At 45.1% G+C, this 122,704-nt stretch overlaps 6 protein-coding genes across 17 annotated transcripts in view; 3 read left to right on the forward strand and 3 right to left on the reverse strand.

The window, feature by feature from the left end:
• RBFOX1 (RNA binding fox-1 homolog 1) overlaps positions 1–17,418 on the reverse strand; it is a 1,459,388-nt gene extending 1,441,970 nt beyond the window's left edge. For all 11 annotated transcript variants that reach the window (XM_077918365.1, XM_077918364.1, XM_077918368.1 and 8 more), the window contains exon 1: positions 17,020–17,418. In XM_077918365.1, coding sequence (XP_077774491.1) covers positions 17,020–17,268 — 249 coding nt within the window. In that variant the 5' untranslated portion in view covers positions 17,269–17,418. The remainder of the gene's footprint in view (positions 1–17,019) is intronic.
• A 35,831-nt stretch (positions 17,419–53,249) lies between these two features.
• Positions 53,250–76,333, forward strand: LOC114584555 (ectonucleotide pyrophosphatase/phosphodiesterase family member 7-like). Its single transcript, XM_028706518.2, has 5 exons — positions 53,250–53,543; positions 58,869–59,014; positions 64,963–65,589; positions 71,098–71,429; positions 75,578–76,333. Exons 1-5 carry the CDS (start codon positions 53,288–53,290, stop codon positions 75,636–75,638), a joined length of 1,422 nt encoding a protein of 473 aa, XP_028562351.2. The 5' UTR covers positions 53,250–53,287; the 3' UTR covers positions 75,639–76,333.
• Positions 76,334–77,614: 1,281 nt separating this feature from the next.
• Positions 77,615–90,940, forward strand: EEF2KMT (eukaryotic elongation factor 2 lysine methyltransferase). Of its 2 annotated transcripts, XM_028706520.2 has the most exons (8): positions 77,615–77,819; positions 83,230–83,292; positions 84,626–84,706; positions 85,259–85,360; positions 86,256–86,389; positions 88,470–88,780; positions 89,909–90,058; positions 90,287–90,940. In XM_028706520.2, the coding sequence occupies exons 1-8, from the start codon at positions 77,691–77,693 to the stop codon at positions 90,385–90,387; spliced, it is 1,071 nt and encodes a 356-aa protein (XP_028562353.2). In that variant the 5' UTR covers positions 77,615–77,690; the 3' UTR covers positions 90,388–90,940. The 2 variants fall into 2 exon arrangements, with proteins under 2 accessions (XP_028562353.2, XP_028562352.2); XM_028706519.2 differs by lacking the exon at positions 84,626–84,706.
• Positions 90,941–91,645: 705 nt separating this feature from the next.
• On the reverse strand, positions 91,646–92,858 carry LOC114584737 (olfactory receptor 2K2-like). The gene has a single exon (XM_077918378.1). It carries the CDS (start codon positions 92,856–92,858, stop codon positions 91,923–91,925), a length of 936 nt encoding a protein of 311 aa, XP_077774504.1. The 3' UTR covers positions 91,646–91,922.
• Positions 92,859–106,249: 13,391 nt separating this feature from the next.
• LOC114584220 (olfactory receptor 10A7-like) lies at positions 106,250–107,540 on the forward strand. The gene has a single exon (XM_028705867.2). It carries the CDS (start codon positions 106,390–106,392, stop codon positions 107,320–107,322), a length of 933 nt encoding a protein of 310 aa, XP_028561700.1. The 5' UTR covers positions 106,250–106,389; the 3' UTR covers positions 107,323–107,540.
• A 400-nt stretch (positions 107,541–107,940) lies between these two features.
• On the reverse strand, positions 107,941–121,648 carry ALG1 (ALG1 chitobiosyldiphosphodolichol beta-mannosyltransferase). Its single transcript, XM_028705860.2, has 13 exons — positions 121,253–121,648; positions 120,467–120,544; positions 120,122–120,225; positions 119,112–119,260; positions 117,455–117,544; positions 116,543–116,659; positions 115,179–115,303; positions 112,965–113,003; positions 111,889–111,948; positions 111,215–111,325; positions 109,698–109,812; positions 108,997–109,072; positions 107,941–108,209 (listed from the first exon to the last, which is right to left on the reverse strand). The coding sequence occupies exons 1-13, from the start codon at positions 121,464–121,466 to the stop codon at positions 108,078–108,080; spliced, it is 1,410 nt and encodes a 469-aa protein (XP_028561693.2). The 5' UTR covers positions 121,467–121,648; the 3' UTR covers positions 107,941–108,077.
• Positions 121,649–122,704: the final 1,056 nt, after the last annotated feature.

Here is a 122,704-nt window from a genome sequence, read left to right on the forward strand (position 1 = left end):
ACCTCGGGTTACATACGCTTCAGGTTACATATGCTTCAGGTTACAGACTCCGCTAACCCAGAAATAGTACCTCGGGTTAAGAACTTTGCTTCAGGATGAGAACAGAAATTGTGCTCCGGCGGCACGGCAGCAGCGGGAGGCCCCATTAGCTAAAGTGGTGCTTCAGGTTAAGAACAGTTTCAGGTTAAGAATGGACCTCCGGAATGAATTAAGTACTTAACCCGAGGTACCACTGTATTCCATCTATACAGGAATAGCTTCTGAAGTGTCCTGAATTAGTGGGAGTTCGCAAGCCTGTATGATTTGGTCTATAAGAGGAAAGTCCCCTCCCGTAATACAAATGGTGGAGAGATATTGTACTTTGTAAATTACCGTATTTTTCACTCTATAAGACGCACCAGACCATAAGACGCACCTAGTTTTTGGAGGAGGAAAACAAAAAAAAAAAATATTCTGAATCTCAGAGGCCAGAACAGCAAGAGGGATCACTGTGCAGTGATCCCTCTTACTGTTCTGGCTTCTGGGATAGCTGTGCAGCCTGCATTCGCTCCATAAGACGCACACACATTTCCCCTTACTTTTTAGGAGGGAAAAAGTGAGTCTTATAGAGCAAAAAATACGGTATTTTAATCCAAATCTGGGAAATACCAGGCTTGAAAGACATTTATTTATGTAAATATGATTTGTGTAATTCTCTAAAAGCATATATAAAGTAGCCAGTGGTACAAACTTTACAGGCATCAGAACACATACATCCTATTCCCCCACTCTATGCACGTAACTGCATTTGCTCCCCCCCCCCCCCCAAATGTTTTCTCTCTATTCAATCTGAGCCACAGAATAATTTTTGGGCTGTGTATGTGCAAAACTCCCTGTTCCCTCAAACTCCCCCAGACATCTTTAGGGAACGTTGCTGCCACATTTACCAACAGGAAATGAGCACTCTGCTGGACATCATCAAAGAAATGCAAGGGATGCTTTCACTCACTTGAAAGCTTATTGATGGTTACTATCAGGCAAAGTTATATTTAACATGACCCTCAAAGTCAACCTCCGTATCTGACAAGAGATACTTGCCTGTTTTATGTTTTAAAAAATCCTTCTTGCTAGCAGCATGCCCTTCATCAGAGAAGCAAGATGCTTCACAAACCTTAATTAAGCAAAGCTAAGCCTAATAGCCCAACACAAAGTTAAGCATTAGCTTCATGATTGAAACAGAGAACCTTCAAGTTCTTCACTTCACCTGAGAAACCTAAAACTGTGACATCCAGCTGCACACACAACCCATAGTATTCACTCTGACTCATCACCGTACTTTGGATTGTCCTGAATACCACCATTTGGTAAAGGTAAAGGTAAAGGTACCCCTGCCCGTACGGGCCAGTCTTGACAGACTCTAGGGTTGTGCGCCCATCTCACTCAAGAGGCCGGGGGCCAGCGCTGTCCGGAGACACTTCCGGGTCATGTGGCCAGCGTGACATCGCTGCTCTGGCGAGCCAGAGCCGCACACGGAAACACTGTTTACCTTCCTGCTAGTAAGCGGTCCCTATTTATCTACTTGCACCCGGGGGTGCTTTCGAACTGCTAGGTTGGCAGGCGCTGGGACCGAACAACGGGAGCGCACCCCGCCGCGGGGATTCGAACCGCCGACCTTTCGATCGGCAAGCCCTAGGCACTGAGGCTTTTACCCACAGCGCCACCCGCGTCCCTCCACCATTTGGTAGCCAAGCCCAAAACTAAAAATCTCATTTGGTTTGCCTTCTGAAACTGACCATGAGGTGATTGATAATATCATCATTTATCAGTTTTAGACCTTAAGTAGTAGCAGTTGCCAGGACATTGTCTTGTTCGCCTCTGCGTAGTTCCTTCCTTATTTCAGATATCGTGATATAGTGATATATCATGATGTTTAGCTGGTGATATATCACGACATTGAAAGCCAGTTATAGCCCAGCCCAGCCCTAGTTGCTTTCAGAGTGAAGCATAGTGTGCCTGTCTCTGAGAGGGAAAGTGAGTGTTTCCTTGTTGTTAAAATACTGTGTGTGTGTGTGTGTGTGTGTGTGTGTGTGTGTGTGTGTGTGAATCAAAATCTGTTCAGCATTGCAAAGCAGATTTCACCAATGAACCTAAATCGATAAAAACACATATGGTCAATTTCATTACTGTCCAACTCACCATGGCTTAATCTAATTGCTGTTTGGTGATAGCTATGAATCATACATATCAAAATCAAATTACACTTTTTGTGATTAAGATGTTTAATTTTGAAAAAGACCAAAAGGACATTCACTGGAAACAGTGTAACCCTGTTAGCATTGAATGTACAGTATATCCCAACTAGTAAAGCAAGATAATAAAAATGCAGGCAATGATCAGCTATGGCAATTTATATCTATTACAGAAACTCAAGGCAAGGAAGGGTGTGGTCAAGCTGAGAGGGAAGGCAGCTCTGGAATGAAAAGCTTGAATCAATAATTGAAAATCTAATCAGGGGATGGTATCACAAGTTGGAGTATTCACAGCTATGATCTTGAAAAAGTTGTATCTACAAGATTTGGGGGGGGGGGAGTGTCATTCAAGGCCCCACTTTTTGCCAAAGGCCTGTAGTGCTCTGTCTTCTGTCTGTTAGAAGTGCAACAGCAGGGATTTAGCAACCAGAGAGTTAATTCTGTTTACAGTTAGTCAGCTAACCAAGGGGTAGGGGCATTATTTTCTCTCTGGACTATCAACTTAGTCACCTCACTCTGGGCCTAATTCACAAGGTGAGATAGCAATGCAGCTCCTACGTCTCACTACCAAAGGACAAACTTTGCACCCATTATCCTTAAAAAGAAAATCTAGTCTGCAATAGAAAAACAGAAACTAGTGAGTTTTTATTTCAAATGGACACCTTGCTAGGAGAGGGGTGGAAGTAAAAAAATATATGCTGTCTTGCATGCACAATAACAGCATGTGTGGGTTGTCTCAGGGCTGAACAAAAGTGGCGTCCCAAAATTTTCTACACTATTTGTGTTGGTAGCATGGGTCCCAACTCCCTGGGACCCTGGGTGCTCAAGCACCCACAAAATTCCCCATGAAGGGGCCAGGCACCCACAAATGTCGGTGCCATGGCCATGCACACTGCATGGCACCCATGGCCCCGGGCACCCACGGTCGTGGGGCCAGGCTGGCACTCCTGGTGGGTTGGGTTTTTTACAGGGCAGGGGGGCTAACATTTCATTTAATATTCTCCATGGAAGGATTAGCATTCTTGAGAGGTTCAGGGGGAATTTAATAAAAGATAGGATTTCTCTCTCTCAGTCACTCACTCTCTCACACACACAAGTCTGACACAGTGGTACCTCGGGTTACATATGCTTCAGGTTACATATGCTTCAGGTTACAGACTCTGCTAACCCAGAAATAGTGCTTCAGGTTAAGAACTTTGCTTCAGGATGAGAACAGAAAATGTACTCCGGCGGCGCGGCAGCAGCGGGAAGCCCCATTATCTAAAGTGGTCCTTCAGGTTAAGAACAGTTTCAGGTTAAGTACGGACCTCTGGAACGAATTAAGTAATTAACCCGAGGTACCACTGTAATTAGTTTCTAAGAAACTTTGACTCACTTCTGGATGAACAATTCTCCGTGGGTCAGGTCTAGATGGAGAACTGCCTAGAACCACCTTTGTATGCCGCCTCAGGTACCTTGAGGGACTGAAGGTGGAATATGAATGTAAGAGGAGGAAAATGAATAAAGATAAGTCCTCCCGCTGAAATGTGGTAGCCCATGGGCCTTGAATGCAGAAGGTCCCAAATTAAATATTTGGCATTTCCATGTAGGACTGGGAGAGTCTCCTGCATGAGCCACTGTCAGCCAGTGTAGACTTGTAAGAGTTCCTGGACTTACCTGCCTCTTCTGGGCCTATACCATTAATCAGCTTCAATAAAGCATCACTTCCCTACCTAAAAGTGTACCAGCTATCATGATTTGTGCAGCAGCCAGGGCAGCTACCTGCTGAGAGAACTCCAATGCCTCCGAAGCTGCAGGGGCATCAATGCACTGAGCACCGCTGTGCTCATAGGCGCCGACTCCATGGGGCTTGAGGGGGCCCGAGCCCCCTCAAAAATTCGTTTGGGGGGGCTCTGCCCCCCCAATAATCTCCGGCGCCCCTCCAGCAGAGCGCCATCGCCGCCCCTCCCCCAGCCCAAAATGCACAGGGAGGGGCGGGCTGCATGCCTCCTGCCCTCCCTCCCGAGCAAAAGCTCCACCCAATTTCCTTTGGAGCTGAGTAATAGGCGCAGCACGCTCTCCCCTATTCGCTCACGAGGAGGCGGTGCCACTTTATTTGCATATTCATGAGCTTATTTATTATTCATGAGCTTTCCCGGGCCCCCCCAATATTTTTTATAAGTCCGCGTCCCTGGCTGTGCTCCCATGGCCCAGGCCATCGTTACCCAAGAGCTGGAGAGATTTCAAGACTGCCTTTCCCACGGCAGAAAGTATTGTAATGACAAAGCCAACAAGTCCTTACATTTGGAAAGAGCAGCAGATCAAACCACAGCTGGAAAACCGTGACGGACTGTGCGGTTGACCACATTCACCACATCACCAGCAGGACAAAGAAGAGGATGGAGAGCTTGGCAGCCATTGCTCTATAGACTTCCTGGTTTTGTGGAAGAACAGAAAAGGGTGACCAATGAACATCAAGATGAATGGAATAATCCTTGCTGGACATACGGGGGGGGGAGGGAATTAGGCACATCCAGGGTGGTTTTTTGTCGTGTGACCTGAGATTATGATGCTTTTGTTACTAGTATGCTGCCCAAAGTTCCTGTGGGTTGTTCAGGTTTGATGGTATATTGTCTTTAAATTGATGTTTTTCAATGTGTTGTAAGTTACTTGGAGACCTTTGAGTGACAAGCAACTAACAAGTGATACTAATCATCATTATTATGTTATATATTTATACACCATCTTTTTTTCCCTGGCAGGGAATACAAGGCCGCTTGCAGATAAAATAACTAAACAGCTAAAAACACAGGAAGGGGAACAATCATTTAAAAACAATTAAACATCAGTTGCTTAAGCTCCCCATTCCTGTCTTTGACAAAAATGAACTAAGTGACATCCACTGCGATTCAACAGCTCTGCAGGTGAAGGAGACTGGTGACAGAGAGAGCAATGAGGGGGGAGTAGCCAGACTAGAGACAGAGAGGCAAGTTGCTCCCTTATCACATGTTCCTAGTCATTACATAATAGGAGAAAAAACTTATTTTATTTACTTAAGTGTAGAACCTGATCTACCCCCAAATACCTGGGGCAGATAACAGTAGATCCAAGACACTCATTTTAAAAAATGGCCTTTTTAAAAAAGAAAAATCAAATTTAAAAGGTTTAACATTACTGATTGCCAACTCTGTGTCAGCTAAATCTCAGGGCCCCACACTCTCAAGTTAACCATGATTGTTGTACTGTGGTACCTTGGTTCTCAAATGCCTTGGTACTCAAACACCTTAGTTCCCAAATGCCAAAAACCTGGAACTAAGTGTTCCAGTTTTTGAACCTTTTTCAGAAGCCAAACGTCCAATGCGGCTGTCAGCTATTGTTTCCGGGGCACCTGCACTGATCAGAAGCTGTGCCTTGGTTTTCAAACATTTTGGAAGTCAAATGGACTTCTGGAACTGATGAGGTTTGGCGCTTTTGTTTTTGATATTTATTTTGGGGTTTTGTTTTTGAGGCTTTTTCGGTTAATTTTGTGACTGTGTGGAACTCAGTTCCGCTACTGATTGATTGATTGATTGATTGATTGATCGATTGTGTGACTGCAGAAATGGATAAAAGCCCCCCCCCCCATCCAAACAATGACTATCATCAGTGCAGGTAAGAAAAAATAATAATTTTAATTTTTATCATCTACAATACTGGCTTATTTATTTTACAGTACCGTGCATTGATTATTGCTTTCATTTTATGGACCAATGGTCTCATTAGGTAGCAAAATTCATGTTAAATTGCTGTTTTAGGGGTTGTTTTTAAAAGTCTGGAATGGATTAATCCATTTTGCATTGCTTTCTTTGGGAAAGCGTGCCTTGGTTTTGGAACGCTTTGGCTTTGGAATCAACTTCTGGAACAGATTAAGTTTGAGAACCAAGGTAACACTATATAGGGCTGCAGTGAGGATGTGCATCCCCCAGTTTGGGCATAGGAGTTTCACGAGCAGAGTTCTGCAGGTGCAAGATTCCTTCATGCAATTTGGGTGCTTCCTCACTTAGGGATAGAAAAATCTGTCCATGTCAGTTTTCTAAGTTTCTCATTTTTTCAAATCTTATATTCATTTCCATACATTTCCACATCTGTTGGTGACTTTTATTTTTAAAAACTCTCATGAAGATTCATCGGCAGTTTAGTGCAAATTTCTCCTTATATAGACATGTTTGTAGGCAATTTTGCCTACAATTTCCAAGCAATTTTCAAATTGCATGTTCTTTTCACTAATATAAATGCACACATGCATTTTTGGCTGGAGAACTGCATCACAAAATTCAGAGAAGAGCAATTTGCATAAGACTGCTGCATTTCAGTTTGCCTCTTCATTCTGGAAGGTATGAATTAAGTTTGTCTTTAAATGCACACTCAGTCCATTTCTTCCTCCATCCATCTAGTCTTGTGGACAAAAACATTTGCCTTTGGGGAAATGGCTATAACCCATTCTAAACCCAAGAGATAACTCGAATTAAATCAATTGTTTTGTTGATTAATTAAAGGCTACCCAATCGGCTTCATTGCTGAAGAGGCTTTGAGCCTAGACTTTTGCTCCTCTCATCTCTGACATATGGACCAATTTCAGGTAGAATATTGTCCAAAGTTTTACATCTGATTTGCAGCCTTCTCTGAAGGGAACTCAGTTGGTGCAAGGAAGATGCTAATAGTTTTGGATCATCTTGAAAATCTTTGTGCTTCTGTGAAAAATGACAGAACCCAATCCAAGTGACCAGCTAATGTCTTGCTCAGCACTTCCTAACAATGCTATAATTGCAACCTCTCAGCCAGAGTTTCATATTCATCCCACCAGCAGAAGAGGAAGCAGCGGGGGGAGGCAAAAGGACACCCCTGGAATTGTCTCTGAATACATTGACAACTTGCACACACACACAAGAATTCCATTCCATTTCCTCCAAACCATTTGCAAAAAGAAAGACTCTGCAGTGAGGCAGAAACCCATTTGCAGCCATCTGCATAATGTTTGCAGCTTTTGTCTAGCTCAACGGCTCATCTTTGGGAAAATGGTTATTGAAGATTGTAATTTTCATAAACGTTTGGAAATTGATACAAAGGAAACTGGCCATAAAAACTTTGTGAGTGGGGTGGGAGGGGGATGTCTCTAAGTCGTTGGCTGCTAAATGGCACAGAAGAACATAAGATGCCATGCTGAGCAGTCTGCAGCTGGCAGAGGGTAGTCTTCTTCTACCTGCACAAATCTAATGTGAGGATTCAGGCTCAGATCTTGGACTTGGGCACAGCCCAGGATGTAACCGCTGGGCCTTCCCATCACACACAAGGCAGAGTAATATAGGAAGCTGCCCTAAGAATGGAAGACTGGCCTACTGAATCAAGCCAGTAGCCCGATTAACCCAGCATCCTGTTCTCACAGGAACTAAGCAGTTGCCAATTGGAAACCCACAAGTAGCACTTGAGTACAACAGCACTCTGGCCACCTGCAGTTTCCAGCAACTGAATCTGGCCCATCTAGTGTAGCAGTGTCTGGCAGCTTTCCAGGATTTAGGACAGGGGTCTTGCCCTGCCCTACCCTGAGATGCTGGAAATTGCACTTGGGGCCTTCTGCATGCAAAGCATGTGTTCTGACACTGAACTCCGACGCTTCGTCAAACCATTGTAAAAAACCAAATATGGCTTCTGGTTTGTTTGTATTTTATTTAAAAAAGGGGTTGCTACTATCCAGGGTGCTGAAATGTCCTCAGCAAAGGCATTATATTCCTGGCACTAAAATATAGCATGCAAAAACAAAACAAAAAAAATCAGCCTTTCCACATTCTTCCCAAGCCAAGGCTGCCAACTGACCCACCCTGCTGTTGCGCCTTAAATGACAGCTTGATGCAGATAAATGAGTAGGAGTAAGTGTTTGTAGCGCAATTATGGCCACAATCCTTAAGCAAAGAAGCACATTCGGTTTCTGGGAAAGCGACAGGCATTGGGGCCAATTTAAACATTTCAGGCATGGGTTTCTCTCAGATCTACCTCAACATGCTGCAGATTAAAACTGGGACTTCTGCATGCAAAGCAGGTGTTTGTTCACTGATCTATGGATGCTCCTGAAGAACATAGGAAACTGCCATAGCAACTCAGGCCATTGGTCCATCAAGCTTAATATTGTCTACTTAACTAGCAGCAAGCTCTCAGCCCTGCCTGGAGATGCTGGGGACTGAACCCTGGGCTTTCTGTGCACAAAAGCAGATGCTCTGCGATTGATCTACAACCCTTCCATAGGGAAAGCTGGTGTCTCTCTGATCATGGGCTGACAGCCTGCAGTCAAGATAACCAAGTGGTGTGGAAGGAGGTGGGGTAGAGTAACTAAGCCACTGGTTACTAGGGATGGAGGGGGAAGAGACTTGATAAAAGTCCATATTTGGGACAGGACCTCTACACCCACCGGGGCAGTGAGATATGTCTCACCACTCGCCAACACTTTCTCACTTTGAGCCCCTAGGCTGGCCACTTAATTTCAGCCAGGGTAAGAACCTTGGAGAAGAAATAGATCACTTGTATCCTCCCATGGCAGCCTGCTGCATTTCCATGCTGGGCACTGACAGAGAGAAATGAGGAGGGAGGGTTTTCCTGCCGACCTGCAAAGTTGGCCCGCACTGGTGGTGAGATCTGGCCCAACCCTGCTTTGCATTAGCTCAACACCATCTAGAGCACAGCACCCTCCCCTTTCAAGGGGGCAGGGAGGCTGGAGTAAACTCTTTTGAAATTATTTAAATAAATAAAGAAGGAAGGAAGGAAAGTAAAATAGACATGGTGCCTGTTTCAGACCCCTTGCTTTGCAACTGCACTGCATCTTTAAAAGAAGTGACACTGCAAGAAATGTAAAATAGAACAGCAAGAATGATGAAGCTGTGGAGCAGCTTCCCTGGGGAAGTGGAGAAAGCCCCATTCCTTGATATTTTTAACACTTAGATCCCAAAGAGGAGAAAATGTACTAGCTACAAACAAGCCAGAATTGGCAGGAAATCAATTGGCCCCACTTGCCGGGTCCTTCTCATCACAACTTTCTTAAAAACACAACCCAGAAAGTACCCAAGTGTTGCTCAGCTTCCTAAACCTGAAATGAATTTCTTGTCCAAAAAAAAACAACCCCAACCCCTTGATACTGTATATATTCATTTATTTTCCAGTTAAACATCAGCCTTGGCTCCTGTCAAGTTGCGTAAGGGAGAGCAAAGATGCAAAAGATGAAAGTGTCTTGCCATCAGCAACAGAAGCAGAGTTCCCTAATGCAGGGAAAGGCAGGAGAATCTGCTCTGTTTCAGCTAGACTGGCAAAGAAAAAGTGATTTATATGCGTTGTATATGCAATATAACATTGTGCCACCAGAGGGTGATATGGAGTCCCGTTTTTCTCTACCTGTTTTGTCTGTTTAAATTTACAACACTTTAAACAGAAACGCTACTTTGATGTGTCTAGATCCAGCCTAGAATTGCTAGATCCACCAGCCAGAGCTGGATGCAATGCAAAAGACATACACTTAGAATTCATGGGCCTCCAAAGATCTATCCTCTCTTGCCATGCATGAATTAGGCTCATATCAGAGATTACAGAAATGACACACTACTCATGCTTTTGCCAAGCTTATACTGAACTCCACCCCTAGCTGAATGTGAAGCTGATGCGCTCATGTCCTCTTTTGGTGGTTTCCCATTGGGGCATCTGATCTGCCACTTTGAGAACAGGCTGTTGGACTCGATGGGCCATTGGCAATGGGGGCTGTCCAAGGAGTAAGTCTTTTGAAGCGGAAGAGCCTGGCAAAGCCATGTCATTTAATCCAGAAAGACCTAGTAAAGGAGGTGGACACTCCTAGTCTGGGTTGTCCTCTGAGCTTAGCGCAGTGGGTGTTCCAACAGGACATACATCCCTTTTTGTGGAACAGGAGAAACTTGGCTACAATTTAAGCCTTGTTATTTTATTTCATAAAACTTATACATGACTTGATTTTGTGTGTGTGTGTGTGTGTGTGTGTGTGTGTGAGAGAGAGAGAGAGAGAGAGAGAGAGAGAGAGAGAGAGAGAGAGAGAGACTACCTCAAAGCAGTTTACAAAAAGAACCAAACAATAAAATTGTTAAAAACAACTGTTTAAAATATTCAGAAATAATTAACATCAACAATAACCTAAAAACTGGAATAAAACACATGACATGTCTGGATAGGCTGACTTTAAAAAATGATTTTTAGCAGGTGCCAAAAATAATACAAGGGACGCGGGTGGCACTGTGGGTTAAATCACAGAGCCTAGGACTTGCCGATCAGAAGGTTGGCAGTTCAAATCCCCACGATGGGGTGAGCTCCCGTTGCTCGGTCCCTGCTCCTGCCAACTCCCTGCTCCAGCAGGAAGGTAAACGGCGTTTCCGTGCGCTGCTCTGGTTCTCCAGAAGCGGCTTAGTCATGCTGGCCACATGACCCGGAAGCTGTACGCCGGCTCCCTCCGCCAATAAAGCGAGATGAGCGCCACAACCCCAGAGTCGGTCACGACTGGACCTAATGGTCAGGGGTCCCTTTACCTTTACCTTTAAAAATAATACAGTGAAGGAACTTGCCTGATGCCAATAGGCAGAGTGTTGCAAAGTGTGAGTTCTTACTAGTATTATATGGCACCTATAGCAGTGCGGGTGGCGCTGTGGGTAAAAGCCTCAGCGCCTAGGGCTTGCCGATCGAAAGGTCGGCAGTTCGAATCCCCGCGTCGGGGTGCGTTCCCGCTGCTCGGTCCCAGCGCCTGCCAACCTAGCAGTTCGAAAGCACCCCCGGGTGCAAGTAGATAAATAGGGACCGCTTACCAGCGGGAAGGTAAATGGCGTTCCGTGTGCTGCACTGGCTCGCCAGATGCAGCTTTGTCACGCTGGCCACGTGACCCGGAAGTGTCTCTGGACAGCGCTGGCCCCCGGCCTCTTAAGTGAGATGGGCGCACAACCCCAGAGTCTGTCAAGACTGGCCTGTACGGGCAGGGGTACCTTTACCTTTACCTTTATAGCAGTGCCAGTTCTGCAGATCAAAGGGATCAAGTGATTAAGAACCTGCCAAGCAAATTACCCAAATATTTGGCTGGACCCAGCTCTGCCACTATTGCAGCAGCCATGAATGGGTGGCTCTCTAGTAGAAATCCACAAGAATCCTGTTCTCCCCTCTCAGGTTGCACTCCTGTGAATTCAGTATATTACTGAGGTCAGGAGGCCTGAAATCATCTCCCACATCCCGATCCAATCTCCCCCACCCTGAGTTCATGTTCCATGGGTATGGAAAGACTGGAAGAGTTGTGGCAGTGGCTGGTGCACCCTGGGACTGATGGGGTGGAAAGCCAATAGGGGATGGAGCCATAGCCAGTGATAGGCAAAGCAACAGCCAATCAATGAGCGAAGTGCACCAATGTGCACTGGTGGCTGGTGCACATTGGGACTGGTGGGGCGCGAGGTAAGGAGGCTAACAGTAGGTGGCACAAGAGTCAATGAAAGAAAAACCCAGCTCACTCTAGCTTTGTCCCCAATCCTTCTCCTCCCCTGTTGAGTTCTACAAGGGCAAAACTGAAACTAAGGAGGAGGAGGAGGAAGCTGACAGCCAAGGCCACCCCATGGACTGATTGGAAGAATTCAGGCAAGTGTAGCTTATCTGAGGGCAGACCAGGATTGGTGGAGCAGAATCCACAGAAGAGTTGCATGGAAGGAGAACAGAATTCATGCTATGGCTCTGTTATGCCCCATGGGCATTGCTCCTCATGCGCCCTTTTTCAAGTACAGACAATGGGAGGTTTTGCACTCTGGTTAGCAAAGTCATAACAACCTGGGGTGCTCCTTTGCTTCTACCCCCCAAGAAGAGCTGCTGCTGCAGAATCCACAAACAAGCAAACATTTGTAAAAAGAACAGTTATAAAATGTGGAATTTCTTTTACAACAGCCCAATAAAGGCTTTTTTAAAAAAAATGTACTTCTTTAATCATTACGGACTATTAGGAAATCTTTCTACAGTGCACCCATTGATTTCCTGGACTTCTAATGCTATTAGGTTTGTTCAAAAGATTCTCCTTTTTAAAAAGAGAGAGAGAGAGCAAAGCCATTGAACTGATGCTCATTCAAACTTTCTCAGGGGACATGGCATATTCCCCCTTCCTGCTGCCTGACAAACAAATACAGAGAGAAATCACAGTCACCTGAATTTTCTGGACATCGAGGACTAGGAATTTTCTGGACATCTACGTGGGACTACCTTTGAAGGTGACCTGGAAACTACAACTAATCCAGAATGCGGCAGCTAGACTGGTGACTGGCCGCCGAGACCATATAACACCGGTCTTGAAAGACCTACATTGGCTCCCAGTACGCTTCCGAGCACAATTCAAAGTGTTGGTGCTGACCTTTAAACCCCTAAACGGCCTCAGTCCAGTATATCTGAAGGAGCGTCTCCTCCCCCATCGTTCTGCCCGGACACTGAGGTCCAGCTCCAAGGGCCTTCTGGTGGTTCCCTCATTGCGAGAGGCCAAGTTACAGGGAACCAGGCAGAGGGCCTTCTCGGTAGTGGCGCCCGCCCTGTGGAACGCCCTCCCATCAGATGTCAAAGCGATAAACATCTACCTGACATTCAGAAGACATCTGAAGGCAGCCCTGTTCAGGGAAGTTTTTAATATGTGACATTTTAGTGTATCTATCATCTTTGTTGGAAGCCGCCCAGAGTGGCTGGGGAAACACAGCCAGATGGGCGGGGTACAAATAATAAATTATTATTATTATTATTATTATTATTATTATTATTACTACTACTACTAGATTCAGGGGCAGTGACTGAATCTGAATTTGGATGAGATGGAAGGATGGCCACAACTCAGTGGGGCAGCATGTGATTTGCATGCAGAAGGCCCCATGTTTACTTCCCAACATCTCCATGTATGGCTGGGAAAGACTCCTGGTCTAAAACCCTGGAGAGAAACTGCCAGTCAGTGTAGACTATACTGAGCTAGATGGATCATTGCTCCGATGTAGTGTAAGGCAACTTCCTGTGGTTCTGCCTTCGGTAAAAAGCAGCAAGAGTGCCAACAGCCTGCATCACTGGGAATCTGCCAGCGCCCCAGCAGTGTGGCTAAATGACAAGAACCCCCTGGAGCTGCTCCTTCTCTGGACCATCTCTCACTCTGGCAGCCCAGACAGCGGTAAGGAGGGCAAGCAAGCAGATGGTAGCAAATGAGAAGAAAGAGGAGTAGCTGGCAAGAATGCTGGCGAAAATGTAGACACACTGTGTCCAGGGATGGTGCCTTGCCCAAATGCCCTCCAAAACCTGGAACTGGCATTGCAAGGATTAGGTAATGAGAGACAGATTTGTGCCATTGTCTGTCTGTATCTCCAAACATTCCTTGTTGACTGCCTCACCCCCATTATTACTCTCCATTATCCATTATTATTCTCCTTCATTGGAGGTTTCTAAGCAGAGGTTGAATGGCCTTCCAGCTCTACGATTCTAAGTTCACACCACAGACACTCAGATATCCTCAAACCTGATGGCTTCCAGATGTTTTGGGGTACAGCATCCTAGACCAGGAGCCTGATGGGAGTTATAGTCCAAAACACCTGGAGGAATGGAGGTCTGGGAAGGCTGCTTTTAACAATACAGGCGTTTCCCCCACTTACATGGGTTCGAGCCAAGCGTGCTGCAGGGAAATAATTAAATAAATCTACTTAAACTGCAAAAAGGGTACAAAAGGGGCAAAAGCGGCCCAAAAAAGAGTGGGGGGAAACTGCAAAAATGGAGCAAAAAGAACAGGAAAATGGCTAGCAATCCCCAGCACTTTGGGGTATCTGTCTATCTCTGAATCATAGCCAGGCACTTCGGTGTACCGGTCTACCCTGCTTGTTATTGTTCCCACATTGTACTCCAGGGATGAGGAAGACTGAGAGCTACCATTGCCACCATTCGTGCCAATCTAGTAAGTGCTACTGGTTTTTTCGAGGGTTTTTCAAGGGTTTCCAGAGGTTTAGAAGTTTAGATTATGTTCCCCAGGAACGTAACCCCCACATAAGTAGGGAGGCTCTTACGCACACAGAGAGGGGTTCTTGGTGGCTTCCTCTCCCCAACTCTTAATAACAAATGTACCTTCCCACAGTAGTCCAAGACTAAGCACCCTTTAGAAGTTTGAGCTTTAGTCAGGAAATGAGGGGATCATTTAATTTAATTATTCTTCTAATTGTTGCTCTGCCTCAAGCCTTTGGGAATATTAGATAGATAATGTTCCAGTTGCAAGACTGAGAATAGATTTCTTCTTGTGAAGCATTGTGGGAGATTGACTGGAATTCCCTTACTATTTAAGCGCAACTTCACTTCAAAACCTCTCTTTTTAAGCAATAAAAAATGAACAAAGAGGGAAACTCACCTGTCCATTTGTGGAACACTATCGTTTATACATCTCCACATCAGATCACAAGGACCCAGCAACCTGCCAGATGATGTTGGATTCCAGCTCCCATCAACCGCAGCCAGCATGGCCAATGTCAAGGGATGTTGGGAGCTGTAGTCCAACAACATCTGGAGAAACAGCAGTCCGATAGCCCTGGTCTATAAGGAGGATCTGGAATGCTGCTATAACCTAAAAGCTGGGAGCTTAGACAACGGATCAGAAAGGTGCCAATTCGAATTTCACCTATGCCAGAGAGTCAGTCAACTGCCTTGGGCAAGCCAAGTCCCTCAGTCTCACCTCTTCCCTCCCCACCTGCAATATGGAGCCGATATTAACAGATCTGCACTTTATGAAAAACACCAAATACATGTTGTTGCTTTGATGGGAACCGATGCTACTTCAATAACATAAAAGCCCTGCTGGATCAGACCAAAGGCCCATCTGTAGTCCACCATTCTGTTCTTACAGTGACCAACCAGATGCTCAGGTGAGAAGCACTCTCTCCCCACCTGTCATTCCCAGAAACTGATATGCAGAGGCATGCTACCTCCAGCAGCAGAGACAGAACACAGCCATCATGCCCAGTAGCATTCTTCCACTCACCAGCAACTAATATTCAGAAGTACACTGGCTCCAACAATGGAGGTAGAACATTTAGCCATTCTGGCTAGATTCTGGCTCCTCCATGAATTTGCCTAACCCACTTTTAAAGGCATCCAAGTCAGTGGTCATCATAACCTCTTCTGGGAGGAAATTCCCAAGTTTAACTATGTACTTTCCTTTGCTCTGCCCTGAACCTTCCCCATAGGACAGATTTAAAGATGCCTTGCCTATCTGCTCAACTTTGATATAAACGTATCTTAGAAAACCACCACAATTCCCTGGTACCTCCTCCTTAAACAGAAGCATGACCCTGTCAAAAGTTACCCCTGAAGTGACAGCTCAGGAAAATGGAAGAGTGTGGAAAAAACATGCAGTTTACAGACCGGAGCAAGAAATATTCTTTAGCCATTGCCTCAGATCTGTTCAATGTTTTGCCTGGTTTAGTAACTTCCCAATCCCACTCAATTACACCTTCATTTAAGAGGTTCAGTCAACTTGACTTTCATTCTCCAGCAGCTACTAACAAGATCTGTTCAATTACAGTTTGACAGCGCAGCATCCAACACAGAGAGAGTTCTCCCATGAATTTGAACAGTACACAAACACCAAATGCAAGGCAGCAGAGAGGGATAAGAAGAGAAATGTCATGCCTGCTCCTTGCTGTTGTACACCAACGATGATGTGTTAAATACTAATTGTGTGCTGTCAGGCAGGCAAAAAACAGCTGCATTCAGAGAAATAATCCTGCCAGCGGGATGAATCAAGCAAAAAAACACTCTCTGCCTTTCAAATTAGCAAGGTCTGTAAATCCTTCCAAAAGCATGTATCAGTCATTGATTTCTTATCTGGCAAGGAAGCAGATCTCAATTCAAGAAAGGCACCCAGGATTGGGAGCGGGTGGGCAGGAGAGAGATTGGAAAGATAAACCATGCTTTTCAAAACAAGACACCACCACAAACTTCCCATCCTGCCAATGAGCTCACTTAGGAAACTCTGCTTTCCCCATTTGGGGGAATAGCTGAGCTAAGACCTACACAGGTGCAGAAAGTAACAGGCAGGAGCAAGCATCTCACCTGTCTGTGCTTCAAAGAAATTGTCAAGTGCTACCCATCTGTTTTCATTTTCTTTATTTAACAAAACAAAACAGGCTTTTGAGCTACATTCCCAGCACCTGCCATCAAGCACAGACGCTGAACACATACCAACACAGTTTATGCTGAGAAACTCAGATGATGGTGAGACTTAAAAACAAATAAATAGAAAGACTGATTCTCCTACCTAATGTGATTTTTCTTTTGGAAAAGTCACAACCCAACTGAACATTCCCCCGTCCCTTAAAAACATGCCCCACTACCCACCAAACTCTTCTGCCAGATTCGAGGTGCTCTGACTGCTATTTCCAAGTCTAGGAAGAAGCGAAGGGCCTAGACTGATGGACCATTACGGCAGCCCCCAGCCCACTCAGGACTTTCCTCCCTTGTCCCACCAAGAGTGGAAGGAAGCAGACTGGGAAACTCATCTCTCAGAAGCGAGTGCCTCTCGCAAAACACTCACCAGGAGGTCAGTGTCACACCTTGCAAACTCATGGAGTGAAAAGGGCAAGGAAACAGCAATGGTTCAACAGATACATTTGGCTGTTCTTGACGTGGCGGGATGGCGCCATTAGTGCAAAACCTGATCAACTTCACAAAGGCAAGTCATCTGTGTGTCCCCCAAAAGTCATCTTTTAAGCCTCACCCCCAAACACACACCACCAGTTCAGATGTCTTTACTCACAGTTTGGCCTTCTCCCTCTGTCTGGGTCCCAGACTCTTCTCTGCCCAAGGAAGCCATTCCATTCCTTGCCTCCTCCTCCTCCTCTTCTTCTCCACCTTCTCTTCCTTTCATTCCAATGCTTCCTCCATCGTTCCCCAGCTTCAATCTCTTCCCCTCGGGTTGTGGATCCTCCACTTCCTCTCGCCTCATCTTGCCATCTCTGACTCTCTGTTTCACTGCCTCATCCAAGCTGCTAGCAGGACTGGACATTTTAGAAAAAGAACAAGGAAGGTTGTGCACTTTACTATATTTTTTTCAGTATTATTTTGGCCTAGCGAAGCTGCCTCTTTGGGGGAAGATTTGGGGCTTCTGAGAGCTGCCAGCCTTGCTCTCTCCGATATGCACAGGCTTCTTTTAAAAATTTAGCTGGTGTTTCAGTGCCTTTGCAAAGCTTGTCACTTCCATTTCTTTAGCTCCCTCTGCTGCTGGCTAGAGTGATTCCTTCGGCAGCGGTGTCTGCACAAGGCAGGGCACAAACTTTAATCTCTCTCTCCCAAACACACATGCAATAACCTTTCAGATATTGATCATTTCCCCCAACAATGATTACTTTGACTAAATCCTCAGTTTCAGTGTTTATACATTTCTGGTTCTATCAAAATAGGGTTCTGTTTGTTTTTATAATAAAAAAAAAATCCTTATCAAATCGGGCAGTTTAGATCCCATTAAAGGTAAAGGGACCCCTGAGCATTAGGTCCAGTCATGGCCGACTCTGGGGTTGCAGTGCTCATCTCACTTTATTGGCCGAGGGAGCCGGCGTACAGCTTCCAGGTCATGTGGCCAGCATGACTAAGCCGCTTCTGGCAAACCAGAGCAGCGCACGGAAACGCTGTTTACCTTCCCGCTGGAGCGGTAGCTATTTATCTACTTGCACTTTGACGTGCTTTCGAACTGCTAGGTTGGCAGGAGCAGGAACCGAGCAACGGGAGCTCACCCCGTTGTGGGGATTTGAACCACCGACCTCCTGATCAGCAAGTCCTAGGCTCTGTGGTTTAACACAGCGCTTGATCACCTAACTATGCCAGAACTCAAGCATTGGGATTTTTTGTACACCCAAGTGCTGTGGGATTTAGTGAATTGTCTGGCTGCCTGTGGAGCTAGGGAAATGTTCACTGTTTCCTTCCCCATTACCCACCAGAGGCAGACAGGCTCATTGGGGAGGAGGTTTCTCAGGGTGAGTCAGGCATCCTTGGTTCATTTGAAAAGCCCAAGACTGCACTGCTCTCTTTTTTAAAGGAACTAATTCATGACTGAAGGAGAGAGGTTTCTAAAGTCTCCCCCTGAAGAACCTGGAGAGATCCTGAATCTTCCAACATTCAGCTTTATTGAGTGTCCATGAGTCCCAGTCTTATGAGATACCTTGTCTATTATTCTCCTTTGGAAAACCCATTCATGAGATCTTTCTCTGGGAAACGGCTTGCCAGCATCTACAGCTAGCTGTTATTGAGAGGTAGTAGTAGCAGTTGCTGATAATGGCACTGAGGAGAGAAGCCAGCCTCTCCCAACCTGGTGGCTTGCAGTTGTCTTGTATTACACCCCTATCACACCCTGACGCCCAACACAACTGTGTTGATGGGAGTTGTACCTGAGGCTCTACCAACTGCAGGTCCCATAATTCTTTTGGGGAAGCCATGACTGTTTAAAGTGGCATCATAGTGCTTTGTCTGGTGTGAACGTGGCCTCGGAAGACTTCAGCATCTGAACAAGGAGACCTCCCCAGTCTAACTAACCACTGTCCTGCACTGTCTCTTGGTAGATCATAATATCTAGTACTTTGAGTAGCACATTGGTCTTTCACCAGTGATGAGAATAGGACATAGCATAGCAGTGGTACACACTATGATGGCATTTGCCATCTGTTGTTACAGGCTTACATTGGCCCTTTGTAAACTGGAATTTCACTGGTCCTGTCTTGGCAGAACTTCAGGGCAAATGTCCACAGACCCCCCCCCCCCTTAGAAGAATAAGCATCTAAAGATATAGGGGAGAGACTATAAGATCTTTAAGTCAAAGTCAGCAATTGCCTAACTACAGCTCTGCAAGTGCTACAGTGCCTCCACCTCCTAAAAAATGTATTGCTTTTGTAGTAAGAATTCTTTGATACACCAATACAGAGAAATAACCGTGATTCCCAGTATTGCTCGTGGTGAAGGGATGACGTTCAACCTACATTGATACCTGGGAGTAAGATCTATTGAACTCAATGGGACTTTATTTTCAATGGGCATGAGTAAGATTGCACTGGAAAACCAGGACATCTGCACTGTAGATATAGCCTGCAAAAGACATGCTTTTCCCGAGTCAGACCATTGGTCCATCCAGCTCAGTACTGTATTGTCTGCAACTCTCCAGTGTTTCAAAGCAGAGGTCTCTTCCAGCTGTTCTTGGAGATGTTGGGGGTTGAACTTGGGACCTTCTGCCTGCAAAGCAGATGCTCCACCACTGAGCTATGGGTGGAGTTTCCTCAAGTCAATGCCAATGTTATATATACAGCAGCAATGCGCTGTCTGGGGTGCTGAGATGTCCTCAGCAAAGGTATAATGTTACTGGTTCTAAAATACGGCTTTAAAAAAAGTCAGCCTTTGCATCCTTGGACATCCATCCCAAGCTAAGGTGCCAACTGACTAACCTGCCCTGATGTTGCACCTTTCATGGCAACTTCCTGCAGGTAAATCAGATGGAGATTATTTTCCTGTGGCCGAATGATGACCCTTGTCCTAAAGCACAGAAGCACATTCAGCAGCTTAGAAAGGCGCAGCCACCGGGGCCAATTGGAAAGTTGGCAACCCTAAACCCCAAAGAACCAACGAAGTCACAAGAGATGAGTTCTGCTGATTAATCTAATCTGCTGCTTTTACACCCAATTGTCCAAAGGGGGGATCGATTATCCAGATGAGTTCACAGAAATGAAAAATTCATTTCCAGGTTTTCATTTTACTTACATTACCTCCCGCACTTAAGCTCTACAATGCATGGGCCTAATTACTTCTTAAAAGCCAGTAAATATTTCATTAGCTCTTATTGGATTACTTTATGTTCCATGGTCCACAAGGGGAGAGATGCCGGCCATAGTGAATGGAAACCCAGGCAAAAATGTGTAGGAAACCCCTCTATATTAATACTCATTTGTACTGCATTTATTAAGGTCTGCCTATATTACAGACTTCAAAATGGTTCAATGGTCATTCCTTCTCCCCTTGGGAGCCCTCGGAAATGCATCTCTTCTCTGGAGGGATCTAAGGATGTTCAACACAGAATTGTAGCTCTGTGAGGAAAAGGGGGGGGTGTCTCCTAAGCTTAAAAAAACTACAGTGGTAGTTTAAAGTAGTATAGTGATTTAAATGTATAGTGTGAGTCTTGTTAGAATTGTGAAGAAGTATCATGAACCCTGTATCCAGCAGGGATCTGGACAGAGTTGGAGGCTGCAGGGGCACCGAATGAGGAGCTGGATCTGGGTCAGGGCTCAGAGCTGACTGCAGAAGATAAGGAGACCACTCTGCCTGAGGCGGTTGGACAAGGACTCCCAGACCACTGGAGCCTATAGGGCCAAAGCCTGAACCCTCACAGACACCTTCCAATGAGCCCGAGGAACCAGATGCCTCCCACTACACATCACCAGTCCAAGATAGCAGCAAGAGGGAGGCTCTGGAATTAAGGAGATGTGGTCCATCTTAAGGCTGAGGGTTGGCTCTTCAGAGAACTCTAAAGTTCTCTCACAGGGGTGGAGCCTGGAGGTGGTTGTGGGGAGACAGAGGCATAAAAGATCTCAGTCTCCTCACAACCGTTGTTGGAGCAAATTGATCACTCAGCACTTTCTGTGGTCCAGTAACTTTCATCCAGCCTTGCTGCTTCTCCTGTGAGTTCTGCCATCAGGCCAAAACATGGTAAGAAGCAAGGCCCGCTGGCGCCTTCTTTCTCGTCTGTGTTTGATTTTTGTTCTGTTACTAGCATGGAAAAGAACTGAGCAGTTCTTGCTGTGTATGAGCAAAAATTCATCATACCATGCAGGGTGAGAGCCTGGGTGAGTTGCAGAGGAGGAGCAAAGGGTGCAAAAGCTGCCTACTGAGAGTCCCTTGACAGACGGTGGAGCCTCCGTAGTGTGGAAGACCAAGGGGAGGAATAAATGGACTGCCCCAGGAAAAAAATAAGTTAGGAAATGTTGCCAAAACAATTTTGTTGTTCGGTCAGTTCAATGTCCTGTTTTCTTTATCCATGTTCTTGCTAATATTGAAAATTCTAATTGTTTTCCTTCTTGCAGCTTAGCTTTGCTTGCTTCGTGATGGATCTGTTGGGTGGTTCATTATTTACTGGACCTGTTTTATGGATTTTGTACCTTTCCGTATATTTCACTTTTTCCTGTGTCTTTTTATTATTACTGAAGAGGGAACAGGGTTTAGTGAGCAGGAAAAGGCTGTGGCAGAGAGCAGTTCAGAATCAGAGGCAGAGGCGGAGGAAGGAGAGGAGAGGCAGAGATGAGGCAGGCTGTGACTGGCAGCTCCCCTCCCTCTTGGCCTCCCAGAACTCAAAGAGGTATGCAGGGGGCAGAGCAAAAACAGGCAAGATGATGGAGACTCAAATTACTTGGGAAGGAACCAGGTGAGGAGACAACTTAGGGAGCTGTGGGAAGGCGGAGATCTTTGGTCCTGGCAACTGCCTCACAGGAACAAGATATACCAGGAAGAATTGCTGGGCTCACTAGGCCTGCCCTCCTGAGCTGTTTTGTTTCTTTCACTGGCACTGTGTGAGATATTGCTGACCTGCTCCTGACACCCCCAGTGAAACAAGTGCAAAGCAACTGGGCCTCTCTTCCTCTTTCCCACAGTTATGTGCTGTAGAATGAAAAGTGTTTTAAGGCATCGCTGCACCACACAGTGCTTCAGTTGTGAACAGCGGCCAATGAAGTTTGATGGAAATGGAGAAACTCAGAATGACATCACACCCAAAATGGAACACAAGAATATAAGGAGAGCCCTGCTCAGTTGCAGATCATCAGCTTTGCATGCAAAAGGTACCAGCTTCAATCCACAGCACCTCCAAGTAGGACTGAGCTGAAATCCTGCTTTGGGCTACAGGACTTGGCATTAGGACTGAAATCTACCACTAGAGATTGACAGTTTTTCAAATAGTAATAATAAATAATAATAAAAATATTACATTCAGTTCATCCCATTTCTGCATCAGTTTTCATGTATACATTTGTACTCATTTTTGCATACATTTCTCTAAACAAAGAAACTTTGGCAAGTAATTTCACTAATATAATGTCTTTTTTGTATGTTGCGTTCACTACCATATGCATTTTTTAGTATACTTTCCCCTAAGACATGCAGTTTTGTATGGGTTTTTTTAAAACTCCATTGCAAAATTCAGAGAAGTGAGAATTTTGAAGTACAGTTACAGATCAGTTCACATTGGTTTGGGGAGTGCAAATTTGGGAAGTGTCCACTAAAAGGCAAACAGAACAATTTTCTCCCCCAATCCACTACCCACCATGATCTGCTAAGTCCCTCTTCTGGCTCGCAAACAATTTCTCAGCAGCCAGAACCCTACAAATCCAGCCCAAACCAGTCAGTGGTTGCCTGTTTATTTTATTCCCTTTGGTTTCACTTTCTTGGTCTGTTCTCCTAACCATATGCCAGCCGCATTCCTCTATCTTGCCATCTGCGTCTACCACCTCCAAATAATGTACTGGCTGTTCCAGATCTCCAGTTTCATTCATCATTAGATTTCATGCTAGGAACAAACTTCAAAGCTTGTGTCAGCAACAGCTGCTGTGCATTGAAATCAACTTATCTGTATTGCTAAGGAACTTGTCTGAAGGAAATCCTTGCCGAGCTCTTTCTTGGTCCACCTGCCACAGTTTCTGCAGCAAGGCAAAAAAAAAAAAAAAAAAGCCAAACCAAACAGGACCAGTTTCCAGTTTGGGAATCCTTTGAGGAGTCTTTACAGTGCACCTTCCTCTAGTGATTTTACATGGCTGGAATGTGTCCTTAAACTATGGTGCTTCCTCTTGCTTGCCCAGACAGAGGATGGAGAGTGGGAGGTGTGGCCACACCCACTTTGGCCACACCCACTACTGGTATGCATCCTGCAGAAAGTTGCTCCCAAGAGAATATGGTCTTGGAGCTGCAAAAGGTTCTCCGTGCCTGCTTTACAAACAAGGCAAAGATAAAAGGCTCATTTAAATGCCCTGCTCCTTCTTCTCCATTTCCTGCTTTTGGTTGTGTAATGGGTAAGCATTTATCAGTTAATGTCCGCACTGGTCAGTCTGCTTTTGCCAGGAAGCAGAGTTATAAGTCCTTAACTGCAACACTTTCCATGGTTGCTAACACGCCTTGATTTGAACAGAACAGCCTAATGGTCTCTATTAAATGGAACACAACTGAAAGCATGCCTGCTTATTTTAGGTAGTAGGTAGAACAGCCACATGGAATTTCAGGATGGAGGGATGAAAGGGATGGGGAAGGAATTTCAAATCAACAGGGGTCAGGTTTTAGGAAAAAGCAGGTGCTTATGCTCAATTTATTCATCAGCTCCTAGTTTCTGCAGGTCACTTAGGGATTGAACCCTACATCTTTGACTACAAAGATGACAGCCCTCCCACCCCACCCCCAGGAGAAACTGCATCTTCTGCAGGACTAACATTTCAATTTAGATTGGGAGGAGTGGATTTAGGTTACCAATGACAGTTTACACCAGAAAGGGTATAGCTAGCACCAACATTTTGGAACTTTCTATCTCTTGATACTAGGCAGGTGCCTTCACCAAACTTCTCACTGCCTACTGAAAAACTATGTTTCAGCAGGCCTACCCACAAATGTACATTTGATGTGTATTTTAGTATGTGCATTATAATGCATTTTAAATAAAACTGCTGCTTTCATTCCAAAAAGGGCTAACTTGTTTTTTTAAAATCTGATTATATTGGTAATTTTATGTTATGTAAACCCCTTAGAGATTTTGAAGATTTTGTGGCATATGAATCCTAATAAATAAAAACAGAATTTTAAAAAAAGCTAAACAGGCAAAGTGAAGCTATGTATGCATGCATTCAAGGCAGCAAACTGAATATTCAGCACATTTCTTCAAGACAATGAATAATCAAGAACACTGAGCAAGCTTTAGCATTTCACAGAACTTTTCCTTGGGCTTTGATGTCAGAAAACAAGCACAAGGATGAGAGGGAAGAAGTTGCTCAATCTGTAGTCTGTTACAGTCTTCAGATAATAATCCAGGAAGCTCTGCAAAACAAGCAAAGCAATCTTAACTTTGTCCACTCAAAAGTCAGTCCTATTGAGTTCAATTGGGCTTTCTCCCAGATATGCAGTGTTAGGACTGCTGCCTAATTAGATTAGATGCTGGCAAGTTGTCCCAAGGCATGCTGGGAGGAAAAAAGCAATAGTTCAAGCCAGTGATGTGCCAGAACCAAACGTGAGAAGTACCATCTTACTCACAAACACCTTTTTTTCTTGCACCCCTTTTCTTCTCCTTTTCCCATTTAACTTCTCCTCGCCATTCACCTGAAATTGGGATGAGGGCCTGGGTGGTGGCTGTCAGTTGCCCACCTATGCTGAAAGATTTTGCTATATCTGCAATTCATTGCTGCATCGGTTGAATCAGAGTTACATCTTAAGAGAAACGAATTTGCACCATCAGTTTGTGAATGAAAAATGGCTGGCAGGGTTTTAACTGCAGTTTATCCCCTTCCGTCCAAAGGATGTGAACTCCAGAGAGTTGTCAGGTTGCCTCAGACAGGCCTGACAAGTCTGCAGGATGGAATATGAGCTAATAGAGCCAGATCTGAATGGGACTTGCCGGATGGGGAATTTGCATCCATCTGATTTCCTAAAGCGCCATGCAGGGTTAAGGATGAGGGGGATTGAAGCAAAGCTCCTTCGGGAAAAAAAGCATATGGCTTTCAAGTGGAAATGGGGGCCTTTTGGATTGCTATTTTGAGAAAGCTGTTCTCTGGAAGTGCTCCCAAAATGTCACACTTTCTCATCGTCTAACAGAAGGAGCCAGCTGTACCCACAAACGCAGCATCCTCGAGGCAGCAGGGAGGACCAATGATGTCAGGCGGGGAGCCGGCCTGTGCACTGCCAACTTCACAGGGTTGTTGTGAGGATACAAGGAGAGGAGAGGAGGGGGGAAGGGAACCACATATGAAAAAGGTGGTCAGCCTGCAGCCCTGTGGCACAGCAGCCAAAACCTTCTGCAAGTGGACCATCCAAACTGCTGGGGGAAGAGAACTGTCCTTCCCCTGCCAGCCCCCTGAATGAGGAAGATGATGGAGAGAGGGAGGGAATACAAGGTTCAGCATGGGAAAAAGTGAAATACTTTGTCACTTGTACAACTTATATTTAGTGAGATTACATGAGCACCCCCAACTCAGCTCTCCAAGTCTTAATTCCCCTCATTTACTGATGCACACCCACCAAACCCAAAAGTCAGTTGCCCTGTTGTTATCTTTTCATTCAGCAGCCTAACAGCCTGTTGGTGCAACTAAGCATGCTTCTATATCCTGAGGTCCCACCTCATATGCCCACCTCTGGGCATGAGCGTCTTGGTAGTACAGAAAGCACTTAGGGAGAGTGAAAAACAGCTCTAGTAAGGGGTGTGGCCTGGGCAAAGTCTTGAGAGCCAAACAGGGAGGCCTGGAGGGCCACATTTGGCCCTGGGACTGAGGCTCGCCAGCCCTGTATTAAAACATCTATTTACTATCAGCTGCCTTCTGAACTCATCCTCTGACTCACCACCCTCCTTAGCAGTGTTTTGCTCCATAAAATTAAGCACTCCCTTGCTTAGCTTGAAATCCCCTTGGCCTGCTGAAGTGTGAACTTGAATGCTTGAGTGGTCCAATTGCTCCAGCCCGATGATGCACATGATCATCCTGCATCTACCCAAAAAACCCACATCTTTCCACTTCTTGATAGTGTGGTTTGTCGCATTCCTGCTCTCTACCATTGGGACCGCTGACAGATGGTTCCTTCCCATGTGCGTGTTTGCATCCCTATTTTAAAACTCTCTAGCAGGGGCAAGGCAGAGAGAGCCTGTATCTCCTGACTTGCCCATGGCACTGCACCCAGGGCAGGAGAAGGGGGTACCAGTGTGGGGCAGTGGCTGGTGTGTTGGCCTTAGAACTGGGACATGTGGGCTTCAGTCCCTGCCTGCTATAAAACTCAATGGGTGAGCTTGTGCCAAGGATGGGGAAACTTTTGTCCCCTGAAGGTCTCATTCCCTCTGCTGTGATCTGTCAGGGCTGCATGCTGGCAGTGAGCAGAGCTAAAGCTAAAATGTGGACAGCCTGCCACCATTTGTCTGTCTGTCTGTCTGTTTCCCCCCCCCCCTCTCTCTCTCTCTCTCACACACACACACACACACTCTTACACATTCTGACACTCCTCCATCCCGCTTTCGATTTCTGTTTTTGACACTGCTTAGTCTCTCTGCTTACAAAGAAGTTCCACCCTCCTTCCATTGTACTATCCATTTCAGCTTCCCACCTCCCAGAAAAGCCCTTTCTTTTCTGTAAGCCTTCCACTTATCTGCATAAAGTTAGGCTGGGGGGGGTCACCTGAGACCTAAAGACCAGAGGTTCTTCAGCCCATGAACACACACACAAGCAAAGGATTATGCACTAGTTCTGGCTGGATCCTGAACTGAGCCCATTGGGGTTGGCGCAGGATTTGACCAGAGCAGGTTGCAGCAGTTTCAGATTACCCTGAGTGATCTGGGGCTGTCAGGGTAGGGGCTGGTTTGACACATGCATCTCCTTTTCCCTCCCAACTGCATGTTTATTTATCAGGGACAAATATCAGAGAATTACATAGAACTGTCCCTAGTAGATTCTGACTGTTGAAGTGTTTGATCAGCAGTCTTGCAGTGTTCCTGTTTAAAACCCAAGCCTGCTGTGAAAAAGACTCATTTCAAAGTTTCCTCAATCCTGGAGGGGAAAAGAATAATAAAGGCTATGCATTTGGTTCCAGGACTTGCAAATCCTACACCAATCCTGGAGGCAAAAATGCTTGAGATAAACAATCTCTACAAAATTTGCATGCAATTCAAATATAATCCATGACTCGCAAGACTAGTAAATGAATTGGGATTTAGGTAGCTACCAGTGTGCATGCTTCCTGCATGCCCCAGCATGGTGCTTGGCACAAAATAGTTACCTAGCTGTGCTTTTCCAATGTGAATTTTAAAATGCATACTTAGAAACATTTTTTATTAGAAAATATGCATTTAGGAATGGAAGAGATAAATAAGTTTTAAAATGCATATTTCCATACAGCCGTCTTTGTAATAAACTGCAGATGATTTCAGGATAGACTTTTCAGTTTCTTATTCTCCTAATCATCAACTTGCTGCACTTCCAGTCATCAACTTGGAGATTTTTTAATTTTGAAAGCCCGCATAAAAATCACCAGCATTTGTGTGCATGTCTAAAAAATATATATATATATATATATATATATATATATATATATATATATTTGCTTTCGTAGATTTTCACGGGTACAGGAATGCAGGTTTTGGTGTCCTCGGGTGTCTTCCCGTGTAAAAGTTGGGGTGTCTAGGCGACGTTTCGACGAGGTCTCAGTGAAGAAATCCAGCTAAGAATCATCCCCAGAGAAAAATCATCCAGATGCCCCAAACTCTACGGCCTCCCCAAGATACACAAAGAAGGAACACCACTCAGACCAATAGTCAGCTCCATAGGCTCACCTCTACAAAATCTCGCTAAATTTCTCGCCAAGCAACTTCAGCCCTATGCAGAATCCATCTCTTCACACGTTCCAAACTCCTTCCAGTTCATAGAAACAATAAAGAAGCAAAACCTACATCCCAATGACCTACTTGTGAGCTTCGATGTTGTATCTCTCTTCACACAAGTGCCCATTAATGAAGCCTTGACAGCCATTCAAAACAAATACAATCCCCCCGAATACATCTTGGACCTGACCAACCACTGCCTAACCAACACGTACTTCATCCACAATGGACAAAGATACAAACAGATAGAAGGAGCACCTATGGGATCACCCCTCTCACCGGTCATCGCAAACCTGTACATGGAACACTTTGAAACCAATGCTTTAGACAAGTCAGAACACAAACCCAAACTTTGGCTCAGATATGTTGACGACACCTTTGTAATTTGGCCACACGGGAAGGAAAAACTGGATAGCTTCCTCACACATCTCAACAGCCTACACCCCAAAATACAATTCACTATGGAAATAGAAGCCAACAACCAACTTCCCTTCCTTGACGTCCTAATCTACAAAAAACCTGATGGCTCCCTAGGACACACTATCTACCGGAAAAAAACACACACCAACCGCTACTTACATGCACAATCACACCACCACCCTGCACAAATAAACTCCGTAGCCAAGACTCTCATCTCCAGAACCAAACGCCTGGCTGACAAAGACCACTTGACAACTGAGTTACAGAATCTCTCAAATGTGTTAATTGCCAATGGATACCAGAAAAACAGGGTTACGAAGCTAATCCAAAAAGAAACACCCCCCAAAAACCAAGACACAGAAGAAAACAATGGCATGGCCCTCCTTCCTTATATCAAGGGCACTACAGATAAAATTAGCAAAATCCTCCATAAACACAATATCAAAACAGCCTTTTGCACCAACCAAAAAATAGCCAATATCCTCAGAAACCCCAAGGATAAAATCCAGTTGGAAAACCAAGGGGTCTATGAAATACCCTGCAAAGTCTGCCCAGCCACGTACATTGGACAAACAAACAGACGAATAAATGCACGTATTGCAGAACACAAGAATGCCGTCAAAAAAGAAGAAAAAACTTCCTCTCTTTTCCAACACATGAAAGAAACAGGACACGAAATTAATTTTGCAGATTCCAAATTGCTCTTTAACATGGAACATCACCACAAGAGAATAATCATGGAAGCCATCGAGATAGAGAAACACCCTCACAACATGAACAAGCGTGACGACACATCCCGCTTGCCAGACATCTGGAAATTAGCCCTCCCCACAAAAACTGACACCAGATCCAGAGGCACACAGAACGCCATCACCAATCAACCACACCAGACCCAAACCCAGACCCTCTCCACAGATAAATTACAGACACCATCCAGTAGCCAAACCATGGTGGCACCTCCGGATGCTGCACCCCCCTGCAATCCCTACACAGATCTGGCTGGCACAGGCCACAAAACCACAGCTCGCCCCTATACACGAAGCCAAGCCAGAGCACAACTAAGTGCAGTACAGCCATCTTCTCAGAAAAACTCTTCACAAAGTTCAAGAGGTCAAGACACAAAGGCTTTAGCAACTAATCCACACCTAATGACCCACCTAAGTGGTACTCAGGATATCACTCAAGAAATCACTCAAGATATCCCTCAAGTAATTAAGGAACAAAAGAAGAAAAGGCACACTAGCCTGGGAACTTCCTCTCTGCCCAGAACATTGGAGGCTATACACCACACCTCCTCAACAGTATTTATAGGAACTCAAACACTGAGATCCTGCTCTGTTCCAGTAACAAGAAGCCGAAAGCACCAGCCTGAAGATGACGAGTGAGACCTCGTCGAAACGTCGCCTAGACACCCCAACTTTTACACGGGAAGACACCCGAGGACACCAAAACCTGCATATATATATATATATATATATATATATATATATATACACACACACACACACACACACACACACACACATACACATACACATCGAAGAATATAATGCATTGTTATACACCATTTTCATTAATATTTTCCTTTTTATACAGTCTTTCCCCTAACATGCACATTTTTTCGCTGGAGAACTGTGTCACAAAATTTGGTGACCTTCACATTTTGAAGGATAGCTGTGTCTTGGTTCACACGTTGTTTCAGGGACTGCAGATTACCAGGCCAAATTCCTCCCCCTTTCCTAAATACGTGTGAAAGGGACACAGGCCAGAAATCGACTGATTCATCCGCACCTCCTCTCTGCATGGGAGCAGGCAGAGCACAGTTAGCACTTGGCTTCATAGAATCTACATGTCAAGATGTGCCCAGCTCAAGTGAAGAATCAGACTCTGTGTTGGTTGCTGTGCTGGAGGCTCCCAGCCCAGCAGCTACAAGATGGTGTGTGTTTTATGTTAAATTAGTTCCGTTGAATTCCGCAGCCGCGATGTGCCCTCAAACCACAGGTGTTCCTAAATCAATGAGTCCATGACAATTATAAATTGCTTTTCATAAGCAGTAAGCAAACAGAACCACAAGAAAGCCTGGCAAAAAAAAATGGCTTCAGTGAAGCGATACTTTGGCTCCGCAGCGTTCTGCTGCCCCAGCTCTTTCCAAAGTGCTTACTTTCTTATTTCAAGGAAAGCCTCTTTGTTTCCATTTTCTGGTTCTGTGTGACTTGCTGATTCGGAGACTGCAGGAGGAAAGTTTCTTCTCTAGGAGCTGACTTTCCCCTCCCCATCCCCCTTGGAAAAGTTGACAGTGTGCTACAAACTGCAGCAACTGAGAAATGTGTGAAGGAACAGATTCAGGAGCCCTGGTTCAGCTGCTCCTATATTCTCAGTATGTGTACAGCAGATATCAGGCTGAGATCTTCCATGTGGATTACCAACAAGGAGCAGTGGGCCAAATGCCAGCTTCTTTAAGAAACTGGGGGGTTGGATTAAGTTTCAGTCCCAATGTGATGCTGTGCCACTAGTGTCTTGCTTAGATCAGGAAGTGAGGTAAATCAAGAAGGCTTCTTAGGGGGATCCGGGGCTTGAACTGAGGAAGTTGCCGTTGCAACTTGCCAAAAGTTTGTTAGACCAGTAAACTTGGGCAGTCAGGAGGCCGTCAAGTGATGGAAAAACGTTTGATACAAAATCAAATCACACGTCACCCTTGCACATAGCTGTCAACTTTTCCCTTTTTTAAGGGACATTCCCTTATTCCGAATAGGATTCCTCACAAGAAAAGGGAAAAGTTGACAGCTATGCCCTTGCAATGATGAGGTTAAGTTCAACGCCATACCCCAGTGGAAATTCTAAAGTGTTCTGTGAATGAGATGGTACCTCTTCCAAGCATGAAGAAGAGAAGAGTTTGGATTTGATATCCCGCTTTATCACTACCCTAAGGAGTCTCAAAGCGGCCAACAATCTCCTTTCCCTTCCTCCCCCACGACAAACACTCTTGTGAGGTGAGTGGGGCTGAGAGACTTCAGAGAAGTGTGACTAGCCCAAGGTCACCCAACAGCTGAATGTGGAGGAGCGGGGAAGCGAATCCGGTTCACCAGATTACAAGTCCACTGCTCTTAACCACTGAGGGGCTGAGCAGCTAAACATTGCTCAGACCATAATGGAGGCACGCTTTCCCTTTCTGGAAGTGGCCAGTTGCCAGGCAACAGCTCCCAGGGAAGCCCTCTGGGGTGTGAGAGTTGGCCCAGCCCATGATGGAAGCAATTCTTCCCCATTGCCAAGATTGAAGCAAACTTATTGGCTTCCTTCTTGTCATAAACCCACTTTTCCAATACTCAGTTGTAAAGAATTCTTTTTGTCTTTAATTTCCTTTCTACTCTGGAGATGAAGAGTGGATGTTCATCAGAGTTAATGCCAATCTTTTGATTGTAGCTCCCTTGGCTGTTATAACCATGTGAGTCATATGAAATGGTGAAGAGATTTATTCTCTGAAATGAGAGCCAGGAACATTTGCTTAAGTTGACTTTGATAATGTGAAGCTGGTATTTAGGGTCATCATTCTTGGTGATCTCTTTTTAATATAGAAACATTTATCATATATATTTAAAAATCCATCTTGGTATTTATATTACATGTTTGGGCAAGATGGGTGGTTTTGTATAAAAGAAACTATTTTATGCAATGGTACAAAAATTATTGTAATAGAGGGTCCCAGGGTTTGATCATAAGGCACATGAGACCCCCCATCTTGCTGAAGGTAAGCATAGCCCTATCTGCACTATACATTTAAAGCAGTATCAGACCACTTTAAAACAGCTGTGGCTTCCTCCAAAGAATCCTGGGAACTATAGTTTAAGGGTGCTGAGAATTGTCAGGAGATTCCCCACTCCTCTCACTGAGCTACAGTTCCCAGAGCGGTTTAACAATCAATCCCTCTTTCCCAGGGAACTCTGAGAAGTCAGACAAATTCCTTTCTAAAGAAGCCCCACCCTCAAGTAACTTCATTACGCCCAGAGTGGTTATTGGCTGCTCGACCTATCAAATATCCATATGATTGGCCTATCATGACAACCCTGAACTCTGAATACAGCCCATAGGCTGAGCAGTGAAGCTAAACTACAATGATCTTTTGGCACCCCCTCAAGTAGAGATAGTCAGTTGATTTACAGCCTGTTTAACTAGTGGTAACGGCATCAATTTGCAGATGCGTTTTGGTTAATAAACAAAAACACCCCGAGTATAATTGGGCTGAAGGGAGTTCTCTGAAAAAAGCAATTAAAAGGACAGAGCAACAGTAATAATGTGCCTGATGGATGCCTATGGGGAACAACGCAGCATTCCATAAATCTATGGATGATGAAAACATCTAGGGGGAGGGAAAGGAGGGATTCTAGAGGGTTTTGAGCTTGGACTCTGATATAATTAGTAGAATGAATGTGTGCCAATTAACAGGGAATTTAACTGAAATTTCTAGAGTTAAGCTGAAATTTCTCGGGGGGGGGGTGTTTTTGGAGGGGGGATATATTGAGGTTTTTCTTTTTCTTCCCAGAAAGGAACGCTTGCAGAATTTTCTGCAAATATTCTCCATTTTTGGCCTGGCAGCCCCCGTTTTCACCACCCACCCACAATGCCCCAGAATGGCGCTAGGGGGGCAGGGCACTGCTGAAAGAATGCTGGCCAGACACACACAGTGACTGATATTGCTCTTACTGGAGATGACATCAGCAAAGAACTTCTCTTAGGTAAAGTACAAACTGTGTTCCTGTTCCTGCAAGTCCCACCCTAAGGAACTATGGGTGAATTTCTCCTCCCACTGGATAAATTTGGCAGAACACATGTAAACACAGTACACCAAATTTCTGTGCCTACAAACAGGGTGGGGCCCATTTGCACACAGATCTAGAAACTTCACTAGCAGAGTGATGGGTGCAACAAGCGAGCCAGAAACCCAAGACACAACTTGGCCAGAGGTGCAAAGAAATGAACCCTAGACCGTAGTGCATTTACACTTACTGAAATCATGTCTATTATGTGATGTTTGGCTTCTGATCTGCAGTAATTAGGAATGTTTCCAAGGTGATATATTTGAAGCCAGAGAGAAGTGAGAAGTCTCGCTATGAGGAGATGGCCAGGCAGAGTGAAAACCCTTTGAATCTTCTCACACTGCCTGCCTGCTTGGAGCCTCCTACAGAAAGACACACTTCCTTGGGAGGAAGCCCATTTCTGAGTAAGCATATTTCCGAGAGTGCTGTAAAGGGGGCAAAGAACCAGAGGTGGAATGCAAAGCCTAAGGTTTCCGATGTCCAAAAGCAGCCAGATATAGTCTGGGAGTTGGGGAAGCTCCCCATAGAGGATATGTTACACTGCCAGACTCTGAACCCAGGACTGGCCGTCCAACTCTTTTAACGGAATAGTCTGAATCAATCTGACCCAAGGGATTCTGTCCAGTTCTGGGCACCAATGTTTATGAATGATATCGACAAGCTAGAACATGTGCAGAGGAGGAGGGTGACCAAGATGATCAAGGGTCTGGAAAGCAAGCCTTATGAGGAACGTTTGAGAGAGAGTTGGGTATGTTCAGCTTGGAAAAGACTGAGGGGTGATATGGCAGCCATCTTCAAGTAACTAAAGGGCTGTCATAGAATCATAGAATTGCCAAGCTGGAAGGAACCAAAAGGACCATCCACTACAACCTCTGCAATGCAGGAATAGCAGCTAAAGAATCCCGGACAGTTGGCCATCCAATCTGTTTGAAAACCTCCAAAGGGGAGTCCACCGCCTTCCAATGTACTTCATTATTTATATAGTTATTAAATTTCTATACCACCCTTTATCCAAGGATCTCAGGGTGGTTTACAATATAAAAACACAAAAAGCATAGCAGAGTAACAAACAAAAACAATAACCCTTTCCCCCACACACATATACAGTTTAAAAGACCATACAGTGGTCTGGCGGCACGGCAGCAGCAGGAGGCCCCATTAGCTAAAGTGGTGCTTCAGGTTAAGAACAGTTTCAGGTTAAGAACGGACCTCCGGAATGAATTAAGTACTTAACCTGAGGTACCACTGTAGTTTAATTTAGCCAAAGGTAGTCCATTCTACTATTGAACAATTCTCACCATCAGAAAGTTCCCAGAGTGGTTTAACAGTCAATCCTGCTTCATGGGGAACTCTACAAATTGTAGCCTTGTGAGGGGAATAAGAGTCTCCTAACAACTCTCAGCACCCTTAACAAACCACAGTCCCCAGAATTCTTTGCAGAAACCATGACTGGTGTGTTGCAAAGTCCCTCATGGGTTTAGAGGTGGAGAGAAGTCAGGACCTGCAGCCATACACCCTCCCCTGACACCCACATGTTTGGTGCATGCAAGAAGGGGTCCTACACAGCAGCAGTCAAAAGTCTGGGAACATTTGGACCTCTGCTTAGGGGAAAGACCACAGTGGAGACAATACTGAACAAGATGGATCAACAGGAGACAAAGGGGTAGAGTGTCTGCTTTGCATTCAGAAGGTCCCAGGTTCAATCCCTGGCATCTCCAAATAAGACTGGGAATGTCACCTCCCCGAACCCTGTAGAGTTGCTGCCAGTCAGTGTGGGCAATATTGAACTAGATGAACCAATGATCAGATCAAGGCAGCGCCCAATGTTCCTATAGATGGAACAAATAAATAAGCTCACCAGTTGGTTTTGCCCTGTCCAGCCAATTGCTTCCAAAGCACAAATTGTTTGCACATTATCCCACCCTACCTCCAAAAGTGCAAATCTTAAAATAAGTACAAGGTCTCATTGCTTGAGCGCCCACAGCAGCAAACAGCTTTTGTCACTGGTGATTTGTCAAGTAAAGGTGAAGCACACATAATGCTAATAGCTGTCAGAAGGATTCTAATTAACTCACTGGGTAACCTTGGGCAAAACACACACTTTCGCAGTCTACCCTAACTACCTGGCTTGGCCTTAGCTACCGGTCTGTTCCAGAACCGCAGACCTCTTGGTCTCCACCTTGCTTGTTCCATCACCTGCCCTGTGTAGCAGACATCATAATGTTTAAGGACAGTAAGAGAGTCTGAGGCATAGCAGACTAACCTAGGTCAGGAGTTGCCAGCAGGCTACCTGTGGGCAACCACCAGTCCCTCTTAAAGTGCCTGCAAAAGGTATCAGTAAATATCCAGATCCACAATGCATGAGATAGAGGAAAATGCCCACACCGTTCTGTCTTTATTAGATGTAGCAGTCATTGTGTGCTATGCCACACACCCTGCAGCTTCCATTTTATGGCTGGCGCTCACATTTTCCCAAACTACCAAACACATACCCGATAGCTCAAAAAGTTGGCAGCTACTAAGTCAACTACTCAGGAGCAGTCTGAGACGTTTCGGTACCTGAGGCAAAGTGCTTCATGACTCTGTAAACCCAAACTCTGTAAGGGCTTCTCAATGAGTCTTCCCCACCGGGCAGGGGGGTGGGGCAGGAGAGATCTTTTCCATACTGCCCCTTCTGCAGCCCCACTTAGAATATGTACAAATTACGCAGCCAGTTAATGAGGTGGGGGAACTGGAGGCAGCAGTTTTCAGCTCCAGTCCTACAACAGTTTCTGCTCACAGTACATCCCAATTTTAAAGTCTACACTGTTGACCCCCTCTCTGCCAGTCACCTCATACTTCCCGCACGGTGCTGCTATTGCATTCTTTTTATATTGCACGCATGATATGAAATACGGTTGCTCCCCATCCCCATCCCCATGAAGCACTATCCAGATCACCTTAGCAGAGCTGGGAAAGGGGGGAGGGTTGCTGAGTTTTTGAATCGTACATTAATTCACACTGCAGGTGCCCATCAACGCCACCAAACAGACTATTTCCCTCCTCCTGGCCCTTACAAATCTTTAAATACATCAACAGGGGGAGAAAGCTCTCCGCTCTCCCCATGCAATGCCATAAACTCAGCGTGCAGTCATCAAAACTCATTAAAGAGTCACCTTTGGAGAAAGGTGGGGGGGAGGGGGGAGCGATACCTATTAACAGCAAGAGCAATGTTCTGCTTGTGGTTTTTGTTCACAGATAACCATCCAACCCTCAGGTCCTTATTCGGGTCAATTTCATGGTCAACCCAATGAAGGCCTTCTATTATCTTCACAGCATGGTGACCCATCAAGTTGACAACATCTAGAAAGATTTCCCATGCTGAAGGAGTTGAGCTGAATTAAAGGCGGCGGCAGAGTGTGTGTGTGTGTGTGTGTGTGTGTGTGTGAGAGAGAGAGAGAGAGAGAGAGAGAGAGAGAGAGTGAGTTGCATGCCCAGGGCCTGTACTGTGGTGCAGTGGTTAGGACGTAGGAGACCAGGGTGCAAATTCCTATTCAGCCATGAAACTCACAAAATGACTTAGGGCCAATCACTGTCCCTTGCAATGTTGTTGTAAAGATAAACTAGGGAGGGGAAAGAACCACACACACCATGTTGGGCTCCTTGGAAGAAAGATGTAATATAAAATGTAATAAATACACTCCAGAGGCTGACATTTGCATGGGGACCAAAGATTGGGAAAGGATCTGAAGCTCCACAAAAGCCGCCATGCCGATTTTGCTGTGCACCCAAGAAAAACGGAGGTAGCAGGATATGATTTGAGGGTTGTGTACCTTACCTCTTGGTGCTTAAGGGAAACAATCGAAGGGAAACAGTCCTGCTTGAGGACCCCCAACATTGTGGCACCAACACTACCCTTTTTTACCTTATCTCCCATCCAAACACCAGTTTCATCCATGATGGAACTCAAAACAGTGTGTGCAGGAGTCCTATGTGATCTCCCATCCAAGAACTGACCAGACTCGGATCTGCTCAGCTTTGGCAGACTTGTCATGTCATGTGCCTTCAAACCATGGAGCCTAGAACTTCCTGCTGAAACAAGGAGAGTGGGTGCTCTCAAATATTGGAATTCAAAATATTTTGAATTTAAATATGGAATTCCAAAATATGGACTAGATGATGCACAGGATCCCTTCCATCTATGACTCTAAGATGGTCAGGTGAACTCATCTGGGCTTCCACTAGTGAAAGAGTGGCGCTTTTCTCACTCTTTTTTGCAATACTTGAACTTTTTTTGGGGGGGGTGTAGCTGGTTATACACATGGATGAACAGCAAGGAAATGGCCCTATCAAAAACAGCAGTACTGTGTATTTAAGCCCTCTCTGTCCTATGTTTCAGAGGGAGCCAATGAAATGAATCAGTGGTCCAGAAGGACATGATGTCAAAATAAGGCTGACCTGCTAGATCAGTGGTGGGAAACCTGTGGCCAAGTTGACTAGGGGCTGTTGGGATTTGGAGTCCAACAGCATCAGGAAGATTAGAGGCTGCCAACTCCTGTATTATACATTACAGTAGGCAGTGGAGGCTTGTCTATTAGGGCAAATAGGACACTGTCCCTGCAACTTCAGTCTGCCCTCAACCAACCTTCTCCCTTACGAGTCTAGGGGGTAGCTCTGCCCATCATTGGTTTATATCGCCACCTACTGTTGGTCTCCCTGCCTTTCGCCCTACAAGTCCTAAGGATGACCAGCCACCACTGATAGCAGTGGAGCTGGATTCATTTCATGCAACATCTAATTTTCCCCTCAACTCAACCTATCTCAGGGGCATTGTCAGGATCAAATGGGATCATGTTCCCGGTGTATGGTGTCATGAGTGCCTTGCACCAAGGGCAGGCTAAAAATAATACTCTCAGGCCCAAGCTGTCCCCCTTTCCACAGTCCCCACTCCCTGCTAGTGCCCTCAACCTAATAAAGTGTTTGCTTTCTTGGAGGACAGCAGTATTGCAAGAGGAATGCCTATGCCTCGAATCTTTGCATGCAAGAAAATATAATACCAGAAATAAATCTGCCAGATGTTCTCTCCCATTTATTTTTATTCTTGCCACATGGGGAGACATTAAAGTTGTCATAAATAAAAGTTACAAGCAATTGTGGAGGAGATGGGAAGAGGTTTGTCAAATTCATTAGCACTTTTAGAGGGGTCTCCCCCTCCTCCCTTCCCAAATTCAAACAATAGGATGTTGACGCAATATTTTTTAACTACCCTGAGTATGAAATGCAAACTTTAGTATGAAATGTTCAGTGGTTCGTGAGCACATATGAAAATCCTCTTGGATCAAAGGAGAAGTCGACCTAGGCAGCATTTACATGGGTTTATTCTATTTCCTTAAATCTTATATTCCATATTATTCCACTAATGGAACACAGTGCATGTTTAGTGCTCATTTCTGTGTTATTTCATTACAGGGGAAAAACCTAGTTTGCATCCCCCTTAACCCAGGAAATTGTGGGAGTAAAGTGACTAAATCTGAGGAGGTCTAACAGCATACACTTATTTACAGTCATGGGGAAACAGAAGCAGGCATGTGAGGAAAGGGTGGTGGGCGTAGGGAAGTTGTCCAATGATGTTTGTTGTTGCTGTTGTGCCACACCACGCCCACCCATGTGAATGAAATTTAGCACAACATACCAGTATATTGGTCAAAAAGCCACCGTTATATATACAACAGGTACTGCAGTGTGAAAGGGACATTATAAAGCTAGCACTTCTGTTCCATTTTATAATCAGGAAAACTAAGGCAATATTCCCCACTTGTGAATTCACCATAAAATGAAACCGTGGGGTGCAGGTTCCCTACCTGTGCTCTTGAGCACAAATTGTTCTCTTGCCCTCTACTGATTGATTACTCCACCTACGGGATACAGTTACGTAACACCAATTAATGCTGATCAGATTTAAAAAGCAATAGCCTCTTACACACCTTGGAAAGCTGACTACTTAACATTTATCTGGCCATAAATTTGGGGGGGGGGGGAGGCTGTATTGTCAACTGTTTCAATCCACCCTACCAGTCAGCGACATTTCAGATAACACAAGGTTGACTCGTGTGCCAGATAATGATATTGCTGTTCAGCAATGTTAAGGAAGAGCTATAAACTACTCCGCAGCCAATATCTACTGGGCAAAGTCAGGGGACTGGTCCTTGGCAGAAGCTGAAGACAGTCTGGGAAAGAGAAGACCTTGCAGGGTGAAGCCAGCAGGGTGTGGGGAGCAGTGGTGTTTGTTTGTTTGTTTGTTTGTTTGTTTGTTTGTTTGTTTGTTTTAAAGGACAACAGACCTATCATATGCCTTGGCCCCAGTTGGGGCCCTTACCAATGCCTGCCCTGGACAGTCTAAGGGCCACATTATCTCATGGGCAACCTTGTAAGGGCCAGAGACAAAAATGGATGGAGTAATTGATGAGACCTTTAGACAAGGAGTGGGAGAACTTCATGCCCTCTCTCTCTGGCCCACATAACTCTCTCCAGCCATACCCCTCACTGGTCCTCCTCACCCCCCTCAAGAGTTTCCAGTTGGACAGAACATGTGTCCTTAGACTCTGATATTGCCTCTTACTTGTCTGCATCAGCCTTTTCCAATCTCGGGCCCTCAGCTGTTATTAGACTACAACTCCCATCATCCCTGACCATTGGGCCTGCTGGCTAGTGATGATGGAAGTTGTAGTCCAACAACAGCTGGGGACCCAAGGCTGAGAAAGGCTGGATGAGATGGAGGATAGAGAAGGGTGTGCGAGTGTAGACTAATATTTGCATTCATTGCTCTGCCCACTTTTGCCTCTGGCCCTGCCCACCACTGGCATGTGGCCCTCAAAAGATCGCCAGAAGAGAATGCAGCACTCTGACCAGAAAAGGTTCCCCACACCTGCTGGATACAATAGGCTACATTCCAGTCACACAAAAGTCAGATTTCTACATACCCATCTCAGAAGCCTTTATTCAGGCAAGCAAGAGGCATTGTCATGGTTAACAATACAAGGAAGGGGCAGAGCAGGACCAGTGAGGAGTGTGGCCTGGAGAAAGTCCCAAGGGCCAGATAGAGAGGGTTGCATTTCACTCCTGAGCCTGAGGTAAGAATCCACCTCGCCTTGAACAAGCACCAGGCCCCTGGGTCTGGGAGCTGCCATCTCATGGTGCCTCCGAATGAGGCTTCATCAGAGGCACTGTGAGAAATTGCAGCTGTAGTTGCCTGCTGCTCCTGCCACCGCCAGATAAACCTGCTTAGGGGACCACTCCTGTTAGGCCAGTTTGATCAAGCTAGGGGCTCATCCTGTGGGATGCATATAAGGCCAGTGCAAATGGAGAATTCTTGCATGCTGCTTACAATCTTCTTGGATGTTCCATGCAAAATGAGAGCAGTGGTAATCTCGAGGTGCTGGCGCCTTTGCCAGTCTTAGGACGGGGCAGCATCTGCCCAGCCATATAATTGTGGAGTTGGAAGGGACCACGAGGATTATCTAGGCCCCCGCAATGCAGGAATCTTGCCCACAGCCATCCCTGCGTGCGCTCAAACCACCCACCTTCTGGTTAAGAGCAAAACGCACCAACGCATTGTGCCACAGAGCCTTACGGTGCAGTGGTACCTCAGGTTAAGTACTTAATTCATTCCGGAGGTCTGTTCTTAGCCTGAAGCACCACTTTAGCTAATGGGGCCTCCTGCTGCTGCCGTGCCACCAGAGCATGATTTCTGTTCTTATCCTGAAGCAAAGTTCTTAACCTGAAGCACTATTTCTGGGTTAGCGGAGTCTGTAACCTGAAGCGTATGTAACCTGAAGCGTATGTAACCCAAGGCACCACTGTATTAGGAAGGTGGCCCTCAGTGTAGCCAGTGACTTGTGCAGGAGCCAGACAGGTGGGTGGATACCTACAACCACCTTTGTTAGAAGCCAATGGCGTTGCTGTCTGACATCAGCAGCAGGATCTGACCCCTGTAACAAATCAGGCACGTTCCTAAGGCCACAAAGGCAAGACTCAAGACTGGAATCTTAGAGATCAGCTGGTTGGAGCTCCACCATACAAAATCCATGATGATGACCAGGTCAGCCTGTAATAAGGCATTCAGTAAAAGGCAGCTAATAAAAATGTTTGGAAGAAAGACATTGTTGACCTGAGGCTGAAGTGGGTAACAGGACCTGCTGATGTGGTGGGGTGGAGACACTTACCGAACCTCCCAGCAGCTGAGTCACTACTACTTACCAGCTTGCCAGCAGGGAGAGGGGCAAGGTTGCAGGGAGAACACCATTAGGGGGTGGGGGCAAGGCAGGAGTATTGGATTGGGTCTGTTGGTGTCTTTACATACCCTCCAACATTTCTCCAATTAAAATAGGGGCGTCCATCCCATAATTATAATTTTACTATTTGTACCCCACACATCTTATTGGGATGCCCCAGCCACTCTGGGCAGCTTCCAACATATATAAAAACATAATAAAACATGAAACATTTTTAAAAAAAAACCCTTTCCTATACAGTATTGCCTTCAGATGGCTCAGGGGTTGGATAACTCCATAACCTCCAACGAAAATAGGGACATCCTAAGGAAAAGCAGGACATTCCAGGATCATATCAGAAACCAGGATGGCTTCTCTAAATCAGGGACGTCCCTAGAAAATAGAGAAGTCTGTTTACACCATGCTGGTCTCTTCCCCGCCACTGCCATAAGCTGCAGAAATTCACCTGCCAGGAGATCAGGAAAGCATCCCCAGCCCCACTGGTGGGTAGCCTGAATTCCCCTTTCCCCTGGTAGAATGCTTACTTCTGGCGCAGAAGAGGTTTAATTTTGCCTGGGGCTGTTTGCATCCCTGGGAGTGTGGAGTGCTCTTTGAATATCCTGGTACCACTCCCACTACTATAATCCCGACCAGAAACATCAAGCACGGAGCAGACATCGAACAGGCATTATTAGCCTAGAGATGAAGGCACATGCTAGCAACTTCAATTTTTAAGCAATATCATTAAAGCCAGAGCAGTGAATAAAACATGACGCAGTAATGATGATCATTGTGCGTGTCAACTCTGCGGAGGAGGTAATAATTGCTGGGGGGTGGGAAGCTAGACCCGCTCCCCCCCCCCTCCCTGATTTCTTAGGCTCATTAAGAAATGAGCTAATGCTACAAAGTAAATTTCCTCCAATGGATGTGCTTTGTTTTCAGTTAAGTGTCCTCCCCGTACAGGAATTTCACAGCACAGGCTAGTTAACAGGGCCAATTCAATGCCGTGCCAATGCCTTCATGTATTGCTTTCAATGGAGTTTGGTAAAGATTATCATTATTATTATTAAATTTGCATTCTGCCCTTCATCTGTAGATCTCAGAGTGGTTGCAACCATGTGCAGAATGAAATAGTCTGACAAGACTGCTGGCTGGAAGGATAAAATAAACTTAAGGTTTATTACTTGCGGCCAACGATAGCTCTGTTGGTAGAGCATGAGACTCAATCTCAGGGTTATGGGTTCGAGTCTCACTTTGGGCAAAAGATTCCTGCATTGCAGAGGGTTGGACTAGGTGATCCTTGTGGTCCCTTGCAACTCTACAATTCAATGATTCTATGAAGTCATTTTGTGTCTAGGTTCTACAAATGGCCAGGAGGAAAGTTAACACTAGCGTATGCCAGCTCATACCAATACCATACCAGACTTGGAGAAGATGCAGGAAGGAAGTAAAATATGAAAGTAAGTGCCAACCAGCAGTTGCTAAAAGAGAAGGAGACATTGAGGAGGAAGAACAGGTTGCCTTCCTATCACGCGCCCCCCCCCCTGGTTCAGGTAACTTTTTGCAAGCACCATTGCTTTACTCCTGACAGCTTTAAGTGCCCAAGGAAAGTCCCAGAACAATTTACAGGGACAGCAGGGTACAAATTATATAGTAAAAAAAAAAAAAACACATTAAAATAAAACATCTTTAAAATTTGTTCATCCACAAAAATTACTCGGCAACAAAGTAAACCACACACAACCCACCCAAGAATGATCTCCAGCAATCAGGGATGTGGAACTTCAGACCCAGGGGAAAGTTGTATTCCCAAGGGGGAGTTATATACCAACAACTTATGGAGGGCACTGCATTGGCTACTTCTAGCCTAGAGGGTTATCATCCAAGGTGACTGGTAAACATATATAATTAAAGGCCAAGGTCCACCCTGCCCCAAAATTTCACAACTCACAAAACACATCCCCCAAATTAAGGTGTAGGTGAGAGGAGACATTATTGCAACCCTGGACTTCCAGTAATATTCATCCCTGTGCATGAGCCCCCGATAGCTAAAACAGAAAAGGCTATTGAACATTTCTCTATTTCTTCCACTTATTCAGTTCCCCCGTCTGTTAACAACACATGCCCTCTAGCCTACACACTCCAGAGATACTGGTTCTTATGAGCAGTCAAAGTGGAGGGGGGCATATTTGAAACAATGCAATCTGGGGGTGATCGGGTCACATCCTGAGCATGTAACCTTGGGAAAGAAAAAGATTCCTCCAATTTGCCAGACTCACATAAACGGTAATTTAAACCTAGTATTTATCGCCAACTTCACCTAAAATCTCCAAAGGCGTGATTTATTGAACATTAGCACGAGCTCGGATTCAATAAATTTCACTTTTTACATCATTAGCATTAAAAGAAAAAGAGGCCATTTGTGCAAGCCAGTCAGAAATCTTCACCGAAGAGGGACTTTATAGTCCAAAATCAGCTAAAGTGTACTCAGAATTACATTATCTGCATCTTAATGATTAGAAGTTTCATCCTGGTAGTAAATTAATAAAGATAATAATAAAAGGCTCTGACAATAGTTATATAAAAGTGAACAGGAGGGAGAGGGTCAAGAGCAGGGAAGACTGGAATAGCAAACACTCATCCGTATCAGGCTGGGACAATTCAAGCTTCTGTGCTCCAGCACAACACCCAACAACTGGGAACATTGGCAACAATCTTATACCAGGCATGCATGGCATGAAGAAAGTTGACAGAGAAGTTTTTCACCCTCTCACATAACACTAGAACTCAGGGATACCCAGAGAAGCTCAATGTTGGAAGATTCAGGACAGATAGAAGTAAGAAACTCGCTCCCATAGGAAGCAGTGAGGACCACCAATTCGGATGGCTTTAAAAGAGCATTGGTTAAATTAATGGAGGATATGGCTGTCAACGGCTACTAACCTTTAGGGTTATTCCGTTTCCAAGGTTGGAGGGAGTCAGGCTTTTGAATACCAGTTGGTGCAGGAGGAGGAATACATTGTGCTTGGGTTCTGCTTCAGGGCATCTGGCTGGCTGCTGTAAGAACAGGATACTGGACTACATGGGCCATTGGCCTGTTCCAGAAAGTTCTTCTTATGCTCAAGTGAGTGCATCCAGCCGTCATAACTCCAGAGGCTCCGGTTACCCATTGCAGAAACTATAAACCTGAATGAAGTGCCCACCAATAAGAGGAGTGCTGTAGATGCAACACAGCACAAACAAGCCAAGGTCAAATGTAAAGAGAGAAGCAGTCTAGGTCCAAACGTGATCCAGAGGCAAAGGCAGGCAACAGTCCATAGTCAAAATCAAAGGGCTAAGCACCAAGAAGCCAGGGATTTGTTTTAGTTCCAACAAGCAGAAGGTTCTAGAGGGAGGCCTTATATACTCTGGCCTCCTAAACATCCTGATCACAGCTGCTGGCAGTTAAGGAGTATCAGGGATTGCCCTTTCACCTGGATCTGAAGTTTTTGGTGGCAGCACACCTGAAAAGTGTCTTCCTCCAGGGCTTCTTCATTAAGTACCAACCCAAAGATCAAGGGTATCTCAGCATTCTATTCTAATGTAATGTTTGAAATATTGTGTTATAACAGAAAATAATAAAAATTATATATTTTTTTAAAAAATGTCAGATCTGGTGGAGGGGGCCAGTGATTGAGAGTGTCAAAAATTGGATCGTGGGGAAAGTTCAAGCAGGGCATCCCGCTTCTGTGGTATCAGACATTTCTAGGGCACCTCCTAAAGGGTTCCTCCTATCACTCCTGTCACAGAAGGCAGCTGAGATTAAGCAGGCTACAAAACTGGCACTTCCACTGCCAGGCACGCAATGATCTTGCTGCCCTTTATTGTTGTAGAGCAGGGGTAGCAATGAGTAGTGTCCCTCCCCTCAGTGTTGCTGGACTACAACCCCCATCATCTTTCCCATTGGCAGGGACTGGCGAGAGTTGTTATCCAGCAGCACCTGGGGGGGCACAGGTATTGTCCACCCCCTGCAGTAGAGGATGTTGTCTCATCTGCAATGTTGGAGACTCAACTGGCAGCCTTCTTGGGTTTGGAATGAGAGAGGGCAGCCCTGGCAGAAGATCCCTCTTTCAACAATGCTGAGTGAGAATGTGCTTGGAATAATAGCAATCTTCTGGATTGGATTTGAAGGCTAAGCAGATATCCTTTATCTCCGTGATAATGAGAAGATCAAAGTCTGGCTCTTTATCAAACCGAGAGCTGGGGATCAACAACCAACACAAATTTGCTGGGTCAAACTTCACATCTCCAATGAACTGAGATAAGAACATGCAAAGATCCCGCAGGATCAGGCCGATAGCCCATCTAGTTCAGCATTCCCACAGTGGACAACCAGGTGCCTATAGGAACCCGCAAGCAGGACCTGAGCTTGCAGGTTCTTATAGATGGGGAACCTCAGGCTAGGGGGCCATAGGTGGCCCTCCAAGCCTCTCTATCTGGGCCCCTGGGACTCTCCTCATGCCACACCCCTCACTAGCCTTGCCTCGCACCCTGAGCATCGCGCCCTGAGCATCCTGTGGAGGATTCAGAGGGGTGCATAAGCACACATAAAAACTAGCCTACTCTATAACTGCTTTGAGGTTTTATTATAGGCAAGTGATATATATAAATGTTGCGAAGTAAAAAAAAAAGAATGAATACAGATGTCAAGGAAATAAACAACTATCTGACTTTTAGAAGACATCTTATAAAGGGAAGTTTTTAATGTTTGATGTTTTACTGTGTTTGAAGTTTTAATTTGCTGGAAGCCACCCGGAATGGCTGGGGCAAGCCAGTCAGATGGGCAATATTTGAATAAGCAAGAAACAAATTATTATTATTATTATTATTATTATTATTATTATTATTATTATTAGGTTTGCATCCATTGCTCTGCCCACTTTTCCCTCTGATCCTGCCCACGACTGGCATGTGGCCCCTGGAAGGTTGCCCAGAAGGGAATGTGGCCCTCAAGCTGGGAAATATTCTTGCCCCCTCTTGCTGCACAAGACCATCAAGTCCAGAAACTAATTGAAGCAGTCTTGTTCAAAAGCTTCTTCCAATGTCTCAGGCTGAGTTACATCTTTCTTTCCTCCCCACCCCCCCACCCCCCAATCGTCAAATTAGACCCGGAACCCTGTTTTAAGATTTACAAGTCTAATATTTAAAGAGAGAAGGGAATTGTGGCAGGTGGGGTGGGGGAGCTGGCTCGTCCTCAGAAGGAATCAATCACATTTATGAAATCTGGGAATGAGCGGCAATTTGGCAAAACAGCATTAAAATCAACAAGAGTGTGTGTGACAAGGGAGCTTTTGGAATAGGAAGGACCTGGTGGCGGCGGTTAGTATTCTATTGCAAGATGCAAACCTTGGCAGGGGAGGAAGGGTTTTTAAAGACTTATTATACATACTTTTATTATTATTATTATTATTGGTGCCATGTCTGTAATATTTGTTTGTCCCCTGGTGCCACAGTAGGTGATATAAAAAGAGGGATGAATAATTTATAAAAAGAGCTCCATAGCCATCAAAGGATATCGCTTTGATGATGTAGTGTGCACATGAAGGCCTTGGATAATGGATTAGAGTCAAAAACATTAAAGGGATGCTTTTGGTGAAGAAGGTGGAGGGCTGCGCATATGCTCTGAAGGTCCTTTTCCACATCCAGGAATTTCAGTAGGCTTTAAGCAGAGGCAAAGGCTGGTTCCCCTCATCCCCGTGACAACTGGAGAAAGCATCTCCAAGAAATCTTCAAAAGCTTGTTTCAGTTCTTTGCAAAGAAAGGGGGTTCGGGGGGGACAGATCAAAGGCAGCGTGTCGTTTCTGCTGTCTGGATGTGTGGCTGTCGGCACCGGTCATCTTAAGCAGGGGTGCAAAACATTTTGCAAAGTTAATAGCTGATGTGATCTTCCAGGAGCCAGCTCAAAGGGATTTGGGGATAGTGTTGGGATGGGGAACCACAGCCCTAGGTGGGGTCAAATGCAGCCCCCCAGGCCTCTTCATCTGGCCCTCGGAGCTCTCCCCAGACCACGCCCTTCACCAGCCTCCCAAACCCTGGAGTGTTTTTACCTGGCTGGTCTGTGTCCCTAAACTCAGATGATGCTTCTTGCATGCCTGGATGGAGGATAGAGAGGGGTGTGGGAGCATGTGTAGAAACAAGCCCAGAAGTGGATGCTCTACTAGCTTCCTAGCAAGTTGCTTGCTGGATATGAGAGGAGGAGGATGCAGGTAAGTTCTGTGTGGTGCAAACACACTAGCAGGAGCACTGACCTGGCTCTGCTGATGTTTTGGTGCTGTGCTGGCTTCTCTGCCACCTTGACCCTCTGCTTTCCAGTAAGCTTGACGCAAAACTGGTGTAGTGGCTATGCCCCTTCCCCAGCAACGTGCTTCTGAACAAATTTATGGTACAAAGGTAAAATTTTCATTTATTGCCCTGCCCACTTTGACTTTTGACCCTACTCTTCATAGAAGATGGCACACAGAAGCTTGCCTAGGAGATTGTTGTTGTTGTTGTTGTTGTTACTATTATTACTATTATTATTATACTCGTCCCATCTGGCTGGGTTGTGTAGTTCTTTCTCACCTTGACATCTGATGGGAGAGCGTTCCACAGGGAGGGTGCCACTGCCGAGAAGGCCCTCTGCCTGGTTCCCTGTAACGTCACTTCTTGCAGTGAGGGAACCGCCAGAAGGTCCTCGGACCTCAGTGTCCAAGTTGAATGAAGGGGGTGGAGACTCTCCTCCAGGTATGCAACACTCAGGCTTAAATGGTTCCCAAAACTGGGATAGCAAGAAGAGGAGTCTCTGCCTTTTCTGGGTGTTCTGGTCTCTTTCAAATTCAGTGGGGGAAAGGATGCTGGAACAGCAGTGCCTACACTGATTTGAAGCAGCTCTCCAGGATTTCAGAGTCTTTTCCAGCCCTATCTGGAGATGCCAGAGAGTGAACCTGACACCCAGATGCTCCACTAATGAGCATTCCTTCCCAGAGGCATACCTGCAAATTCAACAACGAAACTTTGAGTTGGCCTCAGACTCCCCAATCCAGCTTGGAAGTTCTCTCTGTCCCACGTTCACCTCCCCACTCCCTCTGAATTCAGCTGGGCACGCACTGAATACAGAGGTAGCTCTCCTCCTCCCCTGGAACAGGGGTGGCATAACAAAGAGTGACAGGTTAAATGCCTTGATCTATGCAAAATGCAATCGGGATGGACAGGCCCATCTCTATCGATGTCAGGCTTATTGTCATGGATAGAGATGGGGCAGGGAGAAGTCTCTGTCTGCCTACTATATCTTTCTGGAGGGGACAAAAGTGTGACCCTTTCATTAATGATTAACCATGAGGAAGGCTATTTCGAAACAGATCGATAATCTCTGAAAAGTGACACTTTTGCCTCTGGAAAATCCAAGCACCATCAAAGTAAAGTTAAAGCTGCATTTGTTTCCCTTCGCTAAGTAAATTAGCAGGCTCCTTGAAGAGAACCTTGAGAGAGAGAACAGGCTGTAATTTAAGTTTAATAAAGGTCAGTTTCAACATCCCAGTGATGACCATTTGGGCATTGCTGGTGCAGCCCTGGGTTCGGAGGGGCTGGTTACATCTCAGCCCCTAAGGAGGAAAGGAGGAATCCTTGGTGGACCACTTAGGACAGTTTGCAAAACACTTTACTGTAGAAGCTGCTTTCATATGAATATATGACCATCGAAAGAGCCTGTCTCACCCAGCATTCTGTTAAACTAATATTTTATTTTTTATTTCATATCTGTGTGTGTGTTTTATTGGTTTTCAACAGTAACACCATAAACATAACATAAAAACAAAGACGACACATGGAGTACATGTTATTGGATTGTCAGTTACAAAACGTAACAGTAAGGAACATGCATAATAGGTTCACTAATTAATTAGTCCTCTCCATAGAAATACATGTGTTATGGGGGCCGCAATAACTGTGCTGACTTATTGATGTGATCAATTGATAAAGACCACAAAAAATTATTATTTGTAACATGTATATACCAGCTTTCCTCCAAATACTTCAAGGCAGTGCACATGGTTCTTTCTCACCCTGCTTCCATTTTATTCTCACAACAACCCAGGAAGGTAGGTTAGGCTGAGAGACAGTAGCTGGTCACTGAGAGAGCTTCATGAATGACTGTGTGATGATTTGAAGCCTGCTGGTCAGAGCCCTAATTCAACACCCCTAATTCAACACTCATGAGGTGCCTCTGGGAAGTTCACAAGCAGGACATGAGTGCAACACCCCTCTCTCCCTTTTTGCACCCCAGAAACTGATATTCAAAGACATTCCGCCTCTGATCTTGGAGTTTATATATAGTCTTCATGACCAGTAGTAGTAGTAGTAATAATAATTTTTAATTTATACCCCACCCATCTGGCTGGGTTTCCCCAGCCACTCTGGGTAGCTACCAACAAAGTATTAAAATACAGTAGTCTGTTAAACATTAAAAGCTTCCCTAAACAGGGCTGCCTTCAGATGTCTTCTAAAAGTCTGGTAGTTGTTCTTCTCTTTGACATCTGGTGGGAGGGCGTTCCACAGGGCGGGTGCCACTACCGAGAAGGCCCTCTGCCTGATTCCCTGCAACTTGGCTTCTCGCAGCAAGGGAACTGCCAGAAGGCCCTTGGCGCTAGATCTCAGTGTCTGGGCAGAATGATGGGGATGGAGACGTTCCTTCAGGTATACTGGACCAAGGCCGTTTAGGGATTTAAAGGTCAGCACCAACACTTTGAATTGTGCTCGGAAACGTACTGGGAGCCAATGTAGGTCTTTCTAGACCGGTGTTATGTGGTCTCGACGGCCGCTCCCGGTCACCAGTCTAGCTGCCACATTCTGGATTAGACCTTCATGGCTCAGTGGGAAGTTAGAACTTAGTCTCCCTGGTCCTAGTCCAACCACAATCCCAAACTGAACCTTTTTGCTAGCTAAAAGCTAGACTACGGTAAGATGTTGTCTTTGATGACTGACTTCAATTCCACAGCGAGAGCAGGTTTTAGCAATGCATCATTGGGATTTGCTTCTCCTGTTTGGATGGGTAGGCTTCTCAGCAGCTGATATTTACATAGCACAATGTTAGTTGTATTCATGCAATGAACATCACATCTTATTGGGCATTTAGTCAACCCTTCTTTATGGGTTGGAAGGGCAGGGTTATGCTATATGATAAGTCATTTGATTAGCCCCTAATATTCTCACTGTGATCAGCAGAAGGCAAGCTAATGCAAAATGCTCATGCCTTCTTGGTACATATAGCCAAGCAAAACATTACACAGATTACAAAGGATGGTACGTATTCACTTTTGGCAACCCATACCAAATGCATCTGGGAAAAGCAATCCATAATCTACATGGATGCTTCATCTTGGTCTTCCATCCTGTTCCCACTGGCAAAGCGATAGTGTGTTTTCAGTTTGGTCTGACAGTGATGGATACATAGCACAACTCTGCTGGCTAAGGTGGCCGGGGATGATGGGAATAGTAGTCCAACAACATCTGGGGAATTCAAGGTTGATGTATTTGAAGGGCTGCCAAAGGACAATCCTCTATCTGAAGGAGTAATCTCTTTCAAGGACTGCCTAGTATAAGCCCAGTTTAAAAATAAAGAAAGCTAAGAACGGAAAACCAAGAGGGCTTTGAAGTTGCCTATCAACAGTGAGCAGCTGGACAGCAGAACAAAGAAGCTCTCAGGTCACCTGGCTGCAGTCTTCCTCACTAGGGTGAAATGGAGTCTATTTTTTTTGAAAGTATGGTCAGTGATGGGTGTAAGACAGAGAGCCAAAACAGTAGGTGGAGCCAGAGCCAATGACAGGCAGGGCCAACTAATTCTAATATTGTCTTCCTCCTCGCTGCTGACTTCTACAAGGGCAACACTGAGACTTAAGAGGAGGATTCTGACAGGCACTGCCACCAGCCCCCAGGGCTCATTGGAAGTAAGGAAGATGGCAGATGGGGGCCCGCTGAGCATAGTAATTCTTTCTAAATGTGCATCCATAAATCCATTAGTATGTGCAAATTTGTGCAAATCCGATGTCCTCTTTTGTCCACTATTTCAAGGCTAGCGATGGCTACCAGTGATGATGGCTATGCTCTGTCTTCATGGTTGGAAGCTGTAATGCTTCTGAATACCAGTTGCTGGAAACCCCAGAAGGGGAGAGGGCTCTTATGCTAGGGTCCTGCTTGCCAGTTTACCAGAGGCATCTTGGTGGCCAGTATTAGAGCAGGATGCTGGGAAAGATGGACCACAGCAGACTTCATTTGCCTGTTGTTGTTGGTCTTCTTCTTCTTCTTCTTCTTCTTCTTCTTCTTCTTCTTCTTCTTCTTCTTTTTCTTCTTCTTCTTCTTCTTCTTCTTCTTCCATGCTAAAGTGGCTAACCTATCAATTCAACTGTCCATATTGTCTTCCCCAAAAAGTATCTCTGCCCAACCCATGGTTCTTCATCTTCAGAGCTGGATTCTTGGCACACTTGTTCTTCTCTCTCTCTCTTTCTCTCTCTCTCTCTCTCTCTCTCTCTCTCTCCTCTTGTTCTTTCTCTGTTAAAACTTTAGGCTTCAGAGGAAATAAGGAAGCATTAAGCCCCTGTTCAGCATCACTAATTCCATCAAAGATTTCTCATTATTCATTGTTGGCAGTTTAATTTTCTTCACTCTCCTTCCCTAGAACAAGTGATTGCCTGAATTACTGACCTTCCCATCTTCCAAACATGGGAGACTCTCCCCTGCTCCCCTGGAAGGCCCATTTGGCATGCAACTGGTGTAGCCAGTCAATGATGGGCTGTGGTGGCTGGCTAAGGCATCAAGAATCAGAGATGAAAGCCTGGGAAGGTCAGAGTTCCAGAATCTAGAGAGATCTGGAGAGCTAAGAGAGGTCATGGCAATAAAGAGTGTGCATTCTCAAAAGGCCAAGCTTAATTTTGGATAACTGAAAATCAACTGCAAATCTAATTTCTCCCAAATGGTTTATGCCAATCTTCAATAACCTGCTGCCTTCTAGATACTGTGCACACCATACATTTGAAGCCAATGGGTTCGCCTAAAAATCCTGGACGCTTCAGTCTGTATAAGGTACTAAACTATACTCCCCGGGATTCTTTGGAGGAAGGCATGGGCTTTAAATGCACTTAATATACATGTAGGTAGCCGTGTTGGTCTGACGCAGTCGAAATAAATTTAAAAATTAAAAAAAAATGTCCAGTAGCACCTTAGAGACCAACTAAGTTTGTTCTGGGTATAAGCTTTCGTGTGCATGCACACTTCTTCAGATACACTGAAGGGCGAGCTTCCCTGGGGAGAGCATTGCACGAAATAAAGCTTTTTTAAAATGCTGCCCAATTAATCAGGTCACCCAGCCTTCACCAACATGGTGGCCTCCAGAAGCTGTTGGGCAACACTTAAGAACATCAGAAGAGCCTGCTGGATCAGACCAGTGACCCATCTTGTACAACAATGCTCCACCCCCAGATGCCTGTGGGACACTGGCAAGCAGGACCCGGGTACAAGAGTACTCTCCCCCACTGTGATTTCTAGCAACTGGTATTCAGAAGGATTACTGCCTCTGACTATGCAGGCAAATCATGGCAGGTATCAATATAGCCTTCTCCTCCATTAATTTGCCCAATCCTCTTCTAAAGCCATCCAAGCTGGTGGCCCTCACTATCAGCCACACCCTGCATGGCCAATGGTCAAGAATCCATCCTTACTAGCAGCTTGCTGGTATCTTTTCAGATTTCAAAAGATACTTTTTTATCTCATTTGCATTTGGCGTGGTTTTCATTTCATAAAAACTGGTGATAGTAAGAAGATGAGCATGCAGCTATGAATAGTCTTATCTGTGCTGAACTTTACTCTGATCAGCTCTAGATATATGTAAATAGGTATGTGTTTTTCAACCATGCTAGAAAAGCAGACAGTAAGATAGAGGGCTTTCTTTTGACTGCTGGACATCTCAGGATGAAGATCACAAATTTCCTTGCTCTGGTGTTTGCCCTCTTGACAACCACTGCTTGTTACCCTGTTACACAGAGCAAGGTGAAAGCAAATACCCATAAACTCCTCTTGATCTCCTTCGATGGATTCCGGTGGAATTATGACCAGGATGTCGACACTCCAAACATGGACCACTTAGTCAAAGAAGGGGTGAAAGCAGAATATGTAACTCCTCCCTTTGTGACCATGACTTCACCATCCCATTTCACGACCATCTCAGGTAAGCCCATCCCATATTCCCCAGCTATCTGGCGTTCATCCTTGGTAAAAGGTCTATTCCATTTATGTATTGTTTTATTTATGTAGTGATGGCAACCAACTTGGGTGGCTTTCATAGAGGGTCTGACAAAAGGCTATCAGTTGCTACTAACCACAATGGCTATGTTCTTTCTCGGCTGTCGAAAGCTGTTGCACTCATATCTTGCTTGTCTGCTTCCCATAGCTTCACGTCTGGGTGCTTCACATCTGGGTGACCACTATGAGAACAGGATGCTGGAATAGAAGAGCCATTAGGCTCTTCATGTGTTTTTAACTGAGTATGTGTCAGAGACTGGGCAGAGGAGAAATGGTGGAGACCGCCTCCCCAGCCTGACCCTTCCAGAGAAGAAGAAGACAGTTCAGAATTACAACAGGGGTTTGAGAGAGGTCACAGCTCAGAGGCAGATGAGGGGGAAAGCTGGGAAATAATGGGAGAGGAAAAGGAACCACCAGGAGGGCAACAGCTGACAGACACAGTGACCTCAGAAAGCATTTCAGACACACACACCCCAGAAACTGGCAAGCCTTGAAAGTAGTAGAGCAAAGGGCTCAGAAGCAAACAGTCCTTAACGCCACCCCTAGAAGAGATGAGGAATGAGGAATTGGGAGGAAAGGGGGTGGAGAGTCACTCAGGACAATGCCATTATTCTGAGAGGCTGCATTCCCAAGCCTCTCTCTGTGAATATTGAATAAAAGCAGACTTTTCCTTGTCTCGTCCGTTCCTGGCAACCTGCTGTGGGGGTTGTTTCCTCCGCTGCCTGGCAGTATGCCTCTGAATGCCAATTGCTGGAAATTGCAAGTTGAGGAATTCCATTTGCTGGGACCAGGCAAGCGAGAGACATTATCAGAGTTCAAGGGCACATTCCAGCCAGGCAAAAACAGCTTGAGTTCCCCAACCCTGACATAGATGCTAAAATAGCATTCTTCTTGCATTTATAGTTCACCTTTCCTCAAAGGAGCTCAAGGTGGTGTAAATTGTTCCCTCCCACATTCATTTCATCCTCACAACAACCCTATGAGGTAGGCTAGGCTGAGAGGCAGTGACTGGCTCAAGGTCATTCAGTGAGCTCATGGCTGACTGGGGATTTGAACCCTGGTCTCCCAGGTCCTAGTCTGACACCCTAGGCACTACAGCATACTGGTATCAGAGATTTATATCAACTGCTGTGGTGCCACATAGGCAATTGCTATGGGGTTCAGGAAGAGCTCCATCTTCTGGAAATGCTCGTCCAGGAAGAACTGAACCATCATATAATCAATGCTAGACAAGTGGTCCAAAAGGATAACAGAATCAATGGCACGGCATCAAAAACAACCAAGGGGTCTAGAAGAACTAACAGGATCACAATCCTGCTGTCCGTTCTCCAGCATAACTCATCTAACAGGGAGAAATCATTGTTACAGTGAAGCTATGTGAACAGAACAGGTAATAGAAGCAGGGGTTTGGTGCAGGGAGACAAAACACTGCTTCTTCTACTAGGAGATCTAGATTCAGGTAGGTAGCCGTGTTGGTCTGACGCAGTCGAAATAAATAAAAAATTGTCCAGTAGCACCTTAGAGACCAACTAAGTTTGTTCTGGGTATAAGCTTTCGAGTGCACAAAAGCTTGCGTGCTTTCTGAAGAAGTGTGCATGCACACAAAAGCTTATACAGTGGTGCCTCGCAAGACGAAATTAATTCGTTCTGCGAGTTTTGTCGTCTTGCGAAGCACGGTGTCGGGAAAGTTTTGGAAAAGCTTCAAAAACCTCAAAAAGCTTTAAAAACCTCAAAAAAGGCTACCACACTGCGTTCTATGAGTTGCTCCTCAAAGTCAAGTCGCAACTGTATTAACGGTGTTAAGAAAAAGGAAACAAACTTGCAAGACATATCCATCTTGCGAAGCAAGCCCATAGGGAAAATCGTCTTGCGAAGCAGCTCAAAAAACAAAAAACCCTTTCGTCTAGCGAGTTTTTTGTCTTGCGAGGCATTCGTCTTGCGAGGTACCACTGTACCCAGAACAAACTTAGTTGGTCTCTAAGGTGCTACTGGACAATTTTTTATTTACTAGTAGATCTGTTCACATAGCTTCACCATTCCAATGAACCAATAATGAACTGATTTCACCGATAAAACAAGAGTGGGCGGGGGGGTTTCTGGTATATGACTCCTGTGACTGCCTCCCAGGAAAGAATAATCTGTAAAGGGTGTGTGTATGTGTGCATGTTAATCAAAGGCCTTATCAGATACCAAGAGATAAACCTTACATAACTCAAGATAAAATCTTATCTTCAAGTTCAGGGAGCAATTAAGCAACTACCTTGTAATGATCCTTCTGCTCTTTGCAAAAAGGAAAAAAAATGTTAAGAAAAGGGGCATCTCTTACAAAGGGGGATGGTGCAGTCGTTGCAGAGGCCCCCAATTCAACTTTGTTTTGGCATCAGCTTTGACTGACCTTGCTGCAGTCGAACATCTTACAGAATTATCAATGGGGAAATTGTATAGTCTTTCTGAAAAATCCTTTGGGAAAGAAGTTTAAGTTGTCACTTTGTTTAATTAGTGTTTATATTACGTTATTGTTAGCTGTTCCATCACAGTAGTCAGCCACCTTATAAGGTCCATTTCCAGGACGGGAAGGTGGGTGCTTTGATTAATTAATTAATTAATCAATCATTGCCAACAAATAGCTTTGAAAGCTGAGGAAAATTGATAATTTTTATTGCAAACAGATATGCTGGAAGTCAATCCTAATTAAATGAAAGCATTCAAGGCTAAAAACTTTATGTGTGGGGTGGGGAGCAGTCAGTGGAGCCCATGAGGCATTTCCTCTGTGCCTACAAAGCTCAGAACCCTACCCAGACACATGACTGTGTGTGGATTTTAACCCTGGTCTCCTGGGACCTTGTACAGCACCCTAACCACTACACCACACTGCCACTGTTCTGGCTCTCGATTCAAACCTGGCAAACATTCGCCTCTATTGCCAGTGCCGTTTGGCTGGCCAACAGCCCAATATCATGGGATGTCTATTTCCAGCTTCAATATTTGTTGCTTAGAACTTTATTCTCCAAGACCAAAGCTGTTGTTTTCTCTCTTCCCTGCCAGATCCTGTGACTCATTCTCTGGGTAGATCATTATTTATAGTGCAGCTGAATACTATAAGCTTTGGCCTTTTGCTAAGAAGTCTATCGCTCAGCAGTTAATTTAGCAGAGGCAGTGCCCTGTGCCCACAATGAATCTGAACTCTCACTTCCCTCTGCTGATTTCTGCCAAGGCTGGTCCCAGGCCACCACCACTTTCTTCATGCTCCTCTCTCTCTCTGTTTTTAGCCTTTTCTGTTATTTCAGACAGAGCTTCTCTCACCCTGTTCAAAGCCCAAATCAAGGGTGCCCACTTATTCATCTCCCAAAATAGAGTCCATCGCTAGGGATAGAGAGTGGCATATAGAGTTGAGCATGCTAAACTGTGAGAGAAGAGGAGCCCCGCTGGATCAGACCAAAGGCCCACCTAGTCCAGCATCCTCTTCTTACAGTGGCCAATCAGATTCCTCCAGGAAGACCACAGGCAATAGCCCTCCCCTTGCTGCTACTTGTAAGAACACAATAAGAGTCCTACTAGATCTGGCCAATGGCCTATCAAGGCCACCATCCTGTTCTCACAGTGGCCACCCAGATGTCCCCATGAGAAACCCAGAAGCAGGACCCAAGCACAAGAGCAACTCTCCGCTCCTGTGGCTTCCAGCAACTGCTCTTCAGAAGCATTGCTGCTTCCAACCATGGAAGCAGAACATAGCCTTAGTGGCTGGTAGCCATTGATAGCTTCTCCTCCATGAATTTGTCTGATTCTCTTTTAAAGCCATCCAGATTGGTGGCCACCATGACACAGAAATTATGCACATACACAAACACACACACACACACACCTGGTCTCTATTCTTATAGTTCTTTATTATTAAACAAGGCATGGTCCTGCAAGTCCTACCAGCAGGGGGACTGTCCTCTGAGGTACCTTCCAATAGAGGACTACCGTCTATAAAGTAGATCGCATGACCACCCAGGTCTGAACTCAAGGCAGGCAGCTGTGGTTCCAGGGAGAGTATCTTTGGAAGTTGCCTTTCTCCATGAAGAGGAGAGCCCAGGAAGTCATGGCTGAAAGCACCCATCCTATGGTCATAAAAGAAGTCCGGTGTGACCAAGTGATGGCCAACCTGCCTTATACATGTATGTTGATATTTCCAGGAAACATCCAGGATTATGATATGGAAGAGTGATTACACAGGGATAACAGAAGAGCACAGGAAACTGCCATTGGTCCCTCTAGCTCAGTATTGTCTACACGGACTGGCAGCAGCTCTCCAGGGTTTCAGGCAGGAGTCTTCCCTTGTCATATTTGGAGATGCTGGAAACTGAACCTGGGACTTTCTGCCTGCAAGGCAGATGTTCCACCCTTGAGGTTTAAAACTCAGAAACAGAAAGGTTTCTCATATATATATATATATGAAGATGACGAGTGAGACCTCGTCGAAACGTCGCCTAGACACCCCAACTTTTACACGGGAAGATACCCGAGGACACCAAAACCTGCATTCCTGTACCCGTGAAAATCTACGAAAGCAAATATCTCACCTCTACGGGGAGGAAACCTTCCAGCTGAAGATGACGAGTGAGACCTCGTCGAAACGTCGCCTAGACACCCCAACTTTTACACGGGAAGATACCCGAGGACACCAAAACCTGCATTCCTGTACCCGTGAAAATCTACGAAAGCATATATATATATATATATATATTGCTATGTTCAACACAGCTCTAAAAATCTGTAATGCAATTACATATTTATATGGTCTCATTATTTACTGGGAATTAATTAAAACAGACAGGCAGATATGCTTATATGCTTACCAGCCATCCAACAGGTTTTAATTAATATTCCTCATTAAAAAGAACTTCCCGTAAAGTAAATACATTACTCAGATAATGATTTAATTAGTATCTGAATGTGATTGGTTAAAAAAGATTATCTTTGCCAGAAATTCATTCTAGGATGCTATATAGTGTGCACTAATAAAGTGCAGAAGTGGTGAAATGTTCAGAGCCTGAAGTCTCTCTCACTGGCTCAGTATCAAAAATTCTTCTGTATTCAAGATGGCAGCAGAACAGATAGGTCTAGAACACTCAAGTAAGTGAGTCAAGTATCATACTACTGCAGAAGCGGGCAAGATACTATCAGGAGCCCAAGTCACCTATGGGGCAGTGAGTCCACAGTCACAACAGGACACCCACCTTTCATCCTTTTTCTTTTCCAAACCTAGGCCGCTGGATCGAAGACCATGGTGTCATCCATAATATGATGTTCAACACGGAGACTCTGAGAAAGTATGGCCACAAAGAAACACAGAACAAGACCGAATGGTGGGACAATGGAGTTCTGCCACTGTGGATCACAGCTCAAAACCAGGTACTGGATCCAGAGCAAGGATTATAATGCTATAATGAATTGTCCGAGGGCATCCTCGAGTTTCTCTGGATCAAGGGTTGCATTTTCATGGGGAAGGCTATTAGTAGCAACTAGCTATGCTCTGCCTCCACCATCAGAGGCATTAATGCTTCTCAATATGAGCTGCTGGAGGGGAGAGGCTCTTGTGCTCAGGTCCTGCTTGAGGGTATCTCACAGGCATCTGACTATTTGAAAAAGAATTTGGACCAGATAGGCTTTTGACCTGATCCAGCAGGCTCGCCATAAGTTCATGTGATGAACAAGTGGATGCAGACTGAAGGATGATCAAAGTTAAATCAACAAAGCCGTTTACTCTGATGGATGGTCAGGGGCGATCAAAGGGTAACCGGCACCCAGTGCAGGGTGTTGGGGGCGGGGCAAACCGCCCAGCAGCTCGTGCGCATGCGCAGTACATACAGCGCATGTGTGGTACACGACATACAGTGCATGCGCATGTGCCGTACATAGCAGCACTGTGCATGCGCCGCCAGGCGGTTTGCCGACAGTGCTGCAGTGGGATCCTCTGCTTGCGGTGGTGGTGGAGGGGTTCTCCGCTTGTGGCTGCAGCAGTGGCGAAGGGATCCTCCACACATGACTGCGGTGGCGCGATGGTGGCGGCTCGCACCGCCACTCCCAGGACAGCGGGGCAAGTCTCCCACAGGGTGCCTTCTTGTCACCCCCTCAGAGATGGCACACGGGGCGGACTGCCCCCTTTCCTCCACTACTGTGGGTGGTGTTCACACCTTTCTATACAGAGAAACCCAGGGATCTGCAAACAGCACGACTGAATCAGCATCATTGTGGCGTGTCTTTGTTTTTTAATGAAAAACTCTTGTGTTCCTTATCCTATAAGAAGAACCTGTACATACAGATGGCCTGAAAGAATCTTTATGTGGATGTATGGTCAGAGGCAGTAACACTTCTGAATACCAGTTGCTGGAAATCACAGGAGGGGAGAGTGATCGTGTGCTCAGGCATTAGGGTGGCAAGTGTGAGAACAGGATCCTGGGCTAGGCAGGCCACTGGCCAGATCCAGCATGTTATGTTCTTGTGAACTGAATTTCTCTCCCATCTCTACTCTCAGGTTTTTGGCCAACTTCTTGCCTCTGACACAGCCGAGCTTCATATTTCCTTTATTACTTACCACCTGAATCCCTCCTCTTCTTTGCTGCTGAGCTTGTCAACACTTGTACAGAAAGCACACTTAATTCTGGGCAAATCCAGGTTTCCGGAACCATCTCTCATCATTCAGTAGTCCAAAAGATTGTCATTACAGTGGTACCTCAGGTTAAGTACTTAATTCGTTCCAGAGGTCCGTACTTAACCTGAAACTGTTCTTAACCTGAAGCACCACTTTAGCTAATGGGGCCTCCTGCTGCTGCCGTGCCGCCGGAGCCCGATTTCTGTTCTCATCCTGAAGCGAAGTTCTTAACCTGTAGCACTATTTCTGGGTTAGCGGAGTCTGTAACCTGAAGCGTATGTAACCTGAAGCATATGTAACCCGAGGTACCACTGTACTTCTTAATCACATTAACAATGACTAGGCAATGCCCATTTTAGGAATCCCAAGCGGTTACAGCCTGCTGATAGCTGAAGATCAGCAAAGCGATTCACCTTATGTGGCATCACCTACATCATTTTCAGAGAAATGTTGACTCCGCATGTGATTTGGACAAAACTGGGTTTATTAATCATCAAGATACCAGTCCCTCCCACTCTGCTCCAATTTGGGCGTGTTTCTGTGGAGATAAATGTGTTAACCTCTAGCCAAGTCTAACGGTTTTTCTTTGACAGAATCCATGTTGCCAGGATTCCATGGGAAAAGAAATAGGCTGGTGTAGACTCATGTAATGAAGGGCTAAGTTAACCCAAAGAGGGTGGTCCGTTAGGCTAAATGTGCCCTCAGCCAGTCCCCACCTCCCTACCTTCTTCCTTAACTGACAACTAGTCATGTTGTGGCCAAATCAGAAGTGCAGGGTTCCTTCATGATCTTCACAGCCACACCAGAGGCAGCCTCTTCCACTGTCAAATAGCACTTGGCATTAGGATGCTATTTTGCGGTTTGCCTCAGGTGCCAAAATGTACTGGGCCCTGATCGCTGTGGAGATCTGATTCATCACTCTGAGAACAAAATGCAGAACTAGATGGGTTACTGGCCTGATCCAGGCAGGTAGTTCTTTTGTTCCTAAACCTACACAGAGAGTCAAGAGCCCAGGTTTGGTTGCCAGAATTTCCTGACCACATATTATTTACCTCTTGATCGACTGGTTGGTTGGTTGATAAGTTCAGAGGGAGACAATGAAATGGCTGAACATCCCTTAGTCCGTTGAAAGCCCATGTACTGATTGCTTTGGAAAAGACAAAATGTGTCTTGAATTCAAGGCAAAGGAATTTGGTCTCAGCAAACGTCACTCTAGCAACTCAGAGATTAAACATAATACATCTAATTTCTTTCTTCTTCTTTTTTGAAAATGCATTGATATATGAGAGCCTTGAAGTATTTCTCTAAAGATATGTTACGCTGTTTAGCAGAAGACTAAATAGAATGTCAAGAGAAACAGTGACCTTGTAAATCTCCAGCCAAACAATATAACTCCCTTTCTTTTCTTTTTCTGTATTTCCACTACTTCCACTCTTTCTCTTAGTGAAGGAAAATGTAGCTACAGTTTCTTTGCCCTCGCATGGGGGGGGGGGGGGTGCGGGGAAGAGTGATGCTAATTCGAATGACACATGGAACAGGAATTTTAAAGAGCTTGTGCAGCTAAAGGTTAAATCTAGCTTATGTCAAATTGAAAGCAGCCTTCAAAGTGAAAAGCAGGAGAAACCAAAATTACAAAGCACTTTAGTTTAAGCAAAGGGTACGATCAGGAAAGGGGGTGGGTGGAAACAGCCCCGCAAACCTGCCAGCTGCCTCAATTCACAACTTTGAGGAATAATAAGAATGTCTGTGACGCTCTGCAATAAAAGAAAGCAGCAATATTAACAGAAAATAACATTCCCAGTAAAACTGGTAATAATCCCAAATTTTATAGCTGCTAGTAAAGTTGATTATGTTAATAAAATGGGGAGGCAAGAACAGTAAATACCCTCTTGTTTCTACATAATTATATTTTTATTGAGCTTTATTAAATTGTTTTGTTGGAAATAAGAACAGGAGGAATTCCCCTGCCAGGTTTTGACTCAATGTGAATTCAGCTACTTGGGTTAAAAAGATCTGGAGCCAGACGTCAAAGCTCTCCAAGGTACAATTCTGGGGATAAAGAGGGGGAGGAAGACAGAATAGTCACTGCCCTCCATTGGGCCTGTTTATGCATATAGGTTGGAGGGAGATGAGCCTCAGACTCCAGGTTTCTCTAGTTCACACGCAGAACTCTCCCTCGGAGATGGTCCCTCACCAGCCACACCCATTTCCCCATGTCAAACCCCCCCACCAACCCTGGTTCGCACCCTCTTGATAGTTTTTGGCAGGCTGGAAAACATCATTGAACTCTGGTGATGCTTCTGGCTTGTCTGCATGGAGGACAGAGATATATGAGTAAATTAACATTTGTTGCTCCACCCACTTTTGCATGTGGCCCCCAGAAGCTTCCCTAGATGGGAATGTGGCCCTCTAGCAGAAAAGGGTGCCCCGTGCTAATATAAATGTATGTACACCCCAGTGCCTGAAACTCATAAGCCATTTTATGCAGTGATAGTTGGGATCAAGGGGTAAACTTTTCTCAGGACTCCACCAGTTCTGGTAGTGCATGGGTAGCAAGTTTGCAGATAAAACTCCTTGTGCATGGAAATTTAGCACATCAGCCGAGCCTTCACTTTGCCATGTTTTAATTTATACAGGGAAAGTATAGATTGTAAGCTCTTTGGGGATGGGGATCTGTCTATTCCCACCCACCACCCACCACCCAGTCCTGTAACTCTGTAACGTTCAATGTAATCCCACAACACCCAGAGGGACAACCTTGAATGCTATGGCACTTACTTCTGAGTAGAAATGTATAGGGTTCCATTTTGAGATGACAATCCTGTTCGCATTCAGCTGGAATTAGCCTTCATTGTGCACAGTGGGACTTACTTCTGAGTAAGCATACTCAGGATTGCACTGTGAAACTACGAAAATATGGAACTGGTATCCCAAAGTGTGCCAAATATCACAATAGAGATTCTGATGTTACAAGCTGGACTCTGTCCTTAGTACAATCATACCTCAGGTTACAGACGCTTCAGGTTGTGCGTTTTTAGGTTGTGCACCACACTGAACCCGGAAGTACTGGAACGGGTTACTTCCGTGTTTCGGCGCTGGCGCATGCGCAGACACACTAAATCACGTCATGCGCAGAAGCGCCGAATCGTGACCCGCACACACGCAGGTGCGGCGCTGCGGGTTGCGAACACCCTCCCATACAGATCACGTTCGCGACCCAAGCGTCCACTGTACCTGGACAGTATTATGAACTCAGATTGATCTTTCCATTCCTTGGCAGGATTTGCCTGTTTTTGTGAAGTTGGGTTTTAAATCAGCTTTGACCTTTTCTCAGCCCCAAAATGGCATATTAAATGTCAGTAAGAACATTATGATAAGCATAATAATGATAATAATAATAATCTGGCTGGTGCTACTCTGAAATTAATTGAATTAATAAAATTACTCTGTAAAATTTATGGCAGAGGTTACCTCTGATTTGACAGGCATTTCATATGTGGAGGAAATTTTGACCTTATGGCGTAATCCTATACGTGTTTATTTTTTTTTAATATAATTTTTATTATTTTCAGTAATAAAACAGAAACATAAAATATAACAACATTATGATAGGTATTCAAAAGCATTTACTCCGCCAAGCTCATGACTTCCCTCCCTCCCTTCAACTGGTTTCCAATTTCCTAAAAAATTGTATGCATTTCTGCTGTCAGTTTCTGTCCTTCAATATATATATCAAATCAATATATATCAAATCCTTCTATTATCCATGTTCAGATATTATTTTTATATTGTGTAGCAGGATTTATGTCAATCCTGCTAGTGTCTTCACATTTTTGCAATGGTCTCTCGAGATTTACTCCAATCTCTCTGGAATTTCTCGTCACCTTGGTTCCGGATCCTCACAGTCAGTTTGGCTAGCTCTGCATAGTCCATCATCTTCATCTGCCACTCCTCAATCATTGGTAATTCTTGTGATTTCCACCTTGGGCTAACAAAATTCTTGCTGCAGTGGTGGCATACATAGTCTTTGGTCTACTTTTGCAATCTCTTCTCCCATCAACCCAAGCAAAAACACTTCCGATTTTTGGGGGAAGGTATATTTTAACATCTTTTTTAGTTCATTATAGACCATTTCTATAAGCTTTTAGCTTATACTTGTTTACACCGATTCTTATACCTTTCACGGTTGTAGTTTCCCACAGGTTTTTTGTCAGGACCTTCAGGACAGTAATGAATAATAGTGGTGACAACAGACATCCCTGTCTTGTTCCTTTAAATCCTATATGTGTTTAAGCAGAAGTCCCATTGAGCTCAATGAGGCCTACGCGAATGTCCATCACTGTCCTAACCGCAGGAGTCCAATTTTAAAAAACAATAAGTGGAACTGTTACACCAGAGCACTTTAATTCACTATAATTGTGTGGATCTAATTTTACAGTATTACAGCTGAATCCCTTCCACAAAACACTGATAGTCTGGAGGTGGCATTTGCACTAACAAACCGGGGGAAATGTTCAATAAACAGAGTGTCTGGAAGCAGCTTCAGAGTGTGTTGGAAGTATGTTTGCATTCGGGTTGCAACAACGAAGAGAGATGCTAGGTGTAACTGACCCTTTGGCTTGATTTTTCTTGTCCTTCACACAGTTAAGAATATTCCCTGAACTCCCTGTTTTTTAATTTTAAAAAACCCTCATTTTTCCTCCACTAGGGGAAGAAAACAGCTTCATTTCACTATCCCGGTGGAGGTGCCAATTACAGTGGCCAGGGAGTCCAAAGGAGTTTGGTTGAGTCCTTTACTCACCCCGACAGCAACGAGACAGAGTGGAGGGAAAACATTGATATCGTCATGAAATGGTTCACCGAGGAAGATTTTGATTTTGTCACACTTTATTATGGGGAACCTGACAAGGTGGGGCACATGGTTGGCCCAGAGACTGAAGACAGGAAAATGATCATCCGACAGATTGACCGGACCATCGGTTACCTCCTTGAAGCGATTGAAAAACACAGCTTGAAGGAGACCCTCAATGTCATCATCACGTCCGATCACGGAATGACCACGGTCAAAAAGAAACCGGAAGTTACTGAGATCATGCTGAGCAACTACATTAAATTCAGCGACCTGGTGAAATTTGACATCGTAGACTATGGTGGCTTTGGCATGATCCTCCCCAAACCGGGTAAAGAAGAGGAAATCTATCAGGCATTGAAAAATGCCCACCCTCATCTCAAAGTGTATAAAAAGGGAGAGTTTCCTGAGCATTTCCATTACGCTCAACATGAACGGGTTTTGCCAATCCTGGTTTATGGAGATTCGGGTTACAGTGTCAATGGGGTAAGTTCATTATGAAATCATGGCTTCTGCATACCATACTTCTGCTGGGGATCCTAAGAGAGGGGACGTGCTATTGCACTCAGGTCCTGGCTATGGGCTTTCCACTGGGCATGCAGATGTCCACTCTGAGAACAGGATGCTGAACTAGATGGGTCCCTGGTCTGATGCAACAGGGGTCTCCTTATGTGGTTTCCACTCCATGCAATAACACTTGGATCTTTTCAAAGTAAAATGCCATATTAACACATGCACATATTATTATTACTACTACTACTACTACTACCCCGCCCATCTGGCTGAGTTTGCCCAGCCACGCTGGGCGGCTCACAACAGAATATTAAAAATACGATAAAACATCAAACATTAAAAATTTCTCTAAACAGGGCTGCCTTCAGATGTCTTCTAAAAGTCAGATAGTTGTTTATTTCCTTGGCATCTGATGACAGGGCATTCCACAGGGCAGGCGCCACTACCAAGAAGGCCCTCTGCCTGGTTCCCTGTAACCTCACATCTCACAGTGAGGGAACCACCAGAAGGCTCTCAGCGCTGGACCTCAGTGTCCAGGCTGAACGATGGGGGTGGAGACGCTCCTTCAGGTATACTAGGCTGAGGCCATTTAGGACTTTAAAGGTCAGCACCAACACTTTGAATTGTGCTTGGAAACGTACTGGGAGCCAGTGTAGGTCTTTAAGGACTGGTGTTATATGGTTTTGGTGGCCACTCCCAATCACCAGTCTCGCTGCCACATTCTGGATTAGTTGTCATTTCCAGGTCACCGTCAAAGGTAGCCCCACATAGAGCGCATTGCAGTAGTCCAAGTGAGAGGTAACTAAAGCATGCACCACTCTGGTGAGACAGTCCGCAGGCAGATAGGGTCTCAGCCTGCGTACCAGATGGAGCTGGTAAACAGCTGCCCTGGACACAGAATTGGCCTGTGCCTCCATGGACAGCTGTGAATCCAAAATGACTCCCAGGCTGCGCACCTGTTCCTTCATGGGCACAGTTGCCCCATTCAAGACCAGGGAGTCCCTCACACCTGCCCACTGTGTCCACCAAAAAGAGTACTTCTGTCTTGTCAGGATTCAACCTCAATCTGTTAGCCGCCATCTATCCTCCAACCGCCATAATTCAGGGGAAGGGAACCTGTGGTCCTCCAAGTGTTGTGGAACTAATTGTTTTTATATATGAACTTGGTTTGTTGTATGTTTTTGTTCCTGATGTTTTATTGTTCTATCCCTCTAAGATGTTTCATAGGAAATGATTCATAAATGGAAGGGAATAAGGAAATAAACGGCAGCACCCACCATACCTGGCCCATGCAGGCAGCCCAAAGTAATGCTGGACGGAAGCTTTAAATGTTGAGGTGCACTATTAGACATGTCAGGAGGCAGAGATTTCCATCCCGTCTTGTGTTCATTGCACTCAGCACTGTTAACCTTCTGCTGCACTTCGGCTTCCACTAAAACCTACATCCCACTATTCTCTGTGGCCGAAACGATTTCAATTTCAGTAGAAGGGAAACATCAGATGCAACATAAAGAAATAATATATTATTTAACATAAAGCCTATGGACTAAAAGGGAAAAAAACAATAGTGAACACTGCTCATATTTGACTGTGCGATTTCCATTCCTGAATATGCAAATCGTAGCCAATTTATGCTCCCATTTCAATTTATCATGGAATTCTCCCTATGCAAAATACACACTCCACTAGCTGTGATCTTAAATGTTTGCTATTCAGAATAGTGGTTAAAATTCAAAACATCGTAAAGACTAGTACAATTTTTGTGGGGAAATGAACAGTAAGTGCACAGCATGGCTTTTTACTCTCACTTTCGCTTTGGGATCTTTTCCTTCTGATTGCGCCCCCATGTGGCAAACGCTCAGGCATGCTGCAACCTGGAAAGCCAAGAAATTCCAAAGACCTGCAAAGCGGAATGCATGGCAAAGCTCACCACCTGGGCGTGCATCCTATGGAAATGTTTCCATTGCAAAATGGTGTGCTCCACTGAGCTTGTCGTACCCAAAATGAAAATGTGCATAGAACCTAAAAACATATTCAGAAAAAGTACTGTACTTTTCGCTCTATAGGATGCACCGAACGATAAGACGCACCTAGTTTGGGGTGGAGGAAACAAGAAGAAAAAAAATTCTGAACCCCAGAAGCCAGAACAGCAAGAGGGATCTGGCTTCTGGGAAAGCCTCTTGCTGTTCTGGCTTCGGGGACAGCCTTTGAAGCCTCCGCAGGGCAGCGGAGGCTTTGCGCAGCCATCTCCAAGCTAGAACAGCGAGACGGAGCGCTGAGCAGCACTCCGTCTCGCTGTTCTGGCTTCAGGGACAGCCTTTGAAGCTGCGCAGCGCTCCGTCTCGCTGTTCTAGCTTGGGGTTAGCTGCGCAGCCTTCATTCGCTCCATAAGACGCACACACATTTTCCCTTGCTTTTTAGAAGGGAAAAAGTGCGTCCTATAGAGCGAAAAATACGGTACACAGTATGGCCCTCCTTGTATGGAAGGGGTGAGAAGAGGAAACAGATGCATCTCTGTTTTAAAAACTGCCTGCTAGCATGTCAAGGAGGTGGCCAGCCTATAGCAGAGGAGGAGATCATAGAATCATAGAGTTGGAAGAGACCACAAGGGCCATCGAGTCCAACCCCCTGCCAAGCAGGAAACACCATCAGAGCACTCCTGACATATGGTTGTCAAGCCTCTGCTTAAAGACCTCCAAAGAAGGAGACTCCACCACACTCCTTGGCAGCAAATTCCACTGTCGAACAGCTCTTACTGTCAGGAAGTTCTTCCTAATGTTTAGGTGGAATCTTCTTTCTTGTAGTTTGGATCCATTGCTCCGTGTCCGCTTCTCTGGAGCAGCAGAAAACAACCTTTCTCCCTCCTCTATATGACATCCTTTTATATACCGGTATTTGAACATGGCTATCATATCACCCCTTAACCTCCTCTTCTCCAGGCTAAACATGCCCAGCTCCCTTAGCCATTCCTCATAAGGCATCGTTTCCAGGCCTTTGACCATTTTGGTTATAGAATCATAGAATCATAGAGTTGGAATAGACCACAAGGGCCATTGAGTCCAATCCCCTGCCAAGCAGGAAACACCATCAGAGCACTCCTGACATATGGTTGTCAAGCCTCTGCTTAAAGACCTCCAAAGAAGGAGGCTCCACCACACTCCTTGGCAGCAAATTCCACTGTCGAACAGCTCTTACTGTCAGGAAGTTCTTCCTAATGTTTAGGTGGAATCTTGTTTCTTGTAGTTTGGATCCATTGCTCCGTGTCCGCTTCTCTGGAGCAGCAGAAAACAACCTTTCTCCTTCCTCTATATGACATTCTTTTATATATTTGAACATGGATATCATATCACCCCTTAACCTCCTCTTCTCCAGGCTAAACATGCCCAGCTCCCTTAGCCGTTCCTCATAAGGCATCTGTCAGGGAACTGCCATCGGAGCCTAGAGTGGAGGTAAGGCTCCCCAACGATGCAGGAGAAGGGACCAGCAGGAGGAGAGAGAACACCTCCTTTGAGGAAGGAAATAGGAGTGACACCAGGAAGCAAGGGGGAAGTGCGGAGAGAGGGCTCCAAGACTCTTCCGCAGAGACCAGCGGGGAGAGCACAGGACCTCTGTTGGGCACGCCCACTCTGCGCAGGAGACTTCCACGCAGGGAGGCTAGGAGGAGACTTGGCGTCAAAGAGTTTCTATGTTGGAAGAAGTTCAGGAAACGCCCACTGACGGATTCTGCCAGCGACTGACACAGCCATGGAGAAAGGGCTGTCCAGCCCCCTAGGGAAAGGTTTAGCCAGGCTACGTTGCCTAGAACAGTAGCACCCTTTACGCACAAGCAACCCCAACTCCCTTTACAGCATCGTTTCCAGGCCTTTGACCATTTTGGTTGCCCTCCTCTGGACATGTTCCAGTTTGTCAGTGTCCTTCTTGAACTGTGGTGCCCAGAACTGGACACAGTACTCCAGGTGAGGTCTGACCAGAGCAGAATACAGTGGCACTATTACTTCCCTTGATCTAGATGCTATACTCCTATTGATGCAGCCCAGAATTGCATTGGGTTTTTTAGCTGCCGCATCACACTGTTGGCTCATGTCAAGTTTGTGGTCAACTTGATGGGACTCCAGGGTCTCTCCTCCCTCAACTGTCACCTGGCAGGAGACCCCGCATGAGCCTGCAGCAGACTGAGGAAGGGAAGGGAAGCAGGTCCCTTCCCCACTCAGCAGAGAGCTCATTGCTTTCTCCTCTCCTTGCATGCCCCAATCCACCCGCATTCTGGTTAGTCCTTAGAAGAACTCTGTAACTAAGAATTAGTGCCTGAGATTGCTTCTTTCCTCCTCTCTCCCCATCCCTTTGCCATTTATGTTGTACCTTTCAGAGTGCAAGTCATTATTTATATTTGTAAGCTGCTTGGAGGCAGAAATGCTTCTGAATTCCAGTTGCTGGAATCCATAAGAGGAGAGGCTGCTCTTGAGCTCTGGTCCTGCTTGCCCTCAATGGCGCATCTGGGTGGTCACTGCCAGAACAATATTCTGGGCTAGACGGATCATTGGCCTGATCCAACAAGCTGTAATTGTGCTCTGCAAGCCTTTTTTTTTTTTTTTTCAGCCGAAGAGCACAGTGAAAATAGTATCAATAAAGATAAAGAGCCATTTCCCCAAACGAGCTAGTTTTTGGTCATACAGTTACCCACCTGCGTTCTCAAGCAGTGCAATCTGCAGTTCCACAAGCTATTTCTAAACATGTAGACTGATCTTCAGACCAAGTTAACACATTTCATGCATCCTGAAGCATGAAAGACCTCTTCACACATCATACTTTTTTCTTTAGGTGTACGTCTGAAGTTTTCAAAGCATAAGGCTAGAACTGTAAACTATGGATGTGATCTTGGTGCCCAGTTTCCAGTGGAGCAATAGTGACATATAGTGGCTGATGCACCAAGTCCTAAGGCTTCCAACATTTGGCAGGCAGTGATGAGAACTGAGAGGTTATGAGAGGTCATGTTTTGTATGAATCATTTTGACATTGCACAGCTATTTACCTGTCTGTCTGTCTTTCTGTCTCTCTATATATCTTCTGTCTGTCTGTCTGTCTGTCTGTCTGTCTATCTATATCTATCTATCTATCTATCTATCTATCTATCTATTCCTTGCACACAACATTTCCTCTTGAGTGACATGTTTGCAGAGGGTTACACATGGCATGCTCATGGCACATTTTTAGCAAAAGGCAGATTGTCCACCTTCATTTCTCCCTCCACTTCCCACACCCACTTTATGACCCCCCCCCAAAAAAAAAACCCCAAATCTATGCTGCTACCCATCGCTACAGCTTGCAGTTACAAATTCCATAATTTAATTCTGTGTTGCTTAGCTATGCACCCAGATGGAATCGTTAAGGAAGCACTTTTCTCCAGAAACCTAAGAGCACTTCAGGCACGCAATAAATATAAGTGCACAAACCATTGGAAATGTGCTTACATTCTCTTTTCAGAGGTTCATCCTCTACGTCAACAAAGGCGACCATGGATTTGACAACGAAGACATGGATATGAAGACCATCTTCAGAGCTTTTGGTCCAGATTTCAAGAAGGGCTATTTGGCAGAACCCTTTGACACCATCCACATTTACCCGTTGATGTGTGAGCTCCTGGGAGTCCACCCCGAACCCAACAATGGCTCTTTGGCATTCACTCGCAACATGCTCCATTCAGCACCATCCAGGAACATCCTTATTCCCATCCTTGTAGGAGGCTTCCTGGGAGTCCTGCTTCTTCTGATACCCATCTCCATAGTGTCCTACAGGGCTAGTCAACGTCAGAAGGGGTAAGCCGTGTTTCCTTCTTTGTTCTCTAATTCTGGAATGGCATATTGTGGAAGGAGGAAGCAGGGGTAAAGAAGGCCAGTGTTGGCACCCGGCACCCTCAGGCAGTTGACAGGATCCATTGCTACATAGGAACACAGGAAAATAAATTATTTGGATTCAGACCATGGGGTCCACTATTGTCCACAATGCCTGACAGCAACTCTTTGGGAGTTTAGGCAAGGGACATTCTCAGCTCTGTCTGGAGATGCCAGGGATTGAACCTAGGACCTTCTGCAGACAAAACAGACAATCTACCACTGAGCTATGGCCATCCGCCCTTTGGGGAAGGGCCGTAGTTCAGTGGTATAGCAGTGCTTTAAATGAAGAAAGTCCCCAGCATCTCCCAGTTGGGGTGACAAAGATTCCCCTACTTGAAATCCAGGAGAACCTCTGTCAGTCAAAGGCAAGAATCACATAAATTGCCCTGCCCACTTTTGGCTCTGGCCCCATCCACCACTGAGGCAATGTGTCCCTCAGGCCGAAAAAGGGTCTTTCCACTCATAATGTACTACATAAGGCAAAGGACAGGAGTGTTCTTATTCCTGAGAGGCAGATCAGCAAATGCCAGCTAGCAAGCCGTTCACTGCAAATCCTGTTTTATTCACTCCTGTAAGAAATAAATATAAAAATCTGCATCTTCACAAATCACATCCGCACTTTGAAACCACAATAAAACACCAGCATGCTCTTTCCCAGGTCATAATTTTGTCATGTTTCACTCACACATTGATTATTCCGCAATGAAATATCAATGCAAGCCTTATTACACCCTATGAAAACATCCTAGTAAACAACATGTATCTGTATAAAACTTTCACGTGGATTCAATCAGCCGGCAATTATGAGGGCCATTTATTTCATTTATTTATTTATTTTTGCTTGCGACACTATAAAACATCTCTCACGCAATGTTCATTTCGCCTTCTAAATTGCCGGGCCCGTAAAGAGACATCTGCACTGCAAACTACGGCTCAGCAAAATTCGGGTCCTCGATTGTCACATCGCAAAATGCAACCCGCATTCATAGAGAATGCAGTAGAAAATACAGCAATTTGCCTGCTTCGTTACCCTACCCCCCCACCCCCCGCTTGCACAGATGCAGCACAGAAACACAATACAAAAGAACAGAGGGGCCTAACTGCAGGGGTAGGGATCCTTCTCCAGGCTGAGGGGGGCCACATTACCTTTTAGGCAACCTTCTGGGGGCCAGACACCAGTGATGGGAAGGGCCAGGGGCAAAAGGGAGTGGAACGACGAAGGCTAATTTTGCCTTTGTGCAGAAGTAGTGCCAAGGATAAGGTTCTTAGAGGATAAGACTATTCATGGCTACTAGCAAGGATGGCTATACTCTGCCTCCATGATCAGGGCCAACACGTCTAAGTACCACTTGCTGAAAACCGGCTCTTGTGATTTGATCCTGCTTCAAGATTTCCCACCAGTTATCTGCCTGGCCACTGTAAGAACAGGATGCTGGACTAGATGGGCTACTGGTCTGATCCAAAGGCTCTTCTTATGTTCCTAGGCTACTTTCTACACACATCCATCCAGAAAAGCACTGCGCCAAACATTGATAGACCAGTGGTCTGATTCAGAGTAAGGCAGCTCCCTGTTCCAGGCACCAATCAAACCAGGACCCACTGGGCTTTAGCAAGGGGGTAGCCTTGTGTGCCTTCAGGCCATACTGAGAGCTTTGCCTGCCGGATAGCTACGTCCCAGTCCATACATTCGTCTTGAGATGTGCAGATGAGTGGGAGCCAGTGTGGCACAACAGAGCCACCCTGCCAGCTCTGGCATCACCGGACCTTATTTGGATGCAATAAGGTGGCAGCGGGGTCAGGATTCTATGGATGCACCATCAGATTGGCACCCTTAGTGCCTCCATGCAGCCCATACCTCCTTGCATAGGAGCCAACTCCTAGGGGCCAAAAGGTCTTTAGTAAAGGTAAAGGGACCCCTGACCATTAGGTCCAGTCGCGGACAACTCTGGGGTTGCAGCGCTCATCTTGCTTTATTAGCCGAGGGATCCGGCGTACAGCTTCCGGGTCATGTGGCCAGCATGACTAAGCCGCTTCTGGTAACCAGAGCAGCGCACAGAAACACCGTTTACCTTCCCGTCGGAGAGGTACCTATTTATCTACTTGCACTTTGATGTGCTTTCGAACTGCTAGGTTGGCAGGAGCAGGGACTCAATAACAGAAGCTCACCCCATCACAGGGATTCGAACCGCCGACCTTCTGATCGGCAAGCCCTAGGCTCAGTGATTTAACCCACAACACCACCTGTGTCCCTTAAGGGGTTTTTGTGCCCCTCAATAAAATATTTGAGGGGGACTGGGGCCCCCAAAAGTTGATGGCCATTGCCATTCAAATGGTATGCGTGCACCGTGTCATGTGATCGATTATGGGGGGCAGGGCTTACCTGGGCATCCCTAATTTTTTATTCAAGTTGGCACCCCTGCCTCTTTGCCGCCCAGGAATTTATTATTAATTATACGCCACCTTCCCCTCCCCAGTGGCAAGGAGTTTAAGGTGGTGTACATGGTTCTGCCCTCCTCCTTTTATCCTCACAACAACCCTGTGAGGTAAGCCAGGCAGAGAGACAGTGACTGGTCCGAGGTCACCCAGTAAGCTTCATAGCTGAGTAGGGATTTGAACCCAAGTCTCCCAGGTCATGGTTCAACAAGAAACATGGGAACAGCCTTTGGATCTTGAGAAAGAAACGCTTGTGGTCAGCCCTGAACAAGTCCACATTAATAGGCATGTGCTTTTAGCTGGAATACCTCCTGCCTTCCTGAGTGTGCCAGGATCCGACCAAGACTACAGCTAGTTGCCATCTCATTAAATAATGATATTCCACTACTCCCTAACTTGAAATATATCTCCAGTTGTGGGTTCTTTTCTTTTTCTTTCTCTCCCTTTGCATAGACACCATTTCCAATCCCTAATTAACAATAGCATAGCAGATGTTTTATTAAGCATATCATCTATCTCTGGATAAAAAGCATCTAGAAACGACTCCGGCAATCTGTTAGAAGCCAGAATGCTCTACGTAAACAGCGGCAAAACGCGTCCATTCAAAACGCATTTTCAAAGATTGCACATATGTTTTTTTGCTGGTTTTGTGGGCTGTGAAATGGGAAAGCAATCAGCTTTTTGTGAACAGCTTTGCCAGAGCAGAGGAATATAAAGTCTCTTTTTTAAAAAAACAAAAAACCAATTTTGTCAATTGTTATGCTTCTAGCTCAGGTATAAAAATCTATTACCTAGTACTGTTGCTCATTACCCCAATATCCAAGCAGCGAGAGATTCTGGGGGTCCCAGCACATACCCAGGGTTCGATTTCCTTAGGATGACGGTCAATAGAGACTGCAATCTCTTTGGGATATATGCCTTTATGTACACCTATAAACAACCTGAACATAGGATGGAGAGGCTTCACAGCATTAACACTGCAACATCTTGCTTCCCCATGAGGTTTCCAGAGAAAGTGTGCTCTGCAGCATGCCACTGGTGCCATAATAGCACATGAATTGATACAACGCCATCCATACTTCATTCTGCTTTATTAGTTGCTCTGTGCTGCTTCCCCAATGTCACCTCATTATCATCATTGTCCGACAAAGGCTGGACAAAAAAAACAACAACCAGAACATTTGATGTCTAAAAGGCTGTGGGATTTCAGCAGGAAGGTAAGGGGCATTGATTGGAAACCAAGCAGTATGTCTGCCCCAAAACTTTTGCAGGTGCAAATAGTATTAAAAGCAGGGTGCATATAACTAACCCGATACCACGAGCACAAATAATCATGAATGCACAATAAAAAGAGATGCCTGGATGCCAACTTGCAGCAAGCAGTAAAAGTTTCAGGTCCACTGGCAGTTCTGTCTTTGCTATGCCCCTAGAGGAATCGTACCTGCTCTGAGCTGTTAAGAGGTTCTGCGTCACCTTAAAATGACAGTTCTCAAATTTAGAAACCCTGCTGTGTGCAATGAAACACTCCCCTCCAAAGGCAAGTTAATTTTAAATTCTATTTGAATACCAAAAACGCTCTCCAAATCATATCTGATTTTCTCTCTCTCTCTCTCTCCAAATGCTCCCATCCATTACAGGAAGAAAGATGAGCATCCCGAAGAAATGAAAAAGACAGCGCCGCCGTCAACTGGCTTATGATGACTCACTTTCATGTTCAAAGAAGGCACTCTTGGAATGACGTTGTCCAAGGCTTAGGTTGCACACCCTGCAGAATGAGATGCTCCATGAGGTGCTAAAGGAGTCCTCTGAGAGGTTAAATGGACTGTACCATGTCAAACCACAGTAGGGCAACAGAGGCTAGTCCATTGGGGAGAATGGGGCACTGCCCCACCCTCCCTTTCCATCAGCCCCCACCCGCCCTGACTTCTTACTTACAGCCAGTTCAGGGGGGGCTGGTGGCCCTGGCTGTGATATACATCATCCTTAGCCTCAGTGGTCCCCTTGTAGACTTAGTTGGGGGGTGGGGAGGATGGGCACAAAACAAGCATTAGTTGACTCTGCCTATCCTTGGCTTTGGCACCAGTTGATCTGGCAAGGTGGACAGGGTGGCAGGAAACACCCATTTGCCTTTTGGGGGGAATTGCAATATCAATTCTCCCAGAGAAGCAGCCTGGCTCCACATGCTTGACCAAAAACAGGAGCAGCAGAACCACCATCTCAGTGACTCAGTGCTCCAAAGTGAGATTCTTTTGCTATAGACTTGACCTTATACCCACCAACATTTTGCTGCTGAAAAAGTAGGGGTGCACTTACAAACACCCCCAAAGTTCCAGGGGTGTCATTAGGGGCTGGTCCAGAAATCTTTGGCACTGACCCCCAGAACCTCTTGCCTCCCCTCCCCCCCCCCCCTTTGCTTACTGAGCAGCTGGGTGGAGTGAGATCTCAGCCACTTTGGCTCAGTGGGAGAGCACCTGCTTTGCCTGCAGAAGGCCCCATGTTCAATCCAAGACCAAAATTTGTGTTTCTATATAAAGGGCTGATTTAACAAGGGAACATAGGGAGGTGTCATTTGCACCCACATTGTTCTATTAACATTTAAGTGCACCCCACAATAAGGGATGTCTTGCTGCCTCTTGGAATAAAACAGATAGCAAATCAGTCTTCAGTGCTTTTTTTTTCTTAAAAAAAATGTTTAGAGGCACTCTCATTTTCCTACTCCTATTGAAATACTGCCCCTCAATGAGGCCAAACTTAGATTCACAAAATGTTTAGGGGTATGCGCACCCCTGCATCCTCCCAGAAAACAAGCAGTCAGTATGTATATATGTATGTATTGCATTTAGTGCATTTGCACCCTGCTCTTCAGCCAAAAATGCCCCCAGAGTGGCTTACATACAACCCATTAAAACAAGGTAGTCCCTGCCTGCAGGCTTACAATCTAAAACACACAACACACAAGGGGAAACGGGACAGGAAGCGAAGAAGAAGAAAGCAAACTCATAAACCATCTGTTGTTTCAACACACCAATTGAGCGCTAGCAACTGGTTGCTCCCTTTGACAGCAGCGGTGAAAGCAAATATTTGCATCAAGCCAGCAATGGGAGAGAAATTCTCATTAGTTCACATTTCACATCAAACCTGCCTAATCTGCACTACCCAATGCAATAAACGAACCAAAACATGGCAAGCCTATGAAACTCACACTTCTTTGATTTTTGCAATGCAGTTGTCCAACGAACCCTATGCACATACTGGGTGGGTGGGTGTGCATAAAATGCATATACCTGTCAAAATAATGTACAGAGGGTCCGTGTCTCCCTCCCCCAGGGTTACCCAATAGAAGGGCTGGGGCACACCTTTTGGAGTAGAGGTCTGACACCCTGACATGCATAAACATTTGGCAATTTGGAGATGGGTAGTCTGCGCCGCCCAAGTATAACTATTATTATTATTATTATTATTATTATTATTATTATTATTATTCACGAAATACCACTCTGCGCATGCCCCAAAGCACTCTCTTCCCTATTTACTAGCCGCTCGCAAAAGGGGAAAAAAACCTGGAACTAAAACAAAAACCTGGGGAGTTTTACACGCCGCTTTGGACACCCAGCCAGCCCACAACCCGGGTTGCCCGGCGATCCTCCCCCTGTTCCGGAAGGCCGGGCTCCGGAGCCCAGGAGGCGCGGCTACGAAGCCCGCCCGCCGGCGCGCACGGAGGAGGAGCGGGAGGAGGAGCGGCCGCCGCCGATGGAGGAGCAAGAGCCCCGGCAGGAACGCGCCGCGTGCGAGCCGAAAGAAGCCCCCGAAGAGAGCGTGGCGCTCCGCTTCCAGCGCGGCTTCCTCGCCGGGAAGCGGCTGCGCGATTTGCCCTGGGAGGTGAGGAGGCGGAGCGAAGGACGCGCGGTCGGGGGCTGGCCTGGGCGTGCCTTGCGCGGAAGCAGGGGACTGGGCGAGCTAGCCCCATCGGCTAAGGATGGGACCGGGGGAGTCTGGTTCTGTTCGGGGGGCGCTAGAGGGGCTTTGTTTGGGGGCAGAGGAGCAGTCCTTTGCATTAGGAGAAAAGCCTTAGACGGAGACTTTGGTCTGCTACCGGCTGAAATAAGAATTCGGCCGCGTGGGCAGAAGTGGTTTTTAAAAAAGAAAAAGAGCAACGGCGGAGAGAGTAGTTTCCCCCGGCCACATTTTAATCCCAGCCAGCATCTGCTGCTAAGAGCCTGACTGCTGGATCAAGCCAAAGGCCTCTTTAGTCCAGCATCCTATTCTCACAGTGGCCAACCAGAATCCCTGTATACAAGAGCACACTCTCCAGCAACTGCTATTCAGATACATACTGTCCCTGATACGGGAAGTTGCAACCACCATGGCTAGTAGCCACCGAATTTAAATGCATCAGAGAGTAGATACTTCTGTGGCCTGCCTGGTCCAGCATTCTATTCTCACAGTGGCGGAACAGATCCCCTGGTTGGGCTGACTGCAAGCAAATCTCTCCCCGCCTGCAGTTGTCAACAAGACTCTCTGTACAGTGGTACCTCGGGTCAAGAACTTAATTCTTTCTGGAGATCCGTTCTTAACCTGAAACTGTTCTTAACCTGATATACCACTTTAGCTAATGGGGCCTCCTGCCACCACTGCGCAATTTCTGTTCTCTTCCTGAAGCGAAGTTCCTAACCCGAGGTACTATTTCTGGGTTAGTGGAGTCTTTAACCTGAAGCGTCTGTAACCTGAAATGTCTGTAACCCAAGGTACCACTGTACTGCTATGTGGCTACTGGTGGTGGTGACCTTTGCACAGCTGTAGCTTTACACCTCCTTTGCAGATAGTTTAATTTTGCACTTTGTTATAAATTCTCCACCCGGAACTTTAGTTGAAGGTCAGGCAGGAAATTTTTTGACAAATAGATAATGTGCCCCTTCGATCCTAGGTTAACCTGAGCGTGACCTGCCTTGGCATCTCTCCCGTTTTGTGAGATACACTACCTAATCCGCTCCTGGAAGAAAGGCTTAAAATGGAAAAGCTATTCTTAATCCATAATTGGACCGTCTACCCAGGGGTTTAATTAACCTGGACATGAACTCAACGGTGGTTGAGTTGCAGCCAAATCCAATGCAAAAACTTTTGAACTTCCAAGGGAAGAGCTTGAAAAATCTCAGGTCAACCTCCAGCATCTCCAGTTAGTGGTGTGAAAGATTCCTGATCTGAACAGTTCCTGGAGAGCTGCTGCCAGTCAGGGTAGACAGCACTGAGTTTGATGGACTAATGTATAAGGCTGTTAAGACCATTAGTCCATCAAGCTCAGTATTGTGAGTCAGTGGCTCTCTGGGGACTCTGGGGTGAGAGTAGCTCAGTCAGTAGAGCACGAGACTCTTAAACTCGGGGTCATGGGTTTGAGCTCCATGTTGGGCAAAAGATTCTTGCATTGCAGGGAGTTGGGCTAGATGACCCTTCCAACTTTACAATTCTATGATTCTTCAGACCAGGAACCTTTCCCAGCCCTAACTAGAGATGCTGTGGCTTGGACCTGGGATCTTCTGCATGAAAAGCAGGTGTTCAGCCACTTATAGCTTGCTCAGCTCATTCTCTGTAAAGCAGTATGTGATACTCTCAGACCTTCCTTTAGGCTGGAATCCTAAACATAAGAATCTCAGAAGTGGGAGACAGAGGGTGCTAGAGCTGCGTTTGACCAGTGGGGGGGGAGGACTGCTGGTTTCTCCCACCCCTTTGGGATAACCAGGCAACAAACAAAAAAGACTCGTATTTAAGGCTGATGAATGTTCTGTAAGCATCCTTGTCGCTTTTGATCAATGACCGGGTCTAAAAATTCTTTCTTCGTTCAAGCGTTCATATGATTTGCAATAAGCTCATCTCAGCAATATTGAATGTGACAGCTTACTAGTGTATTATTTTATCACTAAATAAGCGGATATGAAAATAGCTGCCAAAAGTAGCTCCTGACCACCTTGAACACAACCGCTACTTCTTTAGAACACTCCAGGGGTCCCTGCACTGAGAATCCTGGTGTTGGGGGGGGGGTATTGGATGCAACCCACCCACTTGCTCCATGCTGGAAATGTACAGCTAGCACATCCCCCAATAGTTAGCAGATTGACCTACAACCCCTAAGAATAAGACCCATTGAACACAGTGGGCCTTCCTTCTAAGTAAAAATGCATGAGATTGTGTTGTTCGGGGCCATTAAAAGGTAAAGGGACCCCTGACCATTAGGTCCAGTCATGGCCGACTCTGGGGTTGCGGCGCTCATCTCACTTTATTGACCCAGGGAGCCGGCGTACAGCTTCCAGGTCATGTGGCCAGCATGACTAAGCCGCTTCTGGTGAACCAGAGCAGCGCACGGAAATGCCATTTACCTTCCCGCTGTAATCTACTATTTATCTACTTGCACTTTGACGTGCTTTCAAACTGCTAGGTGGGCAGGAGCAGGGACTGAGCAACGGGAGCCCACCCCGTCGCAGGGATTCGAACTGCCTACCTTCTGATCAGCAAGTCCTAGGCTCTGTGGTTTAACCCACAGCGCCACCTGTGTCCCTTTTGGGTGTATTAAAGGTAAAGGTACCCCTGCCCGTCTATTGGGTCTATTACTTGGTACTTAAAAAGACTTGAGCCACAGGCCCGTGACACAGATTTGCATCCTAGGAACTGGGGTAGTTTCCATTGGTCCATCTAGCTCAATATTGTCTGCACTGACTGGCAGAGGCTCTCCAGGAGTTCAGGCAAGGAGTCTCTACCAGCCAAACCTGGAGATGCTGCAGATTGAACTTGCAATCTCACTCTTTAAAAAAAAACAAAAAAACAAAACACCTTAACCAACAAAATGCAGTGTTGCGTCGGCTGAGAAATTCCACTAGCCCCTTATGCCTGCACGGAGCTCTGGATTTCTTGTGCAGTATGCTAGTAGCAGAGAGTGTTGCTTTAATTTAGTTTTTTAATAAAGTTGTTTCTCCCCTCAAAGTAAAATTAAATAGGGGCGATTTCTTCTTTCCCAGAAAGTTCTTTGCCTGATGCTTTCATTCATCTGTTAACAGCATTTGGTAATTTAAAGCAGCAGCAACAACAAAAGAGTTTACCGTATTTTTCCCTCTATAACACGCAGATTTTTTCTCCTAAAAAGGAAGGGGAAATGTCTGTGCGTGTTATAGAGCGAATGTGTGGTCCCTGGAGCCAAAAAATCAAGCAAAAGTCAAATCGCGAGTCACGGAGAAGGGAAACCTGAAAAGAGGAAGCGGCTGCTTTCCTGCATTCTGCCTCAGGGTTTTACTGCCCACCCTCCTCTGTTTCGTTGCTGTGATTGCTGAAAAGGAACAAAGAGCAGGGAAAGCCCCTCCCCTCCAGGCAAGCAGAGTGTCGTTCTTTCTAATTCCTCTCTGTGCTCCGGTGCTGCTGGGGGAGAGGGAGAGAGAGTGGGGGAGGGAGAGGGAGAGGGGGGGAGGGAGAGGGAGAGAGAGGGGGGAGGGAGAGAGGGAGAGAGAGAGAGAGAGAGAGAGAGAGAGAGAGAGAGAGAGAGAGATGGCTGGCTTGGGGGGGAACTTTTGCCTTTCTTTCCTCCCACCCGTTAAATCACTCTCCAGCATTCTTAACCAGCTGCTTCTCTGCCCTCTCATGTCCCTTCTTTGTTTTTCCTTTGCTCCCCACTTAAAATGTGGTTACAAAGCATAGATCCCACTGTTGCCTGGGGCTGCAATGGTGCAAAAACGTGGTTAAAAAGCATGGATCCACATGGATCCTCAGGATCTTTGCATTGGGTCACCCCAAATTCACCATCAGATCACATAGCATGTCCATGGCTACAGCCTGCACCAAAAAAATCACGCACCCACTGTTGCCTGGGGCTGCAATGGTGCAAAAAGGTGGTTAAAAAGCATGGATCCACATGGATCCTCAGGATCTTTGCATTGGGTCACCCCAAATTCACCATCAGATCACATAGCATGTCCATGGCTACAGCCTGCACCAAAAAAATCACGCACCCACTGTTGCCTGGGGCTGCAATGGTGCAAAAACGTGGTTAAAAAGCATGGATCCACATGGATCCTCAGGATCTTTGCATTGGGTCACCCCAAATTCACCATCAGATCACATAGCATGTCCATGGCTACAGCCTGCACCAAAAAAAGCACGCACCCACTGTTGCCTGGGGCTGCAATGGTGCAAAAATGTGGTTACAAAGCATGGATCCACAGGGATTCTCAGGATCTTTGCATTGGGTCACCCCAAATTCACCATCAGATCACATAGCATGTCCATGGCTACAGCCTGCACCCAAAAAATCACGCACCCAGTTGCCTGGGGCTGCAATGGTGCAAAAACGTGGTTACAAAGCATGGATCCACAGGAATTATCAGGATTTTTGCATTGGGTCACCCCAAATTCACCATCAGATCACATGTCTGTGGCCACAGCATGAAGCACAAAAATGATACATCCACTGTTTCATTCAGAATGTTTTTTCCCTTGTTTTCCTCCTCTAAAAACGATGTGCGTGTTATGGTCAGGTGCGTGTTATAGAGCGAAAAATACGGTAATTTCAGCAACTGAAACCACCAGAGAATATTTCCAGCATAGATCAGAAAAGCAGCATTGCAGCAACTGCTGTTACAAATGCACACAATAAATAGAATTAAATATCACTCTGCTAATTGCTACATTTGCCTTTTCTGTTGCGTTCCATTATTTCCTAGCTGCTTTGGGTACCAAGGGGCCATAGCTCGGTGGCAGAGCCTCTGCTTTGCATGCGGAAGGTCCCAGGTTCAATCCCAGGTAGGGCTGAGAACGATTCCCTGCCTGAAACCCTAGAAGGCCGTTGCCAGTCAGTGTAAGATGGACCAATGATCTGACTCATTATAAGGCAACGTCCTATGTTCCATGAAGCAACTTCCAAACATTCCAAGCAGTGTGACCAAGAAGTGGTATCTAAGGCAGAGCTATGCAAATGAAAGGTTGGGGCTTTGCAGATGGAAGTGGAGCAGATTCTAGTGGCTAGATTCACCGTATGCAAAAGGCAGCATTAGCCCAGAGGTGTTTTTGAGGGGGGGTCTCTCTCTCTCTCTCTCTCTCTCTCTCACACACACACACACACACGCATTTGCAGAGGGACAGTTCTCAAAAGTTGTCCAACTGTGTCCATAACTTATATAAAGTCTTAACCCACTTTCTAGTCTGCAAAAGCTTATGCCATAATAAAATTCGTGGTTGGGGTGCCACAATACTTTTTTGCTGCTCCCCCCCCCCACACACACACCTTACCTGATCATTTATGTTTCTTGTGATCTAGGATCTTGAACAGATACTAAAGAATTCAGAAGACTCCTCGCCACTGCTGACTGTTTTACAGAAGGTAAACATCTGTGGATAACTGCATATACTTCATGCTCCATATGCAATTAGATACTGTGAAGAAACTGAGGTGGGGGGGGCAGCTGCGGGGGAATCTGGCCCCTCACAGACACTCTACCGCTTTTTCTAGTGATGAGTTTTTCTCTTTGGGTTTTGTTTCGGGGGCTTTGGGAGGAGGGGTGACCAGTTTCATACTGCAAGCAACAGGGCATCTTCACACTGATCTACATCTTCAGAAAAAGGCATGCGGCAGAGCCTTTCAAAGACTGGGCCACCAGAAAACAGGTGGGGAATTTAATGTTTGAGGTTTTTCTCTGTAAAACAACATGGGAAATAAGCATGTTGGGTGGAAAAGGGGTCCAAAATTATCATTTTTCTGAAACGCTTGCTTTCAGTGAGCAGTGAATCCATATTGTGAGGCAGAAGTCAGTCACCCAAACTCCCACCTATTATAATAGTGTAGGTTGGTGGGGGGGGGGGCTGCCTGGATTATATCCATGGGTCTGTTCCAGGCCTGTTATCCTGCATCTATGAGGTTTAGACTCTTAATAGAAGAAGAAGCTGAACTGGTTGGATAATATAATAGTGTTAGCTGGCCAGCTAAATCCTGCCAATTATATGTCCAAAGATGTTTCCCTGTTGCTTTAAATTACAATGATAACATGTCAGGGAACTGACATCAGAGCGAGAAGCGGAGGCAGGGCTCCCGAACGATGCTGGAGAGGGGAGCAGCAGGGGGGAAGGAATTCAGTGTAACACCAATAGGGAAGAGAGGGAGATGGAGGAATTGGTGACAGGGCTCCCAGACCCTTCACCCGAATCTAGTGGAGAGAGCGCTGGCACGCCCCTGCCTTCCCCTCACTTGCGCAGACGCGTTCCGCGCAGGGAACATAGGAGGAGACTTGGGGTCAAACAGCTTTTATGCTGGAAGAGGTTTAAGAGACGCCCACTGACGGATTCTGCAAGTGACTAACAGGTCACGGAGGGAGAGCTCTGACCCCAAGCATGGTTGGGCAAGCAAACTAACTAAACCGAAGGCAATTTACGCACAAGTAACCCCTCACAACCATTACATAACATCATCACTTTTCCAACATGTTTTGTAACATATAGTTGTACGTGTTACTTTGGCCCGAGGGTAGCCAACTCCTCTACGACTACAACTCCCATCACCCCTGACCATTAGCTATCTGCGGCTGATAGGAGTTGGAGCCAACAACATCAGGAGAGGCAGCGGGTTGGCTACTCCTACTTTGGCCTGGGAGTTTTCTAGCTGACGCACACAGTTATTTCAGTGTGTTGCCTTTATCGGCTGTTGCGTTTATTTGTTTCAGACTGTTTATCACCCGCTGTGCTTGAAGTACCCTCTCTCAGTGAAGTATAGAAGATGCTTCTTATCAGAGCTTATTAAGAAGGTAAAAATATGATAGTAATATGGCTTATACCACTGAAGTTGTGATAGTTCAGTCCTTCATGGTGTCATCACCTGGAGATTAGACCACTCTAAGGCACTCTTCGTGGGACTGCCCCTTGAAGACAGTACAGAAACTTCAGCTGGTTTTAAATGCAGCTGCCGGACTACTGATTGGAACTAGTTGATTCTATATTTTTTATTTTGTTTGCAGAATTTTGTACCCACTCTTCAGCCCAAAATGCTTCCTGCCTGTCAGTTTCCCATAGGCACCTGGTTGGCCAGTGTGATGGCAAGATGCTGGACTAGATGGGTTATGTGACTTGTAGGAAAGAACCCTCACTCTGGGACCTCCCCAAAACAGCTCAACGAGGACTGAGCATGCTCAGTATGCATGGAATGCTGGTGCCCAGATGTGGGAGGGAGGGTGGAACAGAACAGCTGGAAACCAGAACGGCTGCACTCTGCAATTGCAACATGAACCCACGACGGTGTTTGCTGCCTGTGAGATATTCAAAGATCATTGGACTTCTGGTTCTTTCTTTTCTTCATGCAGCATGAGTCCATGGGTGCCGAACCTCTGGAACAGCTATACGAAGCGATTGGGGACGTCTTAAACACTGAAGAAACCACACAGTGTTATAAAAGCTATTTATTGGTAAATAAGAACGTCTTTATTCTGTGTGTACTGTGGGTGACCTTTCTTTATTGATTTGCATGGATATCCCTCTTTTCCTCCAAAGTGCTCTGGGTGAAATATGTGGTTCCTCCCCCTTTTGGTCCTCACAACAACCCTGCAAGGTTGCTTAGGGTGAGAGACAGCAATTGGCCCAAGATCAACCAGTGAGCTGCATGACTTAGTGGGCATTTGAAACCAGGACTGGAGTAGTGGCAAAGTCAGAGGTGCAGGGTTCCTTCATGATAGTAACAGTCAACCCCGCCCCCCTTCTAAGATTATGCAACCTTATAAGACTGTTGCTTGGGACGCGGGTGGCGCTGTGGGTAAAAGCCTCAGTGCCTAGGACTTGCCAATCGTATGGTCGGCGGTTCGAATCCCCGCGGCGGGGTGAGCTCCCGTCTTTCGGTCCCAGCTCCTGCCCACCTAGCAGTTCGAAAGCACCCCTAAGTGCAAGTAGATAAATAGGTACTGCTTTATAGCGGGAAGGTAAACGGCATTTCCGTGTGCTGCGCTGGTGCTGGCTCGCCAGAGCAGCTTCGTCACGCTGGCCACGTGACCCGGAAGTGTCTCCGGACAGCGCTGGCCCCCGGCCTCTTGAGTGAGATGGGCGCACAACCCTAGAGTCTGTCAAGACTGGCCCGTACGGGCAGGGGTACCTTTACCTTTACCTTTTTATAAGACTGTTGCATAATTATACAATAAGAATAATTGGGGATGAATCGCAACCATCAGGGCAGAACTCTATATGTGTTACCTTTCTGCTAGATCTACTGTTTTCTGTGCATTATACATGGGGAAATGATTTGGAATGCTCAGGTATTTAAGTGTTTTCTTAAAATATTATGGTATATTGCTCTCTTTTCTTTTTTGGTAGCCCTCTGGAGATGCCATTACACTTTGTGAGAGCGTCGCAATTATTTCACGGGGAACCACAGGCCTTGTCACGTGGGATGCTGGACTTTACCTGGCTGAATGGGCGCTGGAGAATTCTGCAGTTTTTTGCAACAGGTAGCTATTTCTTGTTGTGCTCAGTCATAGGCAGACCCCAGTGCTGGTCAGGGCTTATTAGCCTTGGGATCCCTGCAGAGGTTTGTGAGGAGCTATTGGAAGGCAATATAGGGACGCGGGTGGTGCTGTGGGTAAAAGCCTCAGCGCCTAGGGCTTGCCGATCGAAAGGTCGGCGGTTCGAATCCCTGCGGCGGGGTGCGCTCCCGTTGCTCGGTCCCAGCGCCTGCCAACCTAGCAGTTCGAAAGCACCTCCGGGTGCAAGTAGATAAATAGGGACCGCTTTCTAGCGGGAAGGTAAACGGCGTTTCCGTGTGTGGCTCTGGCTCGCCAGAGCAGCGATGTCACGCTGGCCACGTGACCCGGAAGTGTCTCCGGACAGCGCTGGCCCCTGGCCTCTTGAGTGAGATGGGCGCACAACCCCAGAGTCTGACAAGACTGGCCCGTACGGGCAGGGGTACCTTTACCTTTTTATTGGAAGGCAAACCAGACAGCAGTTTAGTTTTGCGTATTTTTTTCCATGGTGGCATTGACATTCTGAGTCATTGTTGCTTCTAATGCTGTTTTACTATATCTTGTCAACCACCTTGGAACTGATAAGGAAAGGTGGTGTGTGCATGTCTAGATAGATTGATAAATCAATAGATTTATGATTAGACTTAAATAAATAGTATTGGGCGGTATATTTATTTATTTTTATTTAACAGGATTTATATGCCAATTAAAATGTCAAAGCCTTTAAGGAATTTTCTTAGGCCAGCCATTTTCTCAGCCTAACCTACCTCACAGGGTCGCTGTGAGGATAAAATCGGGAGAAAGAGAACCACCTTGAGCTTCTTAGAGGAAAGGTGGGATATAAATGTAATAAATACCTAAAATATAAAATATCCATTAAAATGGCTGATGAAATTGGTCTTTAAAAACAAACTAGCCTAACTTTTTTTTTTTCAAAATCAAGGCATTTTAAAAAATGTATGTTATTAGATAAAATTACATTTTAAATACACGTAAAAATGTACATGTCTGGATAGGCGTGGTCAACCCAAAAAGGTGTAATATTCAATGCATTTGTTCTTTCAGTGCAAGGACTTTCAGCTGTGCAACAGGGCTTCCTCTCCCTCCCTCGTCACCTGCTTCCCAAGTCCCCTAACCCCCCAAAGCAAATTCAGGGAGGGTGAAGAGGAAAACAGGGAGTGAAAAAGAGTGGGGTTCTGTTGTGCACACAAAAGTCCTTGCATAAGTGCATTGGATACGTCCCAAGGTTTATATATACAGTGGTACCTCAGGTTACATATGGGATGCGGGTGGCGCTGTGGGTAAAACCTCAGTGCCTAGGACTTGCTGATCGTAAGGTCGGCGGTTCGAATCCCCACGGCGGGGTGAGCTCCCGTCGTTTGGTCCCAGCTCCTGCCCACCTAGCAGTTCGAAAGCACCCCTAAGTGCAAGTAGATAAATAGGTACCGCTTTATAGCGGGAAGGTAAACGGCGTTTCCGTGTGCGGCACTGGTGCTGGCTCACCAGTGCAGCTTCGTCACGCTGGCCACGTGACCCGGAAGTGTCTTCGGACGGCGCCAGCTCCCGGCCTCTTAAGTGAGATGAGCGCACAACCCTAGAGTCGGTCACGACTGGCCCGTACGGGCAGGGGTACCTTTACCTTTACCTCAGGTTACATATGCTTCAGGTTACAGACTCTGCTAACCCAGAAATAGTGCTTCAGGTTAAGAACTTCGCTTCAGGATGAGAACAGAAATCGTGCTCCGGCTGCGCGGCGGCAGCAGGAGGCCCCATTAGCTAAAGTGGTGCTTCAGGTTAAGAACAGTTTCAGGTTAAGTACGGACCTCCAGAACGAATTAAGTACTTAACCTGAGGTACCACTGTATAAGAAAATTGTATATGTGTGTGTATGTTGTATATTTTGATCCAAAGATGCTTGAAACCCAAAAATGATTTGAAAATGTGGGATCTGAATATATGGAAAACCTGCTTTCAGCTTACCTACCTCCCTGAAACCTTTAGCTTCCTACATTTTTTGCTCATATCCTTGTCTTCTTTAACATGATTTGCTGCTGTTCTCTTTTCTTAGGAGTGTTTTGGAACTAGGAAGTGGGACCGGACTGACAGGCATTGCAATTTCCAAAGCTTGCCGTCCCAGGACATACACGTTCAGCGATCACCACGAGTGTGTTCTTCAACAGCTGTCGGAGAATATCCGCTTGAACGGCCTGTTTCTGCCACCTGAAACTCGCGGTCATGGCGTGGCAAAACAAGAGATCTGTGAGGCTGAGCTTCCTGGATCCCAGGGCCCTGAAATAACCATAGCAGAGCTTGACTGGAACCTAGTTACAAAAGATCGGCTGGCAGAACTTCAGAGCCCTGACGTCGTCATTGCTGCAGGTACAGTGCGCTGAATGCAAATGTTATGTTCAGACCAGGCATAGGCAAACTTGGCCCTCCAGATGTTTTGGGACTACAACTTCCATCATCCCTGACCACTGGTCCTGTTAGCTAGGGATGATGGGAGTTGTAGTCCCAAAACTTCTGGAGGGCCGAGTTTGCCTATGCCTGGTTTAGACTACCGTAATGTGCTGTGGGTGGGGCTTCCCTTATGACTAGTCTGGAGGCTGTAGCTGGTGCAAAATGCCACTGCTCAGTGGTGACTGGTTCTCCTTATCGGGTGCAAATCTTGCCAGTCCTCAGGGATCTGCATTGGCTTCCCATTAACCTCTGGATCCTGTTTTTTATATTGAGAGTCCTGAAGATCTCTGAGCATATTACCTGAAAGACTGTATTCACTATCCATTAAGGGCATTATATGTGGAACTCTGCTGTTTTTGCCACAGCTTAATGGTTATCGCCTTGCGGTAAAGCAGAGGTGGGCTTTTTTACGAGTGGCTCCAGTGTGGTGCCGCCAGCAAGACCAGGCAGTTCATTTTTTTATCTCCATACTTTTTATATAATCAACAGCATTCCACTCCAGATCAGCCTTTTCCAACTTTGGGTCTCCTGTCTTCTACTTTATATACCTTCAGATCCTACACTCTGGAGCAACAGAAAATAATCTTGCTCCATCATTCATGCAGCAAGCCTTTAGATATTTGAAGATGGCTATTGTATCCCTTCTCAGTGTTCTCTTCTCCCGGCTAAACATACTCGGCAACCTCATCTGTTCCTCATAGGGCTCAGTTTCCAAACACTTAAATCATCTCAGTTGCCCTCCTCCACACACATTGTCAATATATTTCTTAAAAACGGTGGTGCCCAGAACTGGACTCCAGGGTCTGACCATTTGGGGTTTCAGACAGCAGCACCCGCTGATGTCACTATGACACGAGGAGACTTACAGGTGCATGACCCTGCCCACCTCTCAAAGTTGGGGGGCCCAGGGGTGGAGGAGATAAAAATTTAGCTTGCCAGCCAGTAAAGACTCCATCCAACAGCTTTCTCCCAGATTTCCCCCATATACTTCCTGCTTTCTTCATTTTCTTTGTGTGTCTGTTTTTTGAATGCACCCTTTCCAAGCAGATGTAGTATATGATCCGGAGCTGACACAGTCCCTTATTGGCATTCTGCAAAAGCTTTCCAGCTGCAACGGTGATGGGGAGGCCCCAGAAGTCTACATCGCCTGCACAATTCGAAACCCAGATACTTACTGCCGGTTCCAAACAGAGCTTGGTAGGTGTCCTTACTCTCAGAATCTTGAACCAGCTATAGCTCCCAGAATATATTTTTGGGTGGGGGCGGAGACGTGATTGTTTAAGTTGGCATTGTAGTACTTTAAATGTATGGAGCGCATGTGGTCCAAGTAATCTAAATCTCTAAGTTCTGCAGATAAATTGGGATGGGGAACATTTTGGCAGCCTCGCTGAGTGTAACCCCTTTTCTTCCTGTCTCTCATTCCAGGTAAAGTTGGGATCAGATGGCAAGTTGTCCCCAGCCCTCAGAAGAAACTTTTCTCTTATGACCAACATGCTAATATAACAATTCTAAGATTGCATGTTTAAATTTCTGTTTTCTCTAAAACACTCATTTTATCGTTAATCCATCAAATTTTATTATGCCATCACAGACCTGTTAAATATCTGCATACAGTTTCTACCAGAACTGTTTGATATCTCATACTAACTTTTGTATTTTCTTTCAAACTTTAATAAAATCTGTTGGGGAAGGAAAAAGCAAATTCTACCAGAATATGAGTCAAAAAAATATGGTGCATTTTATAAAACACGAAAAAGAGGAGAAGAACTCAAACACTTTCGAACTCACAAAGTGGTTTACTAAGCTTTGCAACAGAGTGAAAAATCCAGCAACTGTGACTGTACATAATGGAGGTGCTGTTTGTAAGGTGAAAAAAAGCAGCCTGCTGGAATAATTGTTTAACAGCAAGTGAAGGATGTCAACTGGACTCTAAATAAGAAATGATGCCGTAATGGAAGGAAATGATGATGATGATCATAGGTTTGAAACAGGAGCGGGAAACCTGATTTTGAGAAATTGTATTAGATTAATTTGGTTTGATTTGTAATAATTTGGAAAATTAATAAAAATGATTTTTTTTTTAAATCCAACAACTGTTTGCGTGCAAAGGTCAAAGTTAAATTTATTGCTCTGCCCACCACCGTGCACCCCCAGAAGGTTCCCCAGAAGGCAATGTGGCCCTCACCTGAATAAAGGTTCCTTTCTCCTAATGTAGGCCTTCTCCCCAGTTGCTACCACCTTACCCTCAGCCTCCAGATCACCCAGAGGAGTTACTCCCAGCAGTTGAGTGTCTGATATTATTGCAGCCTTTGTGTCCTGTCACATTGACCACCACTCTTCCTCAATGAGAAAAGAAAGCCAAGTAGAAGTTGTAAAAGTGCCTGGAAGGAAGGAAGGCCAAAATCATGCTACCAATTACTGTAGCTACTTATTAAAGTTATGTTTCAGGGATGCTAGCTAATTAGTAAAATAATTAAGACAATAAAACAGCATGACAAAATAGGCTTCACGCAAGAGTTCCATATCCTCCAAAGGCACACGGGAAGCTGTTTTGCACCGCATCATAGAATCATAGAATTGGAAGGGATCCTGAGGGTCATCTAGTCCAACCCCCTGCAATGCAGGAATCTCAACTAAAGCATCCTAGACAGATGACCATCCAACCTCTACTTAAAAACCTCCAAGGAAGGAGAGTCCACCACCTCTTGAGGGAGTCCGCTCCACTGCTGAACAGCTCTTACTGTCAGAAAGTTCTTCCTGATGTTTAGTCGGATTCTCCTTTCTTGTAACTTGAAGCCATTGGTTCGAATCCAAGCCTCTGGAGCAGGCTAGTTTCTATACATGCCTCTCTCTCTATCCTCCATCCAGGCAAGCAAGAGGCGCCATCAAAATTCAAGGATGCATTCCAGCCAGGCTAAAACACTCAAGGAGGGTGTGAAGTAGGGGTATGATCTGGGGACAGGGAGAGGGCATGGCTTGGGGAGAGTCTGAAGGGCCAGATAGAGCTGGAGGGCCACATTTGGCCCCTGGGTTCTGAGATGCTCCACCCCTGTCTTCATGCTCAAGGTGCTTTGGTTCTCCTCAGCAGTTTCAGGAGGGCCTCCTTGACATCGTTGTTTCTCAAACTGTAGATGATGGGATTCAGCATGGGGTTGATGACCGAGTAGAAGAGAGAGATCAGCTTGTCCTTCTCAGCTGAGTAGCTGGCCTTGGGCCTCATGTACATGAACATCCCACTCCCGTAGTAGATGGTCACCACGGTGATGTGAGCCGAGCATGTGGAGAAGGCCTTCCGCTTCCCATCCGTGGAGGAGATTTGGAGGATGGCGAAGATGATGCGGACATAGGACAGCAGGATTAAGACAAACGGCATGAGCAAGGTGAACGTGCTCCCTGCCACCATCATGGTCTCGTTGAGGGATGTGTCGTCGCTGGGACAAGCCAGCTGGAGGAGGACAGGAACTTCACAGAACAGGTGGTCAATGACGGAATTGCACAGAGACTGCTTCATGGTCAAGGAAGGGACCACGGACATGAGGAAGCTGCCAAGCCAGGCCCCAATGGCCAGAGCGAGGCAGGCGCCCTTATTCATTGCCATCGTGTAATGCAGAGGGTTGCAGATGGCAACGTACCGGTCAAATGCCATCACCAGGAGGAGGAGGCACTCGGCCGCCCCTAGGAAGAGCGTGATGTACACTTGCGCAGCGCACAGCTGGTACGAGATGGTCTTCCTGGCCACTAAGAAGTTGGCCAGCATCTTGGGGACCACTGCAGATGTGTAGCAGATGTTCAAGAAGGCCAGGTTGCTGAGGAAGAAGTACATTGGGGTGTGGAGGCGAGAATCCAAACAAGTCAGAGCCAATATGGAGATGTTTCCAAAGAGGGTCACCGTGTACATCACGGACACAAGCACAAAAAGGAAGATCTCCAGTTGGGGGTGGCCCAGAAATCCGAGGAGGATGAACTCGGTGAAAATAGTGAGGTTCCTACTTTCCATTCCGGTCACAAGTACCTACCTTAAAAAGCAAGAAGGGAGAAGTCACATTTCCCAGAGGACCAAGCTTAGATATTCCAGAAGAACATAAGAAGCTGCTTCGTTGGACCTATCATTGCTCCATCTAGCTCAGCATCGTCTACACTGACTGGCAGCTGATACCCTGGTTCAATCCTTGGCACCTCCAAGTAAGTCTGGGAGAGATCCCCCTGCCTGAAACCCTGAAGAAATGCTGCCAGTCAGGGAAGACAACACTAGGTGGACCAATAGCCTGATTCAGTATAAAGCAGCTTCCTATGTTCAATGTTTTACTCAGTCCACTACCTGGAAAAATTCTGGAAGACCCCATACTTCTTCATCATTACCACTCCAGTCAAACTAGCAGCCTCTTGGAGGTGCCTTTTATTTATTTATTTAAAAATTGTGCACGCTTTTCTGTAACATTCACACATCAGACACTTCCTATGCCTGAAGTGTGCCAGCTGGTCATTAAAAGGGTGACGGTTTTAAGAACTGGTGTTGAGTTTGATTTCCCCACCTGCTCATCCCTCCCTGTCCTTTTCCCCTGTGTGACTGTAGTAAGCCTGCAAGCACAGACTGTCTTGTCTGAATTGACTGTCTGTAAGCCAGTCTGGGAGCCTTTTTGGCTGAGGAACGGGATACAAATGCTCTAAACAAATAATAATTTTTAGCTTGACCTTTGAGAGCAGAAGTGAGTGTGCATCTGTACTCAGGGTGTACGCTAAAGGAATCTCGTAATGGTGCTGATGGGTGTGAAATGATCAGTTAAGGCTGCAACCCAAACAACACCCTAAGCCAGGGAGATAAACACAAAGTCAGTGGCTGAAGAAAACGGCAAAGATATTTCGCCACCGTAAACAAAAGAAAAGATACACCCAGATAGGAGCTAAGCGCTGGTGTGTTGTTGTTTTTTTCCAGCAAATGGAAATTGTGAAACAGCCACAATTCCACAGATCTGGATCACCCATCTTTTTGCTGGCATTTTGCCAGCAAACACAGAGAGAGAGAGAGAGAGAGAGAGAGAGAGAGAGAGAGAGAGAGCATTATATGCAGCTAAGATAGCATTTCATTTGATCGTAAGTTATTTGGTTCACAGCACACAGTACCCCTGAACTGAGATATAAACCCTTTGGGCATGAAAGTTTTCAGATGTTGTTACGATGACATTGGCACACATTTGTTGGGTTCAGGGATGAAAGAATACCATCATTGGAAAGATTTGCAGGCAGGAATAAATATATTTACTTGGTCCCCAAGTATATTTACTTGGTCTCTGCATCTCTAGTATTGGGAATAGGTGGGCTCCCGGCAAGGTGGGATCAGTTGTAAATTGTTGGTACATAATGTGATATCTGGCATATTGAGAACAAAATTAAACTGTCTTCTCTTGTTTCCTGATCATCCATCTACTTAGACAATGGAACGGTAGTGTTATAGAGCATCTGTAATTCCCTCCTGAAACACATTTTCTTAAAGGCAGTGGTTTTCAAACAGCAAATTTTGAGGTACACTGGAAGCTAATTGATGGTTCTTCACAATCTGAAGATTAGTAGTGGTGAAATAGCACCCCTGAAGATGGCTTGCTCACAGCTAGCTGTCTTAGTTTCTAATCCACATTTGCAAATCCACAACCAACCCTCTTCCAAAACCACATCTGTGAAGGAATGCCTTCCCAGTTCATGTGGAGAACAGCATCAGTGGTACCCCAGGTCAGATGAGCGTATGCCCTAAAACAGCTGTGCAGAGAGAAGGTACATGGGATGCTGCCTTATAATTACTGGTCCATCACTGTACTGGCAATGTCCATGTACTGTCCACACTGACTGGCAATGTCTCTCCAGAATTTCATGCTGGAAACATTCCAAGCTCTACTTGGGGGTTGAACTTGAGACTTTTGCATGCAAGGCAGATGCTCTTATCTCTGAGCTACGGCTCTTCCCATGTAGATGCACTGTAGATTCCCAGGCAGGTATTTATTTGTGAGTGACTTGAAGCAGATTGAGGTACAAAAAAGGAAACAAATCCCCACAAACTGAAGATACGATGAAAAAGAAATCGAGATCAAAAATTTGTTTCATGCTCACATAAATGCATACAGTATATTAAAAAAAACAAAAATTAAAAAGACAAAAAAGTATGTATCTACATATGGGTCAAAACAGGTTTGTGATATTTTGTGAGTTAGATCTGCTCAGATTGCTGCTGTTGGGTCAGCAAACACTATGTTTGTATTATTTTGGTTTAGATAAAAATGTGTTTGTTGCTTGCTTCAAATTGTTATTAAATTCCACACACAAAAATATTATACCTGTATACGATCTGTACTGTATTTATGTTAGTGTGTAACAATTTTTTGATCCCAATTTTGTTATCATGACTTCAAGCAGTTCAACAAGGATTTCCGGATCTCAGTTGTTTAATGGCAGTAACGTAGCAACTCCTCGCTCCCTCCAAATCATACTGCTGAAATGTATAAAATATAATCAGGAGTGGATTTCTGTGTGGAAGGGCTGTGAGCTCAATCTTGTTCTGATGTCCCAAACAAACCCCTGTGCTCAAAATTTCATTCTAAGTGTATGTCTTTTGAACCTGGGTCCAGTTGGTGAATTTCTAGCAAAAAGGGGAAAAATAGGAAGCTCCTACAAGCATAATATTTGCCCTCTCCAGCCCTTAAACATATTCTCCAGAGTCCTCTGAAGTGTGCAGAGGTTCCTTAGCAGGATTTTGGGGGTTCATTGGCAACATCAACAGGACAAAAGACTCCTTGAAGGAAGACATTTTTCTTAAACCATTGCTCCCAGATAAATACACCCAAACAATCATTATTTCACAAATAAAACTTTGAGCTAGGAATACATTCTGGCCAACCAACAACGATAAACAACACTTACATACATGTTTGATGCCTTTAATTCTCTTTGTGTTTCCTTCTTCATCATCTCTTGGTAACAGAACAAGGTGACTGAACTCAAGATGTCCGTTCCAAATATTCAGCAGTGCCTTCCTTATGCAGAATGCTTTTCATGGAAACCTCATTTACCTCTGCATGACAAGTTGGTATATTTTCGGATTTGGGGTGGGGGAGTTAAAGGTACATCTCATGGAAGGGAACTATAGAAATCCAAAATCCCTCACTCACTTCCTTCAGCATCTGAGGCCATTTAAGTAGGGTTTAGTTTGGGCTCACTATCATTAAAGCTTAAAAAAAATGGCAAGAAGATATTGTTCCTAGAATGAGGAGAGAGTTCCAAGTAATTTTTTTTTACTTGAGTTTTCCTAACTGACTAGCAATCCTGGCAATGCCTTCTCTTCTCTGGAATTACTTCTCTCATCAATGCCTTTTTGTTACTTACCCCAGAGGGCTAGGCTATGGTGAAGGGAACTGATCTGGTTCTGGTCTTCCAGGGAAGCCTTTTACCCCTAGAGTATTTGAACTCAAAGGGCCTTGGAGGCCATATATCAACCATACTCTTTGTGGTCCTTTCCAACTCTATGACTTCACTCCCTGGCACCCAGACCTCTCATTATTGGGGCATTTGATTTTGGGCTCTCCCCCAAATGTCACTGTCAGCAGCCACTGATCATTATAGGAATTGTAACTTTAAGAACTGGCTCCTTTTTAACTTGTGTCTTTCAGATGGTAAGCCTGAGGCACTGCAAGCCTTACTACCTACTTCCTGTTACCCTGCTCTTTAGCTAAAAAAAAGCAGAAAGGTTTAAAATGCCTGAGGCAAAGAATAAGAATAATAATAAAAGACACACCATGAAAAGGGGGTGGGGGAGAGAGGAGTAAAAAAAAGCAAGCTCAGTGCCAGTTCTTGGAAGTTGCAGATCTTTTACCTAAAGCAGGGATGGCCAATGTGGTTCCCTCCAGATTCCGCTGAACTACATTTCAAATCAAGCCCAATCGTTATGCTGTCAGGGGCTGATGGGAGTTAGGTTCCAGCAACAACTGGAGGGAACCACATTGGCTGTTTCTGGGCTAAAAAGTAGGGTATAGGTGCTTTAAACAGATCAGTAAATAAATATACTGCACTTTCAGAGAATTCTAGAGAGGGTGGGACAGATCTCCAAGTAAGTTTTTCCCCCTGAACTTTCAGAGTCCGCAAACTCAGCTGTCTCTGCCTCCATTGAAAACTGCTCTGTGTCCTCTTTTATCTCTTACACCTCCACCCCACACCCCATGGTATGGATTTAAAGTGTTGATGTCATTCTTTAAAGTTTGGGGCCAAGTTACCTGAACAACCATCTTTGCCTATATAAACTTGCCTGGAATAAGGTTACTCTAAAGTCTGGCTCACAAACTGGTTGGTTGGTTGGTTGGTTGGTTGGTTGGTTGCTTTATACCCTACCTTTCCTCCAGAGAGCTCAAGTTGGTGTACATTGCTCTCCCTATTTTATCCTCATAAAAACCCTGAGAGTTAGGTTAGGCTGAGAGTGAGTGACTGACTCATGGCCACCCAGTGAGCTTCATGGGTGGAGTGGGGTCATGGCCAAATGGGGGTTTGAACCCTAGTCTCCCAGATTCAAGTCTGACACGCTAAAAAACTGCACCATATGTAGTTCAGAATATATGGAAGGCATCTTGTTTTACTCCTGATCTAACCATTAGCGTCCAACGAGAGAAGGCACATCAGTCGGACATCCCAACCTATTAATGCTCCCTTGTCAAGTCCAAGACTCTGGGAAAGCATTGCCTGTCTCTGGCCCTCCATGTCATTGGACTCCCATCAGTCTAAGCCAGCATGGCAGACTTGATTCTGGAATGTCTCATTTTTCCTTAGGACATCCCTATTTTCTTTGGGAAAATGTTGGAGGATATGGTAGGACATCCCTATTTTCATCAGAGAACTGTTGGGGGAGTGTTGAGTTATGCAACCCTCAAGCCAAGGAGATAAGTAATTATTCAACCTTTGGAAGACATCTGAAGGCAGCCCTGTATGCAAAAGTTTTTTTTAATGTTTAAAGTTTCGTTATGTTTTTATATATGTTGGAAGCCACCCAGAGTGCCTTAGGCAACCCAGTCAGATGGGTGGGGTATAAGTAAATTAAAAACATGATGGAATAGGGTGTCCCTATTTAAATTGGAGAAATGTTAGAGGGTAACGATGGAAAGTGTAGCCCAACGATATCTGGAAGGCTCTGGGCTGCCTACTCCCTGCGGCAGTGCATGGCTCAGCCCTTAGACTCATTGTCCCACAAGATCCAGCATCTTCTAGGAATGCAATGAGACGCACAGAGACGCTGAGCTCATTAGCAATGGACAATCCGGTAGCAATGGGTACAATTAAAACTGAATGTTTTCAAATGCAGCAATCACTCTAAAGTTTGCAATAAGAATGGTAATAAGTCCAAATGGGCCCTATTAAAAAGTTTGGCAAAACTTTGCTATGGTTGACATAGACTGCAGACAACAGCTAGAAGTAGATTTTACTGGGAAACCCTACTGCAGATTGACCTTTATACTAAGGTTGGGAGTACAGAATGGGGGGTGGGGTACAGAAACCTAGGGAGGGTGGTATGGAGTGCAATGTCTAGAATGCTGAACAGGAATACTACACACAGCAACATCCTAACAGCAAACCCAGGGCAGATCTGCACTATGGGTTGAAAGCACATTTGATGCTCATTTATAGCATATGGTTTCCACCAAAGAATTCTGGGAATTGTAGTTTTGGGATGCTGTGAATAGCAGCTCAGTAAGGGGAAAACTACAGTTCCCAGGACTCTCTGGGTGGAATCACGTGTTTTTAATGTATGGCATGGATCTGCCCTCTGTTATCTGAGCAACTGTATTATGTAGCCAAAATACCCCCCTACATGCACACAAGGGAGATAGCAGCAGCCTAAGGGGGAATGGAGCTAAGATTTGCATAAGTATTTACAGCCCAATAAGGATTGAGTATGCTCATTGAGCATAGAAAATTGAAAAAGGAAAACCAGAAAATAAAAGAGAGGGGAAATGGAAAGGAATAGGCAGAGAAAGGTATGGCTGGCTATAACCCCTGAACAGGAACATCCGCACTGCTTCAGTTAAGGCCTTTTTAAGGTAATACCTCTCCCACTTTAGCCTCTGTGCCTGTGTAAATATCTGCACTTTTGATGTACAAGCACTAGAAATGAGTGAGAACTTTTTTTTTTTTGAACTGAGCTGAATACATGAGTTGCCAAAAATCTGCAAAGAGAAAAACGTGAGCCAGCTTCATCCAGAACCCCATGTGGTACCTTAAGAAGAGGGGTAATGGGTGCTAAGGGACCAATCAGCTTTATGGGGTGACACATTCTCCTTAAGGAGAGAGGCTGCCCCAGGAGAAATTGCAGCAAAGTTCATTTATGGAAATTCTCCCTGTTTGGCTCACCAAGCCAAAATCCCACTCAGACAATAAACTTTGCAGTATGTGTTTGACTAGTGCCTGGGGAATCATATAATTTAGGTGGGGAGAGGAGGGAACCTGGGGGTCATCTTCTTGAACTTTCAGTTCAATGCAAGAACTAAAAGTACAGGGTTGTCCTTCAAAAGGGCTTGCCAATTTGGTGGACTCCAAATCCCATGAGCCCCCAGCCAGTATGGTCAACAGCTAGGGATAAGAAGATTATTTTTATATCGCACACCTAATCCTGGTTGTAGTCATTAACAGCTTATGTTCCACAAACTTTTTTAACCCTCTTTTAAAGTCAACAAAGTCGGTGACCATCACTGCTTCTTGTAGTTATGAGAATTGTATGAAAAGTACCTAAAAGAATCCAACTACCTTGCACCCTACAACTTGACAGGGCCTTTTCAGTGGTAGCTCCCTGGTTGTGGAATGCCCTCACCAGTGAGGTGTGCCTGCCTTAACCACTATTAACAGGAGGAATCTAACCATTTCTGTTGACACTGGCTTTTGGTGGATGAAGAATACTGTTTCTGGAAACCTCAAGATCGTTGGAGGGAAGAACCTTTGTAATTGTAATTGCTTTTGGAATATTTTAATCTAGAGATAGGGATTTTTTAAAGTTGTGCATCTGTTTGCCACCCTGGGCTTTTGGGGAGGAAGGATGGGGTAATCATCATCATCACTTATTATTTATAAAAATAATAAGTGGCTATCTTATTATTATCTTATTAACACCTACCTGGCTGTGTTTCTCCAGCCACTCTGGGTGGCTCCCAACAGAATATTAAAAACACGATAAAAGATCAAACATTAAAAACTTCCCTAAACAGGGTTGCCTTCAGGTGTCTTCTAAAAGTCAGATAGTTGTTTATTTCTTTGACATCTGGTGGAAAGGCATTCCACAGGGCGGGTGCCACTACCAATAAGGCCCTCTGCCTGATTCCCTGTAGCTTCATTTCTCACAGTGAGGGAACTGCCAGAAGGCCCTTGCAGCTCGACCTCAGTGTCCAGGCAGAACCAGATGCTTGTGGGAAGCTTGCTAGCAATTCCTAGCAACTGGAATTCATAGGCACAACACTTCCATCAGTGGAGATAGGCATCACAGCTAGTAGCCACCAATAACCCTTCCATCCATGAATTTGTCCAAAATCTTCTTTTAAAGCCGTCTAAGTTAGTAGCCATCACTGCCTCCTGTGAGAATGAATTCTATGGTTTCATAGGCCATAGAATCAGAGTTGGGTCATCCAGTCCAGCCCCCTGCAATGTAATGCTTTAAATACATAAACATAAGCACGCACACACTGACTGGTAGCGTCTCTCCAGAATGACAGGCAGATTCCACCACCACAGCCCCACAACTTCACCTGGACATGCTGGGAATTGAACCTCTGCCTCTTGCAGGCTACGCTGGACTACTGAGCCCCTGACCCTTCCCTGAACCTAGTGAACCCCACAGGCACATCAAGGCAACACATTTAAAGCACACAGCTTCCCCCAAAGAATCTTGGGAATGGGAACTTAAGGGTGCTGGGAAATGCAACTCTGTGAGGGGTAAACTACAGCTCTCAAGATCCTTTTGGGGAAACCATATGCTTTGAATGTGTGGTGTGGATTCACACTGAAACACTAAACCCTGTTGACACAGCTGAAGCCCACAGCAAAGCAACTCCACACCACCAGAAGTGCTTAAATGAAGGGCTCTCGTCCATCCTGTTGTTTAATGTTGATAGAAAGCTTTCTGTACCTCCACTAGTTCCCCATAGTCCCTATGATATTCAAATCACCGCCTCCCCATACTTTCCCCTCCCTTAACCCATATTTTCTCATCCCCTCTTCTTTTTGGACTATCCTTGGTATGAGAAAATCAAGACTGTGGGAAGGGAGAGTGTGGGAAGATCTATGATTCTCACATTTGGTGGAGAACATCACATGGGCAACAGAGAATTAATGGAGGTGCAGGAAACTTACTATCCATGTTAAACAACTGGGTGGATGAGCACTACATTTCGATATGGACAGCCTGGATAGCTCAGTTGGTTAGAGCACAGTGCTGATAATGCCAAGGTGGCAGGTTTGATCCCCATATGGGAGAACTGCAAAGTCCTGCATTGCAGGGGGTTGAACTAGATGATCCTCAGGATCCCTTCCAACACAATTCTATTACTCTATGCAATTCGATACAACATTGAGTTTTCTACTTAACTGTGATAGATGCATCTGGATGGGCATGCAAAATACCTGCGTATCTAACTATGTGCTAATCTAGTTTAATTGCACAGTTGAGTTTGCGAGCCCTGTATCCCCAAAAGAGTTAGCCTATTTCAAAGGTCCTTTAGAAAATTTGTTTCCTCCAGAGTCTCTCTCTCTCCCTCTCTCTTGGTAAACAACACCAAGAAGTTCTCCCCATGATTGGTATTAGATTTGGGGAGAGGAAATGGTTTGAATCCACTGTTTCTTTCAGAACACCATGAGAGTCTTAAGCAAGAGGGAAGTTTTGCTTCATCAGTCTTATATGGCTGACACTTCCCCGTGATTCTGAAGTTCAGAATTAGGGAGGTCTACAAGAGGAAAAAGAGAAACTGCTTCTGCATACAGACTCCGTGCTGAGAATGTGATGATGACATAAAAAGCCATCTCTTCAGGTAAATGGGGGGGACGGGACAGAAGGGGAGACAAAAAAAAATTTAAAAACCTGATTCCTATTCAATTATGTTGACTGCGATTGCCAATGTAAAGTCCATTTCCATTATTGCAACATTGCAATAATGTCTATATGAATACCACAAGATCTCAGCTGGAATTCTGTGCAAGGTTGTGGTCACTGCACCAAAAGAAAAGAAAAGAAAAAGGCTCAAAAGGTGCTGAAAGGGGCAACCAAAATGATCAGGGAACTAGAAGAATTATTCTACAATAAATTATTCTACAATACAATGTTCCACTTTGGAAAAAGTTGAGTTAAGGGAGAGGTATGATCAAGGTGTATAAAATGATGCATGGTTGTGGAGAAAGCAGGTAACAAGTCATTTCTCTCTCTCTTTCAAAATACTAGAACCCAGGGTTATCCAGTTCGGTAGAATGACCTACAGCTATGCTACCCTGAAGATGCCCCATGTTAACTAATCTCAGTAGCTAAAAAGGGTCAGGCCTGGGGTGTGAAATAGCTTGAGGATACTGATTGCCATAGGCCATTTGCCTTTTCACTCTCAGTTACTTTTTTACAAAGTTGCTTAACAAGCATAACCGATCAAAGATTTTACAAAAGAGAAAAACGACATTACAAAATCTAAACCATGACCAACTGTACAAAAACAAGAAACAACAAAACCAAGAGGCTTCTGTGTGCAGACCCCACAGAAAGTTTTCAAGTAAATGCTGCATAGATGCAGGATTTAAAGTAATAAAAAGAGAAAACGTGTAACAAATTTATATATCGGCCAGTCTTTTGACATAGTATATATTGATTTCAGTACGTTTTTTGACAAAGTCCCCCATGATATTCTTGCAGAGAAACTGGTAAAATGTGGTCTGGGTGAGGTAACTCTTGGATGGATTTGTAGCTGGCTGGCTGGCCAAACCCACAAAGTGCTTATTAATGGTTCCTCATCATCCTGGAAAAAAGTGACAAAGTAGGATTCTGCCGCAGGATTCTGTCCTGGGCCCATTGTTGTTCAACATCTTTATCAATGACTTAGATGAAGGTGTTGAGGAGATGCTCATCAGATTTGCTGGTGATACCAAACTGGGAGGGTCGCCAATGCCACTGAAGACAGAATCAGGATTCAAAATGACTTTAACAGATTGGAGAACTGGGCGCAAGCTAACATAATGAATTTCAAAAGGGACAAATGTAAAGTTCTGCACCAGTTGCACATATATAAGATGAGGGGCACCTGGGTTGCTAGTAAGTAGTACATGCGAAAAGGATCTAGGGGTCTTAGTAGACCACAAACTTAACATGAGTCAACTGTGTGATGCAGCAGCAGCAGAAAAAGCTAATGCTATTCTAGGCTGCATCAACAGAGGTAGTGTCCAGATCAAGGGAGGTAATAGTGCCACTCTATTCTGCCTTGGTCAAATTACACCTGAAGTACTGTGTCCAGGTCTGGGTGCCACAATTTAAGGGGGATGCTGACAAGCTGGAACGTGTGCAGAAGAGGACAACCAAGATGATCAAGGGTATTGAAACCAAGCCTTATGATGAACGATTGAGGGAGTTGGGTATGTTCAGCCTGGAAAAGACGAGGTTGAGATGAAATATGATAGCCGTCTTCAGATATCTCAAGGGCTGTCACATGGAGGACAGGGCAAGCTTGTTTTTACTTGCTCTGGAGGGTAGGACTCAAACCAATGAATTCAAGTTCCAAGAAAGGAGGTTCCAACTAAACATCAGAAGGAACTTTCTGAAAGTGAGAGCTGTTTGACCATGGAACAGTCTCCTATAAGAGGTGGTAGAAATGTATGATATAGATGAGATTCCTGCATTCCAGGGGTTGGACTAGATGAACCTCAGAGTCTCTTCCAACTCTATGATGCTATGACTTTCCTTCTATTGTTGGAATTTTTTGCATAAGCAATCAAGCCTCCGCCGACTCTCCCAAGCATGTAGCTGCATTTATTTCCTCTAGCTATTCTTAGCTTACATGCTAGTTTCTCTGCTACGGCCATCTGCTAAACCCTTTTATACCATGCTGTTAAATTAGCTCCTTTAAGATCCTTCCAAAAAGTGGCAATAGTCATACGTGCAGATACTAATAGGGTAGAGGTGGGAAAGCCTCCATCTCAAAACCTGGAGAACTGCTGCCATTCAGGGCAGACAATCCTGAGCCAAATAGACCAATGATCCGACTAGGTATAGAGTAGCTTCCTTGGATGCAACAAGCTAAAACACTGGCAGGACCAAACATGGGAGCACGAAGCAAGGATTGGATACAAAGAGTGGGAGGAAAGAGCTAATCGTGCTTTTCTACCTGGAACCACCTTTCTTTGGTTGTTTCTTTCCAGTGGATCCTGTTAAAAGACTGAAGATGGAAGACATCTGGAGAACTGCATGTCAGCTACCCATAACAGCAATATTTAAATAAAAATCAGGGAAATTAAAACACAATACTCCACTCAGCATAAAAGACAAAAGAATACTATTTAAGCCAGGGGTAGTCAACATAGTGCCCTGCACATGTTATTGGACTACAACTCCCATCATTCTTTACCCCATTGGGGCTGTTAGGAGTTAATTAGCCCTGATCAAAGTAGTGAACTGCAACAAGAAAACCCCCATTGCTTTTTTTCCCCTTCCTTTTAAAAATTATCTGTTTTGTAAGTTCATTAGCAGCACTGAATAGATGCCAATTGCAAATACAGTTGTTGGCAAGGTTGGCAGAACATTTTCTTATGCAGGGAGCTGAGAGAAAAGGAAGGAGTCTGTATGGAGGCAGGGTGTCTTACGAGGATCATGTGAGTTTTATTAATGTATTTTATTTTATTTCCCCCCTTTATTTCTGTTTGATATATTTGTTATTATTCTTTTTAGTTTAGTTGGAATTTTATGGTATATTAGGTTGAAAACCTTTAATAAAATTGATTTTTTTTTAAAAGAACATTTTCTGATGCAGGTGGAAGATTTTTCAGTGCAAATTACCCCATGCGAAAAAAAAATTTGGGAAAGTGTTCCAATTTAAAATTTTCTTAAAAACTTGCATCCTTGGATCTAATAAGTCTAAATATCATGACAGACTGAGGCAAATGAAAGAGGTCTTCAGCTGGTACCATTGCCGCAGCTTGACATTTATTGGCCTGTGGCAACATAGTTGCAGGCTTTTTTTCACTAATATCTCCAGTGTTAGGAAAAGCACTCTCTGCTGTCAATACAAAAGACCCCCATCTCTATTGGCAACAGGCATTATGTCTATTTCTCAAACCAAGTTCTTTGTTGTTAACTGATATGTGCTGTCTTATTGTACATTTTAATTGTGTAACTTGGTTTTTCTACTTCATGAACCACTTAAAATCCTATTTTGGCATTAAGCAGGATATATTAGTAACGGTGGTGGAAGCAGCACTCAAGAGAGCTGCAGCTCTGTGGTAGAGCACATGTTCTGCATGCAAATTCAATCTCTAGTGCTTCCAAAAAGGGCTGAGGAATAGCCCAGTGTGAAATTGTGGAGAGGTGCTGCACATCGGTGGGCCAAGGCTCATGCTTGCCATAAGGCAGTTACTTGTGTTGAAAAGCCTCCAAGGCTCCTCTAGAGCCTCCTACTTAGGTAGATTTGTGCACGTGGCGGTCCCCACATCCCAATCAGCTATCTTACACTGACTTCAGTTTCCCAAAGCAGCACAGAGACAAGAGGATTTTTAAAAAATATAAGAAACACATTTATTTTAAAACAAATTAAAAAGGTGAGCGATTGGGGGACAAAACAGTTCTGTAATCTATTGCCGGTGAAAGTTAAATGATGCATCCCATCTTGGCATAACAGGGGGGTCCAGAGCTCTGAGACAGAAGGTCACAGGTACACTCTCAACCATCTCCTGTTAAAAAGGATCTCAAACAGCAGGGGGAGCAAACTCAGTTGAAAATAACAGAAGTGGGTTGGCTGATCTGTCACAGCATGTAGGGCAGGTTGTGGCAACTTGTGGCCCCCTAGGTGTTGTTGGACTCCAACTCCCATCAGTTCCAGCCAGCCAGGCCAATGGTCAGGGATGATGGAAACAGTAGTTCAGCAACATCTGAAGGGCAACAGATTTAACTCAGAGAGGTAGTCAAGAGAACGAAGAAAATAAAGTGGTATGGTTCTCTATTTCTTTTCCACATTGACAGCAGATTAAATGCTGGCACTTATTTGCAACAATAGTTTCCATTTCTAATTGAAGGCTGAAGATGGCATTTCAGCAGGGTTAAGATCGCAATGAGTTTTGAGAAGTCAGAAATGAGATTAACGGAAATGACTACTAGGTATCTTTGCATTGGACTGCAGAAGTGCCAATCCTAATCAACTGGGTCTTATGCTATGTATTGCTGCTTTGGGATGCAAGTGTGTGTAGACTCTCTTCATGGGCATAGCTTATAGAGGCTGTCAAGATGAATTCTTGCACTTTTGACCACTAAACCGCTATTGTTCTTCCTACAGAAAAGTACAGAAATGGAAAACATAACCGTCATCACAGAATTCGTTCTCTTGGGGTTCCCTCTCTCCCCACTGGCCCAAGTCTTCCTCTTCATTATATTCCTAGTGATCTACACCGTAACTCTGATTGGAAACATTGCTGTAATCACTTTGACCAGCCTGGACCCCCACCTTCAAATGCCCATGTACTTCTTCCTCTGTAACCTGGCAGTCTTGAATATCATTTGCACTTCGGCCGTTGTCCCCAAAATGCTCATGAACTTCTTGGTGAAAAGGAAGTCCATCTCAGCTGAGTTGTGTGAGGCTCAGATGTATATCACGCTGTTCCTAGGGGCGGCAGAATGTATCTTCCTTGCCGTGATGGCGATTGACCGATACGTCGCCATCTGCCACCCGTTGCGCTACTCTGTTCTAATGAACAAATCGGTTTGTATCGGCATGGCTGCTGGGTCTTGGCTCAGCACCTTCCTGGGATCAGTGGTTCCACTCTTCGTCCTCAAGCTCCCTCTCTGCGGCTCCAATGTCATTGACCACTATTTCTGTGAAGTCCCAGCCATGCTTCAGCTGGTGTGCGCTGACACCTCTGTGAGCGAGAGTGCAATGTACATGGGGGGCATAGCGACGGAGATCATCCCCTTTCTCTTGATCGTACTCTCTTACATACGCATCATTATTGCCATACTGCGACTCGCCTCTGCCGACAGCAGGCAGAAAGCTTTCTCCACCTGCTCAGCACACCTGACAGTGGTGACTATCTTCTACACGACTGCCATGCTCATGTATATGCGGTCGAAGGGGCAGCGCACGCCAGAAGAGGACAAGGCCATCTCAGTCTTCTATACTATCATCAACCCCATGATCAACCCGATCATATACAGCCTGCGCAATAAAGATGTCAAAGAAGCCTTGATGAGAGTCTTAGGACAAAGCAAAATGGCCAAAGTTTAAATGAGGCAAAGCTTGAACAGAGGCAAAGCTTCTTTCCACCTTGGAACAAGATCTCCAAGTCCTACAATTTCATCAGCCAAGCCTGTTTGGTCCTTTTGCTTGCAATACAAATGTCTATCCTGAACAAAGAGATCCCAAAATGAAATATGATTGAACACTCAAGGAATTGTTTTAAACCTGAAATCCTAATACCAGCATGACCCCTTTTCAAAGGGAGGAGGAAAATGCTAAATGTACTGTAACACAACATAGAACTTGGAGTTTAAGGTTTCAGACCCTGCATGTTCTGGGTAAAATTCTCCATTTCATGTTCAAATACCAATTATAAAGTGAGGAAGGAAACACATAACACACACTGCAATATGATATCTCCTTTGAATGTGAAGATGTTATAAATTATACTTTTCAAGAGTCACAGTAACATGTTTCCACTTCAAATAGGGAATTACCAGCTTGCAACTTAGGCAACAATAACTGAAGGCACCACAACCTACTTCATTACTGCATTTTAAAAAAAACCAGTGAAGCAGTAAGTAGATACAAAACAACGTTGGCTCTATCCACAGCATAGAAATTAAGAGGAAAAAGTGGAAAAATTGCATAAGCCTATAACGAAGCTCCAGATAAAACTTTTTATTCACCATATAAAATCACTTTTTCTTTTGTAAAAAGAATTTTTGATATACAAACACGCTTGTGGTGTTACAGATTTTGAGAATGTGCAAGTTATAAATTAACTTCGAAGTCGTATCAGCTTAACTGCTGCTAAAAAGAGGAAGCACTGTCTGCTCCCAACTTTCATCCCACCGCAGCTGCTTGGTTGTGCAAAGATTCCTTCGGAATAAATTGAGCTTGCCTTCTGCAGAAGAATATTCCAAGAAAAGCATCTGGAAGGTTAGAAAGAGTGAGTGAAACAGATTAATGCAGTATACAGGAAAATGGAAAAATATTCTACTTTCTATACCTGCAATTATGGAAAGATGCAGGTATTTTTCCCAGATAAAACTACATTGAATCAACTGCTTCCTCAACAAACAAACTGATGTCTCACTAGAAAAGTACCACCTTCAAAATTGGCACATGAACAGTAATAATGTGACAAGTCCCTGGGATTATCAAAGAACTGTTTATGCAAGTAAATTATAGTCAGAACTATGTATTCCAAGATTCAATAACCTAACCCATGCCAGATCATTATGAAATCTTGCTGACCTACTGAGAAAATAATGAAGGGCTTGGGGGGTGGGAGTTGCAATTCTATACTCTATGCATCCTAACTAAATTGGTTGTGTTTGATTTTTTTTTTCCTTTAAGAAAATTGATGACATGTTTAGCATTCCATATACTGGAAAATCCTTAATAAAAAAAATACAGCTATATATTTTAAAAAGGACAACATATGCACAATGGAAAGAGAGAGAGTGAATGTCCCTTTCCACTTATTTAAAAGCAACTCCCTGACCATAGAAAGCTAGTGCATCAGGGAGAATGTTAGCTTATATATTTCTCCTAATTTTCTATGTTCAGGAAGTTTTTGTTTTTAAACTATGAAGCAGCATTCAAAGATGAAACTTCCCTCCTGCCACCAAAACATCCAGCTTCCTTGATGTTTCCAAAGCAATGAATGCTCAATGAGCCCCATCAGCAAGTCAAAGTTCTCTTTTTCTAAGTTACCTTCAGTTGCTCTGCAAGTTCGCTTGAGTCCCGGAACACCAAACCATTTACTTCATGCTTCACAAGTTCATGTATACTGCAAAAATAAGCAAAACAGCACTAGAAAAAATCTCATTGTTTTCTTCAGTGTGGGAGCGGGTTAACAGTTAACATGCCACATTAATGCACCAGCCTGGTGTCTTCCAGGTATTTTGGACCACATCAGCCCCAAACACAGCACAGAAAAGCACAGCAAGATTTCCAAATTAAAATAAAAACAATAGTTTCCCAATTATTTCTAACTAAAGGGAGCTGACAAGGACCTGTGAGCTGCCAGGGAGTATTAAAAAACCAGAGGAATCTGCAGGGAGCTCCAGACTGGCTGCAGCCTAAACAGGAGCATTCTGCAACTTTTTGTTGCAGGTAACAACAACCGCCAATAATAATAAACAAAGGGAGATCTCAAAGAATAGAGAGATGGGTTAACCAACAGGGGATACACAAGATGGGGGAAGAGCCATAACTCATTGGTAGAGCATCTGCTTTGCATGCAGAAGGTATCAGCTTCAAATCCCATTATCCCCGGGCAGGGCTGGGAAAGACTCCCTGCCTGAAACCCCTGAGAGGTGCTGGCTGCCAGTGTAAACATTACTGCACTAGATGGACCAATGGTCTAACGCCAGGTTCTTTTGAGACGCTGAAACACACAGGCATGCTCTTACCACTGGAAGTGCACTGCACACACAGGCAAGCAGCAGCCAAACATGTCCACGACCTTCATAGGTAGATCCAAGCCACTGGAGGACATATGAAGACAGACACCCAAGTCAGCTGAGCCTGTAAGAGAAATCAACCCCCCATTGAGTATTTTCTGCAAATGAGTTGGTGTTTTGTTTTTTTTTTTTTTTTGTGTAGTACACTAGCTGCTCAAGTAATGGATGGCTTGTTGCCACTGAAAAAAAAAAATTGAGGCATACAAATCAGGTGGTAATTGTTACGATATGGATGCAATGCGACCGCGAGCAGCAGGTGGCTTGAAAGCAAAACATAATGGGAATGTTGGAACTGTTCCGTGGGAACAGAGGGAGAGTCTTATTTCAGTGCAAAGCACCGGAAATAGCTCTGAGTGACCTGTACAGGAAGTACAGGAGGAGGAGTTTTTTCTCTCTTTTGATGGAGTCTGATGAGAGCAGACGTGTTTCTCTGTAATGCTGCAAAGACAGAAATAAAGGCATGTAAATACATTTCTGTCTATCTCTTTCCCCTGCCTGGGGAGAGCAGGGAAGAGTGGTGTATTCTCTCTCACGTTTGAGGAGGATCGCCGATCGAGACCTTGCCTGCATCTGCCGGGGAATGCAGACAGGGAGGTCACCAGGAGATCATGCCGGGTGCCTAGAGAGTGGCCAGTTTCTCGTGATATGGCTGATTTCCTAACAGTAATGAGGCCTGCCAAGGAAGAGTTTGTACTGGGGGTGTGGGGTAGTTAAAAGGAGGCATGCAGGAATTGTACACCAGCTCTTGCATAGCACCCACTTGAAACTGCCTCACCGTCGCTCAACATTCCCAAGCACAGGTCACTTAGGAACCTGAGCCAGAATACAAGACCCTCTCTACTGACCTCCTCTCCCCCCCCCCCCAGATCCTCTCAAGTGCCAAGATCAGCAGAGAGGGGCCTTCTTTGTAGTTCCACTGCCCTTGGAGCTTCTAGGGGTGGTGGCTTGTGGGAAGCCATTCTCACTGGCAGCCTCCATGCTGTGGGATACCTCTCCCCACTGCAGAGGTAATTCTGGTGCCTTCCATTATGTAGCTTCCATTGTATGCTGAAGAGACAGTTCATTACCTTAGCCAATTTGTATATATCACTGCCATCTTGTTTTCCCTCTGCCCTGCCAGTCAGCACCCTTGTGGAGAAGAAAAGGGAGGAAAGGGCGCAAGTTCCTCTTCTGCTTCAAAGGACCCATTTCAAGTGGGTCTGGGCATCTGGCTGTTAACCAGAAGGTTGGTGGTTCAAGCCCACCCAGAGATGGCCGTGGGCAGGATTCCCACAGTGCAAGGGGTTGGACTAGATGACCCTTGGGTCCCTTCCAACTCGAGAATTCTATTATTCAATAGAAGGTTCTGCTATCACAGTTCTGCAATGGACCACTATCCTATACCCCAAAGATCTCATGAGTCTGCTCCTGTAAATTTTCAAAATGACACATTGAAGCACACTGGTAAATTCGAAGATCTTCCTTACCGAGCAGAAGGGGGTAATCCTCTGCTTCCAGCCACGGAGTACAGATCTGGATATACTTGAAATGCAGCTCTGCAATCAGCTTGCTGTAATACTCCTTCAGAGGCCCTTTGCCTTTTTAAATGAAAGAAAATGAACAAAACGGTTTGCTGTTGATCCAAAAGGGCGCATTGTGAGAGTTATCATCCTCTGGGCAAGATTTCATTTGAATGCCCAGAACCAGCGTGGTGCCATGGTTATAGAATGTCAGGCTATGAGCTGGGAGAACAGAGTCAAAATCGCTGCTCAGCCTTGGAGCTCACTGGGTGACTTTGAGCCAGCCGCAGTCTCTCAGTCTAGCCTACTGCACAGGATTGTAGCCAAGATAAAAGCACAGAGGGAGGAGAAACATGCGACCTAGAGTTCCTTGGAGGAAAGGTAGGGTGTAAATGTAACAATTATATAGTTCACGGGGGGCGGGGGGCTAACACCATGCCAGCAACCTAGGGCCAGCAGCTTAAGGCACAAACCGAACACAAAAATGAAAGCAGGGTCCTCACTAATGCACTCAACACACAGAGAGCTCTGGAGCAAACAGAAGCTTCCTTGCTTCTTCAGTGGTGGGGGGGGGGGGGAAATGGGTTTCCCAGTATGAATACATAAGATGAAAAGAAGACAAATGATTTAAAAGCTGCTACCTGTTATCACACACACAAGAGGAGGAAGCTTTGCTCCATCGTTGAGATAGCGTTCATATTCTGTGTGACAAAACAAACAGTAAGAGTTGTGACTTTCCCAAAACCATCATTGGGGGAAAGTGACAGGCTACAAAAGGCAACTTTTTTTTTATTTTTAACAAACTTGGGATTTCTACAGCAAGCAGGAAGACTGAGGTGGGAAGAGCTACAGTCTTACAGCCAAGATTGTTTGTAGACAGATCCCAAAGTGAATCTGGACCAATAGGAGAATTTTTTGGGGGGGGGGGGGTGAGCACCCTTGTAGTTGCTACCTATTTTTTAGTTTAAGCATCTAGATGCCACCCTATAACCAAGTTTTCAGCATGCCTTGATAAAAGAGTGTTTTAAGTCAAGAATGACGCAAAAGGAGACTTTGTAGTCAACACCTGAATCCCAGATATGCACAGAACACATGTGGCAATGCCAACAGAACTGTTCCCCATCAGAGAACAAGCCTGTTCTCTGATGGGGGCCTTTTCCTTGGTGCTCTCACAACTCTCGTTTTTTCTGATAGACATGTTGGAACTGCTGGTCCCAGTTCTTTGCTGAGAAAGATGCTCTGCCAGGGGTAGAAGAGCCTGTAGCTGCCACTGCTTTTCTCTCCAGCCCTCCTTTTCTTTTTGCAGCTGTGGGCAGGAGAAGTGGAAGATTGGGGTTCACAGGACTAAGGCAACAATAGCTTTGGTTGCAGTAGGGGGTAACCACAGTTGAGTTCTGCTTATTAGCATTCAAGAAGGTGTGTTCACCTATGCAAATGTCTCTCCCCCACTGCTCAAAATACCCTTCTCAGTCTTAGCCACCTAATAGTACACTGTTCCCAGCAAGTGAAGAAAGGAAGAGGATAGACCACAGTTCCTGCTCTCTGATCCAGTTGCCAATTCCGCTAATGCAGGGATGGGGAATCACTTTCGACAGGAGGGCCAGAACAAATCAAATTATGGGCAGCCCAGACTGCTGAGGCCGCCTGTGCCTCCAGTGACAGCAGTGGATCTAGGTTTGCTTGTTAAGAAAGACAGAATGCTCCCTTAATAACCCACCTTCTAAAGCTCTTAATAGGATGGAAAAATCTTCATCTTCTAGAAAAGGGAGAAAAAGTTTGCAGTTAATATACAAGAATCACAGCAATAACTCTGGTTTCACCTAAAGCAATTCGGCTTTTGAGTGCTGTCTCTGTAGCAACTGTATAACGTAGAGCAAATGAGGCAATCAACACGGTGCTTCTCTCTTGTACAGCCAAAGGGGCTCACAGCAGCTAGAAGACATGCAGCTAAAGTAATCTCTTCCGTATTTGTCACATTCATTCAAATAGCAATGTATTCTGTGTTGGCATTAGACATGCTTAAGCCCACTGAGATCAACTCTGAAATTAACTCCGAATGCCTTGTGCATTTGCTGGATTCCTTAAGGCATTTTGACTATTCCACTGGCTCTGCTGAGAACCTTTGGCTCTTCCACAACTGTCTCCCAAGAGAAGCTAACTGAACTGTTTTGCCATTAGAAGAACTTTGTAACCTTTAAGAAACCGCTGCCTGAGGTTGCTCATTTTCATCTTCCTCCCCATCCCTTTTAGCTTTTGTGTCTTGTCTTCTTGAGTGGAAACCTGAGAGCAGGGATTCATTTGCTTTTTGTTGATCTATAAGCAGCTCTGGGAGCCATTTTGACTGAGAGTAAAAATGCTTTAAATACATAAAATGACTGTCTACAAACTTTATACACACAGATGATCCCAATATATTTTGGTGCCTAAGGGAGAAGATTCAAAGAGTCTCCCAACCATATAAAGGTAAAGGTACCCCTGCCCGTACGGGCCAGTCTTGACAGACTCTAGGGTTGTGCGCCCATCTTACTCAAGAGGCCGGGGGCCAGCGCTGTCCGGAGACACTTCCGGGTCACGTGGCCAGCGTGACATCGCTGCTCTGGCGAGCCAGAGCCGCACACGGAAACGCTGTTTACCTTCCCGCTAGTAAGCAGTCCCTATTTATCTACTTGCACCCAGGGGTGCTTTCGAACTGCTAGGTTGGCAGGTGTTGGGACCGAACAACGGGAGCGCACCCCGCTGCAGGGATTCGAACCACCGACCTTCCGATCGGCAAGCTCTAGGCGCTGAGGCTTTTACCCACAGCACCACCCCCAACCATATACTGTAACCCTAAATAAATTGTACTCCCACAAAATATTCCATCTTACCCTGCCTAGACCTAGAGTCAGCTCTGTTACTTTTACTAGGGAAAAGAATGGAGCTCTGACATAAATAAAAAAATAAACCCAGTTTATATTAGGCTGCCAAGTGCTCCAGGTCACTGATTTCATCCTGTCAATTTCAAAACACCTCATAACCTTCAAACATTAATTAAAACTCAATTAATAATTGCTAATGAAACAAATGTTTTCCAAACATTTGCAAGTAGACTGTGAAAACCAAGCAACATCATCAATTGGGGGATGAAGGGAAAGAGAAAGGCTGTTGAAAAGTTAGTGGCCTGACACAGTTTTTGGAGAAATTCTAGTACAGAACAAGACAATGTTTACGTTACACTCTTCATGTGGAGGCTTATGTTCACAGTTCCTGCCCACATGATGAGATTATATTTTTCAACACAGCCATACATGATCAGAAATCCAAGGAAAGAGGGACATGAAAATTATCCTCTCCTTGGAAGTGGGAGGCAATCAGCTTCTGTTAGCAACCATGATTATGTTGCCAATTTGATAATTGGTCATCTGTACTTCCATTAATTTTTTTAAAAAGAATTCCAAGCAATCTTGAAGTATTCTCTGCTCAAGTATTTGCCACTTCTCTTGGTACACAGTTACTGCAAAGTCTTACAACGGGAGTGGGGCACCTTTCCAGCCCAAAGGCAGCATTCCCTTCTGGAGGAAACACTGCAGTGGTAGGCAGAGCCAGAGGCAAAAGCGATGGGAACTGCAAATGTGAATTTTAACTGTCTACGATAGGCTAGTTTCTACTCACAAACCCCTCTCCATCCAGACAAGCAAGAAGCATTATCAGAGGTTCAAGGGCACATTCCAGCCAGGCCAAAACACCCAAGCTTATGAAGCAGGGCTGGTGAGAGGTGTGGCTTAGGAGGGGGTGTGGCCTACAGAGAGAACCAAGGGCCAGGCAAAGAGACCTGGAGGGTTGCATTTGGCCCTGGACCTGAGGTTCTGCTTCGCTATTTTACAGCTTCATGTGCGAGCATCTCAAGCATACTGTATGGAAAGATACATAGACAATGATATAGAGCCAAGACCTGTCCAGCTGGTGCTGCTGATGAGGAGAGCTGGCCGGCCCATGCAGTGCATCACGTTTCCGCTCCTGGTGTCTAATTGTGTAAAGGCAGTTTTCTCAACATCACCTGGGAGGCTGGACTCTGCTCTGAGGAGAAACAGGATTCTGAAGACTAATCTTCAAGGAAGATGTTTGATCAGCAAAAGCACACGTGCCAAACCAAACATTATAGCTCCCAAAATCAGATTAATGGAAGCCATAAAGGTCAGCTCCATATTTAAAACAAAAAAAATTCCTTCCAGTAGCACCTTAAAGACCAACTAAGTTAGTTCTTGGTATGAGCTTTCGTGTGCATGCACACTTCTTCAGATACGTATTCTTCAGATTGGTATCTGAAGAAGTGTGCATGCACACGAAAGCTCATACCAAGAACTAACTTAGTTGGTCTTTAAGGTGCTACTGGAAGGAATTTTTTTTGTTTTGACTATGGCAGACCAACACGGCTACCCATCTGCAGCTCCATATTTAGGCAGAGATGTTGTCAATATTTATCCCTTCTAAAAGTTCCCTACTAAGCTCCTCAACCCATTAGTATTAAAACAAGCTGCCTTGGTACCAAATAAACAAAAAAGCATTGTTACTTACTCATACAGAGCATAGTTAAATTATGGAACTCATTCCCACAGCAGGCAGCAATGGCCAACTTAAAGGTAAAGGGACCCCTGACCGTTAGGTCCAGTTGCGGACGACTCTGGGGTTGCAGCGCTCATCTCGCTCTATAGGCCGAGGGAGCCAGCGTTTGTCCACAGACAGCTTCCGGGTCATGTGGCCAGCATGACTAAGCCGCTTCTGGTGAACAAGAGCAGTGCACGGAAATGCCATTTACCTATTTCTCTACTTGCACTTGGACGTGCTTTCAAACTGCTAGGTGGGCAGGAGCTGGGACTGAACAACGGGAGCTCAACCTGTCACAGGGATTTGAACCACTGACCTTCTGATCAGCCAGCCCTAGGCTCTGTGCTTTAGACCATAGCCCCACCCACGTCCCATTGATGGCCAACTTAGAAGGCTTTAAAAGAGGAGTTTGGCATATTAATGGAGGAAAAGGTCATCCATGGCTACCAGCCACAATGGCTATGCTCTGCCTCTATAGTTTGGTGTCAGTAATGCTTTTGTATACTAGTTGCTGGAAACCACAGGAAGGCAGTGGGATCTTGTGCTCAGGTTCTGTTTGAGGTTTGCCCACAAGCATCTAGTTGGCCACTCTGAGAACAGGATGCTGGACTAGATGAGCCACTGGCCTGATCCAGAAGGCTCTTCCTGTGTTCTTAAGCACGCCAGTTCCAAACTATGTAGGAGTGTATACGACAGCACATTTTAACTTACACAAGTTGGCCTTTAAATGGAGGATATTCTTTGGCTAGTTTCATGAACAACTTGTGCTGATCGATCAATGGCGTTTCCTTGAAGAAAGAAGCTGGCTTGTCATAGAGGGTTGTCGCTCTGCAACGCAAAGGGGCCCAGGAGTCAAAACAATAAAGATAAAAATCAGATACTATACTTGATCTTAGCCAAAAGGACAATAATATTACTTATATATCTATATAATAATGTATGGAAATGTAATTATGCTATATTTAGCATATTTTATCTTTTTTGCTTATTGTCTTTTTTATGTTTTGCTTTCTTTCTTTGTTTTTCTCTTCACTTTATTTCTTCCAACTGAAATTATCTTAATAAAATATTACTATATATAAAAAAATCAGTGAATGTAAAAAGGTACTATAGAAGTGCCCTGGAAATATTTTTACACAACATTAAGGCAGGAAAGCTATGGGTAGATGTTATGTTAGAGAAGAGAAAGGGTACATGTGGTGAGAGCACTTGAGGCTTCATCCATGCTTGATATTCACACACTGGGCATCATATCTGAGTAGGCTAATGCAGCTAGGACCGCGAAGCACTTTGGGCTAAACCTCTGTAGGCCCCTCAGTAAACCTAACATTCAAAGTGCTGGAGGACGTGACCCTGCTCTCCCATTTGCTCTTATGATATGCATACTTTCATATGCTGTTTTCCAATACAAGAAGGTTCAAAGCAATTTGCAAAGACAAAAAAATACCAATATTAACAATATATTAACAATATTATATATAAGTTACATTTTAGTTAATTGTTAATATTAACAATATTGTTAATATTCCACTGGCTCTGCTGGATATTTCTATATGGTCTAGTAAAGGTCCTTGCAACACATACAACTCATTTGGTAGAGCCAATTGTGAGCCACTCATTTACCTGATGTTACAGTTCACCAGAAGATCCTCTTTCATTGAGTTAGTCACACAAATGTTATAGTCAGACAGACGCCCAAAGAATTCTTCATACCTGAAATAAATTGAATGCCCATCAGTTACTAAATACTGGTTCTACTAACCCATCTCAGATGCTTTCATGGGAATATAAGTTTCTTCCCTGGTTGCAATGCCTTTTTAAAAAAATAAAGCAAAACCATATTTTCCTTCATTTCTCAAATCCATTTAAACCACAAAAATGCAATATATGTTCATATATTTCCCATACACAATTCCTCATAACCTGGGAATTCAGTGGTCTCACACACTAAAAAAAACCCTGAGAATAACTTCAAACCTAAAAAGTTGCCCACCACATAGCATCATGGCTCAACTCCATCTCAAAACAGGGATAACCATTTTCAGCAGCTTTTATGCTATTACCCTATGAATAACTACTCAGAAGTAAACTCCACTGAGAGAACTGGATCCAGACTATATTAACTGCATGAAATTCCCACTGAAATAATTGAGATTTAAGTCTTGCTGTGGCCTGAAGTTTTCACATTGATTTCAATGGAACCCATGTTCAATTAACTTAGTCCAGATGCAGCCCACTGCATATAAGATGGCAGCCATAGGCTTGACTAGCTTTACCTGGAGCGTGGCCCACATTTGTTATCACAAGAGATACACACCAATAATTTTATCCACATGCTATGTAAGCCAGCGACTATTCTAGTATGTGACTAATAAAATCAAAATCAATATGGTAACATGTTCAAATATAGGAAACTTTTCAGAAGTTTACCTAAATACAGTACAGGACAACTGCATCTTAAGCAGGGGTTTGGTTCAAAGGGTTCTACGTATACACAAAAACAGTGTATATCCAAACTCTTGGAGCCACCCCTGTGGCTAGCATGGGAGAGAGCGAATCTCCAATACTCCCAGAGTTCGCATGCTGAGCTAGTCTTGCCCAGCAAGCAAGGTGGAGAGCTTACCAAGCTCTTTTCATGCCAGGTAACCCAAGTGGATCTGGCACAAGAAGAGCTTTTAAGCTCTCTGACTTGCTTGGATTTAACTTGTGCATTTTCAACCAGTCTGCCTTCAACCACGTACAGTATATGGCTGCCGTTAACCGCGTGTAAGATGTGATTGTACTGTATTCACCTTCAGCAATGCACTGTATGAGGCCAGTTGCTAATGGATATACAAATATTTCATCAAGTTTCTAGCAGTTCTGAAATACTCACAAAGGAGCATTACGAGGGAGTGTGGTGCAGTGGCTACTGTCAGACGAAGAAGATCTCACTCTGCCATGGTTCAAATGTATTGAAGTCACCTTGTGCCAATCACCAAATCTCAGTCCAAACTGCCTCCCAGGGTGGTTATACAGATAAAATTGGGGGGGGGGATGGGGCAATATAGGACACTGTTCATAGGCCCTTTAAAAAGCACATGGGTTCAAAACCATCTTCTGTTGGGTTTCAAAACCATTATATTGACTCATAAGGAAGGAGATGGCTATTTTTAAACCTACATAAATACACACGAGTGTGCAAATACACACACATATATAAAAAAATGAATAATCCCCATGGTTCACTGACGACTTGGCCAACGGTGTCTAATAAAATTTAAACAGCTGTTGTACAAACCACTTAGCAATCCGGACAATAGGGTGCCTCTTTCCATGTGTGAGGCTCATTATGGTATAGCCATAGTTGTGCCAATCGATGATGAGCTTACTGCTTCTTAGAAGACAAGCCACCCAGGTAACAGCTATGCTGGGCAGACCTGGAGGATTCTGGTCATAAAAATGAAGAGAAAGAGAGCCTGTTTCAGAGAGCAAGAGACAGTACAATACAAGAGAATAAGAGCTCTTGCTTTCTTCCTCTGACTGGGCCTTTAACTCCTATCCAGAAAGCCACATCTCTCTTCCCCTACCCTTCATATATTTCCTCATAAGTCTCATTCTCCCCAAAGCCTTTATCTCAGTGCCATAGGTCATATCAACACCACACATTTTAAGCACATGGCATCCCCCTAAGAATCTTGAAAACTGTAGTTTAACACCCACAGAGATTGAATTATCAGACCCTTTAACAAATTACAGTTCCCAAGATTCTTTAGGATGTTTGGGTGCTAAGTCTCAGGTGAGCACCTTCTCTCAGTCCCATGAACATCAAAAGCATATTGTGGAATTCCCTCCCAAGAAAGGTTAGGCTGGCTGCTTCATTGTTATCCTTCTGCTGGCAGGCTAAGACCAAAAGACCCATATAGTCCAGCAACCTGTTCTTACAGTATTCACCATCACCTAATGATGTTTGCTTGTGATTATATAATAACAGGCAGCTACCCAAATTAAAAAGTTAAGGCAAAAACATAAGAATCAGCTCTAAAAACAAACCTTGGACTACTGCAGACAAAGCATATGTGTATCGATATTCCAAATATAGCATTCAAATAAAACACACTTTAAATAAAACATTTCCCAACTGCCACTGCTTTAAAAGTGGTATGTTTTAAACAGACCTAGAAGACACAAATACTGTATATAGTTCTAAATATAGTATATATATATATATATATATATAGTATATATATAATACTGTATATAGTTCTAAATAAGACACAAATACTGTATATAGTTCTGGCGCATATGTACCTGGAGAAGTACATAGTTTGGTTTAGCTATCCTCAGCATTGTATACAATAGTTGGATGCTCTGTAAAATGACTTTTGCGATATACTGGAACATCTTTGGCCCAACTACAAGAGGAAATAAACAGTCATCAGAGTTGCAACACACATAATAAAACACATAAAGCTGTTTACAATAAGTTCATTATAAATACCAATAACAAACATTAAACACAAGTTACACAATATGTTTAAAATATAAAATAGCAAAAAAAGCAGTTTTTTTCTATCAAAGGAGCCTTGATTTAAAAACTGGTGCATCCTTTAAAAAAAAAAAAAAAACCTCCAAATACTGCAATGTTCACCATACCTTGCCAAATTTTGAGCTCAGAGATATGAACAATCTGTATGTTTCCATTACGTATAATCTCGCTATGTGGCTTTGTGCCTGAGAGAAAAGTAAACAATTAAGAAAATCCATCCAGCACATACATAAACAGAACAGAATGTGAAAGCAAATTAAGTGGGAACAGCAAATATGAATTCAGTATATAAGCCAGCAATGTGGGTGTTCTGGGGGCAAAAACCTATACACATATTAGGGTAACTTAGTGTATACCTATGGCAGTTTAAAAGGACACCCACTGCTGAAGGAGTGGGGAACCTGTAGGCCTTCAGATGACCAGCTCTAAATGGTTGCATCTGAGCATATGAAGAGTGCCCCTTCTTTCCCAAGCACTTAAACTCTCTCACATACCTGGAACATGGGTTAGCATAATAATAATAATAATAATAATAATAATAATAATATGCATGGCTGGCTACATTAATAGCATTCTGTTAATAACAACAACAACACTGCTGTGCAAGAGTGCATCTGAGTATATGCAGAGTACCTTTCACAACGCTCAAACTCCCTCACATCTCTGCAATGAGGGTTTGCAAGGAAGCAAGATCCCCGGCTGCATACCTTAGCGGTATTCTGTTAAAAATAACAATGCAGTGCAAGAGTGCCTCTGAGCATATGCAGAGTGCCTTTCATCGAACCAAAGGAAAGCGCAAAAGCCCTCGGACATCTTTTGGAACGAGGGGTTGCAGCAAGGCAGCAGGAGGCGTGGCTTCCAGGCTGGAAAAAGCCCCAGCACCTCGGACTCACCCGGGTACCCGATAAAGTCGACGCGGCGGCCGCGGCGGGCCAGCGATAGGGCGTGGTACTGCATGCGGGGGCTGCGGCCCAGGTCGCCCAGCACCACCACCGCCACGCGGTCCTCGGAACCAGCAGGCCGCTGCCGTTGCCATAGTAACAGGAGAAGCAGAAGCAGCGTTAACGTCGCCGACCCGCAAAGCGTCAGCCAAAGGAGGGCCGCCATCTTGTGGGAGATCGAGTGGGAGGGCTAGAGCGCCTTCCGCTGAATCTGACCAAGGAAGTAGTGCCTGCATTATGTAGGTGGGGGATCATTGCCGAGATAGACCGCTTTCAGAACGGTAGCCATCTTGGATCCAAAACGAGGCTGGACGGGCGAGATTCTTCTCTGCTTCCCTGTGCGGATGAATCATAGCATTGTAGAATTCGAAGGGATCGCATGGGTCATTTAGCCAACCCATGCAAGGAAATTAAAATATGCCAAGAGAACTACGTAATATGTAATGCATGCAGGTTATGACAAGAGAAGCACAAAGTTCAGTCTTGAAGTTGTCTATTTGCAACTCGCGACTCGGTTGACCCTCTCTCACGGAAAGTGTGGGTGATGCGAGTGGTGGGGCCCAGTGAGCTAGTCCTTGCCTCAAACCACCACGGAAGCCCACTGTTACCAATAATAATTGCTTACGAACTTATTAGACTTCTAACCTTTCCTACAAGGAACTCAAGGTAGCTTCTCCCCATTTTTATCCTCACAACCAGTGCTTTTTTTCTTTAAAAAAATGTTTAGGGGTACGTACTCTCGTGTTTAGGGACACGGGTGGCGCTGTGGTCTAAACCACTGAGCATCTTGGGCTTGCCGATCGGAAGGAAAGCAGTTCGAATCCCCGCGACGGGGTGAGCTCCCGTTGCTCAGTCCCTGATCCTGCCAACCTAGCAATTCGAAAGCACATCAAGTGCAAGTATATAAATAGATACCACTCCGGCAGGAAGGTAAACGGCGTTTCCGTGCACTGCTCTGGTTCTCCAGAAGCGGCTTAGTCATGCAGGCCACATGACCCGGAAAAACTGTCTGCGGACAAACGCCGGCTCCCTCGGCCAGTAAAGTGAGATGAGCGCCGCAACCCCAGAGTAGTTCGCGACTGGACTTAACTGTCAGGGGTCCTTTACCTTTTTACTCTCATTTTCCTACCCATATGAAATACTGTTCCTCAATGAGGCCAAACTTAGATTAACATAATGTTTAGGGGTATGCATACCCCTGCGTCCAGTCTCCACCCCCCCAGAAAAAAAGCAATGCTCACAACAACCCTGCGAGGTAGGTTATACTCTGAGTGTGTTCCCAGGTTGCAGCTGGAATGCCAGGAGAAGGAGGAGGAAGGCAGTGGGCAAATGCACTAGCAAGCAGATGGACCTAAGCAGCCCCCAGGAGATGTTCAGCAAGCTCTCCACAGTTATCTCCCCTTC

Source organism: Podarcis muralis, chromosome 14, assembly GCF_964188315.1.
Source record: "Podarcis muralis chromosome 14, rPodMur119.hap1.1, whole genome shotgun sequence".
Classification (NCBI taxonomy): domain Eukaryota; kingdom Metazoa; phylum Chordata; class Lepidosauria; order Squamata; family Lacertidae; genus Podarcis; species Podarcis muralis.

Bases quoted from the DNA above. Each gene is read 5' to 3' on its own strand.
- EEF2KMT (XM_028706520.2), top strand. From the start codon at position 77,691: ATGGAGGAGCAAGAGCCCCGGCAGGAACGCGCCGCGTGCGAGCCGAAA. The intron at 83,293-84,625 runs GTAAACATCTGT...TATTTGTTTCAG, and splicing joins TGCTGACTGTTTTACAGAAG to ACTGTTTATCACCCGCTGTG. The intron at 90,059-90,286 runs GTAGGTGTCCTT...CTCTCATTCCAG, and splicing joins CCGGTTCCAAACAGAGCTTG to GTAAAGTTGGGATCAGATGG.
- LOC114584220 (XM_028705867.2), top strand. From the start codon at position 106,390: ATGGAAAACATAACCGTCATCACAGAATTCGTTCTCTTGGGGTTCCCT.
- ALG1 (XM_028705860.2), bottom strand. From the start codon at position 121,466: ATGGCGGCCCTCCTTTGGCTGACGCTTTGCGGGTCGGCGACGTTAACG. The intron at 119,261-120,121 runs GTACATATGCGC...TTTTATGACCAG, and splicing joins CAAACTATGTACTTCTCCAG to AATCCTCCAGGTCTGCCCAG. The intron at 113,004-115,178 runs GTCTTGGCTCTA...TCCCTTTTCTAG, and splicing joins CAGCAGCACCAGCTGGACAG to AAGATGAAGATTTTTCCATC.
- LOC114584555 (XM_028706518.2), top strand. From the start codon at position 53,288: ATGAAGATCACAAATTTCCTTGCTCTGGTGTTTGCCCTCTTGACAACC. The intron at 59,015-64,962 runs GTACTGGATCCA...TTCCTCCACTAG, and splicing joins GGATCACAGCTCAAAACCAG to GGGAAGAAAACAGCTTCATT. The intron at 65,590-71,097 runs GTAAGTTCATTA...TTCTCTTTTCAG, and splicing joins CGGGTTACAGTGTCAATGGG to AGGTTCATCCTCTACGTCAA.
- LOC114584737 (XM_077918378.1), bottom strand. From the start codon at position 92,858: ATGGAAAGTAGGAACCTCACTATTTTCACCGAGTTCATCCTCCTCGGA.